Below are 101,250 nucleotides of genomic sequence, written 5' to 3'. Positions count from 1 at the left end.
GGTATTTGTATAGTATTCTACTAAAATTAATTATAAGATTATTGTCATTTCTTTTTTGTAAAGGTGTGTCTGTACTGTATGGAAACTGTATGGATACTGTAAGGGAGCCCCAGGAACCCCTAAATCATCTAAGACATGCTCCCAAATAGTTTGATTGCTGTATGTCTATTGGCCACAACAAATCTATGCTTTCATGCAAGCGCCACGTCACTGTGAATGTGTTAAGGTCATTAGCAGGTTCTACACAGCCAGGTCGAGGTGTTATTGCTAAGTAAATTAAATTAAACTAACTGGTTAAGCATAGCCTATATAATTGTCATTGTATTTAAGAGATAGTATAGAGAAGCACAGAGTAAAGTGATTGTTAAACTAAACTTAAATTAATGAACTTGACATGTCCACCCGTCACTCTCATAACACACAGGCAAAATCCTGGAATAGATGGATATTGTTGGCACAAGCTGCCTTGAGAGAGAGAGCATGAAATCAATGCTGATCCTCATTCTTCATATTGTACCATGAACAAGGCAATTCATGCCACCCAATATTTTCTGCCTAAATTTCCATTCCCTTGCTGCCAGGGTGGGGAAGTTTACTTTCACAATGTACTATAATCTATTACTTGAGTTCAGTGCCAAAACATGAAGAGTTTCATTTGCTTTTAGGTTACATTTTAGGAAGGACAAGTGCTTAACAGTGCCAAATAGTGGTCATTTGGCCCATGGTCATAGTGGAATTTCCCTTGGTGCTACACATAACTTATTGTCTAGCTGCTGTTTAGACAGAAGCAATCAACAATGTGACTTAAATTAAAGCTTCATCTAAATTCTTAAAGTTCCCTTATAGTCATCTACAGCAAAGTTTGAACCAAGGTTACCAACAGCCAACTAGCTTCCTAATGGAGAGGCTATAAGACCTTGCCACCACCACTCCACACAGTGTATTTGAGTCTGAAGACAACAGATAGAACCAAAAAGGTCTATGCAGAACCATTTACAACACCACAAGGAATCAGTTTGGGGTTTTATGGAGCACAACCCGTCATGAACCATTGCATCACTGAGTGTTCCACATGGGATCATTAAGTTACATCTAACCACTAGTGATTCATTAAATGTTGGCAAATAATCATTTATAAGTTCATATGGTTCTTGAAATATAGATTCTAGCTCAGAATGAAGCCCCATAAAACCCCTGAAGAGCTTTATTTTTTTCAGAGTATAGACCTACAGTACATTTGCCTCCAAAATCCAATATGAAGTTAAATGGATGTGTTGTTTCGATTTTCAGACTGTAATTTAAATAGCACTATAATAATCATTCCCAAACAGTTTTTTAGACTATGAAAAGTTACTATAATCTCACAATCATAATCATTATTTTTTCCTTCAAACAAGTTTCTCAGGGCATAATAATTTTTTTCCCCCTTTGTTCTTAAAGATCTGTAAACCGATTAGGCTACTGGGATTGTTATGGATTAAAGTTAAGTTTTTAGCTACATATAATCTGTAGCTCAGAACTCTGCTTGCTATTGGACACCAAAGTTCACCAAAGGGTCACCCCTGCCAGACCAATTAACTCAACAAACACTTGAGGATGTTGGGTCAAAAGGTGAGAGTTAGCATTAATGTGAGAAGAAACCAATCCGTTTTGAAATGGAGTACATCAACTCAGAGAGTAAATGACCTCATTACAGTGGAAACCTGGGAGTTTGCAGGATAATGAGACTTCTTGTTATCATCGTTATCAGCTGTGGATCATATTCAAGTGACTTGGGGAATGGTATGGTAGCTGATGTCAATTTATGTTGTAACCTTGGCTGGAGTATTCAGATGGTACAACAGCCTTTATTTTGGTATCTATAAAAATATTTATTTCTTGACACTTGTCATCTGCTGTTTCTTTATGACTGGAAAATAACACAGGACTTTGTTTCAGAGCGCTCTTCCTTTTATTTGTTTTTGTTCACGGTTGTTTTTTTGTTCTCATGTAGCTTTCTCTACCCCAAAAACAATTTTCTTTGCCTCTTAATCTTTGGTTACTGTACAGTATGTGTTCTCAAAATTGCTCTATGTCTGCACTTTAAACTTCAAGGATGATGGATGATTGCTGGTGCAAATCTATTTCAGTATCACTCTGTCATACCATCTATGTTTCGTTGCTTCTGATAATCAACAGCGTGACTCTCCTGCATGGACTGAGTTTCTATCTGTGTGTATCTTTTTTTGAAATATCTGTGCAGCTGAACTGACAGCAGTTTTCACAGAGATGTGGGCTGGTCATCAATGCATCTAAAAGACATTCACATTTGCCCACAGTACAATCTCTGTGTTCATATTTTTCATCATTTTTGTTGCTGTGCTCTTCACATAACAACCCTCCCCTCCCCCCTGCACCTTCTCTGTTGGCTGTTTGAGTTCTGTTAGCTGTCAGTAAAACCCAGCATGTTACGCACTCCTAGAGAGTATTGGATTTTAATTGCACTGTGCCCAGGGAGACACAAGTATTAAAAGTTTGACTTTTGTGGCAAACACGAGCGCACACGAGCGCACACATGCACACACACACACACACACACACACACACACACACACACACACAGTTGGTGGTCTGTTTGGTATTAGTGTCTTGGCATCAAATTCTCACTCCTTCAGGCTTCACAGTATTTCTCAATGTAACCAGCCAACCACACACACACACACACGCACACACGTATCAAGTAGCAACATGTGCACTGAATTTAAATCCAAGTAATCACAAACATTTAGACCATGAATGGAGACATGATTCATAGTCAGATCTAACAACGTTGTGGTTTTGATGACACTCTGACATTATTATTATTTTTTTTTTGTATATGTATTTGTATACTTTATTATCCCCGTGGGGAAATTTGTTGTCTGCATTTGACCCATCCTATACACACACTAGGAGCAGTGGGCAGCCGCAGTACAGCACCCGGGGACCAACTCCAGTTCTTTTGCCAGTGCCTTGGTCAGGGGCACTGACAGGAGTATTAACCCTAACATACATGTCTTTGATTAATGGCTCACCACCAACTTCCAATATGTGAACAATGTATTCTAGTGAATTTGATGTCACAAGCAACCACAAACTATGAGCAATAATACAGTTCTGCATTCGATCTATGAATGCTTGTGAATCACATAGAGTAAATGCAAAACTGCAAGTACGTCACAATCTCAAGAAGACAGCTGACACGCTCAACCGACACGCCAGTCGTTAGCAGCGTTTCTTCAGAGGAGGCGAGATGAAGGTTTTGTGGTTTGGATCAAGGTCACTCAGATGGCTTGTTCTATCACTACCTCCCCTCTGGAACTGTCAAGGGAGTAGCACTCCTATCAGCAACAGACGGGCTGTCCGGTTCTGCTCAAAGTCTGTTCTCATTGCACATAAACAAGTGTGCATGCGCGCGGGCACACACACACACACACACAAAGACACACAGACAAGGACAAACACATACACGGCATACACACATTAATAACCTCCACAGCTGTCACTCAGACAGAGGGGCTTTCAGACTAAGCTTTACGCCTGTCATGAGGCAGAGAGTAGAGGAAGAGGGAAGATGGGAAGAGTGAGATGAAGAGGAAGATGGCTAAAGTTGTCAACTTACCCCATATTTCCAGACTTGACACAGACAGTCCAGACAGGGTTTTTTTTTAATTCCCTTATGTTATTTATATGGAATTGGAGGAAGGGAAAAAATGTATTTTGTGTCTGTCTGAGAGTATGACAGGTCCAGCAATAGGAATGCACTGTAATAACCTAGGTCATTTATATGTCATGTTTTGTTGTTATTTACAACACCATGAGACTGGTGATACTGCAGTTTGTTGTCACCTCGATGATTTAGGTGACACAGTGTGAAATAATGTGTGATAAAACATTAGCTAAGTGCACACATGGGTATTGGTCACAATATTGAAGGAATGCTGGACGAGCAAATGTTATGGACACACACGCATGCTTGCACATACGCACGCGCGTGCACGCGCACACACACTCACACACACACACAGTATTCTTTATGATATTCATCAGTTGTGCTGAGATTGTGTTTGTGATGAGGTTCTCAAGGTTCCACCAGTTCATTGGAAGAATGCATTTCTCCGGCATTTTTGTATTACAAATTATTACAAATAAGATGTGTATATATGTATATGTACATTATGTCTCTCTGCATCCTGTGAGTGTTCACCAGCATCATTGTTTTTATTAGTATTTTCTTTTATGATTACTATTTTTTCTGTTTTCACGATTATTATACAAGCTACATTTTCCTTTATCAAATAACAACTCATCACTTGCCCACACTTGCTTTTCTGTCTGATTCCATATCTGTAGGAATCTGCTGAAGTGGAAAGGAATGACAGGTGACTTATTTACCTTTTTTCAAGGACCTCCCATGTGGATCAGATAAACCCATATACTATAAATCATCTTTCTGATTCTCCTGTGAGATTCACTCTGATGGAGATTTTCAGACGCACTTAGACACACTCATGGCTGGCAGTGTCACCTCGGTGCCCTCATTGTACCCTCTCAAACTGGAAAAGCTCTCTCTCTCTCTCTCTCTCTCTCTCTCTCTCTCTCTCTCTCTCTCTCTCACTCTCTCTCACTCTCCAGTTTTCTATGAATTAATCTCTTCTATGAATTAATCTCTCAAAATAAACTTTTCATTTTCTGTGTACTTCTCTCTCTCTCTCTCTCTCTCTCTCTCTCTCTCTTTCTCTCTCTTTCTCTCTCTCTCATGCACACACACACACACACACACACACACACACACACCGATCCCTCTGAAACCTCTCACATGCTGACAGCTGGAGGTCAAGCGGGTCAATTTGATTTCAGCTAGAATACCTTTGATCTCAGACTCACTGTGATAATTTGTCCTGGACTGAGTTTGTACGGTACAGAATGTATTGTGCTGTGTCCTGTACCATTGGCGCCACACTGTACCAGGGAATAATAACTTTATTTGGATTTGATTTTATTTTATTTGGAATGGACCGCTCTGCTGTGGAGAAAATGCCAGTCTCAGTTGCAGTTATGTGTAATTGCTTCCAATTCTAGTTCCGCCATACTTGTGGTGAAACATGAAACTTTCTGAATATATTTCATGTTGGTAATTGTTTCCCATGGGGCCGCTTAAGCATTTACCTCTGGCGGTAATAATGTTATAAGAGTGAATGCTAATGCTAAATCACAAATCAATGTTACAACTTATTTGCATCATACATAGAAGTCCAAAAGAGATTAAACCAGGCTGGTGTCAGTGTGTGTGTGTGTGTGCGTTTGTGGCTATGTGTGGTTGCTGTGTGTGTGTTTTTTCTGTGTATTTGAGTGTTTATGTATGCATGCATGTGTTAGCAGTTCTGAATTGGTCTGGACTAGGCCCAGAAGAATGCTCTCTGATAGCTCTCATCTGTCATGACCACTTAGCATGCCTTTTGCTGAGTGTGTTTTTACCCACTGGCACCTACTACCAGACTCTCAAACACTGATAAAACGCCATAGCCTCTGTCCCAATACTGTGCCCTCTGTCTGGGTAGACAAATGACCTGACAGAGGTTGGTGTATGAGTATGTGTGTGTGTGTGTGTGTGTGTGTGAGTGTGTGTGTGTCTGTCTCTCTGTCTTTGCCTGTGCATCGGTGTCTCTGGGTTTCTTCTACATCTGCAGGAACTTCTGTTTATGGTAGCAATGAATTGATTACAACACAGTTTGTATTTTTCCGTAAATTTCCCTCCATATCTGTTCTGTCATCACTCCGCGTGTTTCAGCAAGTATCTGGGCATGGCACAGTGTGGGTGTTTTTTTTGCTTAATATGCAGACATTTCTTTTTTTTTATATAGTCAGTGGGATTCATGATAATCCTAATACTAATGATGGGATGACGACTTTGACAACAGTCATTGAGTGGAAGGCGTGTCTAGGCCGATTCCCATGACAGTATCGTCATCCACAGAGAATTACAGGAACTGCTTGTGTTAATGCTGTGGTATTTGGGTTTTGGTTGTGTGACTAATTACTTTGTGACAAATGTTTTTGAGCAACAATGTCAAAGGCTGAAGTGGCTGCTTTTGTGTGGTTTCCTGTTCTGCATCTCCTAGTGAGGCAACATCTTACTGTTTGAAACAATATTTGTCTCCCGCTGACACTAACTGTAGACCACCACTGACATTTCTACACTTCTCTTTGAGTTTACACCCTCTCTTTCCTCCCCCTCTCCTGTCTCCCCTGTCGCAAATTCTCTGTCAACCAAAGTTTTACTCTAATTGTCTCAGAACGCATCACTCTGAACAACTATCTCTGATTGACAAGCCGGCCATTTTCCTCCTTCTCTCCTTTTCCTCCTTCTCTCCTCTCTCCTCAGTACAATGCAAGGCGATGACTGCCTTGTTTGTCTTTTCTCTTGCTCAAAATTTTAGTGGTGAGTGAGCATGTGGTAAGCATTGATGACTGCGCAGCAAATAGAGTGAAGGAGTGTTTATTTGGCCCCATAGAGGTGAAAATCACAGCAGGCTTCGCAGGGAGTCCAGTAAACACTAACTACTGACCGCTGTCTACCTGTCCAATCTGTTTCATAGGGTTCTGGTTGGTATGGCAGCCACTTTGGTTCTTGATGTGGAGCCACTGCCCCCTAATGTTTGGTAATGAAAATACAGCCACATCTCATCCACTCTTACTTGCACCCCCTGTGGGGAAACACACTTGTCTTTTTTTAGTGATGTTCAAAACAAAGATTTTCTATCCGAGCCAAATATTCCAAACCACTCATCTCTGTCTGAGATGCCCACTGGATTGGAAATTTAAAAGATACTTCCCCATGATAAATTCTGCTGCCAAATAACTTCTTTGAGGAGCAAGTTGCCACTTCCACAGCTGTGAGTGTTTTGAAGAGAGCTCCAGTTCGTGATAGTGTGCCTGCTTGAAAGGTTTTTAAAAAGCTTGCTCAGCCAGGCTTGTCGGCAGTATATGGACGACAGCCAAGCTCCAGCTAAGATGTCAGTCAAACAAACCTTTTGGCCAGGGCTCAAACCCAAGGGGTCAGTTCATTCCCTAGTTATTTTGCTTAATTCAGACATTCAGCTCTTAAGTTAAAACTCTTAATGCACTGATGTTTATTTAATGAACAATCATATTTCATAATTTACTCCTCACCATTTTGCTGCTCCAATCCCAACTGTGATGTCTTTTTTCCCAAAATCCCATTTGATTGCAGAGTCAAACAAAGCAATTTATCCAAAAAACACTGCAAAATAGATTGCAGTATATTGAATTCCTGGGACAGAGAGACACCACTCTTACCACTCTTTATAGGTCTCTCTTTGGTAATTGCATCAGAGGAATGAATGAGAAAGGAGTAGTGAGATGGGGCCCAGAGGGAGAAGGTGGTGCTAATAGAGCCTAATGAATATCTCCAGTCTGCTCATTAAGGAGAAAATATACACACACCACCCACATGGGCATGCAAGGGAAGGCTGAACACTTGCGCGCACACATGCAGACACACCCACACACGCACAGAAAAACAGATGGGTTTGTCACATCACCTCCTTATTATGCTCTCCATCCTCCTTTCATCTCCTGTCTCTTCCTTCACCTCCGGCTCTCTTTCACTCTAATAAGACACACAACAAATGCCGGTTTATCATCATCTATTTCTCGGGATACATACTTAGACAACTCACCTTTACCTCAATGCTCTCTCTCTCTCTCTTTCTCTCTCTCTCTCTCTCTCTCTCTCTCTCTCTCTCTCTCTCTCTCTCTCTCTCTCTCTCTCTCTCTCTATCTATCCAGTTCAATTTCTGGGCTATGCTGGCTGTTTCTTTCTTGCCACTGTGTTTTTTTTGACAAGTAATGGATTCCATTAAGCCAGGCATGCTGGAGGAATTCATTATGCTGATCAATGTGGAGCAGGTTGTTGGTATGGGGGTGTGAGATCACCTCTGGAGAGAGATGGATAAGAAGATACCAATAAGAAAGTAGCTTGCCACATCTCATCTCAATCAGATGCCTTGTCTGTTCCTCTCCCAGTGGGACCACAGCTCAGCGGCTCGGTGGCCCACCTGAACCTGCACTGGACTCTATAATTAAGTCTTGCAGAGCAGCACCATGTGTCCTTACGTAAATATGGTGACAAACCGCACAAAAATAGATATGAGCCGTTTTTCAGACAAATATATCCTTGTTCTAGTTCAGGCTGTATTTGTGGCTAAAGCGGCTCTAGGCCACACCTGCTGCACCTGCTTCCTCCTGAGTGATCCATTATCCGGGGCTACGTTTGACTCCGGCCCCTGGGGCCCCAGCTGCTCGCTCACACAGGCACAGCAGGCCAGTGGGAGCATTTCCACAGTGCAATGGGTCCCTCTGGTGGACTTTTCTGAATCAGCTCTCAGTGAAGTTATGCCTAGAATACATTTTTACTTATTACTGCATATTCACTGAATGTATTTGTGGTAAGTAGGTGATGAATGACTTGCTCAAACTTCCCATGGTAGCTGCTGAGGATATTTCCCCTCTCCTTCCACCTAAAAGGTACGGCTACCAAGAGGCATGTCTGATATAGTTTGGGTTACTGAGGGGGATGCCACCTTCTCTCATCCCCTTCGAATTACCCCATTAGGAACACAACACTTTTAAAGGAAATGTATTCAGTAAATATTCAGGCAGAGTATTAGTTTCCTGTGCCATACTGGAAATGCAAATTTATAAAAAAAAATATGCAGATTTACTTATATGTGTGTGCATGAGGCCCGACGGCCCTCTTGTCTGTGATCATGAACTCAAATCAGTGTTTCCGTGGAAACAGGTGCTTTTGTTAACTATGAATAAAATGTGGTCTGACATGACATTCTGACCGTCACCTTGGCTTGGCTTGGAATGGCACACACACACGCATGCACACGCACACACACACACACACACACACACACACACACACACACACACAATAAATGCCTGGCAATCTAGATTATTTTCGGAACTTTTTTTGCTCCCTTTGTTTTTTAATATAAACATATCAATAAGTAATGGAAATATGGTATCTTTCTATGTAATATGGCCTTCAAACACACCGCCTCATGTATTATGTATGATGTGCACACAGATGTGTGCTCACTCAAACACACACACACGCACACACATGCACGCACACACACGCATATTCACAGACACACACAGGCATATTCACACACTCACACACACACACATGCACACACACACACCTACACACACATAGACGCACACGCATATTCACAAACACATACACACACACAGGCATATTCACACACTCACACACACACACACACACACGCATATTCACACACTCACACACACACACACACACATGCATATTCACAGACACACACAGGCATATTCACACACTCACACACACACATGCACACACTCACATAAGCTGTCAGGTTCAAACACACACAAGCAAATGCACACACAGCAACACATTCAGCCTGAGTTGTAAAGTACATGTCATATTGACATTGGTACAACAGTCTTGAACTACAGCTGCAGGATTTTTGATGTAGTTTCAAATTGAGTGACTTCCTGTGTTTAGTGGAAGGTAATTGTATTCCATCTGATGTATTGTTGCCGAGTCTGATGGTTCACAAAATAGTCTTGCACGTACAGTAACATGAATACAGTACCTTTGTTAGCAATCTCATGACAGTATAAAGGCACAGACCCATGTGTAATACTGTAATAAAGTGCCATTATCCAAGTCGCAACACTTGATAGTGATGTGTCTTTGAGCAATGAACCTATTTGGACTCTTCAAAAATGTGTTTTACAGTAAAAAGAAAATGTAGTGTCATCTACCCAACAATATAGCCTTTTTCCATGAATGTTGAAATAAAATTGTAATGTTTCCTTTCTTGTTCCCAGAGTCTGAATAATAGATGGACACAATACACAATGTCCCTGATGGCAGAACACAATGTAAAGCACCATAGAGTAGCGTGACAGCATATTACAACACAACCTCTTTACAGTAAACATGCCACTTCACCCAGTGTTTCTGTCATTTTGTTAGAGAATATGGTAATTTCATATATCTACTTGTTATGCCTCACACTCTCCCATTGCAGTGTATGCGAGGTCCTGTTGTCCATGTAAATGTGTGTTCACTTGTACTGGGAAACTTTAATTTGTCAAAACTGTGCTGCATGTCTCTGCATCAATGTCACCAAGAAAAAAAATCATATTTGGTGCTTAAAGTGAATCTGATTCTGAAAAGAGCACTTAGTGTAAACACGGCCTCACGCTGCGCCCCCATGCTCGTCTCAGCAGAATGTAGACGTTGAGTCATTATGATCTCATGGCATTGGCAACCTTCACACTCTGTTTATCTTGTTTCATCCTCCTCTCCTCATTCACTTTTTTCTTTACCCGTCTATGCAAATATAATCTTTTATTCTCTTTCTGTCTCCGTCTCTCTGTGTCAAGTGCTGCTTCATTAATATTTTATGTCACTTATGGTAATGATGCCGTTAGACTGTGCGTGTGTGTGTGTGTGTGTGTGTGTGTGTGTGTGTGTGTGTGTCTGTGTCTGTATGTCTGTGTAAAAGGTGTGCATGCATACTTTTGTGTGTGTGTACTCATGTTTGTCTCTGTCTCTAGGCGCTATTACAAGTGAAGGTGACAGTCAAAATGCTAGAGTGGGTGGATAGACATAGACAATGAGAGAGAGAGAGAGAGAGAGAGAGAGAGAAAGAGAGAGAGAGCGCTCTCCATTCTGCCATTTAGAATTACAAATTGAGTGGATTCAGGATGCACAGGCCAGGAGGCAAAACAGAGGCATGGCAGTGTGTGGTGTGTTAGGTGTAAACAACAATGCTGTAGTTGTCATAGTAAGAGCACAAGCATGTGTTTGCACATATGCGAGCCTGTGCACTAGCATGCATACAGTACACACATACAATGTACTACAGTCATCTATCATTGATTAGCTGCTTCTTTCATTTCATGGTCCAGATGAAGTGTGATAGGGACACAATGAGGTTTTACCTCACAGCATTCCCATTACTTCATTTTCATTTCCAGGCCAATATTATGGATGAATGATTTATTAGATGTTGTAAGATGGCTGTAATTCCCACATCAAACTCTCACTTCATTAGCTTTAATGTAACCTCTTTTGACTTAATGAGACTTCATCAAATGTTTATTGAACTAGTCACTGTAATCAAGATATCCAGTTTTAGCAAACACCTTTTCTCTGTCGCTGTAACACAAGAACAATATCATTCATAATAGGCCTCATTTCCCAGACTCAGTGTACCACGGCAATTTATAAACCCTAACCCTGAGGCTCCGCCATCTACTCCACAAAAGTATTTCAGAATTCCATTAGTGTTTACCAAAGAAGTAAGCAGACGGTAAGCTCTGTGTATGATGAGAGCATCGCAGCAGCAGGCAGGAGCATGTGGATGGAGAAATGTAGATAATTTCTTTGATCTAATTTTATTTAGCAGAATGTGGACATTACAGTCAAAACACGTCACACTTGGCACTTGATTGTGATTCTATAATTGACATATGTGACCAAAATAGTTTATGCTAATGTCTGGCATTTTATCATTTGAAGTGGACAGGGACACTGACTGTCCAGCACTGGCAGGTTAGACCTCAGGTTGCGTTACAGTCATAGAGATGTGGCAGCTTCTTAAACTAACAAAGGGAAATGCATGTACTGTAGTACAAGTACTATCACCATAGCATCATTGTTTATAGCACGCAAGTGAACCATTTTCTACAAATCATGTCTATTCTTTATTGGGCAGTGTTTAATCAATAGTATTATTGCAAAAATGTAACTTTAACTACATCTTAGCTGCAAATTTTCACCAAAATCAATAACAATCTTCTCACATTCAAATGAAATCACATGATTTCATTTGAATGTGAATATATGAATCCACCTCCGTTCCTCCAAACTTCAGAATCACGAGGAAATCTAAAAGAAATATCTTGTGGTTATCTTGCAGTTAAGATTAACAGCACTATAAATCAAAATTATTTTATTTGATGTTTTAAAAGTTTAGATTAGAAGTTTTGAGTGGAATGCCACTGACTATTGACCTAGGCCACAGAATCGGCAATGCCAACTTTTCTGTACAAAATTATAATATTACACAATGGCTTCTCAGTCTGACATACTTTTGTGAATCGTCATACTGCTGTGCGTCGTCAATATAATTATTGATCTTATGCTTGGGAGTGTCCTTATGTGATGATGACAAAAGGAAAAAAAGCCTTTACCATCTTCTTATCTGGAATGTGGCTCTGCCTGACCCCTCACAAATCTGAAAATGATTTCTTTATGACGAGTGTATCTTTAATAATCTTTATGTTACACAAAGCACGATGAAGACTTTTTCAAATGGAGTCTTGGTATATTTATTATGATTTACTGTGGTCTTTGTTTCCTGTGCCATACTGGAAATGCAAATTTCAAACACTTGAAAGAAATCACTAGGAATCTGAGAAGCTTTGAAAGGTAATTTGGCTGCAAGAAGCGTGTGTGTGTGTGTGTGTGTGTGTGTGTGTGTGTGTGTGTGTGTGTGTGTGTGTGTGTGTGCGTGTGTGTGTGTGTGTGTGATCAAAATTACCTCTTTGAACTCTGAGCTCAAACCAACACTTCATGTTAGAGTGCTTCAATTTCATAGTAGCAATATAATATAAATGATGACAGACTGAGTGCCACCGATTTAAACAGACAAATGAATGTTATCAAATGTCCACATTTCTCTTGTCCATTTTTTTCTCAATAACTTTCACTTTTAACTTTTTCTTTTTTTCCTTTCCTTTCTCCTTCCTCCCAATCTCCTCTCTCTCTCTCTCTCTCTCTCTCTCTCTCTCTCTCTCTCTCTCTCTTCTCTCTCTCTCACACTTTTTTCTCTCCCCTATTAGGCATTCAGTAGCAGTCCTCAGCTATCACCACAGAGCTGGATGTAAAAGGTTGTCTGAGGCATTTAAAGGGAAACGACTGGCAATTTGACAATTTTTCATATCAATATTTTATCCAAGAAATATTTGGAATTAGGAACAACTCCCTACAAATGCCATAGCTGGAGGACCAAGACTCTAGTCCTCGTTCTACCATTATCTATCTATCTATCTATCTATCTATCTATCTATCTATCTATCTATCTATCTATCTGTCTGTCTGTCTGTCTGTCTGTCTGTCTGTCTGTCTCTATCTATCTATCTATCTATCTATCTATCTATCTGTCTGTCTGTCTGTCTGTCTGTCTGTCTGAATATAAAGTATGAATATAAATGTGTGAATATAAGATTTGTCTGAATCTACAAGTTACCTTCAGTCTTTCCTCCATGAACAGATGATGTGACGTGTTCTGACATTACAATGCCTCCTTTATATCTTTTTTAGATCCTGTTTGGACACACTAACTCACTTTCTCACCCATGCACACGTCTGTGAAAATACATACTGAGCTGCACTCTCACATTGTGCTTTTTCGCATGCACACATGAACAAACAAATGCATGCAATGTGCACAAACACACGTTTACACACAAAGTGGGTCACCTTGGTGTGTGACGCTGAGCTCAGCCGGTGTGTCTGTGTGTGTGTGTGTGTGTGTGTGTGTGTGTGTGTGTGTGTGTGTATGTGTATGCCTGTGGCAGAGACTCCAGTCATTAGACTGGCTGTAAGTCACTTAGCCCCAAACTCTAATTCAATCACTACAGCTGAAGTCCAATGCACTTAAAGTCACATTTGCATTCACATCAATATATGTTGCACAAGGTTGAAAGAGCTGTGCATCCACAGCCATGACATATTGATATCACACAATGAGAAAGAATGTAATGGAGGAAATGTGTAAATAAATAAGCATGAACTGTTGTTGTGTTACAGTAATCATGTGTGAAGGTGCGTATACTAGGGCATCATTCCAAAATGCTGTAGGATATCCATTTGGGGAAAAAAAGGTTGTTAGCTGACGTTCATTGCTTATTATTTTACAGTAAAAAGCAGAGATGATTACATTTTCTATAAGGTTATTGTTTTTTAGGTGAAGGGTGGAAGAAAGCTAATAATGTCAAAAATGATCAACAGTGAGTTTTACTTTCATGCCACCAATCATTTTGTCAGGATAGGTGCCTGTGGAGATCTATCTATCTATCTATCTATCTATCTATCTATCTATCTATCTATCTATCTATCTATCTATCTATCTATAATCATCAGGGATAAACAGCATAATGTAGACATGTAAAGTGTCCATGACCATGAGGATACACAAACTGAGGAGTCCTTCAGACTGATAATCCTTGAACACCACAGGGAATGACAAGACAAGGCCACTTTCACACTACGCTATATCAGGACACACACACACACACACACACACACACACATACACACATACACACCTACACACACACACACAAACACAACTAATCGGAATACGCCCAGCTGCAGGGTCATGTATAATCAGGGTTCTTTCAACTCTGGTTGGTTACATCTCACAATGTTGTCCTTCTGAACCTACGGCCTTCTCTAATAAACCCACTAAATTAATTGAATTATAATTTAATTATTCATGTAATTACCATGTGAAACACTTGCTTGGCTTTGGTGGCAAACAATAAATGTGTCCTTAGGGATGGGTCAAGCAAGGAGAGTTTTTAAAATGCCATGATTACAGTTCCTTGAATCTGTCCTTTGCCCTATTTCCTTATGAGGGCCGCTCCACTCTGACAGTGGAATGAAACATTTGCAAGACACACAAAAACAAACACACACACACACACACACACACACACACACAAACTGACCTTACTCTGAAGTTACTGTGTTCAGTCTGACTCAGAGAGCATCCAGCCAACATGGCCATAAGATACCCTCTCAAGTGTTATCTAATTTCTGTTTCCATGTTCATTCTTGCCTTGACATTTACTTTCTGTACTGCATTAGCCTTAACAGTTCTGGGAATGGAAATGAGAAATGAAAGCCAATACTCTGAAATTGGCTAAAAGCCTGCCTGTGTATATGTTCATTTTGGTTTCCAGATCAAATTAACCTCAAACTGAAGGGCCCCTTACACACACATTAGCGCACATGCGCACTCACTCAACACACACACACACACACACACACACACACACACACACACACACACACACACACACAAATTCAGCATTGGTAGGAAAAATTCCATAATAGCATTGGTCTTTTACTTGTCTCATTTGTATTCAGCTGTGGTAAAATGCCCCTCACTCAGGAGAGAGGGAGGGAGGGGGGGGGGGGGGGGGGGGGGGCGTTAGGATTTGGCTTGACCTGAGGAAAGCGCAGCACAAAAAACGAACCAAGCCACAAAGGGAAGTGCAGCCTGATGCAACGGACCGATTCTACAATGGCACACGAGTAGTAGGCTGCATTTGGCCCAACCCCAATGACTGCCGTTGAGAGAAAACGGTGGTGACGACAGCGCGTAAATCGGCAGCTGGAAACAAGAGGTGCCCTGGTTGCGCGGTTTGAACATTGGGCAGAAGTGCCTGTGAGCACGGCATCCCGAGGCTCCACGTCCCAGGCGCTGGAAAGCTTTTCTTTTTTGGATCGGATGAAGATGTTCAGCTATATATGCCTTTCTCATCATTTCTACTGTCTGATTTAGAGATGCAGCGCATTTTGTGCCATCGCAACATCTTTGCAGCGCAGTAAACTTTACAGGCTAATATGAGTCATATTTGACTAGCGTGTTCCTTTAAAAGTGACAAAAGAGACCGAGGAGACAAAGTTACTTCAATGAAAATGTCCTCGACGCACCTTAGCTCCCCGGCGCCCAATCAGAGCTACCTTTCCACGGCCACCTATGAGAAGACGGACCCCTTGGAGGTGGAGAGGCAAATTCGCCTGGTGCTTTTCGGCTTGTGCGTAACCATCGCCGCTGCTACCTTTGTCGGAGGTGTGTATTCCCTCCTCTCCCTCCTCCGGATGAGGAGAAAAACCTCGCTGTGTCTCATCGTGGCTTCCATGTCGGTGGACGACCTGCTCAGCGTGGTCCCTCTCTCCCTTTTCATGCTCCTCCAGTGGGAGAGAGACGGAGGTGGAGAGTCGGGGAGCCTGTGCACTTTATCGGGACTTCTCTATGTGTTCCAGGGTGTTTCTAGCAATATGAAGGCTTGCCTTATAGCAGCCTACACTTTTTATGTTACAAAGAGATTTGGAGTGCTTCAGTCTGTCCGCCGGCCCTTGAGAGTGATGTGGGCCATCGCCGCTGTGTGGGCGGTCAGCCTGGCCGTCAGTGTGTTACCTTTGTGCGGATGGGGCAGCTTTACACCGGCCTCTCTCGGCTGTTTCCCTGAGAGCGACAGTTTTTACATTCTGCTGCTTTTCTCGTTATATTCCCTGTGTTTCTGCGGCTTGTTGTTTTTCTTTATCCCCCTCACCTACCAGCTGCTGTGCTCCAGGGAGCCTCAGAGGACACTGCTCTACCCGAGCTATTTGGAGATGGCGAGAGGACTGAGTGGCTCCGCTCCCCTCTGCGATCTCCCGTCCTTCTCCCCGGACAGCCTGAACAAAAGTTTCGGTGCCTATAACGAGCTGAGCCCAGGCTCGTTTGGCACAGGGCTGGAGCTCAGGGAGAAGGTGGAGACCAGTCTGTCCCCGGCCTCTGACACCGGGCAGATGGATGCTGCTGTCGGGGACACACCGGTCGTGTTTGCACAAAAGCGCTTCTCCATGATCCTGGCGGTTGTTCGAGTTATTTTATGGATGCCAATGATGGTAAGCATGCAGCGTAACAAAAGCATAATGATACAGTAAATTAAACCAAAAGTAACAGCCCCATAACATTTAGAACTAGGCATATACTCTACCATGCAAAATGCCCATCTTACAAAGTCATTCAATACAGTATTTATCTTAAAATGACATGTTTTTTTTTAAAACAATTGAGAACATCTGCCAACTGAGTGAGATATTTTGTACCTGTTTCCAATGCAAATTAACTCATTTCAAGTTGATTCAAGTGTTATTTTCTTGATACTGGACGCATCTGTCCCATTTTGCTTTGTTCCAAGATACTGACACAATCTGGCACAGTTGCCTATTTCACTTGTTTTAAGAAAAATAAGATTCCAAGACTGAATCTGAGACTAAATGCCTTGGTAAGAGAGACATGTTTTGTTGAGTTTCCCAAATATTTTCATGTCAAAGCTCCACCAATAGATACACACATTAGGCCACAGACCCCCATTTGATAACATTTTGTCTGAGGGATCCCCATCTGAGAAGACTTCTGTTGTTCCATATGATTTGGTACAGGACTGGACAACTACTGTGGGTGGGGAGATAATGGTGACAGTGTGGAATCTATGGATGAATCAGAATAGAGATTCCTATTTCATTCTCTCAGCGCCCTTTCTTGAAATGAAAAGAAAAAAAAAAAAAAACATTCCTCATTTTGCTGAGAGGCCCTGGAACCCTCTCAAGGACCGTTGGGCGTCCCTGGACCCCACTTTGGGAATCACTGCCCTACTGTACAGGCCTAAAGGACTGACATTCTTTCATTTCTGAGCATATTATTATTAATTAATCATGTGACACCTCTAAAATTTTACAGTAATACCATTTAGAGATCTCACCATGGTTAGCTGTCTCATTAAATGTGTGTTAAACACTGATGTTTTAAAAAATGAACATAAGGATTATGTAGTTACATGATGACATTGAATGGTGACATTGAGTTGTGCTATTACACCTTTTTTTATGTGCTCAAATCAAAAAATGATTTTGAGTGAGAAATACTATAGACAGCAGGCCATGATGGACAAACAAAATGAGCTTTCAACATTGGCAACATTAAAAATCAGCAGAACCATATGAGATGGATAATACAGATAATGTTGAAATATCACAGTAGCTCAGAAATAACTAAATTAGACAAGCAGGGTTTCTTTCTCTTGTGGATAGTTTTGATTTTTTTTTTTTTTTTTGATACACATATGTCTTGTCCTGCCTTTGGAGGTTTCCATTTTATTCCTCATGTCTGTGTTTGTTTCCATTGCCAATATCTATTTTTACATGTTCCACAATGTGGTTATTCTATGGAAGGGTTGAAGGACAATTTTAGTAGAATGTAGCACCCATTGTATATCCTGGGCCACAATGGTTGAGTCATACAAACATCCTTAATAAAGGGTGATTTTCTAGTAGGATTAGTCATTTAAAAAACAGTAATTACGTTATTGCTATTTAATTTAATAGGGCCACCATGTTACTCTTTGGCTCAGCATTGAAGAAAAAAATGCCCAGTATGGGTTTGGATCTGCGTTTCTTTCTTTTCATTTATTTGTCTCTCTACTCCCCACATCCTAATGCATATTGAATAGCTGACCCATGAATGAATCAATTTTCCCTGTCTTTCATTCACAGACTTTGGTGCTGGTGCGTCACACAGTGAATGCACGCAGCTCCTCCCTGGAGACGCTCAGCTTCTTTCTCACCTTGCTTGCCCCTGCGGTCACTCCACTGTTTGTGCTGTCCGAGCGCTGGATCCACATGCCCTGCGGCTGCTTCATTAACTGCAAACGGGATCGGACGCAGGAACCCTCAGGTAGACCGTGGCCTAACACAAATCTACTCACAGTGTAACTTCAAGGGTAATGAGCTCCAGAGCCAACTGCACAATGTGAAATATAGCCTACTTGAATTTTTTAGCTTGAGTGTGCAATGAAGTTATTCTCAATTACTTTTTCTCCACAGTGGTGAAAAGAAGATTGGAGTTCAACCTCTCATTCCAGCAAGGCTATGGAGTGTACAAGTTATCCCACGCCACCAAGTCTCATCACAGCCCGTCCATCGAGAAGCCGGCCTACCACAGCCTCTTTAACTGTGACTTCCCTAATACCCGCCTCCATGCGCTGGAAAGCGGCGGGCTCTCCAGCTTGGAGGCCGATTTTGATTTCAGCACCACGTGCCCGGTGGACAGCTCCTCTCACGCAGACCTGTTACTAGCGACAGTGGCCGGTGGAGGAGAGGCCCTTGCAGATTGCGCTCCGCTTCCCCACGAGAACCACGGAGACGATGATGACTTCCGCTACGTCCCTTCCCTCTCTGGCCACCACCGGGAGCAGGACCACAATCTGACCGACACGTCGTCGGTGTTCGAGGGGCCGGAGAGGAGGCTGTCGCACGAGGAGTGTCGGAAAATCGAGCTGACGGACTGGGAGTGGTGCAGGAGCAAATCAGAGAGAACACCCAGACAGGTAGACCACCGCCCAGACATTGACCTATCACTCATGACAGTAGTCAGTGTATTAGGCTGATGTTGAACCATTAAATCACGTAATTTGTATCATTCTGCAGTTCATGATTGGCATTAATTGAATTTTCCTCAGTCACCACTCACCAGATACTCAAGAGATCGGCCTATTGGCTATTCTGTACTAGTCAAACAACTGTTACAATATCGCATGCAGCATCTGGTAATATAACTGAAGAGGCGATTTACTTATATCATTCTGGAGTGATTAAAGTGCCTCAGGACCATAAAAGGGATGGATTTTCCATCTCCCTATAGTACCTGTGTGTTTACATTCTGTACAAAAGGAAATTAAATGCAGCCTTTCTCCAGCCATTGCACCTGTCTGGCCTGGTTAGGCAGAAGTACAGAGATACAGACAGACACACAGCTGGTGGGCTAGGATACAGTCTTTACATAGCCAGCAAGTGCGTGTGTGTGTGTGTGTGTGTGTGTGCGTGTGTGTGTGTGTGTGTGTGTGTGTGTGTGTGTGTGTGTGTGTGTGTGTGTGTGCGCGTGTTGTGTCTGAATGCCTGTCTGAGTTTCTGTGTGTTGGTCTGGTGTCTTGTTTTTCTCTGCGTCTGTGAATATGCCTCAGTATAATCAAGCTGACACACTGGCAGTTGCGCATGTGATTTAAATAAAATGGTTAAAATCCCTTCTTCCTTAGCCTTTTTTTTACTCCTCTCCTCTCCTCTCCTCTCCTCTCCTCTCCTCTCCTCTCCTCTCCATACAACAACATTATCTGTATGTCTGCTAAGCTTCAGTGGGTTCTGACTAATAGAGCAATTGATCAAGATACTATCATCAACATCCCATTTGAGTAACTAATGTCAGCCTGTCTTTCAAAACCAAAGAATCAGTCAGTGTTACTCCACAAGCACTCTCACTGACAGGTCTCTCTGTTCATTTGATTCAGTGTTGTGATTTTTGGTTTCGAAGATTGTCTGTTTACGGTTTCAGGGCCCGTCTTATGTAGATGTGATTGGCGAATGGAAAGTTAGCTCTCTTTATACATATTTATATGTGTGTGTGTGTGTGTGTGTGTGTGTGTGTGTGTGTGTGTGTGTGTGTGTGTTTGTCAGTGTGTGTCCATGTGCTTTTGAAAAGATGGAATGAAAATGGAATGAAAAATGAAACAGAATGCACTTTTGATACATGTTTCAGACCACCCACTCACTTTCCTGAACACACACACCCAAACACAAATGTACACCCGTACACAGGATGCAAGCAGATGCAAATGAGTGTGTGTATTTGTAGGGTTGCTATGTCTGTGTGCCTTTCATGTATGGATCCTTCTTCACCCAGTGTTTTGCTCATAAATTGATATGCACAATAATTAAGACCACTGCAGCTCAGCAATGGAGTTCAAGCCAGTTTGCTGAGGTCACATCAGTGCTGTGCAGCTGCTCTCCACTGATCCATTTCTATATTTCTGTCCTCTGCACTTTCTAAACATGTATCCGAATGCCAGAACTTTCTCTGTGTTTTTTTGTTGGGCACCGGGTCCCAAATGAATTGTCTAAAAAGGACAAAATAGTAAATGCTTAATGCTTAATGTTTAATGTATTCTGGCAGTGGAGATAATTGACACAGAGGAAGGAACAGCCTCACTCTGTTCCAGAGAAACAGCAGTCCAGCCACAGGCATTACCTTTGAAAGTGACAGTAATTGCGAGTTTCTGAACAATAACACAATGAGCTTGTAGTGAACTTGCAAAACAAACTGGGACATGAACACAGAGGCTGAAAACATGCATACATGTGCTCTCTCTCTCTCTCTCTCTCTCTCTCTCTCTCTCATTCTCTCTCTCTCTTTCTCTTTCTTTCTCCCTCTCTCTTTCTCTGTCTGTGCTCTACTTAAAAGTCTGAAATGTTTCGTTTTGAAAATTGCCAGAGGGTGGAAAATCCATGGAGCATGCATCTACAGCTAGGCTTTGGCACTCACTTTGCATCATGTATAAGTTTGAGATGCTGACTGCTGGCTTGTTTGTGTGCATATGTGTGTGTGTGTGTGTGTGTGTCCTACTTCTTCTCAGTTTCTTATTTGGCAAACTCTGTATATTATGTTCTTTTGTGAGTTGGAGGCTTATTCATTGATTGGGATTAGTAGAATACAAACACAATTATATGTACAGTCACGCACTGCATGCGCGCACACACACACACACACACACGTACACACACAAACCAAACAGCAGATGAAAGACAAAAAAATAACTAAATAAAGTCACACAGACCCACCCACCCACACATACACACACACAAACAACAGATGAAAGTCAAGCCTAGATGGTATGATATGTGATTTATAGTGTTTCCTGGCAATGTTTTGTTCCTCGTTAGCAGGCTAGATGTCATTACCCAGCATCTGTCCTCCTTACTGTCAGCCCCTCTGGCCTTCAGCGTCCACAGGGAGAGGTGGAATTAAAGCTTAAAGACATCTTTACCCTCTCTGTGACTTTATACACTCTGTTAGCAAGCACAGACCTGGGGGTGCGTTCACAAGCCCTCGCTTTCTCTGAGGGCAGATGGAGATCCAGTGGAGACTCAGACATAGGAAAAAGATCGGTAGAGAAGGTTGAAACCGTACACAAGTAATATACTGTATAAATACAAGTCATATGCACGTTTTACTATAGCAAGAAATAATTGCGAGAATTGCTAAAAAGCTGCACCATTCCTAATGATTACAAATGGAACCATCTAAAAACACCCAACTGTCTACATTTACACTGTCGGCAATTTCTGTCTCTGCCTCTCTAAGTCTAAGTCTCTAAATCACTGATAATTTGCTTCTCGGTTCATCTCTCACATTTTTTTTTTCTCACTTTTCACTTTCATCTCTGTTCAACTGCGTGCCTCCTGTTTTTGCTTCTTTCCTTATTTTTCTATTTTTGTACCCCCTTCCACCCCCCACTGTCTGTGCTTCCCGCGTTGATGGGATCTGGCCATTATCTGATTTTATTGACAATGTGTTTTCAGCTCAACACGGCAGGCTCTTCCTCTCTCTCTCTCTCTCTCTCTCCATTCACAATGTGGCAGAAGGAATGAAGTTGTTAATGCGAGTGTCAGGGAGAGACGGAAGATTGACATCCTCTTCATTTCTATTGTATGTTGCAGTCACAACCAATCAGATCATTAGATTGAAATAATCTAAATAATTTGGATGGCTTAGTGAGATCTGCCAGAGTCTCCCTACTGTCACAACATATGATGCTTCTCTTCTCCCCTGCTAGCAATATGCTCACACACATCAAGATGACAGACTCACTTTGATGCATGGTGAATTAAAACCCATGAAATCAATAGAATATTAAAATGGGAGTGCTAGAAATGGACCCTCTAATTGAAAAGATGGCTTATAGAAGAAGCAATTTATTCAGAATAGTGAAAACCTTTCAAAATGTGATTATTTGTTTTTGATTTGATTGATGCTATGCACATTGAAAATGAATTAGTCACTGCTGTTAGCACTTACTATGATAACACCTACTCAACATCGTTTAGACCCAGTGCCAGCCACCATCTTTTTACTATGAACCTGAAAGGTTTCTAGAAGCTTCTAAATGCACTGAGCCCTACCATGTAATTTTACCAGCAAAGTGCTCTTCACAAGGGCTCTCACATGTAAGCTTCATTAACTCTTGGGATGTAAATGTTCGGTCAACACATTCATCTCCCTGCCATGGACACAATCTAAGCTCAATTAGTTTGAACAGAGGGAACAAGAGGCAGAAAAATACTTGTAGGTGATGTAAAGTATGGCGCACTGTCTACTTCCAGTCAATAACACAACGATGAACAGCCAGGAGGGAACAAGATGTTAAAAATAATCAGATTCTCACAGGGAATCACAGCTGTCAACTTCATAAATCAAGATGTGGTGCTAGATGTAGACTTGAAAGCATGTTCTTCACAGTGGCTGTGGTGTGTTTTTGTCATGCAGCGGTCGACGGGTGGTCTGTCGATCCCCCTGTGTGCCTTCCAGGGCACCGTATCTCTGCAGGCGCCCACAGGGAAGACCCTCTCTCTCTCCACCTATGAGGTCAGCAGTGACGGACTCAAAATCTCCCCCAACAATGCCAGGAAGGTAACAGCACTCAATTCAGTCTCTTCTGCTAAATGGCATATCATTTTTGAGCAGGGCTGGGTTCAGTTATATAGGTATGAACATGAGTGTGTGATTATCTGTCTATTCGTATTAGCCCTGGACTAGTGACGGGTACACTGTGTTTCTCTGCTCTTCTGCCCAATGCATGCTGGGATAGGCTCTAGCAGGAATAAGTGGGGAAATAAAATGAATGAATGAGAAGGTTGGCATACCCAAACTACAAAGAAATAATTGAGAATGAATGCGTCATTTAGTCTTTGAGATTCAATGAATTGAAAGTAAGTTGACCTCTAGTATAGTGGCCAGAGATAGGCAATTTCCTCTCAGGAACGCCTTGAGGGAATTTCTTCAAATATGGCACAAACATCCACTTGGACTCAAGGATGAACTGATTAGATTTTGGTGGTCAAAGGTCAAGGTCACTGTGACCTCACGTCCGTCCCATTCTCATGAACGCGATATCTCAGGAACACCTGGAGGGAATTTCATTACATCTGGCACAAACGTCCACTTGGACTCAAGGATGAACCGATTAGAATTTGGTGGTCAAAGGTCAAGGTCGCTGTGACCTCACAAAAGACATTTTTGGCCATAACTCAAGAATTCATACGCTAATTATGACAATTTCACACAAATGTCTAATAGGATAAAATGATGAAGTGATGACATTTTATATCCAAAAGTTCAACTTCACTGTAACATCATGTTTTGCTTACCACTGTAGCTGAGAAAACGATCTTGGGTCATTCTACAAAAACGGTGGAAGTGCTGTCACTTACTTTTGCAGACACCAAAATCCTTTAAGTTGACCTAATAATCACATTAATTATATACAGTATGTTCAATAAATAAAGACTATCCTTGCAATGATAAAACAAAGTTTATTGGTGGAGGCATACAAACAAACAAACAAATCATTTCCATCAGAGCAGTCCTGACAACATCAAACATTTGGAGTAACCTATGCTAGCTAGGTTTTAGACAAATTGTTTGTCACCAATTTCACCACCTTGGTACTGCACCATTGAATTAACCACTTTAATGTCACAAACAACACAGACACATGGAATACTGGTCCAGTACTAAACATTTATTAAATACACCACAGAATAATTACACAGACCATAAATACCTCCTCTTGGTTTTCCCACACCTCAAAGAGTGCTGCCGGGCGTCGGCACAGTATTTATGGGTGACTGATGTCATTAGGCGCTACCATTATGTGGGAAAGTTTCTGTTTTTGAGAGTATACTTATCCTTTGTTATTATTGTTAATGGAGTATAATGATGATTAGAAACCTACATATAGTAGTGTATATTGTATGGGTAACGTGATATTTTGATTTCTGTCTAAAAGTTCACCTGTGTTTTAGGTGAAACTTCATACCACCCTGGACTAGTAAAGTGGTATGGTCCTGGGAGTGGAGGCTTGATTGAGGCCTGTATTTAAGCAGTCTGTGCTCAGACATGCCAGAGAGAGGTTGTGGGCACAATGCTTAATGCTCTGTCCCAACTACCAGTTTGCTGTTTTGAGCACACGTAACGCTGTCTGATTGATATATCGAGCTTGACTTGACAAAGTCTGATTAGATGTTGTTCTTTTAATTTTTGTATTGAACTATTCATTTTTGTACGCCATCTTGGCATTTTCCATTTTTTGGTTTTCATCCTAAATAAACCGGTAAAGACTGATCGTTCTGGTTTGTCATTGTTCCTGTTGCCTAGGCCCTCATCAAAGCCACCCATTTACACCCACATACACCTGCATATACATGGCTGCCAAGTTTAATCTGGATTCACAAACTGCTCTGACCTATATTACTGTAATGAAGCTACAGCACGATAAGACCCAAGTAAGTTAATACTGGAGTCCACTGTTCAATGAATTCTTGGAGTGAATTACCAAGAAAGTAAGATAATCTTTCCATGGGAAGAATGTTCAGTTTTTTAGCTTATCACTAGAGCTGCATGATCTTTGCAGTGATTTGAAACATTGATTAATCATGCCCATCCCCAGTGTAGTACAAGATAAGATGAAACTTTAATCTGTAGCATAAAACTCTCTGCCTCTCTCTCCAGGTGGAAGTGTACCGCTCCAAATCGGTTGGTCACGAGCCGAGTGCAGACGACCCCGCATCAGGAGGCCAGGCCGGGGATGTGAATGTTGGCGGGGTGGGGATGGGGATGGGGATGGGGATGGAAATGGAGATAGGGATGGGAATAGGAGCCGGGGTGGGGGACACCAATGTCAAGATCCACCTGGAAGTTCTGGAGATCTGCGACAATGAGGAGGCCATGGACAGTGTCTCCATCATCTCCAACATCAGTCAGTCCTCCACCCACGCCCGCTCCCCGTCGCTGCGCTACTCCCGGAGGGAGAACCGCTTCGTCTCCTGCGACCTGGGCGAGACGGCCTCCTACTCGCTGCTCATCCCCAGCAGCGGCAACCCGGAGGCAGACAGCATCAACATCAGTATTCCTGACACAGTGGAGGCCCACCGGCAGAACAGCCGACGACAGACCCAGGAGAGCTGCGGGTATCGGGAGGAGATACAGCTGCTCAACGAGGCCTACAGGAAGCAAGCTGGGGACAGGGAGGAATGACATACAGGACGGCAGGAGGCGGATCTCAAAAGGCAAGGAGGAGGTCAAAATGCACCACTGACTGAAAAGGCTAACAGACAAGTAGACTACTAACGGTTACACATTCGCTTCTTTCTGATCGCTATTGTAATAAGACTGACAGGTGTAAGAAATGGAGACTGCGCTTAAGACTGTTATCATAACCTGTCTGCATCCTCTCGTACTTCCTCCGCAGATAGCATTAAGACAGCATATACATCTTCTGTCCGTAGAGTACATGAAGATAGATTAGACAGTAAAAGAGATAGTGACAGAGATAGTAGTAAATTGTAGTGAGAGAGCGAGAGAGAGAGGAAGGCAGAGGAGTAGGAGGGAGAGAGTATTCCAGCTGCGACTCAGTATTCCTGCCAAGACTTTTACCATATGGCTCATCATCATAAAGGCGAGGGACAGAGAGGGAGAGAGAGAGAGAAATTCACTCAGACATCGAAGGGAGGAGCGAAGGGTTCGTTCGTCACACGTCTGACATGGAGCTGCTCCTCCAGACTACGTCACCAGTGACTCAATAGGGGGGGGTCACCTGACCCATGTGTCTGAGTCATCCTCGTGTGTGTTTGTGTGTGAGTTTTTATGTGTGTGTCTTTGTGTTTAGCTCGCAAAAGCAGCCTTGCCCATAAGGATGAGGGTGCCAGCTATATGAGAATAACGCACAAATTTGTATGTTTGCGATAATCTGCTGCCAAATGTGTTCATATATTTCCCTGATAAGAATGTGTGTCGGTTACGCTGCGTATGTGTGTTCATCTGTTATTATGGAAATGTGTGTTTACCATTGCACCTAGCTTTGTTGAGTGTTTAACATACATTGTAGTATTCATGTTGCTATTGTCATATGAGAGAGACCACTATCCATGCCAAGCCCCAGAAAGCAAAAGGAAAGGAGAAAGAAAAGAGAGGGAAAGAAAGGAAAGGCAGGCATTTGAGAGAGACGGAGAGAGAGCGAGTGATTTTTTGCAAAAGAGGTCGAGGGGATACTTATGCAGAGCTGTTTTCTGCTTCACGTACATTCAGTGCAATTTAAATGAGTGACAGTGTGCATATTTTACCACGGTAGGCAGCATATGAATGTGCATTCCTGAACCACTTTAGGGATCATCTTCTCTGCCCTCTCAGTTCACTGCCTATCTAATCAGTGAGTTACCTGGGCCGCTCTTTTCCATCTAATACATGCATAAATCCAGGACTGGAATAAAATATTCATAGACATATTGTGTATTTCAGTACCGCTTTGAATGGTGATATGGACTGTGGACACCTTTAAGAAGAGCATTAATCTATATTCTCTTTTGCAGATAATATCAATATATCCGCATATCCACACACATGCACATAATTACACATGTGCGTGCGCATACAAAAAACAGCAACATAGTAAAATAGGTGTTTCACACTAATTCTCTTGACTATATATTTATTTGAGTTTGTATTATGATTGTGTCTTTTATATACAGTATGCTGGTTATTTGGGTGCTCGCTCTTCAACACATGATCAGCACTTTGTCGACTTCTTTCGCAGGCTTTTGAATTGTCTCTTAGCAAAGGCCCACTTCATCAGTTGCGACATGTTTTATCCTCCATAAGAATGTGCTCATTAAAGATTTATACCAGAAAATTGCCTCCAACAAGACTGCGTTCATTTCTATTTAGAGTGCTCCTGGGCAAAATGTATATTAGGAAAATAATCATGTACAGTCGTATGAATCATAATGAATGTAAACTTGTATTAAGCCAACATCATGCTTTTATAATGAACAGAGACCATTTCAGACGTTAACGGTGCCAAAGGTTTCAGCTGCACACAGCTTTATCTCTTCAGCCTAACAGAGTGGAAGCAATTAGATAATTTGCTCACTCCCATTTCCAAACGGTACCAAAGTTCGACTCCTGGTCAAGAGACTGCATTCTGATAAACCAGTTTGATCAATAAACAGTTTTCCCTGTTTGGGAGAATTAAGAATTGCACATCAGTTATAATGTGTTGCATGTATAATCATTCCCGTCAACCATCTGGACTGATTTATTGACACACAACTACACAAATAGAATTCTATAACATGCTTAATAGAAGCAAATAAACAGCAATAATTAACTAGTTAAGAGACTGACCTAGATAGATATTGTGTACAACAATCCTTTTTGTTGTGTCTCGAGGATGAGTGATGTGACTAATCCACAACAACTGTAAGATATTTTTACTGTCCTCTTATTAGTGCAGATTCAGATGACATAATATCAACAGTAGAGACACATTTTACTTGTGTTTTAGGGAGCTTTCACTACCTCACAATATTAACAATATTTTCTACATGTGTGTATGTGCAGAGATTTGGAGGTATAGTCTTTGTGGAAGGAATGTAGAGGAGAGGAGGAAGGAGAGAGGGGTGGAAAAGCAAACAGTGGGAGAGCGGGAGAGAGAAAGAAAAAGGGAGAGAAGTGAAATACAGGAGCAGTGAATAAAAAAAAAAAAGATTTTTTAATCATAAAAGCCTCTGGCCAGCAGCTATTTCTGATGTTTTATCAGTTCTGTGTGATCCAAGGACTTTCACCTCCCACTCACAACCTCACATTATGCTGAAGCAATAGCAGGTAAGCCTGCATCAAAATGGCAGCGTTTGAGATCTTTAGATTGGCACTGTGTCTGCATGCACCTTCAATGAGTACAGTGTGCATTATTGAATATGTAAGAAAAAATAAATCAGAAACAACCCATGTTAAAGCATGATGTTGCTTTTCATCTCAGTTAAATAATTCATCAGGGTCAGAGATCGTTTGCATGCATCACAGAAAACAAGGTGTGCAGAAACAGAAGAGTACACATGGAGATGAGTGGGAGGAGGGGGCTCAAAGCATATTAAACAGTCCTTTCTACCTTTTATCTCCTTTTGTTTCCACAACCCCTCCACTATTCTATACGCTCCCTCCCTCTTCTATAAGATTTCTCCCCCACCGACCTCACACATCTCACCTTCAATCTCTGCGCTTGTTATACCCCCCTCCTCCCTCTCGTTCTCCATTATTTTTCTGTTCTTCTCCTCCACCTTCTCTCTTCTTTCTCCAACTCATTTTCAGTCGCACTCCATTTCCCCCTCGGAGCTGCGAGCCAGAAGCTGGGATATTGATACGGCTCACATGCTGCAAATAATGACAAACCGGAGATAAAGGTATTGGCAGCACAAGAGAAACGCGGCGAGTGACTTCTGATTCAAACATATAGTATTCAACATATAGCAGATGAAGGCATTTTTTTTTGTTTTTTTTTTTGACATTGAGCCTTGAATAATTCTGATGTGACTGGATACAGCAGAGCCAGATAGACTGATATGACGCATGGGGAATGTGAGAGAATCGATGAAAGCAAACTCTTCAACAGATATAATAAAGCGAAACAAAATATCACACAATTTAGACTTATCTTTCACACAAACTGCCAATAATTAATTTCATCCAGATGAATGAGTTTTCTAGGCCTGGGGAATGTTGTCGTCCATGTGGATGGTCGACTGTGTGTGTGGGCCGTTATGGATTCCCTTAATTACCAAGATGCTGATGACACCATGAAAGTGGCCAAGCTGCACACAAAAAAACATCATCTGACAGATTGTTAAAAGGAAACATATCATAACCTCATTTGTATCATTGCTGTGATGAGGACAGAGCAGGAGAGTGTGTGAAGAGTGGAAGCTAATTTAAAAGTGGTGAAACACTGATGCATATTTCATGACAGGGACACAGAGCACAGAGAGGGTGGGATCTACTCTGCAACCTCTCATGAGCATCATGCACAAATCCCATGCATGACTCCCCTCACACACACCACATACCACACACACACACACACACACACACACACACGTACCCTCCACCCGCCATTCCTCTTTCTATCCTCATGTCTCTGCCATACGCTTCATAGCACTAATTATATTGCTTTTTACTCTGTAAGACAAAGCGAGAGGGAGGGAGGAACAGGCAGACAGAGAGAGAAAAAGGAAGAAACACACATTTCACTCCTTTAATATTCCAACTAATTTAAAACAAGAGACTGTTGAGTGCAATCCAATTAGAAACTTGCTGGTGTGAATGCCCAAAAACAAACACAGAGGCGGTGAAGGGTGGAGAGAACAGAAATGAAAGACCGGCCTAATTGCCGAGCACCACAAAATTCTGAAAATAAGAAACAAACCAAAACTGATCATTAACTGGAAAGAGTAACATGCTAATTGCACCTCACTGTCTTCAGTATTACCTTGTTGTGGTGAGACTGAGACATGGCTTGTTTAAATTTCAGTCTCATGTGAAGTAAATTATGTGTAGTAACGTGGTTGGTTATAGATAATATGAGTCATGTGTTATTTATCTAGTGTACCTTGGGTATGTGCATTTTCATTTGGAACCTGGTATGTTGCTACTATGTTGCAACTTCTTTAGAATAGTTTAGATTGTCATAGAATAGAATAGAATAGAATAGAATAGCTGCAGAGGCCTATTCCCATCTGAATGTATTTTAAATGTGAGAGTAAGGCAAAAGCTTTGGGATTGTTGTTAGACTAGATATAGAATAGGATTTATTCACAACATTATCACAATATCAGACACAATGAAGCCAAGAACGCTCGCAGGCAGAGTGATGCAGCGTTTCCATGTTTCGTAGCAGCGGGTTTAATGTGGAGCTTGAGGAGTCTAAAGCAGTCAGGCTGGATCTTTTTCATTTGGCTCTAACCTTTAAGGCTCAGACAACAGGTCATGTCCCAGTGCCCTATTGCGCTGGGAGCAGATGAGCCAGCTGTTACAGTAGTTTTATGTAGAGACTATCTTGTGGCTCATTGCACGCTTCTCTTGTATGTAGTTCACATTAGCTCATTGACTCTCTCTCTCTCTCTCTCTCTCTCTCTCTCTCTCTCTCTCTCTCAGATACAAGATTCAGAGAAAGCTTTAAATAGTACTGAGTGTTGCCAAAGCATATTACAGTAGCACAGCAAACTATAAGCTACAATATAGATGAATATGGTACAATAAACAATAGGCAAATTCAGTAATTCAATAAGTTTTGTTCCATATGATACATATGATTCCATAGATCATATGCAATGTGGACAATACTCATATGTAATGCATCATAGACAATTTTGTAACTAATTATCATCCCTGAGATTATAACACAGTGAATCATCTGGCAGCAAGTCACATTGTTTTCTCCAATGAATTTGGGAGGGAATACTAATTAGGAATTGCACTTTCAAATTTTGGGAAGTATATTTTTCTTATTCTTTAATATTTTGGACATTCTAATAGAATTTCCTCTCTCTCTCTCTCTCTCTCTCTCTGTCTCTCAAGGGTTAAGATTAGGCGTGTAGTGGTGAGAGGTAAAGTTAGGAGTTAGGGGTTAGGGGTTAGGGAATGAATGTACTCATTGGGAGGTCCTTACAAGTAGAGTGCAGGCTACACGTTTACAAATAAACATGTAGGCTATGTGTGTGTGTGTGTGTGTGTGTGTGTGTGTGCCCATCAGACACTGAGCAAGGTACATATGGTAAGCCGTTGTAACATTTATTAGCCTGACCGGATTCTCATTACAGATATCTGTAATTCATTAACGACTAGTTAAAATGATAATTTAAGATATCTGTAATTAGCCTACATTTTGACTAGTAAGATTGAAGTTATTTTTGCCATTAAGTTGTATGGAATCTCCATCACTAATTAGAGTGAGTGAGATTATCAATCATGTCTAATTTTCTGTAATAATGTCATTAGCCTATCAGATCTATCTATGGCCCATATCCAACAAACCTGCAGCAGACAGTTTGGGGGCCGTCTCGTGGAAGGGCCGTCTCCACTTGAGAGCGAGGAGCCAACCTCCTTCGGAGCCAATCACGGGTCGTTGTGTTTCATTGCGTCAATTTACGTCGACTGATTGTTCTGACGTCGACAGTGTGCGACATGCCGGATGCAATGCGAGCAGTTAATTTGGGTGCATCTTTGACAGCAGCATCACAACGTTGCTGTTTATGGGTTTTATCTGTGAATTAGCGCTTTGGTTTGCATTAACTTATCGACCGTGTGTATGTGCTTTTGAGCAGCACACTTTCAGCTTCTGTGACTGTTACTCAAATCAATGCCAGACAGCTTGAAGCTAGCTGTAGCCAAATAGCCATAGGAGCATTTAAAGTATCTCTGCTTTAGCTAACGGTTGGCAGCGCTAGCCAACTGCCAAGCTATAGAATCAGGACGGGCTCAAGTCATCGTGATTTTATGCTGATTCATTGATACACAGTGACACCGGATTTCTGACAGCATTGTTTGCATTTCGTGCTAGCGCTGCTTGTCTGTGAAGGAGGTATGAGTTATGGATATGGTGGAGGTGGAGGTGGAGGTGGAGGTGGGAGAAGAGGCAGAAGAGGAGGTCGAGGTTTCGGAGATGGAAACAGAGAGAGATGGGACAGGGGAGGAGGAGGAGGAGGTGGAGGAGGAGGAAGGGGATATTCCAGAAATACCGACTTCGGTTCTCGTGATGACCAGGACCGGGGCGGTGGACAACGGGACCGTCCCCCGCCACATCTGAAGGGTCGGGAGATTGGGCTGTGGTACGCGAGATATGGAGCCGTGAGGAGGAAACAGGCTGATCGGAGATCGGTATGCACCGTGATTAGGATGCTCTCCCATCCCGTTTGTTTGCTTGCTTATTGAGAGAGAGAGAGAGAGACTGCAGTTTGTGCAGGGCCCAGTAGTGATGTCAGTTTTTCCCAGATCCCACAGACATCAGAGACACTCTTATAGTAGGATGACAGCTCTTCTTCTTGGTAGAAGATAGGTGTGCTTTGTGAAGTTCAACATCATCCAAACCAATCAAGGTTTTTCCATTGTAACCGTCCAGGGTGTAGGTCATAGGCATAATTCCTAGCATTTGGAAAATAGTTCAGAACACAAAGTCTAATGCATGTGCATGATTGTATTCACTGATTTGTTACATTACATTACATTATGTCATTTAGCAGACGCTTATGTCCAAAGTGACTTACAATAAGCACATTTTGTCAACAGTAGTCAAACTGACCGTATATCACAGTCTTCATCAGCTAAGCCTTCAGTTGTGTGTGCATCTTTATCCAATTCAGGCCTCATATAGTGAAACAAATGAACAAACCTCTGCTTATGTATTGCTGTTGGGTGAAAACCTTTTATCTCCAAAATGGCATCTTTTCAGGGACTAAGAAAATAGCCTTTATTTTAGCTTGACCATCATGCATTATTGAGTTTATTCACTAGGTTTTGAAAGGGTTTCCTAAGCAAAGGGGTAGTAGAGTTTGTCTCAACCCATAGAGAATTATGTAATACTTTATCTAACATTAAAATATGAAAATCACCATAGATGGAGTTACACGGTTGTCACATAACAGCGGCAGTATGCAAATTAACAGTTCCACCTGGATTTCGTAGTGTCAGTGGGATAATATGAGAGATAATATGAGATTTGTTGCAACAATGGGACACATTGCTTCAAACCAAGTCTTGGTGTCACGCTAGCTTAGTAACACTAACACTAACTTAGTAACAGTAAACTCCCCCCTTCCCATATGTGTGTGCAGCGGGCGGTGGTCCAGATGGATGAGGCCAGAGAGCAGCACATCACCAAGCTGCTCAACTCTGTCCAGAACGACCAGCCTGGTCCAGAGAGAGACGGCAGGGACGCCAGAGCCTCTACGTCTGGCAACTGGCGCACAACTGCCGATAGAACCGATAGAGACGATAGTCATTGGTGAGAACAGCTTGCGTCACTTTTCCTTTCTAGGCTTAGCAAACAACTTCAGCCAGCTGTGACTGCTGATACAAGTATGACACATTAACATGTCCATGGCCTATATATGCAGTTACTTTGATGGTGATGTGCCTGAAGAGGATAAACACAAGATTGAGATCAAATCCGAGGAGGAAGAGGAAGAAGTTAGTGCAGCACCGGAGAAAATACCTCACAAATCACAACGGTAACTTGGTCACCAAATCAGATGCATGTTAAAACAGACTAACTGGCTCTGAAAATAGTCTATCCTTTGATGTAGCTCCATGCCAACATCACAGGACAACCAATCATGTTGTGCCTATTGACACAGCTTACAGATCTTCCCCTTCATCCTTTTCTTTTAGTTACTTTTCTCGGGAAGTGGCTAAAGATGAAACCCCTGACACGTGGGATGAAGAAGAGCAGCAGGAGGAAGACGAGGAGGACAAAGTGAAAGTCAGAGGGAAAGAGAAGGATCTGGAGTACCTAGTTCACAAAGTAGTCAGAGACAAAACTCAGGACGACTTCTTGCAGAGAGATCTGCAGAGCAAGAAATCAAACCCCAAGTTCCAGGACATGCTGGTGAGAATAACGTGCAGCAGCCATTTTGATATTGACAGCCACGCTAAAATTTATTGAAAGATAGTCGCATCAACAAGGTTGTCAAATGAGCTACTGTAGTAGTGGCTTGGTGTCATGTTTTTGTCACAAGAGACTGTTTCTCTGACCATTAGTGATGCTGATTGAAATAAGTTTAACATGTGCCTGCTAATACCACGATATCCACTAGGCTAGACATTTATTATTGTTTTGATAACTCTCCAGATGAAGGCATCCATGCTGAAATGTTGGTCCTTATTTAAAAAAAAAAACACAGTAAGGAGGTAGAGTGTGCAACTTTCCTTCCTTTATTATTTGATAAATCTGCTAAAAGAATTGAGATAAAATAAGGTGATGAGATGAAAATTAAATGATCATTGTGGGGAAATCGGGTTATTGCAGCAGTAAAGAATTAGATATAAATAAGAATACAACAAATAGGATGTATTGAAGATAATGCAACAAAAAGAACATTGAAGATAAAGATACAGGGTGTTTGTCATGCTAATACAGGTCTCTTGTTGGTTTGCAAGAATTGCTGCTGTTTTGTTTATTGACATTTAAATGTTAACAGATGTTTGCAGTTTACACATCTACTAATTTACAGTTCAGTGCAAGACCATAATACACAATCTGTGATTATTAGATATACAGAAGAGGTGGTTGTTAGCTGTTGATCAGATTTACAGATAGAAGAACATCTGCTCTTGATGTTATTTTATTTATAGTGTAAACAGGCAAATGTTTGTTCTTTTTCGTCTGCAGAAATTCAGGGAAAAGCTGCCATCCTACAGCAAGAGAGAGGTAAGATTTTGAGTCTGATACTCCCTTTATGGAAATACTCTCCTTCTGATCATGAATCGGTCTGTTTCTGGTAAAACTGATACGTCCTTAATTAGGATTCCATGCGATGTCTTTGTTCTGACTTGTTCAGGCTTGAAGCCCCCTGCCTGACCTATGTTCTATTATTCTCCCTTTTCCCTCGCCATCGCCCTTTTCCTCCTTCTCATCTCTTAATCCCTTCACCGCTCCTCACATGCCCCCCCAACCCTGGGTAGGAGTTAGTGGAGCTGATCAACTCTAACCGGGTCCTGGTGGTGAGTGGGGAGACGGGGTGTGGAAAGACCACCCAGGTCACCCAGTTCATCCTAGACGACCACATCAACCGAGGTGTGGGCTCACTGTGCCGGGTGGTCTGCACCCAGCCCCGACGCATCAGCGCCATCTCTGTATGTACTCTGCCTATCATGGGGTCTGTGTGTGTGTGTGTGTGTGTGTGTGTGTGTGTGTGTGTGTGTGTGTGTGTGTGTGTCTGTATATTGAGTAAGGTGTCTAAAGGGTTTATGATGTGTGTGCACTAGGGATGGGACAATATGCTAATATCACGATATGATTCGATACACGATACATCGATACAACCACGATACGAATAGAAGTTCAATGACCACAAAGTGTGACTGTGCAGAATTATGTTTATTTCTGAGCAACAAATCATTCTAGCAATAGCACTGGCTTGCCAGAATGTAAACAACAATTTAAAAATGTCATTACAAAGTACGAATAATATAATTTTGATGGACAGCTTGTGAAACCGTGATGGGCAAGCCGTCTCATTTGTGATTACTACAGCAGAATAAAATGTAGCTAATATCACAATTCATTTTTCTGCCCCACGATACACATTGTCACATTTTTATATTGCGATATATTGAATTTTGATATATCTTCCCATCCCTAGAGTGTCCGCATATGTTATTGCCTGGCTCAGTTATGTAGACGTGACAGCTATTTTTCACAGTGCTGTGTGTGTGTGTGTGTGTGTGTGTGTGTGTGTTTTTCCTTCCAGGTAGCGGAGCGTGTAGCATCAGAGAGGGCAGAAACTGTAGGGGATGGGAATTCCTGTGGTTATCAGATCCGCCTGCAGTGGTAAGGGAAGCCGTGTCTCTCCAAACGTGTGTTGATGCATAAAATGGAAGTAACTGCATGTTCAATAAGCAATCACCAGTTGGGTCAGCGGTTACTCAACCAACTGAAATACCCACTGATTTTGAATGATAGGCAAGTGGTAAAAGGCAGATTTCAGGAACAAGTAACGTGATAGGCTCTGCTTCTTTTCTGTCCCTATTTCCTTTCTCTCTTCCTCCCTCCCTCTCTCCATTCAATTGCTTAAACTTACAGAAATAGTAAAATTATTGCCGATTTTGTGTACTAAAAGCTACAGAAATAGTAAAATTATTGCCGATTTTGTGTAATAAAATGTACTGTCATGGGTCACTGTCCACTCCTGTTTGGTAACCAGTTTGTATTATAGATCATTTTATGGGGATTCTTCTACTTTTGTTCATTATTTTGGATAAGGAACCAGAGAGCTGTTTTAGCTTAAATGACCCTGATGTTCCATTGCACCTGTGAGCTTTCATAGAAAATGAGTGAATGGTCTGTTTCATTCCCTCTAAGCCCTGCTCCTAACTTTGATTTGGTGGCCTATTGATTTTCTGAGCCGAGGGATCCCCACTGAGGATTATGTTTGATTCATGGTCTACAAGGCTGAAGAGTGAAAAAGACCTAGCCGCACACTTCTCTCCTCGCAAAAAGAAGATAAGGTTGGAGACAAGTGTGCGTCCATCTCTTTTTTACTGATTAGCCTTGTGACTTTTCCGATGGCCAGCACCTTGTTTGGGTGTGCGTTCTATTCTTCTCACTTTGTTGATTCATGGTCTACAGAAAGAGAGGATCTACCTGTAAATGTGTATTGTGTGTACATGTTCATATGCGTGAATTCACATTTGACATGGACTCTATAGGCCTTAGCCATATATAAACACTGTGTACAGGGGTTTGTGCTTGTTTTGTTTTCAGAGGGAGTTTTTTGATAGATTAGGAAGGCTTAAATCTAGACAGATAGATAGTGTTAGATGAATGAGGAAATTAGACATTATTTTTTTCAGGAGGAGGAGAGGGGATATGAGGATTAGTAGACCAATGTGATCATCTGAGATCAGTCACATGGACAGAGCAGGAGAGAAGGGCACCTGAGCGGGATGCAGACAGAGTGAGGGGAGAGTTATGAGAGACGAAGGAGATGCAGCAATCTGGAGTGAATTATGGAGTATGAGATGGATGCAGTAACGGGGGGGAAAGAAGCAATTCAGGCCTGATGTAAAGGGAAAAAGGGATGCAGGGAAAGAGAAGTTAAAAGATGGACAGAGAAAAGGATTAACTGCCAACGGGATAAGACAAATACAGGCCTCTAGATTGTGACCATTTGTTGCATTTTGTGAATATTTTCCAGCAGTATATAAGCAAAATAAGTATTAAAGCATTGTTTTGTGTTTTCTTAAACTATTAAAGAACATAGGCTATGATAAAAGCTACTCCATTTTAGACAGGCAGCAGTTAGAGCTCCATTCAGCTCTGCCCTTGATTGAAAACCATTGGCTTCTTTCGGTAGGTAATCAAGTTCTTTGAAAACCGTCTGATGAATACAATTTGGCGACACCGCACATTCAATCTGTCTTCGTTAACTAGAGTTAAATTTGCAGTAAACCAATGTATTAGCATTCACAACCCAAATGTGTTTCACTCTGACGCAGTTCGAATGCTGGCCGAATGTAATAAACACAAAGTAGGCAACTGGGGAAAATAAAAATCTATCTTGGGTTATGTTGGGTTAGAGGGTGAAACCCACTGCAGGTTAATAATAATCTTTCTTGGCCATGAGATTTCAAAAAAAAAAGTGTAATAAACAGCCAGAGGTGATGTGGAGAACATTCCCTGAAACTACTTCTGCATTCAGGTGCTGTTTGAAATATCAATATTGCATGAATGATTCAACAAAGTGGTAAATACAGCTGTCATTTGGTTTGGTTGTGTATGAAATGTTTTTCAGGTCTGTCATAAGGCATTTCATTTCATTTCTGCGTTGGTTGCCTGGGACAAAACGTGTGGTTAAAACAAATGAGAGTTCACTTCAGCACTGACTAATGGCAATCCAAAATCTGGTATAAAGTAGATGTGAACGAAAGTGCCTATTATAACCAACTTAATTACTTTATTGGAACACATTCTCGATGTTTATCCAATTCATACAGCCCAATGACACATTCTAGGCACAACAGCGCTGATTTCAGCTTATTACACTGTGCAGTCTCTGGACCAAAATGTTGGTGCCACCAAATTATCTGCTTGTGCCAACAATTAAAAAAAACGAACTGAAAATGTTTGTCTGGACTCGAGGACTGAAATAGAAAAGGGGGGTTGAAATATAGGACCGACACCAGAGTAGGTCTTCAATAATCAAGGAAAGTTAATGGAGAAAAAAAACAAAAAACATTTCATCCTGTTCCTTTTCTTTTGACCCTGTATTAGTCTTAATTTATGGCACCTGGCTAATGAAAAAATCTTTCTCTCTCACTCTCTCCCTATTTCTCAGCCGGTTACCACGGCGACAGGGTTCGGTGCTGTACTGTACAACAGGCATTATTCTTCAGTGGCTACGCTCAGATCCGTGAGTGCCCCCCCCCCCCCCCCCCCCCATCTTCATCATCATTGTGCCTCTTCTAGCTCTCCTCCCTAAGCATATCTACTTCTCTGATTTCCTTTCTCTCTTATCTCTCTATCTCTCTATCCAACTTTCCTTCTTCCACTCTCCTATTCTCTCTCTGTCTCTGTCTATCTTTTCCCATTGATTTGTGGCTGACTCTACTGTCTCTGGAAAACGCATTAGTATGGGTCCCCATCCCTCACAAGGAGAGAAATGAAGACTCAAACACGCACACACACACACGCACAGCTTCTGTTGACTCATCCCTGCATTCTCATCCTTGAATTCTCAGTGTCTACAGAAAAACCACAGAGACTGAGAGGTGCCAGCTTTTCTTGTTTCCTTGCTCTATGCTCTGCAAAAAATTTGCCTGACTGTAGTGAGTCATTTTAGGACTACAGTAGACTGACAAAATGCTTCGGAGGTGGTGACTAGGCCACTGCAGATCAACTTTTTGGCATTAACGCCTGTGTGCACAGCAGCTGGCTTACAGGTTCACGTTCTCTATTGACTGCAGCTATGGTTACACTTGTCAGTCTCAGTGCGACTTTTAGCGTCCGATCATCACAACAATCAGATTTTGCTCACATTGATATTGGATCTTCAAAACCAGATATGGAAGTAGTCAGGCTCACTTTGTGATGGGAAGCCCAGCCACAATGCACATACAACTAATGTAATGAGAAGGAGAGGAAGTGTGTGTGGAGCAGACATGGCAGCAGCTATTTCAAATTGCAAAGCGAAAAGTAGAAGGCTGTTTCTTTCGACGTGGAAGCAACAGTCTTCTCGGGGTGAAAATGCCAAATCAATCGCTTACGGTTTGTCATCACATTCTGAGTAAGGCGGATCAAGCTGGCTCATTTTTAAAGCCACCGACAATTACTGCAAATCCACCACTGATGCCCTTGACAACAATTCGTACAATCAATGCAAAGAGAAGGAGAGGGAGTGTGGGGAAAACAGTGATGAGACACAGATTAAAACAAATACAGCAACAGGAGGCACATTAACAGACACTCTCAGGCCAAGTGGGAATATACAGTCATGTGATGTCAAAATATACAATCTTTAGAATCAAATCTCAAAAATCACACTGAAATAAAAAGTGCAAAATTAGCCCACACACACACACACTTGCACTCTAACCCTGCTCTAACTCCGCCTCCCCTCCTGTGTCAGACTGTTGTCCAGCATCAGCCACCTGGTTCTGGATGAGATCCACGAGAGGAACCTGCAGTCTGACGTTCTCCTCGTCATCGTCAAGGACCTGCTCAAGCTCCGACATGACCTCAAGATCATCCTCATGAGTGCCACGCTCAACGCAGACAAGTTCTCCCAATACTTCGGTACACATCCCACCAAATGACCAGCTTATCCCTTATGTACTGTGAGGAAACTGAATGACTCATGTTTGTTTTAAGATAAGATAAGATTGGACTTTATTGACCCCCTAGGGGAAATTTGGGTGTCACAGCAGCAACTGGCAGAACAATGTACAGTACATTGACAGAACAAAGTCCAGAAAGGTAATAAAAATACAAAAAATAGTGCAGGAAAGATATAAGGCAATATAAATAAATATACGGAACAAAAATCTAGGAAAATAAACAATATAAAACTATTAAAACTGTCTAAAGTGGTGTTGAGCATTAAGTCCTGTGTAATAAAAACTAAGTCTGAGTTTGAGGACAAGACTATAAGACTATATATAAGACATAGCTGAGTTTTTGTTCCTTCTCATCTCCTGCCCCTTCCCCCTGTCAACCCCCCGCTCCCCCCTAGACAACTGTCCGATGATCCACATCCCCGGCTTGACGTTCCCAGTGGAGGAGTTCCTACTGGAGGATGTTGTGGAGATGACCAGGTACCGCAGACCCCCATCCCCTCATCCCTCCACTCCCTCCATCCCTCCTCCCCCACCCTCCACAAATAAAAATGGAACTGCTAAACCCTGTGCATTTCACAGGGTCTGGGTCTAAACCGGCTGGGGTCTGTTTGCTAGGTATCGCCCCCAGAAGCAGGACCGCCGCCCCTCCTGGAAGAGAGGCTTCATGCAGGGGCGCAACTCCAGACCTGAGAAGGAGGAGAAGGAGGCTGAATACAGAGAGAGCTGGCCTTGTTATGCACGCACACTACAGGGCAGGTGAGTGGGTGAGGACAGCGAAGTTGACAGATAAGCTGCCATGTTGACAGATGTGTTGTTTAGGTGGCAAATGGGAGGTTATGGCTTTGTGACACCCACATTTTGACAAAGTGACGGCTTTTTCCTGTGAGCATTTGAGCTTCAAGTTGAGACCTGAGAAGGGAGCACATAGAGGCTGAATGCAGGGAGAGCTGGCTCTTAACACTGAACCCTGATCCTGTGTTCCCATAGATTTTGAATATCAACAATTTGTCTTTATGTGCAAGAACGTATTTGCCACAGATGTTATTACACAACATCAGAATGTCTTTTAACATCTTCATTTTGTGTGGGGCTTTTCTGTTTCGGTATATGTATGTTTCAGTTCCTTCCTTTGATTACACTTGGTTGCTCTTACCTTTTGTTTTATTCCTTTATCTATTATCTGTATTCCGTGTTTTACTGTTTTTATTTCATTATTTTCTTCTCATTTTATTGTAAAGCACCTTGTAACCTTGTTAAGAAAGGTGCTATATAAATAAAGTTTATTATTATTTATTATTATCAGGAGAAAAACATCAATTTGGAAAACATTTGAATGGCTTGTTGTCATAACCCAGGTATGACAACCAAAAAGACAGGTGTGAGACCAGCTGGGAATTTGGGAACAGTTACCATGTTGTAGTGTGAAAGTGGGTGGACCAAAGTAAAAAGAGATAGTCTGGATTGATATATTTTTGTTTTGTCTGTGGCCTTCTGTGATTTGCAGGTACTCTGACGACACCATCGAGGTGCTGGAGATGTTGGACAATGATGAGAAGATTGACCTGGAGCTGATCATGGCGCTGATCCGCCATATTGTGCTCAAAGAGGAAGTGAGTTCCCTCCCACATCCATGCTTTACAGGGCAACTGACTGAAAGTGGCAGCATTTTGTTGCCTAAATTTGACTTTAATGAAGTAGCTGTTTGTCCTCAGGGATGGAATTGGACATCCAGGGAGCATATTATTTGTCTCAGCAGTCTGAAGCCAAAACCTGGGCTCTGAGTGTGTGTGAGTCACTGAAGCTTCTCTTGTATATTTTAAGATGCCTTGGTTAAAAAATCGCCAGCCATTTTGATAAGAGAGAGACAAACAGAGAGATGGGCCATGTGAAAGAGGGTTTCAGATCAAATAAATAGGAATAGACGCATAGACTGAAGAAGGAAGAGAGGTAGACTACATTCATAGGTAGAGCAGATGGAAGGAACAGGAGGGCTAGCTTCCAAACACAGAGTGACGTGAGATCAGAGGAAATGACACTGATAGTGGCAGTAGAACTGTGCTAATGAGTGGTGGAACAGATGCTCTCCCAACGCCCCTCTATCCCGTTTTCTCTCTTTCCAATTCTCGTTCAATTTTTCCATCAATGTCGTTTCAGTATTCAATTCAGTCCTCATTAATGTGGATTAAAATGCCAATTATGTCAAATGAGAACAGTCTGTTTTGTATCAAAGGCTTTAATTTTGTCAATAAAATAGAGAAAAAATGAAAGATGCTGGTTGCACTCAGATGAAGGTCATTTGTAACGCTGGTGCAAGAATCGAATTATTGTAAAATAGGAAAATACTTCTGCACACTGCAAATAAAAGGCTAGGACAAAAAACTAATTTATTGCACAAGTGCTTAAAGTGAAAAAATATATATATTTTATGTACTAAAGAACTTGGGAGCAAATGTTTCAGCTTCATGCTTTCATCAGTGCTCCTTTTTAATTATTTTCCTATTGTCAATAAAATACCAATAACACATAGTCAACCCAAATCATGCGTTGTGGTGCAGAAGAAATGAAGCCCAACAGCACAATTCATAGGGAAAAACTAGGGACAAAAAAATTCACTATTACAATTTCTATTAAGGTAAATTCAATGTTCACATTTCTTACTTGTGCTACATGTGCTAGAATTCATCAGAGCTGCACAATGGGGAAAGAAATACCATACAGGATACCCTACACTGCTGCCTTCGAATTCAATTCAATGTAGCTTGTTCCTATTGTGTCACTATTCAATACAGCATACTGTGTCTGTGTTAGTCCTGGGAGGAGGAGACAAATGAGGTGAAGAGAAATGAGACGGTGAAGTCCTGGAATGGAGGAAATGAAAAGTTTGAAAAATGAAAGCAAAGTGTGAAGACCTGGCGAAGAGCAGAGTAAATGTGAAGAGGAACTGATTTAGCCTATTCATGTTGGTTTGTGGGTGTGTTTGTGAAAGAGCGTGTGTGAGAGAGAGTAACGGAGAAAAAGAGAGAGAGAGGTCCAGAAGGAGGAGGAGTGACTAACACAGATAGACAGAATAATTATCCCTCCCCATATGGAGCCGTATCTCTATCAGTCACGGCAAGCCTGAGCCAGTCGGCTAGCTGATTCGCCGTGGCATTGTCAAACGGCCGAGAGGGAACCGGCTGATTGGCCGTGACGGCGTTCTGATCCAAGGCTATGGGCTGTCTGCCAGGGTTTCGACTGTGATGATTGGTTAATTATGAGGCTGGGGTCTGTGATTACACACCTAGGGAGATGACATGGCAGGCATTAATTAACGCCTGCTGGGCGCAACTCTGTGTTTGTGTGTGTGTGTGTGTGTGTGTGTGTGTGTGCGCCCACAAACTCTGTGTGGGTGTGCTAAGTAGTAAGACAACACCGCAGAGTTCGCTGTGCTTTCTATTACTTGGTTTTAAATTGGCATTAATCAGAGACGGTTTCTGTAATGTTTTGGTGTGTGGCCATGTGCTTCTTGTAGGTTGTAACTAGGCACAATGCCTGCTTATCTCTCTCTCGCTTTCACACACACGCAAACACACATAAACACGCATACAGTCCCATGTGGGTGCCAGTGGTTGAAGGCTGGTAATAATAATTAGCTTTAATTAAAAGGCAGGGGAGCACAGGGCCCAGGAGCTAGACTTTATCTCCGTTCTTCCTCTCCCCTCGTTCCTCTCAGGAAATGAAGGTGCATTCCTTTTTTTATCCAGTTGAAAGAGCGGGCTATTTTCAGCCTCTTTAATATCATCCTGAACATAATTTTTGTTTAAATTTAGTTCTTTGATTAAGTGAAATAGCATTGCCAGAAACTTTTCAACATACATGATAGATTAATTTGGGCCACGCCAAACATTATGGCTGTATTTTGCACAGCTTTTCAAAGTGTTCAGGCTGACAAGTCATCGTTCTTGTTTGGTATTTATGTCTATATTTCTATATTTCTATTATTGAGACAGATTGTTGAGACGGTGACAAATTAGGCCTATTATTGTGGACTCTGTGTTTTGGAAAATGGGGTGCTGAAGCCGTTGTGTACTGCAGCGTCTCAATGCACTGCTCCGGACTGCTCTCTACATCTGCCCTACATACGGTAATCTGATCTGAATGTATAACCATGAGCTGTTCTGTACATGAGCTGGTATACATTTCTGGACACATTTCTGTTTCTGTTTGATTTCTGCTAACGATACACATTTATGGGTATGCAGCAAGTCACTTCCATCTGTACATCTGATAATTTGCACACCAAACATATAGCCTATATACTGGCACTGGACTGTAAATGTGCAAATCTTCAAACTGCAAACATCTGTTAACCTGAAAATCTGTCAATAGTCAGTATAGCGCAAATTCTTTCAAGCCAAAAGGAGTTATGTGTTAGCATAATGAAGAAGCTGAATCTTTAATCTTCAATTTCTTCTATTTGTTGTATTTTTTTTTATCCTATTCTTTACCGCTGCAATGACCCAATTTCCCCATGGGGTTCATTAAAGTTTCCACTCATTTTCAAATTGTAGCATAATATGATGCTGTTCTTGTTGATGAGCGGCTGACACCCAGGTCTACATTAAGTGGTCACCCGTTCCCAGGCATTGTTGTTGGTGGGATGACTGACAGACAGCTGAATGTGCAGTAAATGGCTCATGGCGAATGGAATACCGCCAACCCTATTAGCCGGCATTATCTGTTATCCGCCTCGTGTTTTCGCAGCTTGCATTTGTGCATCTTTGTGTTTTCCAGGTGACTAATTGTTTTTTTTGTTCCCACTGAGAAAATAAGTCTGTCGCGGTGCTAATGACAGCCAGGGGCTCTCCTGTAGTGGGAAGATCTTAAGGCGATGCAGCTGTCACGGGGTGTCGGCACCTATTGTGTGGCTGACTGTAGAGGTGGGGAGCTCGGGGCAAGTCTTTATCTTCATCCTCATCCTCATCCTCCTCTGCCTTGGCTCAGGCACGGGCACCTTGCTCACTTGTCTGTTGTTTTTACTCCTCTGGCTAATGGCTGTTTGATGATCATTCCTGTAGGTGGTTTGTTTCTAGTTGTCGTTGCCGTTGTTGTTGTTGTTGTTTCTAGCTGCGCCCTGCTGGTTTGGTATGTCTGTCAACTGTTACTGTTGTTGTCATGTCTTTGTCTGACAGCAAGGAGCCATCTTGATCTTCCTGCCTGGCTGGGACAACATCAGCAGCCTCAATGACCTGCTCATGGCTCAGCAGATGTTCCGATCAGGTATACACACACACACACACACACACACACACACACACAATTACATGACAAGTACCGGCCAATAACTTCTGAGTTAATATAGTAGAGATAGCCTTAACACACACACGCACAAGCACACAGAGTAGCAATCACATCTTATATTGGCAATCTCAAAAAGTATTTTGTTGAGTTTTTTTCATGTTTCTCTTGTTGTGTCAGACCGGTTCGTCATCATCCCTCTGCACTCCCTGATGCCTACTGTTAACCAGACCCAGGTCAGCATTCTTCAGACTATCTTTCTCTCTTTCGTTTTCTTTCTGTCCGTCTATCTGTATCTGTTTATCTTTGTCTCTCTCTTTCTCTCTCTCCTGCTTCATTCCCTTCTCAACGCCGGCAAAGTCCAATCTCATCATCTTCTCTCCCCTCAGGTGTTCAAGAGGCCTCCTCCTGGAGTCAGGAAGATTGTGATTGCTACCAATATAGCTGAGACCAGGTATGTGTGTGTGTGTGTGTGTGTGTGTGTGTGTGTGATTGTGTTTGTCCAGCCTTTGTACTCACTCTGTTTGAAAAAGTATTTTGTCTGTTACTTTTTGTGCATCAACTCGCTGAAAGTGTAGAAAACAACCTGACGACGCTTAGTCACATTCAGTCGTGTGTGTGTGTGGATGTGCGTACGTGTGCATGCGCATTTATGTGTCAGACGGTTGGGCCCAGTCATTAATGGATACAACAGATTTGGGACTAATTAGCATACAATTCTGGGGTTGATAACGAATGCTGTCATTGGCTCAGGATGGAACACACCGACTCAGTGACAGGCCGTTTGTCAATGCATTCACAGAACCAAACACACACACACACACACACACACAAACTGAGCAAATCAAGAAGACTGCACAACTGACTGCACTCTCCTCCCATCACTTTGCTAAATATAGACACCAAACTTTCCAAAGGGCTATGTTTTATTTTTACCTCTGAATGGTTGTGTGTGCTTGCCTTAGCTCAGCATTCTTGACAGTCTGCTTTAAAGAGTCCACTTTTAACTGTTTTTCCTTCTATAACATCTCCTCCTTTTATGTCTCTCCCTGTATGTATCTCTCTCTCTCTCTCTCTCTCTCGCTTTCTCTTTCTGCCTCCTAGTATCACCATAGATGATGTAGTGTATGTGATAGATGGAGGGAAGATTAAGGAGACCCACTTTGACACCAACAACAACATCAGCACCATGGCAGCCGAGTGGGTTAGCCTGGCCAATGCCAAACAGAGGAAAGGACGTGCCGGCAGGTAGGCGTGTGTGTGTGTGTGTGTGTGTGTGTGTGTTTGTGAGCTCACATGGGTATTTGCGTGCTCTTGTGTTATGAAAGCACACTGTATATTAATGTCTTTGGATGTGTGACACTAATTCAGGAAGACCATCCCTTCCTTTGTCGTTTCATCTTGTCTCATCGCTCCCTCTTTTTCTTCCCCACCAACCCACTCCTTCCATCCCTCCCATCTGTAAGCATTGAGGAAGGCAAAGTGTAGTCTCTCCCTGGTTGTCTCCAGTCTGTGGCTCATTCAAAACGTCTCTGTTCTGTTAGCATTGGCAACAATATGGAGCAAAGCCCAATTAGCAGGAGCCCCTAACTGTGCGTGGTTTCATCCCATTGATTTTAAATTAACCCCCTTGCCACAGGGCTGACATAACCGTCACATAACACTTTTTGTCTTCTGTTCCTCACTCCCTCCTTCTCTGCATATGCACAGGGTGTGTCCAGGGAAATGCTATCATCTATACAACGGTCTCAGAGCCAGCCTGCTGGATGCCTATCAATTACCCGAGATCATGAGAACGCCACTGGAGGAGCTCTGCTTGCAGATCAAGGTTGTGTATGTGGAGAGAGACAGAAAGAGAGAGACAGGCACAGAGACAGAGAGACAGAGAGACAGAGAGGTGCAGGCCTGCGAGTTGAGATGAGGACAGGATTGCTGTGAATGGGTTTTGTGAGTGCAGGGGGAGAAACAAGGACAGTGCTGCTGTTTTTGGTCTTGTGTTGAATTACAGCCCCTCCTGTCTAATGAGGACTAGGGATGAACATCCTGGGCTGACTCATGCCCGTTGCTCCAGCTCTTTCTCATTTTGCCGGCAACATAATCACCCCTTTTCTGTCTTTCATTCTCTTACATGAACAGTCACTTTTCTTTCCTTGGTCGCTTACTTGTTAGGTTACTTATTTTTTCTCCTCTTTTTGCTTTTTCTTTTCTCCTTTTTTTTTTTTTTTTCCTAAATCCTCAAACTCCACTCAGACATATTTCAGCTCATGCTAATGGTACATTAAGCCAAAGTTCCCTCAGATCTAGCCACCAGTGTTTGCAATGATCGGTCTCACGGCTTTAATGGATGTGTGTTTGAGTGTGTGTCTTGCACTAGTTCATTTTTGTGTGAGTGAGAGAGAGCGTGTGGATCATGAAGCTAGTGGGTGAGAGGCGGACTAATGCACCAATCAGTCCTTTAAGTGCGAGAAACGCTGTCAACATGCTAACCCTGAGCAGACACTCTAATGCACCAACACTCCAACACCACCCTGTTAGTCAGACATAGTTATGCTTGTGGAAATGTAAGTTAAGTTTAGCTTCCTTCCTCTTTCAGTTTGCTGTGGGTAGCTGAATGGTGCGTTTAAAAATCCCTGTTAATGTGGTCTTTGACACATTGAAAATGCTTTCAGAGAATGTGGGTATTTTCCTAGTACAAGCTGCTATCATCTTCACATTGATTTTCTGCTCAGCTCGGCACCGAGAAAAGCGATGTGCATATGACTAACTCTCATATGTGGGTTGTTTGTCAAATACATCATGTCAGCAGCAATATGCATGATCAAACCATGACATACGCAGTATAGATGATTAGATTAGATGTAACTTAAATCAACCGTGTGGGAAAACTGGGTCATTGCAGTAGACACACATACTGTATACCTCGCCATCCTTGTGCTACATGCATTACCCACAGTTCCATGTAAGCAAGAAACGACAAGCACTTAGACAATGGGAAAGAGAATGTATTTAAACATGATTATATATTTTGGCTGATGACTGTCTAATGTATTGTGTTGTGTCCAGATATTGAAGCTGGGGGCTATAGCTGGATTCCTGAGGAAAGCCCTGGACCCTCCTACTGAAAAGGCTGTCAGTCTGGCCATCAAGCACCTCATAGACCTGGTAAGAGAGAGAGAGAGAGACTTTTGATGCTCTTTAATGAAACTCCTTGCAACTAAAGAGGGGAAAAGTGATTGAAAACATCTTAACTTCAACCTGAGGACCCAGGTTGCACCCAGGAATTTCTGCTTTGGGAACTCTGTACATAGTGCAAGGGATAAGAAGATAAAACATGAGAATTAGTTAATGATAACAACTAGCTACCAACACTTCCTAGTTGACTACTAATATGCGGATCTTGTATGGGTTTTGTGACGATTTTGAATGTGTTAGAACGCCCTGGACCATTCGGAGAATCTGACAGCGCTGGGCTTCCACCTGGCCCGTCTGCCTGTGGAGCCTCACATCGGCAAGCTGATCCTGTTTGGAGCTCTGCTGGGCTGCCTTGACCCCGTGCTCATCATCGCTGCTTCACTCAGCTTCAAAGACCCTTTCTTCATACCTCTGGTAGGGCACAGAGATCACACACACATGAAAGCTTACTTAGACAAAGACATATACGCACACTTCATCATATTGTTGCACACAATCATCTGACTTTTTGATTTTTTGCTATTTTCCTAATTATGTACAAAAAAAAAGTTCTATACTTTGTCATCGGCTCTGAGCAATACATTTAGGTATTTGAATATTCCTTGCAAAGTAGGCTATCAACAAATTGACTTTAATATATCTGTTCTCCTCTCAGGGCAAAGAGAAGATGGCGGACATGAGGAGAAAGACTCTGTCCAGAAACTCCAAGAGTGACCACCTCACTATTGTCAATGCCTTCCAGGTAAAAACAACCCGCTCTTTTCTCGGATTTTCACTCATCTCTGATAGTCTGCCATATGAATTGACCCCGTCTGAATTGATCGTGCACTGATTGGTCAGGGCTGGGAGGACGCAAAACGCCGTGGCGCCAGGTATGAGAGGGAGTTCTGCTGGGACAACTTCCTATCTGCCAATACACTCCAGGTGAGTCTGGGAGACCAAATTTATAAAGCTTCCCTGCTTGCAAGTGCCGATCGAGGGTGACCATGAGTCCTGCACTGAAAGGCTTCAAAAGTAAAACCCATGGTGGTGTATGATTAAATTGTGAGGCGCTGTCTCCCATCTAGACTGTTGATTACATGCAGCCTTTTGAGTAGTCATTTGTCCTTGCTTGTTTTGCAGATGCTGCACAATATGAAGGGTCAGTTTACTGAGCACCTGATGCGGACGGGTTTTGTCAGCAGCAGGGACCCCAAAGACCCCAAGTCCAACATCAACTCAGGTAGATAAGACAAGCTGTCTGGGTGGGATCCAGTTGTCTGACAATGGTTTGGATGAACTGTCACGACGCCATTCATTCTTAAACACCTTAAAACCGGGCCATGTCTCAGTCAAACAGTTGATCGATGAATCAGTCACTGAATCAGTCAAACTTTATATGTGGTACAAGGGAGGATGTGTGACTGTATGTAACAATCCTTTATTTCCCCCCCCCAACTGTCTCTTCATTTTTCAGAAAATGAGAAGTTGATCAAGGCAGTGATTGTAGCTGGTCTGTACCCTAAGGTGGCCATGATCAGACCGTCTCACAGCAAGAAGAGGCCCGGGTGAGTTTGCCAGCCGAAAGAGGGAGAGATGGAAAGACAGACAGACAAAGAGGAAGGGGCCGCACAGCACTAGATGGAGAAGTGCAGAATCATTCTTATTGATCTCTAGACAGAAAAACACCTTCCACAGAGCAATAACTCATCAGACTTCTCAGGCAAGAGGTTCAGTAACAGTCCTGCGACAATTACCTCAGGCTGTGCAGAGACCATGTTAGGAAAATTGTCAAAAACAGAAAGGCTTTTGTAGCTGAAGATCAATGCAGTCATCATAGAACTGCCCTTAGGCAGCTGTCATAGGCAGCGGCTGTGACCTGTCTGCAAAAGATAGACACACACACACACACTAGGGCTGTCACTTTTTTATTTCCTCTGTCCTCAATGAGACAGCCTTGGACCCAGTTGCACAGTGAGATTCCCAGTGTGATTTTCTCTGCATGATGAGTCATTTTCAACAGTTACGACGCTAAGCCAGTAAGTTTTATGTTTTCACCCGTGCGCACCACAGCCCGGCTGTATTTAATGAATTCATTGCTCGATGAAGCACTTTTGTTTGTTTTGCTGCTAAATCAGACCACTGTCTGGTGCAAGCAGCTTGTTCCCTGCAGTCAGCCAGCCGGTTTTGTAAGCGTGACTCGCAGGAGTTTGGAACGCAGTCATACTTTCATGAAAGTGATGATTTGCAGGCTGCATCACAATTTGTTGTGATGGGACCTGCCTTGCAGCAATGGCAGGAGGTGCTCTGTGCATCTTATCAACAGTGGTGAATGAAACCAACGGCACCTGAGTTGATAGGCTATTTCTGGAACTGCAGAATACATTTTAACAAATTTATTATGGTGATGATTTCTCACTCAAATTCTCACTCAATTTTGGGTGAAAGTGACAACACACGTGTACACAAACGCGAACACACACACTGACACCTTTTCTTTTGCAGCGTTAAGGTATACACCCAGGCCGATGGGAAGGTGTGTATCCACCCCAAATCTGTCAACGCCGAGGAGACCGAGTTCAACTACACCTGGCTCATCTACCACCTCAAGATGAGAACTAGCAGTGTAAGTGGTAGAGGCGAAATGGGAACACACACACACACACACACACACACACGATAGCGGCTAAAAAAGGTTTCATGCTGTTATTCAACACTGTTGCATAAATGTTATGCATTTCCATACTCGTGTGTGTGCTACAGTACATGCTTGAGAGTGTTAGTCTATCTGCTTGATTTAGTGTATCTCTCTCTGAAGGTGTGTGTGAGTGGAAAGGACCAGTGGGTAAAGGTTGGCGGTGGTGCCATGCCAGCTTTAGACTGAATGAATATTTGATTAAAACGCTGCCTTTCAACTCCCTCTCAAAGGCTCTTGTGCTTCAAAGCTCCCAGACACAATATGAGGAGGGGGGGGGCAAAACAGTCAATGCATCTCCCTGACTGTCGCCCTCTCTCCTCTCCCCATTCCCCCTTCTTTTTCTCTTTTTTCTTTTTTTGTCTGTCCCCCTTCTCACTCCCGATTTCCCTTCCCTTCCATCTATCTGTCTTTGTTCTTTCTGCGCTGTCTGTCTTCGCGAATGTTACCATTCTGCAGAAAAACACCTTTCAAGTCTTCCCAGTGATTGCCGCCCGTGTCTTTGTCTCTCACTTTGCCGCCTTTGTCTTTATGAAGAAAGGCCTTCTGCTGTATCTCAGCTTCATTATTGCCACCATTAAATATGTTTTGTCTTGCAGGGCTTATGCGATTGTGTGCGCTTGCCATGTATTTAAGGGCTTCTGAGAGGCAGTGGGATTGTGAAGGCCATTGATTTACTGACAGGGAAGCGGGAGACCAGGGCCGTGAAAAAAGTGAGGGATGACGTTAAACTTCATCTCCTCTGACGCACTTGCCCCTGGTCCGTTACATTACACATTCATGGAGCAGATGCAGCTGTCCCTGCTCTCTCCTTGCTTCTTTGTTTCTCTTGTCTCTTGCCCACGCCTTCTACCTCTCTCTCTCCTATCTCTCCCTCTCTCTCCGTTCTCTCTCTCTAGCTAGTTTCCATCACTCCTTCCTTGTCTCATTAGCTTTATCCCTCTCTTGTCTGTTCCCAACAAATCTGAAATGGGGTTTGTTTGACCTCACAACCCGCTGCTAAAGTAGGCTCTGTGGCTTCTGCCCTAAGTGCTAAGCGGATCCGTGTATCACATAGTATCATTCCTATTTTGTATTTCTACAATATTCCAAATTTTCAATTATTTGTGAAAAAATGTCTTTTCTTTCTTTAATTTTTCACATTTATTGTTCAGAAAAATGTGCTATTTGTTTGTGAAGGGAAAAATTTGCTATTTTCTAATTTCAAGTATCAAACCGTTGTACATGTGCTGCCGTCAGTTTAGCATAGGGAGGAAGATGGGTGGAAAAGAAAAATAGAAACCCATCGTCAAAAAGAGAGTGTAAAACGAAAGTGAGATTCACAGACGGGGCAAGATGACATTTCTCCTGACACTGGCGGCACTGAAACACATTTTCAAACTCACACAGCCTCTCTGCTCTAATGGGACACTTTCAACCCACACTACAGAGTAGCTGTCGGGCATGGAGTGTCATAATGATGCTGCTCCCTGTCGTGAGTGTGTGCGCACGCGTGTCTGTTTGTGTTAATACTGCGTTGTCAGATCTTCCTGTCGTCGCGTGTTAGCAGCATCTTTCTGCGTGTCCTCAGATCTTCCTGTATGATTGTACCGAGGTGTCCCCGTTCTCGCTGCTGTTCTTTGGAGGAGACATCACCATCCAGAAAGACGAGGACCAGGAGACCATCGCGGTCGACCAGTGGATCGTCTTCAGATCCCCGGCGCGCATCGCTCACCTCGTCAAGGTAGGCGAGGATGCACACACATGCTGGAACAGTGTTCATTCGAGATGAACACAACAAAAATTTGTCATTTTTGTTGGTATGGCTGGGCGATAATTCAATGTTGCTGCTGTCCAAATTGATGATAATAAGCTAATTTTTGACAATAACACCCAACATTACCATTCGGTTCAATGGAATGAACATTAATTTGATTATTTAACATGGGATTTTGCATACATGAGCCATATCGTGATATATATCGATATCGAAAAAAATCCTTATAATTATCGTGCTATTGATTTCAACCATATCGCCCAGCCCTAATTTTTTAGGGCTTTTGCTTTACAAAAAGTCCTAATTTCCCTCTCCTGCCCTCTCCACAGAGTCTGAAAAGAGAGCTGGATTCCCTGCTGGAGGAGAAGATCCGTCACCCTGCTCCTGTGGACTGGCACAACCGTCAGTCCAAAGACTGTGCTGTCATCACAGCCATCATAGACCTCATCACCACCCAGGAGAAGCCCACAGGCAGTGCCAACCCTGCGAGCTATGGCAGAACATGGGCCCCAGCCCCTAGAGGACAACGCATCTACTTCAATGACGATGATGATGATGACGACGATGATTAGAAGTGGCTCTGAGACTTGAAGAAAGTGTATTTTTTCAAAGCAGCGGGTGTTGGCCAGCTGCCAGTTTCCTTCTGATGAATAGCTCTATTTTGTTGGCTATAAAGAGAGGAGAATGTGAGATGTTTAAGGTCAAATGACTGCATCCATAGATAAGAAAGACACAGAAGTCAGTTGGGATATTTATCATGGCCGGTTGGCTTTCTTATGGTGCTGCTTTGTTGAAATATAAGTGGCCATAGGGTGCTCCTGAAGGCCAAGCACAGGACGCAAGAGGAGTGGAAAATATTGTGCACTTGAATGCAAGACTTCCCTTATTCATTTTTTTTGCCTATTTGGTTTTTTTGCAAGGACCAATCCATGTTATAATAAACTCAGTAGCTGTTTTGTTGATGTTAGTTTCTACATTTTCTTGTTTTGCATAAATCTCTGCTTTTGTTTCTTAGCAATGTCTAGATAATGGGCTGCGCAATAAAGAACAGCCGTACCACAAAATGTCTCGCTTTCATCTGCCTTACTAGGTTGAAAACCAGGACATCAAAAACAGGCACTGAAGATAACAGTTACCCTGAAAGATTGATGGCTGTGTTATGGGAGATTACCATCTGCTCTGTGTGCAGTGGAGGACTAATCAGTGAAATCACCTGGTCTAGTCTTTGGTTGGAATGAAAACCTGCATACTCTTGGCACTCCAATGGCACATGGTTGCCCATTCCTGCTTTAGTTGCAGATATTTCAAGCTGATTCATATTTCTGAAGAAATTGCTGCTGGCTAAAGCATTTTATGCATAGCGTATATTTGATTAAAACCTACTGGATGTCCAGAGAGCAGGTGGCTAATTTCACGTTCCAAATTTTATTGGAGGAATAAAAGTAGAGTAATTATTCTGGCAGTGGTCCTCAGAGAGAGGAAATGTCAAATTAATCAGCCAGAATACACGACAGCCCACAAGTAATTACGATTTTATTAAAGAGCATAATGGCTGATGAAAATATCTAAGGTCGAATAAACATTTTCATATCAACAATTTCTGCAATATAAATCTGTATTTAGGATAACATACAAGTTACAGTTCAGGCTGTTTGTGTTTGGTACATATTTACATGGGTGATTTACAATGGTTACAAGCAGAGGACATGGTAGAAATAGAAAGATCAATAACTGTGGTTAAATGTGTGGTATCACAGATATTTTTTCCCTGAGTGCAAATGCAAAGCTTTGTCTGGTCTTGTTATGCGAGAGTCTGAATTGACATGTCCTTCCTGCGGGGCGCTCTGCTCTCTACTGTACATCATGTCTAGCTCCCTGTAGCTGAGCAGTTGTGCTTGTCATTTGGGCCGGGGCCAGAGCCGTGGGTTTGATAGATGGTGTTATCACCACACTCTGACCGGGCCATTCATTTCCTTTAGCTGGGTATGGCAACACTAAAAAGATGACTCATACGGGACAATCACGTTAAAACCAGGGCTGGGCAGGGCTGCTCATCTCTTCCAGTTTCGCCATCAACACACACAAACACATTAATTTCTGCTCATCTCTGTAACATCACAGGTATAAATCTTAAGGGGGATATTTATCTGGCTGGCATCAAGGGTGCATACTGTTATCCCAGGCAATCCTAATCATTGAGCGAGTGGATGGAGAAGATAATGATCTATGTGACACAAATGCAAAGTCTGATTCATGAAGGTGACATTAAATTATGACAGACAAACAGCAGGGTACAAAAAAGATCACAAATGGCATGAATTTCTTTTCATTTGTAGTTCAGCATACATCACATTCAATTCTGTTGTCAATATCATCCTAATGGTAGCTTTACAAGTTCCAGGTGTGCCACGTCAGTTCCTCAGATGTTACAGAAACCTTTTCAAGAGCTTCTGCACTAGCCAACATTCAGAATCAGCATCTTCATAGTTACACTGTTACTGGCACACATCCTAATCACATGGCTTAAGCCTCAAACAGAGCGGAAACCGGGCTGCTGTCATTTTCACACTCTTCTATTTGGTCTGATTATCTCCTCTCGCGGCACTGTAGTTTCATGATTACATTGCACATCACTTCAACCCGAAAACATGTTTGAGAAACATGACAAAATATACAAATTTCACACTAATAGCTGTTATGTAGCGGAGGGCGGAAAGCAGTCACTTTGGCAGTGGATGACCAAAGAGTGAATGATTTTGATAGATCCCACTGTCAAGCCGTCCCTCCCACACAGGGACTGGTCTCTTGTTCATCCCCTGCTTTTCTTCTGAATACAGCCTTCGCTTGGAAGCAGAGGCTGAAGAGGATGATAGACAACCGATGCCTGATATTTAGTGGACAGAAAGCAGCAGGCCAAATCACGGCTTGCTCTACAGTTCCACCTGAGTAATATCCCACCGAAAAGAATGAGTCCAGCCAGCACACGCCCAGTCCCAACTCACTGCTGGACAACTCCTTCATTCATTCTGCATTGGTCCCTGAAGGCAGGTCACTGATGTTATTAAAAGGGTGTCAAGGGTGAAAGGGAGCTCATTAGTTGGGGTTCATCGCTCAAAACGCGGGCCACTGGTGGGTCTCGGGGTCACCAGCAGCTGAGGAGGCTCTTCGTGGTTTAACTTAACAAAGTCCGCTGGGGTATTTTCTGGGTTGTCGGGCTCACACGTTGGTCTCTACCCCCTGCAGGCGGTCCATCCTCTGCATGTTGCGCTCGATGGTGGCCTGGCACGTGATTGGTTCGGCGCACTCGGCGAGGAACCATCCTCTCTCGCCGTCGCGCAGTCGCTCGCCCTCGTACCAGCCTGAGAGAGGAGAGATTATATTGACACAGTGTTGAAAGATGGAATTATGTGTTGTGTTCCCTGGTGCTATTACGGTCTCTCTGCTTTTGATGCTCAATGCCGTCTGTTCTTCTCATCCCCCTAACACATGAAAGTCGGTTGCCATGGACACCGAAAGAGAAATGACCTTTGGCCTCTGTGTGCTTGCGTGTGTGTGTGTGTCTGTGTAAAACCGCATCTTCAAACGTTTACGTCTACAGAAGTTTAGGTAGACGGCCTTGAAAAGGATGAGTAGTGTATATAAATGTGAAAGAGCATGTCAACATGATGAAAGGATATGTATAAGGAGGCATAGAATAAGAGGTGCACAATTATAGGAATACAAAGGGTGTGGAAAATGTAGAAGGAGCTATAGAACAAGAGGGAGCGATACAGGCAGAGAGAGCTAACAACATACCATCTTCTACAGTCTGTGAGACCAGCACCACATCCGCCACCTGCAAGGACAGCTCATCTGGCTGCTTGGCTGTGTAAGTCCTGGTCACCTCCACCTGCATGGCATCTAGAACAACACACACACAAGTTCAAAAATCACTTCAAATTATTTTTGCATTGGCCTTATTTGAATATGTTGAATTAACGTGTGACTTTTTGTTCAGTAAAACAGATCTTGAGAGCAAACAGTTGGATCAAACCACCACAAGGTGGTGCAATAGGCTCAAATGAGAGGAGGTCAGGGAGCCTAGCAAGGGGAAGCGTGTGTGTGTGTGTGTGACTCACTGGTTCTGTCCTGGTTCTTCTTATCTTTGATGTTCTGGCCCAAGGCACTGATCCACCGAGCACGCTCATTCCTACAATAAACACACAACACATCAACATTTTCTATAATTTTCTAGCACTTAAACAGTTCTGAGCAGCTGAGAGTCTTCATTGACGTGACAGCTCCCACCCCATGTGTCCTCATTGGTCACTTCTTAATTTATTCACCTGCCTTTTTTCCTCTTCTGTTTGAAGGAGTCTAATTCTATTGATTTTGTTTAACAGCCATGGCAAATGCGAAGTCACGGCTGCTTTCGTGAACACACAAAAACACAAAGGACATTCACAATCGAAGAGGACCAAGCAACAACAAATAAAACACAGGATCGCATGCACACTAGGGGCAACAGTTGATCATCTACTGAGACGACTGGGTAGTTTTGTGGCCTTGCAAGTTTTCACTTCCCTCCCTCCTGCCTGTCCCGTCCGTGAGAGAACAGAGGTGTGTTTTCAGTCGGAGAGAACTGAGCAGAACAGGGACAAAGGCTGATTCTCAGGAGGGGACAGACCTGCTTTTGCTTTCTCTCTCTCTCTCTTGTTTGTGTGTGTGTGTGTGTGTGTGTGTGTGTGTGTGCATGCATGGCAGACAGAAAGAAAGAGTGGGTGGAGACGCGGGTCAGATTCCACGAAACTCTACCTCTCATTTCACCTGTTCACAGCTCACAGAGAGACTAGAAAGAACAAGAGAGGGAGAGAGAAAAGCGGGGTGGGAAAAGAAAGCTAAGGGAGAGAGGGGGTTACCATCTCAGTCTAATGCCCTCGGTGACTCAGCACCATTGGCCCGCGCCATGCAGATAGATAGGACATGCACCGAGGGGAAACTTCTCAACAAGGCCTAAATGGGACCTCAAAGAGACATGTTCCATGAGTCAGACCTCAATCACTGTGTTCCCATTGTACACATTCTCTTCTGGCCTGAATTGGGGCATATGAACCGTAAATGCTAGCTCACGTCATCCCTCAGCAACTAATTGGTTACAATATCACTATAAAATGATATAACCATCGGTGTGTTCCCGCAATGCAACACTAAGACTATATATAGCGTGACTTTTGGAATTGGATGATAAAAGTTTATAGTCTTGATTGACATTACAAAGGTCACCTGCCAAAGTAACGTGGGCCAGGTGCTTTGACTCCAGCACATCTTATAGTACATTTAGTAATGCTACTGCTATTTAGAATATATATTTTTTTTATGTTTATTTTTTTATGTTTATGTTATGTTTATGTTATTTTTTATATAATATTTTATGTTTCTGTCCACTCTACCACCGACTTTGGAAGGCAACCAACCATCATTTGGAGGTCCTATTCTATGCTAAACATTTGGCTGGGTAAAATAGTGAAGGTTACTGGTGAGTTTTGGGATACAACCACCACTGCGGTCGATAATATATCTCATTTCCTGTTCTTCCCCGCCCTTTTTACAGGCCCTAAACACAGTGTGGTAGCTGATAACACTGAAAAATCATGTGATCAATATGACTGCACACAAACTTACATAAAGGGAATGAGATTGAGGTGAACACATACATAAGTGTGAGAAATGATTTGCTTCGATGAACCTCATAAAGGCAATCATCATGTTAAACTAGGCCTGGCTACTTCTCTATATGGAATGTGCAAGTCCTACATCCGAGCTACTCTCATGTGGGAAAGGCAGCTGTTAGTCATTGCTCTTGACAGCTGGACACACATGCCGACAGATACATGTGCACGTTCAATACACACATACACACCATCATGACAGGTTGCATTCTCACGCTGAAACAGCTGAGATACTGTATGTATAAAACTGTGCACTAAATGTACACTCTTCCAATTCATTGAGTACACCACTGCTGGAACACACACAGCCACAAACAGGCACACACATGTGTGTGAGAGACACTTAATGGTTATCTGTGGAATGTGAGGCACATACCAAAAGGGGCTCAGGTAAAAAACAGCTCTCAAACAGTTTGTGTGTGTGTGTGTGTGTGTGTGTGTGTGTGTGTGTGTGTGTGTGTGTGTGTGTACATGCAGGCATGTGAATAGTGCATGTGCGCAAACAGCAGGTGTTTGCCCCCTTCCCCTCTAGATGAAAATGGGTCTGTGCAGGATCAGTCTATTCATGGTAGTGAACCTTTCTACCTTTAACCATTCATCCCTGAGAACAGGAAAAAGCCAAACATCATAACTCCATTGTCAAAGGTTCCCATTTCACCTCTGAAAAGAGGAGGCTTGGCCGCACTGTAAAACCTCTTTCACACAGCCAGCGAAAGAGTGATGACAGCCACTTTCTATCTCTCCCTCCTCTGCCAACTTAAAATCACTACCAGACCACTGTTATTCATCTCGTTTCAGTGTTATCTCTCCCCCTGCTGACCTTTTCTGTTCTCTCCTGTCTATTTGTTTGCCCTCAACCAAGTTCCCTTCTTTCCACTTAACCGCAGGTCAGAACGGTATTCCGGTACAATTCCCACTACAGGGACAAAAACACTACATCTCTCTGCCCTAAGCAGACTAGCCAGGGAAACTCCCAGACAGAGGGAACGATTCCCATCAGCCAGTTTCTCCATCACATAAACGAAAGCAGACACAGTATGAAACTCCACAACAATGCCAAAGTGTGCAATAGAAGTACACACTCCCTCCTCCGGTTATGTAACCAGTGCTGCTTTGTATTATGGCCGTGTATCTGACTAAGAGTTGTTTTGCTGCAGACCTCTGTGGCTGCTCTGTTCCCCTAATAGAGAAGCGCTATTCACTGACTCACTGGACAGGACACAACATCAGGGTCACGAAGAAGGCACACTCACACTCACACCAAACAGAGGATGCACAGAACTGGAAGAGGACACAGACATATACACAGAAAGAGGAAAATCAAAAACAATGCCAGAGAGACTGTCTGAGACCGAGCACACAGGCCTCCTTGTGCCATCTCCAATCCAGCTGTCCGTCTGAATTCCTCACTTATTATGTCACTGCTGTGGTCAATGCCAAACGAGCGGCCTGGGGTAGTTCTACATCCAAGACCACACACACTCCTCTGCGATCCTGCCACTACCCTCACTGACACACAGACACAGGTAGGCCGTCAGCTCAAGTCGGCAGGTAGAGGAACGACAGGAGCTGAAGGCACAACCATAAACAGAGACTAACAAACAGAAGTCAATCTCTAAAATTTCACATCTGAACCCCAAATGCTGCCACTTCAGCAGCACTTCATTTCTCCACCTGTATGGCAACTTCTGATTGAGCCTCAATACCCTTGAACCATGCTTTACTCCTCCGCTCTACTTCATTACCTCTGATAGATGACCGGACCGGGCTGGCTAATGCAATGCCACTTCCACGTGTCATGTTAGGTTAGATCACTAATTTGGGATGAATGGATGGAGGAAGTGGAAGTTATTCTGTAGTCATCAAAAAGAAAGACCGTACATTGGCTACTGTCTTAGCAGATGAGACACGGGACTGTGATGAAGGGCCGGGGAGGGGGGGGAATGGGGCGGGGGTGGGGGGCGGGGCGAGTCATGGGAACTAGACCGTTCAACAATGGGCCGCTGCTAGGCAACCACTGTAACAATGCCTAGCAACCACTGTAACAATGGACGGTCGCCAGGGGCTCCTCTCCCCAGCCCATTCAGTACTACAGTGAGTGGAGTACTGCACCCGCACACACACACACACACACACACACAAATCATCTCAGCCGGGGGCCCCAAACCCAAGCTTTCAAAGGAGTCTAGGGGCTTTCCAGAGCAACACACACACACTAGACAGCGGGGGCAGTTAGAGGAGACCCCCGCATGTGTACGAGGGCAGAATCTAAGGCTCAGCGGGGAGCGCATTTGAGTCAGGTCAATCAGGCTGGCTCCTACATGCTGCAGGCCCAGGACAGTCACACTTAACACTATTACCTCTCTCTCTTTGTCAAGCATTCCACTCAGCAACAACCTGGCCGGCTAATATCAGTGGTGCGGATTGCTGTTCAATAAGAAGACTAGTTCTAATTTTCAATAGTGTTCTACAGGACACGGACACAGAATTGTTCCTTCCAAAGTTGAGTGTCTCTTGGCTATTTCAAACTAGAAAAAAGATGAGAAACATTCAAAGGCAGAGTTTTGCACAGGGCAGCTCCTGTAAAGAGAATAGTGAGGGAGGTTCGCAGACTGCAGAGGAATGAGGAGGAACAGGCCCTGTGCGTATGAAAACACTCCTTAACAAACCCTTGAACCACAGCAAATAATTACAGTGAAAGCTGAGTGTGTGTGTGTGCGCGCGCATTCGTGGAAGTGCGTGCACATGACCGAGAGGGTTACAATCCCGGTTCATTTACAAACGCTAAATAGAACAAACACACCCCGTATGAAGCCCAATATATGACAGATCCCTTTGTTTATGTGGGTTATATAATCTATCTAAACAGCCTTGTTTCTCAGTCCATTTGCTGTACAAAGAGAGATGGAATGGATGGCTACCAACGCAGCCAAAGGCCTGAATTTCAAGGAAGTTAAAAACAAGCTGATTATACAGTATTTCTAGGTCAGATGTGTGAGTAATCATTTACGCTGCACACCCACTACAAAAGTTTCGGCACAAACCGAGATTTTAAACAGAGAGAGTTGTTTTCCCTGGGGAGATCATTGTGTTTGAAGATGCCGACTCAACAATAAGCAATTATCTGGTCAAAAAAACAATTATCTGGTGCAACAGTGCAATGGTAGAATAAGCTTCAGTTCCAAGATCACCTACAAAACAACCAATAGTAAAGGTCAGAGCCATAATACCTTAAGAACAGATGTAACAAAATATTCCTGTGACCTATAATGGTCAAGAAAGAGAATTGCTACTAAGATGCCTAAGAGAAAAAGATAAAGAGATTAAAGAGATTTTTCTTTACTTCAAGTTAAAAGCATATTAGAGCGAATAGAGGAGAAAGATAAGGGAGTGGGGATCTGATTCAGGGGGAAGAGGAGGACATGAACTGTTTTCTGAAGAGATGAGTTTTCAGCCTTTGACAAAAGATGTGGAGTGACTCTACTGTCCTGATGGGACTGGGAAGGACAGCAGTGACAGACACACACACACACACACACACACACACACACACACACACACACACAGATGCACTTGACTGGCAGCCAACACACTAAACCTACAATCTCCCATACCTCACTATATGGGCATAAAGCCATGTGGATTTCCATATTGTTGTCAGGACAAAAAGAGGTTGAAAAGAATGTAGAGACAGACATGCAGTGGTAACAATGTGTTATGAAGATAAAGAGAGAAGACAGACTGAGAGGTAGAAAGCAATACAGCAGAAGATAAAGAGAGTGTTCACCCTTCAACTATCAGTGGATCTGATTTTAAATCTGTACATGAACTTATGTGAAACAACAAAAAAAAAAGGCGCAGTTAAGAGGATCAAAGGTCGCAGAATGAAGCACTCACATCAACTCCGCCCCCAGGATCATGGGCACCTTTTCACCGGAGTGGTTGCTACGGAAACGCAGTCGGAAGAGATGGTTGGCGCCGGCCTGCCGTGAGCTCAGCATGCTGGCGGTGGTTCTGACTGGAGACAGGTTGAGATCCTCGGGCTGGCAAGGCCCCACCCAGATCTGGTCCCGCAGGGCATAGTCTATTACTGTATAGCTGTCCTCACTGAGGGAGGGAGGGAGGGAGGGAGGGAGGGAGGGAGAGAGAGAGAGAGAGAGAGAGAGAGACAGAGAGAGGGAGGGAAAGAAAAATAAGATTTAATTTCATGTATTCAAGCTAAAATCATGGCATAAAACATTAAAACTGCTTCTGCTTCTAATTTACTGGCACTCACCCAAGTCAAATCAAGACAGATTTATATGTAAATGAGCGACAGTGCTGGAGCAGCAAGTAGGCTTGTGGCTGGAAGGTTGGGATAGTGAATGAGAAACACTCTCCCCTCCTTAAACAACTATCATCGAGGTGCCCTTGAACAAGCTACTTAACCCCCAACTGCTCTAGTGGAGCTACTTAATAGTCAACAGTAGTCGACAGCAGTGTGGTTGTACTGAACAGCTCCCAGGGGCAAATGTGTGGAACTATATGAAGGAGAAGCAGCAGGGTTCGAGGTCTCTAAAGGGAGGGGAGGGCGGTGCATCAGCAGTTGATGCACGCATCACAACACCATTCAGACACATACTAAGAAAAATATTTCTCCTACATGGCAATGCAATACACATACTGTATATACACACACACACACACGTAAAACACATGAATATTGCTGCACATCTGCATCAATTAGGTAAAGATACAGACTGAATATCACCTCGACTACATGGCAACGGTACAAACTCACATCCGATGTCTGACAGTCAAATGGACTCGCTATAAAAATTTGCTCAAAACACTGTATGCCCCCGCCAGTCAAGGCAGTTAGTCACAGACGAACACACACAAATCAGTCCAGCACATCTAATTCCAAAACAAAACTGAGACTGGATTTACCTTCTAGGAGGAGAGAGATTGGACCGCTGTGTTCCTTTTGGAGTTAGATTTTATCTTGCTGTAAAATTAATCACTGAGTACAAGTTGCATTTGAAATCAATAACAGAATGGTTACTGCTTATTATTTTTATGAACCTCCCCCTCTCCCACATCCACCAAATTTAAACTTTTATTGCTTTCAGGGGAGCTGCGGTCTCTTTTCCCCCTGGCACTTCTGCAATTCAAACCCTGAGAAGCAGAGCGAAGCTGAAAAAGACCATGTGCTTAATCAAGTTTCCCTGGATTAATAAAGGTTAAGAACAAAAAAAAAAGAATTGAGGCTAAATTCAGTAGAGAGGACCGTAGAAAGAATAGGAAAATGGGTCCTCCTAATGACGTTTTGTCTCAGCTTCTATGGCAGCCAAGAGTCCAAACACTGAACTGTCTACAGATCACATGCTGCCCTCTGGACTCTTAACACATGCCTACATTTCCCATGAAGCACCTGGACCTAATCATGACCCTGTGTCCAACAGTACTCGCTGTTAGTTGGAGACATCTGGAACTCATTGTGAAGCATGGGACCTCTCTCCCACGGGACCTCTAATGCCACACTGTACCAGGAGGGAGTGTATATGTTTTCATAGTGGTTCACATCACAGGAGCTGAACTCCAGCTCACCTGTGTTTCATCATCCAGGAGTCTGGATCAGCAGCCAGGCCACGAGGCTATTGGACAGGGAACTAGCTTCTTATAAGCCAGCATGTGGACATCACACATGCATGCTACACACACACACACATATGAGCAGGACGAAAGGTAGCAGAAACAAGTAGGCTAGTAGTGAACTCTCTCTCTCTCTCTCTCTCTCCCTCTCTCTCACACACACACACACTTTGGACTCTGGGGTCTCTTGTCATGACTGGTTAGAGAATCTGGTCACGGTTGGGAGGTTCTCAACAGGGCTCGACTGTTACCCATCAGCCCCCACTGTCCACCAATCAATCAAGTCAAAGCCCGCTGCCCGCAACCAATCAGACTTCTTGGAGGAGTAGGAAGAAAGTACAGGGAGAGATAAATCAGATAAAAGTAGAGGGAGTGGAAAGGAAAAGGAGAGTGGCCTGGAAGAGATATAGACAGGAGAGCAAAGCAAGAATAAATTGGAAGAACAAGATCGAAGACAGACTCTTTACACTGAAGCTGCATCTCAACTGTAACCACATGCTGCTCTCTGCAGCAGACTAAGCAGGCTGTCTGACCTGATGCTAAACCTCTGCTACATCACAGCCCTACTTTCTCAGCTTATTTTCAATCAGCTCTACTGTTATAAAATACTCCTACTGTCTCTTCTGATTTTAAGTCAGAAGCTTACATGGGACACGAGAGCTGTGGGAAGAGTCATCAAGTTTAGACCGTTTCTGCACTGGAGTCCTTGACATAAACTTGAAGTTCATGTGTTCTTACCACAAACGTGTCTGGGCCTGTGTTTCAACGACAGAGTGTCGGATGAGTTTTGGGGTACTCAGCGTTTTGGTCTAAAACAGCCCTAACGCACAGCTCCTGACAGCCCTGTGGGCTAAAACGTCTGGAATGCCATTTACACTACACTGTGGAATGGGATGGGTGGGGATTCTACATGTTTGTGGGGTTTGCTTGTGTGTGGGAGGTGGGTAGTTGGGTGTCTGCATTATCACTAAATAGAGGAATGAAGGTAGGAAAACGTTTGGGTGGTAACAGAGGAGAAACGTGCAAGAGAGGCATGAAAAATAGCAAGAATAGGGCAAAGGCCTTCTCACCAGCTACTTCCACAGAAAACACACACAAACCTTGCTGGAGTGAGAACTACGCAGCTGTCAGAGATAGCGCAGGCATCCAGCACACATCATCACAACTGTACCAGCTTCCAGCTACTGTACAACCAGTTATACAACACACAAGCGCACACAAATATTCAGATACTGTCCACAGAGAGAGGATATTGAGATAGAAGTCCAGTCAAGCATGCAGACAGGCATGCACAGTTGCGAGCACGCCCACACACACATACGCGCACAAACACACACACCATTAGAGCACAATGTCCTGGTGCAAAGTGGGAGTGTTGAGACTGTGGCCTAGTCAAACAAACAGAAAGAGAAAAAAAAACACAACCTAGAACAGAGCGTGTTGGGATGACACACACTCACATAATTGAGAAGCACACACACAAAAGAGGATAGACAAAAACCAATGGAGTTACAAATGCCAAAAAAAGATGGCAGAGGATAGAAAGAGAAAAACACAGAGAGTGAGAGAGATGGAAAGCTCAACCTCAACAATAACACTGGTTAGATGATGCCCAGCATCACAGAGGAAAAAGGGTGGAAGTAAAGATGGGAGGGAAGCCAGCTGGTGTGGACTCAGTGTTATGTAAGTGTTCCTCTGAGCCAACGCTAACTGAGCGTAGCCTGGTTTGACAGGACACTAACCTAGCAGGACCTAGTCTAGAGGAACACAGCATAACACTAGTGCTGAGACGATTAGTTGATTAATCGATGAGTCGATCGACGGAAAATCAAGATCGACAGAAAATCAATTGATTATAATTACGGTAATCGATTCATCATTTTAGTCATTTATCAAGTAAAAGTGCCAAACATTTACTGATTTCAGCTTCACAAATTTTAAGACATCACTTTGGGCTCTGGTAACTTGTGATGGGCATTTGTTGTTATTTTTGACATGTTATAGACTAAATAATCTAAATGATAGATTAATGAATAATGAAAATAGTCATTAGTTGCAGCCCTAGATAACACAAATGTTGTGGTTTCTTTCTCCTGGATATATGGCCAAATATACATAAATATTCTAGGGACACAGGAATATCAGTTCCCTCTACTGTGTGGGCACTGTGCCTTTGACCTTTGCTCTCCTCACTACTGGCTGATTGTAATTCTAGAAATTTAAGCTTATGAAAAATGAGACAAGAAGTATCTGAAAGGATTCAAGCACACAACTTGCTTTTGATAGCAAGGTGCGTCTCCCCCAAGTTATAATGGGAAAGAGCGATTATGCCATTATGTCTAGTTCTGTGACCTGGCCTTGCCTGGCCAGCCTCCTGTGTTTTTGTTTTGGTTCCTGCAGATGGAGTGCAGTAGAGTAGCGTGCCACAGCAGGGCTCCCGTGCCTCCGCAGAACAAACCAATATTATAACAGCTTCTCTCACTCATAGTCACACACACATACACACACATATACACACACACACATATACACACACTCTGATTCCGGAGCACTCCCTTTCCCAAATCCCTCTTCCAAACACAGGCCTGACACCACACACTGCTGGAGTCTGCCGTCCCAGATCGGATTCCCAGAAAAATATCTTATGGAATGTTTTTATGATTCTTTGGAATTCTGAGTAGCGAGTGGCGGGACAATCAGTTCCAGACACAGAGGGAAATGGAGGGGAAAGGATTTTTTCTAGCAAAAATAGACACACTTGTGCGCGCACACACCCACACAAACACACACGCAAATGAAAACCACATCATTTCAAGGAAGTCCTCTTTATGGCTTGCTTCTCCATGTTGCCCGAAACTAGAGGAAACAGGGGGGGAAACAAACTTTCTGACAGGTTGACAATGAGCAGCTCCACTAGCCCCAAAAGAGTCACGGCACACGCACATGTTCCAATCTCTACTACATACAGAAAAACGGTACAGACTGATGAGGCTAAGCTACAGCAGGTTCAGGTAGTATAATTATTAGGTAACCTGCACCTGTTCAGCATAATATACACCTGTGAAGGAGGGTACAGTGTTGAAGATTAGTCCGATAGCACAATGCATCTGCTCTATTCCCTCTCATTTTTCAAAAATCTTTCTCTCCTCTTTACCCTGTTGATAATGACTTCAATGCCATAATAGTCATGTGCTTTGTGTTAGTCTTGTCATTTCACATTTCAGTTGTTTTGCTTTCCTTTCAGCATGGATACCCTAGAATAGCCTTTTTAACCACTCTAAACAAACAACCAAACAGGCTCATGTCCCAGGACAAGTCAAAACATGAGGATAAAGGAGATAATGTCACACACCCTGTGCTTAGGGTCTTGGCCATATGCGGTTCACACGCTTGCACACAATAGAAACCAAGGGCTTACGGTTACACTTTCACCTTCAACATGTCGGAACAGGTGAGTTATGAGCAAAGCCTGCATGTCAAGGCCACACTCAAACCAGCTAAATCAAACACACACAGAGACACAGAAGAACGCCACACAGGCGTTCACACACACACACACATACACATGCCGGAGTCGACAGAGTCGACCCTGTCCGACAGTCTGCTGTGATGTCAGTTAGGCTAGCGGTGAATGTTGTGAGAGAGACCCACCTCTTCTTCCTGGTGACGATGAGGACGTCATTGAAGAGGAAGAAATAGACCTGTTGCCGTGACGTCCGCTTAAGGAAGATGCCATTTTCCTCCACGAAGGCCGTCAGTTCTCCTCTCTTCACCATCCACCGGGAAGACGAGACAAGGGGGAAAGGCTGGAGGGGTGGACAGAGGGAGAGGGAAAAAAGAGAGGGCAAAAGAGGATGAGATGAACAGGAAAAGAAAAAAAAATACTAACAAAATGATAACGTATTTAAAGAGAAAAAGCTGTGTTTCTGTCAGGAAACACTATAAATCACACTCTTTTGGTTCGGCTTTCATCTGCAGTTAAGCTGTGTGTGCGTGTGTGTCTGTGTGTGTGTGTCTGTGTGCATGCGTGTCAACAGCTGGTTATGCAGACTGAGAGTATGTTCACTAGACATCTGTGAATCCCAAATGTGCCAACAGTTATTTCCCACACTCCTTCCACACACACTTGGGCTTGCTAAGCTCTGTGTGCATGTGTGTGTAGGGACTCGCCAAGTGACTGACCGTGGCGTCTACGTCTTACTGCATGTGTGTGTGTGTGTGTGTGTGTGTCTGTGCATGGCTGCGGGAACAGACTCTTGAGCCCATGCTTCACATACTTGTCATACACACTTGTCAGCTTGTTCATGACAATTGTTAACAAGAATGAGTGTGTGTTCCAAAGAGAATCCATGGGAAAGATCTTGTGAATATCGCGGTGTATGTGCTAGCTAAATCTCCTTCGATGTGTGAGTGTAAGCACTTATTTAAAATTGAGAGAGTGAGAAAAAGAAAGAGAAACTTCAGAGGAGTATGTCACCAGCATTGTGTTGTATTGCGTTTATTGGCTGTGATGTATTTTACCCAGCATGCATACCTTGATCTTGAACTCCAGCTGAGAGTTGATGGTGTACATCATCTCTGTTCTCTCCATGGTGCGAGCTCCTTCATTACACTTCCTCACCACCTGGACACACACACACACACACACACAGATTGTTAAAGGCAACTTTCCTGACTCTGCTTTTTTCCTTATACATTTTCCGTGCATGTTTAACTTCTAATACACAGGGGAATTATACAAAAACAGACATAATACAAAAACATGTTACACTGATACATTGTGAAGGATAAAGTGAAGAAGGAGAATAAATCAATGTATAGTTTACTTTTCAAGAATATTAAACTACGTCTTGCTGTTAGGGGTCAATTTGCTCAAATCTATCAAGGGGATGAAGGGCAGGAAGATTTTACTTATTTCTACTACTAAAACGACTGCACCTTTAATATATAATATCAAATAGGACACAATTGCTTCACCCCCTTCAAATCACCCCTCGGTCATGTTTTGCTTAGTATTTCAGGCCTTGTCTTAGTCTCCTAAGGCTCTACAAGAACATGTAGAGCCATGATTTATGTAAAGATAGATATGAAAGTGATACCAAAATCTGAATATCTAAAAAAGATAAAAGCCAGAATGAGGGTGTGTGTGTGTAACAGGACATCCCTAGTTGACTCCTTGCACCCACTAACCTTGCTGACTGCTTGTAAAGCCCTCTTACACTCCTCGTATTGAGCGGAGTCTTTAGGGGTCTTCTGACAAATTGTCTGCAAGAGAGGGAAAGATGGCACGTGTGTCAGGTACACCGATTCTTTAACCTTTAACAGACAACCACTTACACACATTCATGCACCGACAAATTCAGCAATTCATTGAACCCATGCAGGCATCAACTCAAGGCACACTGAGCTCCGTCAAAAGCCTGATGAAATATTGAAGCCTGAGTAAAGCGATGGGAACCGGAGAATACAACCCAAACTTTCTCAGGATCCAAATGCCTCCGAGCGCACAAGCTTAAACCCCAGAGTCCCCGGGGAGACACTGACGGAGGATGGGAGCGAGGGGGATGAAAGCAGACAGAGAGGAAGAGAGGGAGGCACAGTAGGGATAGGAGGTTGCAGCGCCAAGGGGAGTGAAAAAAAAAAAAAAAAAAAGAGTGTTAAAAGGCGGAAGGAGGAACAGATCCAAGTTAAAGCAGTTTGGAAAATGGAGGAATGAAGGAAGGTCAACCAAAATTTTTTGAGGTCGGAGGAATTGAAAGAACACATGATATGTTGATGAGTTGCGTGTGTGTGCGTGTGTGGCCCGGTTATAGGAAAAGGAGAATGAAGGATTCAATGCAGAAAGAAAAAAACTGGTATCAGATATCGGATAGGGAGAATGAGGAGGAAAGAGAGGGGAAGTATGAGTAAACAAATCCAAATTATTACATAAGAGTCAAAGTCTACTCATTCTAAAGCTCAGGCCGTGTCATGACTGCACTCACGTCCATGAGCAGCGGCAGGCGGGTGATTCTCTGCATAGGCAGGATGAGGAAGGAGATCATGGGGAGGTTCCTGCAGTCTGGGTGGCCTTCTATCCTGGTCAGCACCTCCTTAAACACTGGACTCTTCGACCTGTGGGGGAGGAGGGGGGGAGATTCGGGAAAGAGGCGGGAAAGAGGAGAAATTGAAGATAGAGAGAAGGAAGAAGGAACGAGAGAGGGAGAGGGAGAGGGAGAGGGAGAGTGAGTTCCCTGGTTCAAAGTACCAGAACAGGCATGCTGGATCTGAGCCATCATGATACGATAAGGGTGTACGTGTGTGTGTGCGTGCGTGTGTGTGCGTGTGTGTGTGTTAAAGCTGAATTCATCTAAAAAAAAATTCAAATCGCAATAAGAACTTCTGCAATTTCCAAATCGCAGAGGCTGCAGTTAATTGCTTAAGAGAGAGGGGCGTTTTTTTTTTTAGAGCTCTGGGTAATCTTTGGTCCATGAATCAAGTACAATATTGGTAAACACCTTCCATCATACTCAAACATAAATCCTGCACACTGACATCTATTTATTTTTTTTATTTTTTTTACAAAATTTAGAAAAATATAGACTTGAGATAAGAAAAACTTGAGATGATATGAATCACAGTTTATACTGCAATTGCAATATTCTGTCAAATAATCGCAATTCGATTTTTCTGTCTTTCAGCCCTAGTGTGTGTGTGTGTGTGTGTGTGTGTGTGTGTGTGTGTGTGTGTGTGTGTGTGTGTGTGTGTGTACAATGCATGTGTGTTTTCTCACTCACACTAGCCTCTGCAGGGTTCTCTGCTGGTAGACCTCATTGGAGCAGTATGTGATATAGGGATCAAAGTTGGACTGGGCGTGCTTGTAGACAATGTCGCTGATGTCATCGATCACGATGTTCTGCTGGTGTCTGTCCTCCAGCTCCTTAAAGAACCTAGAGAGAGGCACAGGTGGTGAACGAATTAGGGTTAGTATGCCAGGGAATACATGGCAGAAGATTGAGTCAGAAACACCAAACTGTTGAAGTCATCCCACACTGGGGAAAATATAGGATACACTGACAAACACAAAGTCAGGAAGTGTCTCCAACACCTTTCTTCTAACCCCACTGTAAGATCACAAAAGAGGAACTCCTCCTCCGCCTCCTAAAATAGACAGCGCTCACCATTAACACATAACACAAAGGCTTTCCTCTTCCTGAGCATGGCCAGATGGCTGCTTTAACGGCACGCCATATGACCGACTTCAAGCGAGTTAGTGTGTGTGTGTGTGTGTGTGTGTGTGATCCAAGGTGACAAACAGGAAGTGGTCACACAGACACAGGAAGCTGACCTTGACCAGTTAGACCTAGTTTCAGCTCATCTGCCAAGCCACCTGTAGTGACCCAACACCCTTCCACACACACACTATCCCAACACCCTTCCACACACACACACAGCCTGTGTTTCTACTACAATGCTAAAATTATAACACACTTCTTGTGACCATGTAGCCTTGTGCGCATGCCTGACCCCATGCCCTTTGAACTGTGCCCTTACTAATGATGGCACACAGAAAACACACACACACACACACACACACACACACACAATGTCCTGCCCTCCAGCCCCTATCCTGAAGGTGCATGCAGACCTTTGACAGGTCAAGGGTGCTCAAGTTCAGGCCGCACTCCCTCCTGGGGAAACACTCACTGACCCCAATAACAGCATGCTGTCAAGAGGGATGAGGGTGGGGGTGTAAAACAGGGTGATGGGACAAAGCAGGGAGGAGAGGGAATGCCCAGATCGAGGCTGCTGAACAAAGAAATGTCATTGGGAGGCAAAGAATCATAAAGGAAAGGCACATAGTGAGGAAGACGAAGCACATCAGCCCTCAGGAAAGCCTCCTCTCCTCTCTCTGACTTTCTGTCTCGCAGTTCTAAAATGTGTTATGATAATAAATGAGGTATGTCAAACCCTGCGGCTGCTTGAGAAACACGATCAGAAAAACACCTGCGTATAAAATGTTTAACAGCCCTCCCACCCAACAAACACCCCCCCCCACCCCACCCCACCCCACCCCACCCCACCCCACCTCCCACACACACAGACTAGGCCACAGGAGCCTGCGGGCGGAGTGTTTGTTTCTGTCGTTTTGTTTGTCTGAGAGGCTAGATTCAAATCCTGACTATCTGATACAAGTAAAACATCTTGCAGAACCAGTGCTACAGGCTACTGTATATTCTCTTATTTGCAATTCTAGGTTTTTTAGGTGGGCAGGGTTCAGTATCACATAAACATGTGGCCAGCGACACAACACGGCTACAACACGCCTGAACATACAAGTTAAGCTAATAGGGTAGAAGAGTTCACACACAAACCCACATGCATGCAAATAGGGCATAAGTGGATATGCAAATACTGTCCATGTCAATCCACACCAGCCCAATGCACTTCAGAAGGAGTCATATTTGTAGAGGCTTTCTTGCCTCGGTGATGATGGCTAAGTCATATATACATAGATCCACATAAACAAGAGGAGAAGACAGGTATAGGCATTTCTCTCTCCCTCTCTCAAACACATGCACACCTTCATATAAGGGCCTTAACTCTTTGCCATTGTGAACAGTGACTTCATAGAAGGACCTAAGGCCGTTATCACAATGGACACTGACCTAATAGAAGTACCTTAACTCTTTGCCATAGTGAACAGTGACTTTATAGAAGAACCTGAGGCAGTTATCATAATGAATACTGACCTCATAGAAGGACCTGAGACTGTTGCCATAGTGAACAGTGACTTCATAGAGCGACATGAGGCCATTATCATAATGGATACTGACCTCATAGAAGTACCTGAAATCTTTGCCATAGCGAACAGTGACTTCATAGAAGGGCCTGAGGCAGTTATAATGAATACTGACCTCATAGAAGAAACTGAGACTGTTGCCATAGTGAACAGTGTCTTCATAGAGGGACATGAGGCCATTTTCATAATGGATACTGACCTCATAGAAGGACCTGAGACTGTTGCCCTAGTGAACAGTGACTTCATAGAAGGGCCTGAGACAGAACATATGGGGTCAGAACATTTCCTGTCAATCCCTATTCGTACAAAGGCAGCCCGTTCCAAGACATTAATCGCTGAGGCGGCTCTTCTCGATTTTCATGGCCTCTTATGCATGAGTGTTTCCATGAGTTTATAAGATCCTTGGAAGTTAATGGCTAACTGGTTAAACTAAATGAGCCAAAGTCAATAAACAGTCTGCAGACATACACTATAAATCATGATGGACAGATAAACACAGAGGGCTCATCCAGGCCAATTCTGACTCTTGCATTTACATACATCATACATGCACTCACCCATAAACACAGGCACAAAACAGACACATCCAACCTGCCTTTGAACTCTCTCATGCAGCAAGGAATGTTTGTGTTAATATTGCAACCATGAATAAGCTCAAATATGATGTATGTGTTCTTTTCTCCTTTGATGTTTCCCTCCATTTGCCCCTCGCTTCTTCTCTGGCCCTGCTTTGCGTCTATCAGCATGTGCAGTCTTCAAGACGAACCGTGGCTTCACATACAACCAGAAAATAGCACTGTACTGCCTACCCACAATCCCTCACACTGAAAACAACTCTGAGTGAAGGGAGAACGTCAGGCTTAAAGAATGGTATCACTATAAAGAGTGTTTACACACAAACCTCCCTTGGAATGCGTGAGGTCTACCAACTTTAAGTAGCCTACAGTTAAATCAGAAATTATCCAGCTCATTAGCACAAAACCATAAATCCCAAACACTGACATACAGATAGAGAACATGTAGGAACAGCCAAAAAAAACACAACACCACATTTTAGCAGTCATCACTGCAGCTAACATCAGCACAGCATGCCAAAATAAGACCCATAAACATATACACAGAGGGCGCCAGCCATGAAGATACATACTGTATATTCAAGTGTACACATCTCACAATAGTTCTGCCCAAGCAAATCTACAGGCATGTCAATGCACACACACACACACACACACACACATATACATACTTTTTGCTAGCCTCACAGACATCGGCGATGTTTGAGAAGAGGTGGTGGTGCTCAGTCTTGGTCATGGCCTCACTGAGCTCTGCAGAGTTCTTAAACATGCGGATCAGGATCTCCAGACTGTGGAGATAGGAGTGTTCTGAAGAGATCACCTCAAAGATGGCCTAGCGGAGGGAAGAGAGAGAAAGAAAGAGAGAGAGATGAAAAAGGGAAAGGAAACTCAAAAGGCTGGTCCATCCTGAACATGCTTGACATGCCTATATGCTACATTCATGTCTCTGGCATGCTGTTGAGCAATGGCATGCGCCTCTACGCATTTTTATCAATCTGTGGTTGCTTTTATTCATCAATTACGTCATTCTCCTTAATATGTTGAGGATCCAGATACTTATTTGTTATGTATAGAGCATCTGGCCTTCTCCTCCCTTTTAGATGCATTTGCTTTACAGATTTATTTGGCTACAGTGCATGTTTCCTGTTCTTCCACTTTAATGGTTTTGTTTATTGGTCTGGTGGAGTTTACAGCAACCAAATGGACAGCCATACTCCACTAATGCCTTGTAACTTTTCACTGTGTCTGTGTCTGTGTATGTGTGTGTGTCTGTAGCCCCAAATTAGATTATTCTCATAAATGCCAGAGCACTCTGGCCCAAATGAAAAGTAAAATATGATTCCTACCTCTTGCCTCTTGCGTTCCTCCTGACTCAGTTTGTCAGACAGGCCACTTTTCTTTACCTAAACAGAAAACACAGTTTGTAATGAAAGTTTCAGTAAAATGGTTAAAACAAAATATAGAAAGAAGAAACATTTCAAAAGGCATCTAAATACCAGGTCACAATTGTCTGATTACTCTTCAGTACATTGAGGTGAGAGCCCTAAGAGGTTTCCTAAGGCCAATGGCCCTTTGCATTTACAGACATGCTGGCTACTGTGTGTGTGTGTGTGTGTGTGTGTGTGTGTGTGTGTGTGTGTGTGTGTGTGTCTTTCTTGTCTCCCAACGCTAACAAAGGAGCACTTTGCATACCAAACTGAATAAAGCCCGAACGACGCTGCTTTAGAAATGGGGAGGGGAAAGATCTTCAAGAGAGATGGGATTTGAGTGTAGACATGAGAAATCCTATGGGGGATTTGTGGATAGAACATCTTTTATACACGATAATATATAATATATGTTAAATGGACAGCTCTTGTTTCTGTTTCGCGTGTCTAGTTTGGCCGAAAGCATATGGTTTACATGAGAGTGAATGTGCGTGTTGGTATGTGGCTGGTTTGATTTTGTCCAGAGAAATATTTGAATAAGGTTGAATAAAAGAGTGAAGGTAAGGTGGTGCATGGTTCCCTCTCTCTCTCCCTGGAATAAAACCACACGTCCATCTCATGTTTCACCCAATGCTTTACCAGGTCACACGCAATGCACTCACACACAAAAACACACACACTTTGGCCTCTTCTTTCATAGCCATTCTAGGACCATTCAGAGTTTTTAGCACCACAGTTCCAAACAAATCTATTATTATTAGCCCACATTTTTTCTTCTTTGCACCCTACCGCATACCTTGACAAAACCCCATCTGCCCCTTGACAAAACCACCCTTGCTCTATTCCCTCTAATCCTCCGTTCCTCTATGCAGGCAACATCCCGAGAGCCCGAGCCGTCTTTCCTCACTTCCACTTGCTGCTCATCCTGTCTTCTATGTTATTAAGGCACAAGGAAGTGATACCGCTCCTCTAGGATTCTCCCTGCTCTCTAGTTTCTGCCCTGCAGCCCTCGGCAAATACTGAGAACAAACAGACCTGCAGCAGACTAAACATCTCTTGTGGTTTCGTTCCATTGCTTTCACACATGCACCCTCTCTATTGTTTCTTGCTCACTTGCCCTTGTGCCAAACCTCTAATTTCCTATAAGCCTATAGCAAAGTAGGCTATCACTGTAAGGCTGTATAAGTTTTTAGTGTCCTAGCAACCATCTGCTGGGCTGCCCATTCCTGCCAACTGTACTTCAGCCTGCTTTGCAGTTTCACTGGGTGTAACTGAGACAGAATCAATGAGGTATCGTTATCATCAAATAGCAGATAAGGTCCCTTTGGCAAAAGCTTGAAGCCATGTGTCCTTGCAAATCACAGAACACAAAACTGACGCTAGTTTAACAGAATTTCAGGCAACTCTAGCATTCTGCCGCTCCAGGACAGCTACATCGCCTCCTGAACATACAGGTCAGCATTATTCCAATAACACATTTCTGGGACATGGCATGTCATCAAAACCTAGTCAACAAAAAGTGCCTCAGGGAAGGGACGGGAAGGGAGGGACTAGGTGTGAGGAGACTGGTTTGAAAGGCAGGAAAGAGATGATGACACCTTGTATATCTGGTTCTCCGCTTCACTTGAATTTCTATCTACTTTACTAGGAATAAGCTTATTTCCTGTCAGACCAGGAACATAAATCTTTCATGTGGGCAGTTCCTATGAAATCAGAAAGAGAGGAAGAATCTCAGTGTTACATCATGTACCGTCTGGCCAAGCACAGTCACACTAAAAGATCCACAGCTGTAGAGCAGCTGTAATGGACGAGAGAGCCGACTTTGCCCAGTGGTCACAACATCTGCTTCTGCCCAATCCTCCTCCTTCGCCTTTGTGTCTCGCTGACACACACAAACAGATACAGGGGAACAAAAAGGGACTGGAGCCATTTACTGAATGTTCTCCAGTTTCAATCCAATTTCCCTTCATTTATTACATTTATTTGAGCCTGTGTGCATATCATTCTCTATCTCTCTGCCCTGCAATTTTAGAATCAAACCTCATTGTCTCCGTCTCTCCCGTCTCTCCTCCCTCACTTTCCCTCCTCAACAGTTCCAGATAAGGGTGAACAAACAGAAGGGAATGCCTAAGTAGAAAACTAAATCAGCCCATTCTCTTCCTCTATATCCCTCTAACCCTTCATTCCAAGCCTAAACTATATTATGCAATGTAGAGCCACCAGTGTGCTCTCTAGAGGCAACATTTTACGCATATTTCCACTCTGACGAATCTCCAGAGTTTGCCAACACACTGGCATTGTGCCCAGCAGTGCAAGACTTCCTGTAGGTCTGGCTGACTGTCCTGTCCATCTTCCCACCCCAGTCCTGGATCAAATCCTCCTGTACTCCCAACGGGAAACATAGCGAGATGCAGAGAGAGACAGACAGAGAGGGAGGATGGGTATGGACTGTTGCCAAACCGGATAGGACAGCATTCTTTAGAGCACTGGCATTCCAACCCCCCACAACCACAGCACTATGTGTTTATGTTTGTCTGTGTACTGGATGTACAGAGAGAGAGAGATATAGGGAGAGGAGTGGAAGTTACCATCTGTATGAGTGTGTGTGTGTGTGTGTGTGTGTGTGTGTGTGTGTTATGTCTGACCACACTGAGCTGGCTCCAGGTGATGCGTATCGGCCTGTACTGCACCACGATACGGTTATCAGGTTTGGGCTCCCTGGACTCTGCATCCTCATCCGAGTCATTGTGTAAGGCTTTCTCCTGGTAATTCTGATACAGCTCTTCCTCTGAAAAAAACACACACACACACACACACACACACACACAGAGTCAGACACAGTTTTATGACAGAAAAAAACAGCACAACAGGAACATACAGTGTTTGAGAGTGAGAGATCACAATGGCCGTAAGGAATAACAGATAGGGACATATCTTCTCTGTCTGTTTATGTCAGGACAGGAAGTGTACAAAGAATGAGATGAAAGAAAAGTGTGGTAAAAACAAAACAGAAGGCTGTAAAGGTGTTTCTCACCTTCACTGTCAAACGTCTTCTGACTGGTCAGTCCTTTCTTCTTATCAGGACTCTGAAAGAGAAACAATGTAATCACTTGAACTACTTCCGAGGGACCACGCCATTCATAAGCACACACACGCGTGCACGTGCTTAAAATGACATGGGGCAGTGTACCTCTGTCACCTGCCCATGACCCTTGCCCATTCTAGTGACCTCTTCCAATGACCCCTGTCTAATTACAGAGCCATTGTGTATGTGTGTGTGTGTGCACGTGGTGTAGCATTACTTCATGTCTCCCAACAGCAGCATTCATTGTCTCCTTGTAAGGCCAAGTCTTAATGGCTGCTGCGGCTAAGTTTGTTCCACAGAACTCTCTGCCTGTGTTGTAAGTTTACATCATGGACTTTATCATGGACCCCCAAATAGTGAAAAGCAAGGCAAAGGAACCTCTGAAAAGCACAATCAAAACTAAATCTGATGCATTATTATTATTGAGTTGTGAAATTTGAATCTGGGTACAGCAACAATTCAAGATCCTGAGTTTACAAATATTTACATTGCTGATGCTTTCACATTGAATGTCGAGTTCAGCAACAGGCAGCCGTTAGGAAATTGCTTTTCAGATGAGAAATATGCTCTAATTGGTTTCATTTTTGACTTCACTTCTGTAAAGCACGTTGTGTAAAGCATGTATATTACTATATTATATTCTCTGTGTGACACGGCAAGTGTACCAACCTTGTTCTTCCCAGGCTTGGCTGTCCCAGTGCTGGTAGGCTTGGCTGTCCCAGGGCTGGCAGGCTTGGCTGTCCCAGAACTGGCAGGTTTGGCAGAGCCAGGACTGGTAGTCTTGGCTGTCCCAGGGCTGGTAGGGTTGACAGTCCCAGGACTGGCAGATTTGGCAGAGCCGGGGCTGGCTGGGCTGGCTGGGGGTGCTGGTTTATCCCCGTCTTCCTGTAGTCCTTTGAGGAAAGGCTGGGACAGCCGATGGGCCTTGGGGTCTAGAGATGGGACCTCTAGGTCTACCCCGCTCACCACCGCCCTCCTATAGGACGTACTCCTCAGGCCCCTTCGCAGAGTCCCTGGGCTCTCACTCTCCCCATCCGCCCCCTCACCGTGTCCCCCATAACCTCCTGTAGAAAAGAAGGCTCCTGTCTCCACCATGCTGAGGGCTTTCAAGGATCGCTTTGAGTTGTCCAACCCCAGCAGCCCTCCAAAACCTTGGCTTTGCGGCCCAGCGGGAGGTGCCTTGCTCTGCCGACTGTCGCACGCTAGGCCCTTGGGAATGAGTTGCTGGGTGCCCATCTTCAGGGCAGCCGGGCTGTGGGTGCTAAGGACGATGGAGGGAGAGATGGATGGGGAGAGAGAAGGAGAGGGTGAGGTGGAGGTGGAGGAGGAGGAGGAGGAAGAGGCATGCCTGGCTTCCTGGGTGGAGGCAGGCGAGGATGAGGACTGTCTTTGGACCGCCTGCCCTCTGTCTGCTGGGGACGAGGAGCGTGGGGTGGGGGGGTCCGAGGAGGTGAGGGAGGAGAGGGAGGGGATGCTCGAGGTGGAGCTGTGGGAGGGGGTAGGGGTACGCCGGGCAGGGGGAGAGGGGCTGGGGGCAGAGGGATGGAGTGAAGGAGGGGAGGGAGGGTGCTGGAGGGTGTGGTAATAGCTGTTGTTATTAGGGGTGTGGGGAGACGGGACAGGAGAGGAGTGTTCGGGGGGAACAGCGTCAGGCAGGGACGAGCTCGTTCCAAAAGCTATCTGGTCCCTCTGGGAGCTCAGAGTGAACGGACTGGACATGCGTTTCTGCGGGTCCCGGAGACGCTTATCGGGCCACATTGTGACTCCGTTAGCTTTCCCTCTCTCATAGCCTCCATTGCTCACCCTGTTGTCCAGTGAAGCCGATTTGCTATCGTCTGACTTGAACTTGGGCAATGAGAAGCGTCCGTTAGAGAGGTGTCCGATGCTGATGCTGCGAACCACCCGGGTCTTCCTGGTGGGTTTGTTTAAAATGTGTTTCAACACCACTGTGTTCCTGCCTGTGGGTGTGGCCACCAGTCTCTCAGCAGGCTGGCTCAAGGTAAAGGAACACTTGTCCTCCACAGGGAAGTCCGTCGTCGCGACCCCGTCTATTTGGTAACTGAGGGGTCGGGGTTTGGGCTTGCTGGCGTCCCGGGGGCCATTACAGTTGTCTGTGCGGCGTTTCCACAGCGGGTGGATGTTATTGTTGGATAGATCCACATCGTTACCGACGTCCATGGTCCTGATGTGTCTGCGTCCTATTTTCTGTATCTCAGTCTCACGGCACAGAAGAACCCTGTCCAAACCTACAGGTCACAGTGCAAACATTGCAGCCCTGTAGAGAACTGATCTGACCCCTGGAGGTAAACAAAGAGAGGAACATCAATCAGAATCAAAGCCAGAGGGAGCGCTTAGTGCAGTGTCCAAATTCCCAAAGTTTACTCATTAACAGAGATTTAGTATGAGGACAGACGCTCAGCAAGACAACTTAGGAAACACTTAAAATATTATAGAAAAAGTTGTTTAAAGGACTCCAAACAAAGGAAGCCAAGCCACTGAAGTGATAATCCTTTTGTATTTGTTCAGTGTGCTGCAATGCCCTATTTACAAGCACAAACTCAACATAACTGACAAAATATTATTTGTTAGGAAAAACCAACTTAATATTCCTAAAGGGAGTTAAAGTGTGTCTGTGATGATCATTAGTGAGTTTATTGTGACCTAGTATTATTTTAATCTCCTATAATATCACTATGATATTCCCATACGAGTTTATAATTTTGCTTAAAAAAATTATTGCTTTTTCTAAAGTGTATTATAGTATTGCAATAGTTATTTTCGATAGGGAAAACGCAGTAAATCGTTTCTGATACAACTGAAATCGTGGGAAATCGTTTCTTAAATAGGCTAATTGTCTCTGAAGTGGGTACAACTTACCTCTAATCAATCGATGCGTTGTTGCCCGCTGTAGTCATGATTGTACCTGTGCTGTGGGAAAACAATCTTCTTTTACCGAAAACAAAAGTTAGGTAGCCTAGTTTGAAATCCAGTATGGTAATAACACAAAAGAAAGTCGGAGAAAAACAAAGTTACAGCAACAGAACACGGCGTTCGACTACTGGAAATGCGTGTGTGTTGTTTGAGCGCTACTGAGCTGAGCTGCTGCTGTCTGTCTGTCTGTCTGCTGAGGAGTTATCTGTTGGGAAGGAGGTGGGAGGGGAGCGGGAATACCAAACCAGAGTGGGAAGCAACGCTCCCAAGTTCATGTTACTCCACTCACTTCAGTAGAATCTGAGGCAGTGTTTACGAAAGTGGGGTCCAGGGCCCGGGGGATCCCCACGAAAATGAAAGATAGTTCAGTTTCACTTTTACTGTCATTTCATTCACTAAAAGTTAGTGAAATGAGAGAATAGGCTACACAAGAATGACTATTGTAATCATAGTTTTCACTTTCCCCATCCACACAAACTTTAGCAATAAAAATCTCCCCAGATGGCTTTCCCAAGGACAAAATATTGTCAAATGGGAGTCCGTGTTGCACAATGTGGATCTGTTTGGGGTCAGTTGTCATGGAAAACATTGGGAACTCTTTTGTCTAAGGGTCCGGGCAGATAGAGAATGAGTCAAAGATTAAAATGTGTTTACAAGTGTTGACATACAATTGCACAAATGATTTGTAGGCTTGAAATGTTTGCTATGAAAGTGATTGAGCTATTGATGTTCCGCGCCACCGTGTGTTCTGTGGCGCAATTGCAATACACAACAATGATAAAAGGCAAATAGACCAAATAAACCAATAAAAGCGTACTGACCATTACACAATATTCCCATAGGATTTATAGTGTGTCTGTGGTACTCAATACTGACTTTATAATGACCTCATTGTACTATATATATATATATATATATATGGTATTATAATATTCCTATAATATCCCTATACTGAAATAGCTTTGCAGTGACATATAGTAGCCTATGCTTCTAAAATGTGTTATAGGATTACTATAGCCTTGTTATTTTTACATAAGGGGTGGATCTTGATTTTATAGATTTTAATTCCAATCTGTGTTGTGCAATTTTTGGCTGCAGATGAATTCATGGAATATCACTGCAGAAAAAACAAAACTATTTTCTAATTACATTCACATAAATAACAACCCTCCCTCCAGTTTCTAAAGACTCAGTTTAACCACCCACACGAATACTCCTGCGGTTTTGCCTACAATTGCCATGAGTTTCTTCAGTAACTGAGCGGTGTATAAACTGCGACCCATGCTGCATGGATAGTGCGCCACTGTGTGGCCCTGGTGCGCCAGTAGTTCACCTATTTGACCGCTAAGGGGCGCCATCGCCAAGTCTAACGCGTCACCCTAGACATGCCAATGATACCATTACTACCATGCAGGATAATACTCTTACTATACTTTTTCTGCTAAAATAGATAGAAAAACACATAAGAGACTGCATGAAGTAAACAATCATATTAGTACAAATTAGATATTTGGTATAAGTTAGGTATAAATTATTCTTGGTACACTGGTCACAACTGGTCAATCACTACACTTCCCTCTATGGCTGCAAACATACTGTTAACTATGCAGCTCAAAGACCGAAATGTAGCTTCTTAATTTCCATGCTCATCTCTACAGCATCTGGATTTTAGCAGAGTAATTGTAAGACCTGTAGTTGTTATAGAAACAGCTTCTGAAATGAAATAGTGTGCTCAATAGAAGGGAGCTTTTATTTTTAGGCACACAGCAACTCGCCTATCTGTGGGTGTTGGAGAGGAAGAAGGGGTTGTGTAAAGGCAGTGGGTGTTCGTAGGAGTGGACAAATGTCACACACACACACACACACACACACACACACATTCAATACAAACATACAGGCACAATTACAGAGCGATCCAGAGAGAAAGGGTTTTGAAGTCGCACTGATCTTTACACAACTTGATCTGGTATGGTCTGCTGACTGCATTTTGGAAATTAATTGGAGGTTTTGTCTTCTTTGTAAGACAGAGAGAAGAAAGAAACTTTATTTTGCAAGTGAAACTCAGGCCAGGGACAGACTCTTTGATGCTGAATTGGTGTTTCGTAATTGGTTTATTCTGTGTATTGTCAAACATTTTACATACATATGTATTACACATGCTCTCCCTCATTCTTTCATTCGTCACATTGTATCAGCAATATTGCCACCATATTGCTCCCACACAAATCAACAGCAATGTTAGCATCATTGCCAACAACAAAACCACCACTGTATTCATGTATTCACTGTATTCAACAAAATTAAAATGAACATTAATATCATGATCATCATCACCATCTAAAAACAACATTGTCATGCTACAGTTTTTCTTTGTACAGCTGACCCATATGACTCATCTGCTGTGACAAACATCATTATGTTCCATAGAGGAAGTACTGCAGTCTATCCTGTTATGTTGTATTGTTTAAAAAACTATATGCTTCCTCAGGTTCCCTGGTTCCTGGCAAAAGGTATAAAATGTTAGGAGCCACCCATGGCCAGACATGTAGGGATGCCCAGTGGGGTCGGTTGGGAGGAAGCAGAGGAGGCCTATTATGCTTCTTCATTGGAGAACTAGAACAGGAAATCCTAATATAAAGTTTAAATCCTAGCTACAGTGGAGGGATGCTAATCTCCAGCTTCTCCAGACATCCTCATCTGTCTTTATTCACATTAAAGACTAGTCTGACATGATCATGTGTGTTTGACTGTGACTGTTGCTTTGCTGGACAAAGTATGTCTCAAGTAAATGCGGAGAAGCTATGAGATTCAGTTGAATAACACAAGCAGAAAGCAGTGAATGTGATTAACAACCTGACATAGCACATCCCAGTCGCATCATGTCTGAGGAAAACAAAGCAGATGAGACTAATTTTAACAGAATAGAAACTCCCTTACAGTCATAAAAAATATATTTATTTGTTTATCACCCATATAGGGAAAAAAATATCTACTCTTTATGCAGGACACAGATATACTGGCATGGTTGTTTGAACACAAAACCTTTTTAATAAAAAGCGAGACGAGATGATGTACTTATGTTCTTTTCTTTTTTCTTTTCCATTGGTATTTGTTCTTGTCATATTAGGAGTATTATAGCACTGGAATGTACTTAATGTACTTCATGTGCTTACTGTAATGAATGAGTATTGCTTACAGCTATAATATAGCAAACTGAAATTTGGTTTATTTTATCGGTGTCTTGTAATCCCATGTGAGCCACCTAAATGGCACGACACGTAAATAAAAAAATTCATTCATTCAAAAAATTCATTCATACATTAGCAAGAACGCAAAAAGACAATCAATTGTTAAACTGAAGATCCAGATTCAATCAAGGCTGTCAGATGCGACAACCACAAGAGTGTGACGGACGTGGAAAAAGGAGACTACTTGGACAGCTTAACTCTATTCATATACATGTATTATTTTTTATTGATTTTCTGAACTCAGCCACACAATTTCTCTAATTTCTCTGAGTTGTTCGCCGCTTTCATCCTGGTATAGCTGGACCGGCTGGAGGCTTGGCTGCGTGTGTACGCCTCAAGGCTGTTAGACAACATTTAGGCCTATATCACACACACACACACACACACACACACACACACACACACACACCTACCTAAGAAGCATGTGACATCCAATTGCACATACATTTTGACTTATTTTACACCCATTTGTCTTAAAAGTTTGACTTGTAAATGCATGCATCTACAAGCCTACTCCTTTCCTCCTCCTTCCTACTTCTACTTCCCACTTTATAGAAATAAAGTTCTACATAATAGGCTAAATATCATTTCAAATAATCCAAACTCATTTTGGGCATTCAATCGGAACCAATCAGAACATGGCTTCGCTTCGCCATTCTAACCAATTATGACATCATTGGATGGAGCTGGACTCTGCTCTACCAATCAGAGCCTGTCTCAGCTGCACTGATGACATCACAATCAGAATTCTGACGTGTTTGGTCACAGCAGCTCAGGACATAAAAGGCCCCGCTGGAGGTCTTGAGATCATACCTTACCACACAGAGTGTGGTAAGGTATGAACTCCCCTGGGCGCTGGTAAAGCTGATGCTTGGAACACAGCGAGAGGCTCTTTTTGGGAACTTTTTTACAAGGTTCTCATTTCAGACCGGTAGCTATTGGACGCTTGATGGGCGTGATTGGAGACTTTCTCTTTATTTTATTTTTTCTGTTTTTTGATAGTTTGGACCAGGTGGCGTGGTGGCTAGCGAACGCGGTGCGTTGAAGAGTTGGTGGTTGGTACGAAGAGGTGCGGTTCGTGTCCCGCTGAAGCCAACCTGCCAGCCGCTCCAAAGGTGCGGTCTGGCGGTTAGCGATGGCGGTTCGTCGAAGAGCTGGTGGTCGGTGTGAACAGACACGGTTCACCTCCCGCTGAAGCTAGCCTGCCAGCCAGGAGCTTACAAAAGGTGGTCTGGCGGTCGCGATTGAGGTGTGGTTTGCATCCCGCTGAAGCCAACCTGCCAGACGCTCTAAAGGAGTGGTCTGGCGGTTCGTTGAAGAGCTGGTGGTTAGTACGAACAGATGCGGTTTGCCTCCCGCTGAAGCTAGCCTGCCAGCCAGTCCAAACGGTGGTCTGGCGGTTGCGGTTGAGGCGTGGTTCATGACTCATCAAAATGCTAGAGGTATCAAACACAAGGCAGAGTCCAGTTTAGGATATGATTGGCATGCTTGGTGATTGATGACATGATGTGGTTTCGATAGTGAATGTCCTGTATCACCAACAAACTGAATGAGATTGAAAATGAGATCCATTTTGCTTTGTATTGCCCACATTACCACGATTTAAGAATGAGACTGTTAAATAAAGTGGATATGTCTTAGGAAAGCACTGATTCTCTTCAGGGGCATGGGGGACTGGATTGGTCTTGAGTGTTGCTTGACAGCCCATCAACAGCAAGTGGAGAGTTGTTAGTTCTGAGAGAGAGTTTTGTACTGAAGGTCTGAAGTGTAGTTGAGCCCATGGAAGTGTTATCCCATTCTCTCCCTTCCTGAGACAGGTAACCACCGGGTGGGGCTGTTTGTTGACTGTGGTGAGGTGAGGAGTCTTTCCATTATACCATTTTCTACACTTTCACTGGTTGTTAGTGGAGAAGATTGGAGTTTTAGTAATACAAACAATTCTTGGAGGCAGAGCTGCTCTGGAGGCAGAAATAATCTCATTGAGTTAAAGCTCAATGGGCGGAGCCACAGAACCAGTTTTTCTGGTGAAGTGACGTTTCTGGTGAAAAGGGCAAGGGTTAAGAGAGGAAGCTAATGTTAGGAAGACAGGTGCTCTTTGTACTAACTGAAAAAAAAATGCAATATCATCATACTAAGTTATCTAGGTTACCTACTTAGTCTAGCTGACATTTCAAGTCCAAGCTAGCCATTAGCTATGTAGGTGAGCTAGCCAGCCTGCTTACCTTCCAAGATCTATCTATCTATCTATCTATCTATCTATCTATCTATCTGTCTGTCTGTCTGTCTGTCCTTCTGTCCATCTGTCAGTCTGTGTCTCTTTGTTGTTTATTTATTTACACTGAAAATTTCATTTGGTAAGTTCATCCATAGGTTAAGAGAATACTGAAAGAAGGTAGGAGTTGTTAGTAATGTGCAATGTCCTAAATTTTGCAAACATTATTCATACTCATAACACCTGGATTAGTCAAATAACAGTAGATCCTGGCCTTGTTGAAAAAAGAAACAAAATAAAATAAACAAATAAATAAACAAATAAATTCTCCATAGAAAAAAAACACACAAAATGTTGCAATGTGGCTTATGACCCAAATATAGCCCAGTATGTATTAGGCTACTGAAAGAAAGGAATATCTTATTATACGAAGTGTAAAGGATTACTGACTTAGCCCTCTTTCTTTTGTGTTTAGGCAGCCAAAGCTGCTTAACCTCCAAGGCTTAACCTGAAGCTTTTTTTTCCCACCATTGTTATGTGCAGCTTGCCATTTGTTTATCATATTTTACAATGTGTTAGACTCAATTCTGATACAAATAAGGGGATCTCTGTGGTGTTTCACTGCAAAAAAAAACAGGCATTTAACAATTCCTTTAGTGTGTCAAGTCTTGAAATCTTATTTTTATTAAAACAAGTGAGGAAAAAAATCTATGTATCTAAAATATCCTTTCACTTGTTTTGAATGCAAATCAAGTAGTTTACACAGTCTTGATACAAGTGGAGTGAACCACCTTCTTTCAGGATATTCTTGACACAAAATTCTTGAAACAGATGAAACCGCATCGTACACAAGTGTATTTGTCTTAAAACAAGACTCAATACTAGACTAAATGACTATTTTTTGTCTTTTTTCCAGTGTCCTCCTGTAATCCAATCCCCTAATCCTCCTGTTTCCTCCATAGATAGTGGGCTACTTGCAGTACCAAGGACCTTGAGTATTAACAGCAGTATAATACACCAGTAAAGCTCCTGGTACAGGTGGATGTATGAAGCTCATCAGGATGGTGTCTTACCAGGACAGCATTGTGTGAGACTGATAAAACTGGACTACTGTTCTGGTCCAGTGTTTGCTCAACTGGTAGTAGGAACTAAGTCTGTGCTTTATAGATGAAAGGTAAATGGTAGAGGTGAGCGAAGAACACATAAAGACACACCACAGAGGCAGGAGGAGAGGAAGGATGTAGAAACAGGAAGCGTATACAGAGCTGTTTCAGTGCTGTAGAGCTGCTTGGGTGACTGTGGTGTTTGTATGGGTGATGGGGGTGAGCAAAGAAGTGCAGCATATAATTCAGAGAATTCATTCACAGACAATGGGGATAACTGGTGTGTGTGTGCAGTCTCAACGGGCAGGGGTCAGGAATGCAGGGGTCAGGTGATTCCTCATCATGGTAATGGCAGGACAATAAAAATCAGTGAATGGAGAAGCAGGAGAAGACGGGAAGTCAAATAATTAAAACAAAAGCCTAGAGTTTTAGTCAAGAAAACAGTCATGAATAAAAAAGGGGTACCAAGCCTCTCAAGCAGAAGCTACGGTAACATGTGCTAGGAGTAGAGATGTACAGTTGTATGCTGGGTTGTTTTATTTGTTTTCTTTGTTATGTAGCACCCCCCACCCCATACCCCCCACCCCCACCCCATCACCCGCCCCCATACACTGTGACTCACCTGCCCGAGCCCCACCTGTCGCCCCGCAGTTATGAAAGCTAACAGCTGTAAAGCACAGAGGTGGCGTTGGCACACCGTTCCCGAGTTTTCCTCCGTCTTCTGGCATTTTAACAAAGCCCTCCACACGCTGACCTTTTCTCAGCGTACCTGTTTCTCGCTCCTCTCTCCTCATCATCCCTCTTCTCCTCTGACTCACAGCCCATTGTAATTCTCCTACTCAACGGTGCTGTTTGCTCCGTGTCCTTGTCTCCCCTCCGAACCCTTCACTGCCTCCCACACGTCTCCTCATCCATCCTCTCAGGGAACAATACAGAAGAGAGCCAACCACTGTAATTACCATAGCTATAACTGACAGGTAGAGAAATGCGTACCAAACATGAAAAAAAATTGAAACTGAAAAAAAACATCAACAAAGCATAACTCAAATCTAATGTCTAAATCAATGTACAGATGATACATGTATGCATCACATTAAATTAAGTATGCATAAGTCATAACTAGGACTACAGCTTACCACTACCTATATACCTGCATTACGGTCAAAAGTTTCTCTCTATTTTATTTACTATTTTTCACATTTTAGAATAATAGTAAAGACATCAAAACTATGAAATAACACAAATGGAATTATGCAGTGACCGAAAAAGTGTTAAACAAATCAAATCTTATCTTATATTTTAGATTCTTTAAAGTAGCCGCCCTTTGCCTTGATGGAAAGGCAAAGGCTTTGGAAAGAAATTCATACATAGGCATCAACTTCACTATTTATATTTGTCTAAAAAACAAATTTCAAGCATTTAAGCATAAGCCTTTAGATCAAAATGGCTTTAAGATAATGAAAAACATAGTACATTCAATCAGGTGTGTCCAAACTTTTGACTGTGTATACCTATACCTATATGTGAGTGGGTTCGCCTTCTCACTGTCCTATGTTGATGGAGCTTGGTGTTCTCTCCCAGACTCTCACCCACAGTATAGGATCCGTGCAGCAGGTCTATGTCTATGTAAGTGAGTGCATATGGAACCCACACAGGGGGCATCTGCCACATATACGCATATTTGAACCCAAGCTCATCACTATGGTTACAGGCCTTTTGCCTTCTTCTGATTGGCTGACGTTAGTGCGGTGACCTGTGATTGACTCTCCGCCCCCTGTGGTTTCTCATTGGCCGGATGCCCCCGTATGATGATGTCACCGTGTGTGCCACGCTGCAATAGATGTGGCATCAAGACATGCACTACTGGGGGCCGAGATGGAGCGAGAGAAGTAGAATTAGTAGAATTAGATCAAAGAAGGAGGTGATGGCTGAGGACATTAATGCTAGTGGCTGAGTTTGTTTACATATTTATCCCCACCACACAAAGCTAACCTTAATTCTCATATACCTGTTATGGCAACTATTTGTTTGGATCAGGTTCGGTGATAGTTGTGTAGCACATTGTGCTGGGTGAGTTTGAAACATTACCCAGCCAACTGGGATGCTTCTTTTAACCAGTAGAGGGCATATTGAGAGAGAGGGAAAGAGAGAGAGAGAGAGAGAGAGAGAGAGAGAGAGAGAGAGAGAGAGAGAAACACACACATATGCACACATTCACATGCTTGAATTCACACATACTGCTGTAACACAGATGTCATTTATGAAAAGAATGACATTCCAGAGTGTATTTAATGTCTATCTGCTGAGAGGAGCCATTTTCCTGAAACATATCAGAATATGTTTCTGTCTGAGTCTATTGTATGATAGAATAAGCTTAGAGACAAATTAATTTTCACCCATTATAAAAAAAAGTTTGCATTATTAAATCCATCTGATCCTAAGATTTATGAATATTCTTGCATAAAGCAACCCGTGAAGCATTTGCATGTGATTGTGTTTTGTGTATACTGTATGAGCATGACATATTTGTAGATTAGGCATAGACAACAATTCATTTTGGCGCTCCATTGATCACACAATGCATTTTACAGCTTCTAGAGTCAGTACACTCCACACACTGATTAGCTCTGAACCTATGATCAGCTAACTAAACCAAGCATTTCCAATTTATTGTAAAACTGAACAAGTCAGAAATACAAATTAAGTCAATATAGCCCGCTGAGTACAGTGTACTTTATAGATCATAAACTGAAAATGGAATTATTATGAGCCCCTGCGGAGCTAATTAGGTTGCCATGGAAAGGATTTTGTTATTTCAGGGAAGTTTCTAGAATAAAAAAATGACTGAGATATGAACACAGTGGGGCTCTATGGAATCTAAACGAAATAACTCAATAACTCAAGATGTAGCAATAAATAAGGACATATCGTCAGAAAGCTCATTATTCTGTACAATTTAATGTACAGAAATAACTTAGCTCTACCATGAAAGTTGAGGCAGTAGATAGGGGGTGACCAAGTTACTTAAGCAATCAAAAATATTATTTAATAAAAGAATGAATGTTCTTTTCTAAAAAGCGTATATTTTGTCATTACATTTGTTTAATTGATGGGATAAATGGCTTGTATTAAGATGGAGCAAGCTTGTGAGCTATAATTTGCATAGAATTATAAAAGAATAAAAATAGTGAGAATATCAATCATCAATCATCAATCATTACCTTCCTTTCAGCAAGCAGGGTAATGATTGAATCAATATAGACCTTTACGTCGCAAAAGAATTAACAATAATTGAGCCAAACATAAGCACACAAATGACCACACCTCGATCAATACACAGCGTTTCTCAAATGTACAAACAAAGTTAAAAGCGCTCGCATAATGTTTCTATGCAGAGCAGTCTGGCTTCTGCTCAGCCATCTTGCCCCAGCCTCTCCATTAGAGGGCCTGCTGTTGTCTTCTCACCAGGACACCCCCCCCCCCCTCGCTGCTGCCGAATCATCCTGAACCCCCAGTCCAGTCCTCATGACCCCCCTCCGCTCCACTGAACCCATCAAGTCAACTAATTACTCTTCTCAAAGCTGCTTAACGAACCCTTTAATTAAAAAAAACTGAAGTCTCCCGTCGCATGGCGCAGCGACCTCCCCACCCCACCCCCAAACCCCCACAAGCCCCCACTGGACAGAGACACACTGCCTGTAGATGCTGATGTGGGGCTACTTTGGTCAAAGTTAAAGTTTACGGACGGATAAGCTGATTTCAGAACTAAAGGTGAGAGAGTCTACCCAGTTACTGTTTCAACTAATCCTTGCCAACAGTCATGTCAGTATCACTGGTGAAAGCTGTGAGCTTCTGTCAATCCTGCCCTTGTTCTTCCTGGTTGTGTTACATAAAGTATTGTCTCGAAATAAAAATAAAAACATAAAAATGTATTGTTGTCAAATGAATCACCATCACACTTCTTACTGGCTGACTTCAACTCTCCTTACCTCTTAGGTTGAGGGTAGAAATAGAAAATGAAGAATAGGCATGTAATATATCGTGACAGAGAGAGGGGAAGTTACTGTGTAGCTAATACTTTCCCTAAATATCATCAATAAATCTTTTATCTTTGACAGCCGATCCATCCAAGGGCAAAACACTGAGGTTTTCTCCATATACCTTCACTCATATTTATTACTCTCTTTCTCACTCTGTATGTGTAGATGTTTTTAGATCTAGAAAAGGTGAATAGACAATAAAAAGAGCATCTCATTATCATCACACACACACACACACACACACACACACCAGGAGGACCAGCCAAACAAACATTTCAACAGGAAGCAGTGATAGCATCACTTCCTCTCTGATAGCTGTGGAGTGGAGCCTGCAGTAGAGTGTGACTGTGGGAATGAAGCTACAGCGTGTGTGTGTGTGTGTGTGTGTGTGTGCTTGTGCGCGTGCGTGTGTGTGTGCGTGTGTGCAATTCTATTCACTTTCCACTGATATATGAGCTGGCTTCCTCACAGTGATAGGGGGATGGAGGTGATACATCTTCACAAACAGCCCAGGGTGAAATATTAATATATTTAGTAAATATTCTAACTGATTAACTGATGAATCCTCATTTCTGCAATATTCCTTCAGTAGACTTTTCCCTGCAGCTACTTATTTATCACAGTATTTAAAGTAAATAGCTATATCAACCGAGACCCATTAGCAATATGTTAGCTGTAATTAGGAATAATTGGTGGCCTATGGGATTTGCTACAGCCAAGACACAAGTCCCAAGGCTCACACCTCTACACACACACACACACACACACACACACATCAGGAGAACTATGATGCTTAACATGAGTGGCATCACAGAAGATGAGACGTGCACACACACCACTTGTGCACAACCCTGTCACTGTGTGTGTGTGTGTGTGTGTGTGTGTGTTCGTGTGTGTGTGAGAGAGCTTTGGGTGATCAAAGAACCTGATGTCCTAAAGATGGGTTACACACACACACACACACACCCACACACACACACACACACACACACACACACACACACACACAGAAATAATGCAGTAACAGGCTGACCATTTACCCTGCAACTTCTTGAGTCACCCGATGGCAGCAACTCAGTACAGGAACAGAAGTGAAGAGGACAAACAGAGAGATGGAAGAAAGGAGATAAAGCGAATTATGCCCTCTGGGTGCAAATCACATCAGAAAATGTCATGGTTGGATGAGATAGGGTGAGAGACCGAGAGAGAGACGGAGAGGGAGAGAGAGAGAGAGAGGAGGAATGCAGGCAGTAGTAAAGTGACCACAGCAGTAGAGGTGGGAGAGGGACCGGACTGATCAAACAACTACAGCAATTTACCCTCGGAGGATACGTACATGAAATTGTTTGGTTTTCTCACATAGTGCAAACACACACACACACACACACACACACACACACACACTTAAAAACAGCTGACAGGTAGATTAGCGAGGAAATAGTCATGAAGCTAATTTTCTCAGAACTGCGTGGTCAGCGATATCTTTGTATTGGAGATTTACACACACACACAAACCAAAAAAAAAACACAGCTACACATTGCACACAAGGAAAGACACACACACACACACACAATGGAGGGCCACATTTCTGTCCCTCTGCAATTAAAGTCTTAGTCATACTGCGCCAAGGGCTATTTCAGTCCTCAGCCCCTCTTCCATCCTAGTTTCCCCAGCAATCTTTGTAGCAGTTAGGCGTTTTTTTTCTACTCCATATTTCTTTCTTGACATTCTCTCCCTCTCTCTCTCTCTCTGTCTCTCTCTCTCTCTCTCTCTCTCTCTCTCTCTCTCTGCCATAAGGTTGTAGGTCAATGTCTGTTGATGCTGATTATTATTGACACACGCCACTAGGCCATTACAGACTCACACAACTGGCTGGCGTGATAATAGCTGTCTGTGTGCTTGAGTGGAGAGAGGAGAGGCGGGATTGCTGTATTCAAACGACGACAAGGCTGCCACACAGCACACTCTTCCTCACCGAGGAGAAGAAGAAAAAAATCCCGTTTGACACCTCTCGCCTGGACGACTTGACATGAGTACACAACACACTCAACACGACTTTCTCTCTGTCCGTCTTTGTCTCCCGAACACATCAATCTCACACACCTCCATGCCCTGCTACTGAATCATGACACGGATAACTTTCAGCCATCTCTCTCTCCTCTCTCTCTTTCTCTTTCTCTCTCTGTCAGTCTCTCCACCCACACCTCTCTCAGCTCTTGGTAGATCCACTGGTTACAGCCTTCCTGAGCGGCCCAGAATACTGCTGAATGACAGTTCTGCTCAACGTGCCACGTCTCTCCTCTGACAACTTTGGCAGCTTCCCTTTCTCTCCCTCTGTCTCCTCTCATCTGCGCCCATCTTCTCCCTCTCAGGCTAAACTCCTGTCCCTATGTTTCAGCTGCTTTCCATTCCTCAGACCTGTAACATCATTTTTTTCTTTCCCCCCTTACCGTACTCTGTCATTGCTGTCATTTTTCCCCTTGTGGGTTTACATTTCCCTTGGTCAGAGTTGTAAATGCTCACAGATGGTATAGTCACAAATATGCCCACAAACCCCATATACGCTCATAATAAAAAATAACTGGATAATAATGACAGCAGGAGGAGAGTTTTGAAATTCTGAGAGAGCAGACACTCTCACCATGTCACTGCTTCCCAGCACTCATGACACATTATGAAAGCAATGCAGAGGAAATTTTCTCTCGCTTTTCTACCAAATGTGATTTTCTGGAAATACCCTGCGGGAGATATTGACACAGTGCACATTCTGAGAGGCAGCAGTATGAAGTCACTGTCACATAATCAAAGTCTGCAGGGTGCTGCAGCTGTCTACAATAAATGATTTAAGATGGCTTTCCTCCGCAAAACAATGATATCATCAGGGCACGCCGGCCGACATCAGTGGCAAGTTTACGCCATCCGCTGTGGCGTGACTAACACGATAGATGGATATCTGCGGGGGCGAATGGTCCAAATTCTGTTTCAGTCAGCAGGGTAAGAAACAGGTAGATGAGGTTTTCAAGAGAAGCAGCCTTGACCATCGGTGAACAAAGACGCTGCAGCATGATCTCATCAGTGAAAAAGTGAGGTCATCTCTTCTGGTCATTAAAGCGGTAGTCTCGTTTATTTTGAAAATTTTAGCGACATCTTTGGTGGTAAGCGGCCATTGCTGTGGCGTTTCTGCACTGCACTTCCAAGAGATCACCTGTCAATCAAATAGTGTGTCCAGTACTGTGACGTCTTTTTCCTCCGTTGCAAAAAATCTCCATCTTAACGAGTCATTTAGTCCATTATTGAGTCCTAAAATCATATTTTTTTTTTAAAACAAGTGAAAAATCTGCCAGTGGGGTTGGATAATTTCACATGTTTCCAATGCAAATCCAACTTGTTTCAAGAATTTTGTAGAATCAAGTGTCATTTTTCTTGATAGTAGTGCAGTGGATCTGCGTTATTCCGACTTGTTTCAAGATATTAACATTCAAGAAAACTCCTGAAACAAGTGAAACTGTATTGGAAACAAGTGGAGTTCTCTCACCTCATTCACATAATTGTTCTCTTGTTTTAATTTAAATAAGATTTGAAGACTGAATATGAGACTAAATGACTTGTTAAGATGGACGTGTTGGATTTTCTGTTGATAGAGTTTGAGTTTCTGTCGGTGGTCACTCTTTTCGGTGTATTTGTCATGGTGGCTATCGCTGGTCATGCTAACTACTGAATTCTTCTTCTATTTATTCAGAACAAACTGCTGTTGCTGCTGCTGGAAATGTAAAACGCATCCCTCCCTGTGCACCAGAGGATTTTTCCTGGAAAATACTTACCTGACATTGTATGTTTAGAACAGCAAACGTAAAAACTTTCATGAACTGGGTCTAAATTAAATCACCATTTTGTTACATCAGAGAGTAGCAAAAGAGACATTTATTTACATGAAAACGTCACAAATTATCCACTTCCGTTATCATATTCGTCCCAGAATGTGTATGTGCCTCATCTTCTGTGATGTTCAGTCGTATTATGAGTCGTGACAGCGCCATAATGCAGATGCCTGCTCTACCTCTTGGGACAATGTACAAGCTCTGTTGACTGACACTTTACACGCCCACACACTACTAGAGAGACGGGAAGACAGAGAAACAGAGGCAGACAGATCGACTATAAAGACACAGCCAGAAGAAAGAAATATATAGTCAGATAGTCAGATGGATAGATAGATAGATAGATAGATAGACTTCACATTTTGAGATTTTCAAAAATTTGGCTCGTAGCTATTTCATTGTCTTTAGAGTCTTTATTTTCATGTTTGTATGTATTCTCTCTCTCTTTCGCTCTTTTGCCATATGAGATAAAATAAAAAAGCCTGAGGGTCCAGAGAACTCTAATCTATTTTTCCCTGCTCCTACACACTGTGAGTCATCTCTCCACACTCTGCTAACCCCTCCTTTATCTCTCTCTCTCTCTCTCTCTCTCTCTCTCTCTCTCTCTCTCCCGCTCTAAGGATGGCACATTGTGAGAGAGCCTCTTCTCCCAGTCTAGCTATTTGACTGTGACCTCACAGACTAATGGAATACTTAGTGATGACACCCTTTCACAGTCTCAAACCGAATTAGAAAGCTGTACGTACAAAATGCCACAGGGTTCATTGTTGCCTGCTGGTGCCTCTGGTATGCAGGTTGTGATGGATTCAATACACCCTGCCTGCAGTGAAAGGAATAACTCTCTGTATTACTGCTTGAAATACCATAGCACATTGGATTGAATAGGTAATAACTGCACATCATTCATCTTTTCCCTCTTGGTTTATCTGGATTTTGTGGCAGCACTTGAACCTCAGTGACTCTGACAGAAAACAGAGCTATATACATTAAGTCTATGTGTTTGTGTGCCTGTAACAGGGCCTTCATTCACCCAAATACAATGGTGCCAGGCAGTACAGTTACCCCACTGTCCCTTCTGGTGGCCAAATGGCAGAATGCAGACTGACCTACAGTATGGTCCCTCTCTCTTTGCTCTTCCTTTGGGCAGACACACTCATTCACACACAGCACAACAGCCCACTCAGTCCGTTGAGTGAGAAGAAGCATTCATCGAGGAAAACAGTGAATTTGGGAACCCGTTTGGCCAAAGTTTGAAAGGGGGGAGAGGGCAAACGTTCAAACAAGCAGCCACTCACTCTTGGACACAAACGGGCATGTACATTTCAGCTTCCTGTCAGCGGTTACAATAGTATCTGCCTGCAGCCATGCAACCCAACCCTATCTTATCAACTGCAGGCTCAGACACAGCCAGAAAACTCTGTGTGTGTGTGTGTGTGTGTGTGTGAGAGAGAGAGAGAGAGAGAGAGAGAGGGAGAGAGAGAGAGAGAGTTGGTGTGAGCCTCAGGAGGCATGGGGAGTGAATTCACTTCACAGGAATGCACAGCTGAGTCTGACTGTGTGTGTGTGTGTGTGTGTGTGTGTGTGTGTTAAAAAGGGTGTTTTCATATCAAGAACACCCACCTACTGTATGTTTTTGCTGGAAGATGTCACTTTCTCCTCCAATCCTATCAAATTGATTGCTAAACCTTATTGATCCCAGTCACTGTCAACTGAGGCAGTCACCCTGTGCATTATACATTAGTACATTATAAAGAACTGTATGTCTGTCAATGAGAGAGGATTTATTATTGACAATGGAAAAAAGTATGAAATGTTATGAATTATGATCCTCTGTAAAGATGGTGAATTGAAACAACCACATGAAGGTGTATCTATCTATCTATCTATCTATCTATCTATCTATCTATCTATCTATCTAAAACTCTGCATGTACCTTTCTCTGTCACTGCACTTGCTACTTTCTTGAAGACTACATCTCCATCTTGTCCTGGCTTGAGCACTTGCTCTTTACCGCCTACAGTTCTCTGAAAATAGACAAATAACCCGTGGGGAGAAAACACATTCCGAAGCTCTGCACCTTGAGATAAATTACCATTTGCCAACCTTGGTACCATTGCCACTTGCTTTAAATTCTCCGCCTCCATTTTGCCAAATGTTTCAGACTGCGCATACGGCTTTTCAGTGCAGCCCAAGCACAGTGACAACAAACATTGACACTGAAGCATGAAAAAAGAAATGATTAGACAAAGGCTGAAAACTAGACATGCTTGGAGCCAAATGAAATAAAAACAACCTCTTCTCTTACAAGCTTGACTGCCTTGGATTTTGTGCAGCAGCCTCGAGCCAGACCTGCATCACATCATCCACTCTAGAATCCACTCTTTTCTGATTGCTTGGATCTTAATTGCTCGTCACCCCCATATAAATTAACTTTATGTGTGTGACTGGAGGAGCCTGATGTTGTGCGGCAAAATGGGAAGAAACAACAAATTCTACACAAATGATGTCTATGGGACTACGTTATAATATAAAGACAAAAGAGACACACAGACTGAGACCAAACGAGTTCCCACTGGACCCAAATCTGCCACTAGCACCAACCTTTAAGGGTTAAAGGGGATGTGAGGTGAGTTATGGATAAGCAACATGAGATAGCGATACACTCATACACACAAGCCCATGCCAGTGCAAACATGTACCTTTCCCATCCTCGCACACACATGCATGCATATACACACGGCACACTCACGCTCACACATACAAAGAATCTGTCTTGTCTGACTTTTCAAGAAGCCTCTCTCCCGACTGAATCATATCACCTCTCTTCTGCTCACTCTAATTGCTTTCAAAAAATCTCTTCTATCGCTTTCCTTAGCTCTTATAACTCTCTATAGTCACAGTAATATGTAATGCAGTATGGCCCTGACCTTTGCACGTCTTACTATCGGTTGCTTGTAATTTTGGTAACCTAAGAATTTAAGCTTATTCTACGGTTGCACTCATAATAAGTCGTTCTGTATAACAGCATCAACCAAATCCCTGAAATGTGAAATGTAAAGACTCAACTTGGATGCCGAAAGACAATGAGAATATACCATATATTGTAGGCAGGTTTGTGCTGGTAAAACACATGATACCCGCAAATCACAGTGTAATTATATACTGTATACAGAGGGAGTGGATGGAGATAAAACAGACAAGTGCAGACAGCACCAATTAAATGCTGGTTTGAGTGTGTTGTTGTCATGGCGACTAAGCTAGTACCTCTGAAATTCTGTTTCATATTAAATGCCGTTGCTTTTGTTCCTGTGCCCATCTCTTTATCCTTAACCTCCCTCCCTCGCTGTCTCTCTCTCTCCATCCCTGTCTGTCTCGGCTCGACTGTCTAAAAACAGACGAAAAAAAACGCCAAGTCCCAGCTAACCATCTTCTGCTAGCCTTGTCTCTCTATGCCCCTCTCTTTCTCTGTCTCTCTCCATTCCTCTTCCAGCAATGCTACCATGTTAGACAGTTAACAGACATTATGGCACAAGATGCAATGGGGGTGGGAGGATTTATGCCACAGGGGTTTACAATCTGTCTCTACCCCACATTGCCAAAGAAAACACCATGTTCTATTGTTTACCGATGTTCAAAGACACTGAGGTAAATGGTTTTATGTGATCTGTCTAATCTGGGAGAGAGAGAGCGACTAGTTGGGAGGCGTGGGAGCTTGGGAGTGCTTTGATTTCGGTGACCTTCCCTTTTCTCTCCGTCTGGCTGCACTGCAAGTCTGCACAGATATGCACACACACACAGACAGCCACACACACACCTACACACCTACACACACACACACGCCTACACACACAGAACAGATACAAAAGTGAGTTTTATGTAAGAGGTGAAATTTCATAAATACATACATTAGTCAGAGAGATGGAGGGAGAGAAACAGAGGGGGAGGGGGGAGAGAGAAAGACAGAGATAGAGATAGATTGGAAGAGAGAGAGAGAGAGAGAGAGAGAGAGAGAGAGAGAGAGGGTGAGAGAGAGAGAGAGATGAAGAAGGTGGGTAGAGAGAATACATGCAGCCTTTTGAGAGAGAGAAAAGAGAGAGAGTAGATAGACAGACTCCCATATGGGTAGTTAGCTGTGTGGGATGAAGGTACGAGTTGAGTTTTGTGTTGTGTCTCGGAAAAGGCCTGATGACTCAGGTTGGCTGGGGGCAAGCTGTCTTGGAGGAAGACACGCAGAAAGTACAGGATTTAGACAAGTATAGGCAGGCAGGCAGAAAGAAAAACAACCACTGTAGGATGGAGGGAAGACAGGGAGGAAGGCAGGGAGACAGACAGGGAGGCAGGGAGACAGACAGGGAGGAAGGGAGACAGACAGGGAGGCAAGGAGGCAGGAAGACACACAGGGAGACTGGCAGGGAGGCAGGGAGACAGACAGGGAGGCAGGGAGACAGACAGGGAGGCAGGGAGACAGGCAGGGAGGCAGGGAGACAGACAGGGAGGAAGGGAGACAGACAGGGAGGCAGGGAGACAGACAGGGAGGCAGGGAGGAAGGGAGACAGACAGGGAGGCAGGGAGACAGGCAGGGAGGCAGGGAGACAGGCAGGGAGGCAGGGAGACAGGCAGGGAGGCAGGGAGACAGACAGGGAGGCAGGGAGACAGACAGGGAGGCAGGGAGACAGACAGGGAGGCAGGGAGGAAGGGAGACAGACAGGGAGGCAGGGAGGAAGGGAGACAGACAGGGAGGCAGGGAGACAGGCAGGGAGGCAGGGAGACAGACAGGGAGGCAGGGAGACAGACAGGGAGGCAGGGAGGAAGGGAGACAGACAGGGAGGCAGGGAGACAGGCAGGGAGGCAGGGAGACAGACAGGGAGGCAGGAAGACAGACAGGGAGGCAGGGAGACAGGCAGGGAGGCAGGGAGACAGACAGGGAGGCAGGGAGACAGACAGGGAGGCAGGGAGGAAGGGAGACAGACAGGGAGGCAGGGAGGAAGGGAGACAGACAGGGAGGCAGGGAGACAGACAGGGAGGCAGGGAGGAAGGGAGACAGACAGGGAGGCAGGGAGACAGGCAGGGAGGCAGGGAGACAGACAGGGAGGCAGGAAGACAGACAGGGAGGCAGGGAGACAGGCAGGAAGGCAGGGAGACAGACAGGGAGGCAGGGAGACAGACAGGGAGGCAGGGAGGAAGGGAGACAGACAGGGAGGCAGGGAGACAGACAGGGAGGCAGGGAGACAGACAGGGAGGCAGGGAGACAGACAGGGAGGCAGAGAGACAGGCAGGGAGGCAGAGAGACAGGCAGGGAGGCAGAGAGACAGGCAGAGAGGCAGGGAGACAGACAGGGAGGC

General features: G+C 43.3%; 3 protein-coding genes across 3 annotated transcripts; 2 read left to right on the top strand and 1 right to left on the bottom strand.

The window, feature by feature from the left end:
* Window positions 1–15,829: 15,829 nt before the first annotated feature.
* On the top strand, window positions 15,830–26,042 carry LOC139907729 (putative G-protein coupled receptor 149). The gene is made up of 5 exons (XM_071894225.2): window positions 15,830–16,804; window positions 18,455–18,635; window positions 18,785–19,287; window positions 23,274–23,417; window positions 25,518–26,042. Exons 1-5 carry the CDS (start codon window positions 15,830–15,832, stop codon window positions 26,040–26,042), a joined length of 2,328 nt encoding a protein of 775 aa, XP_071750326.2.
* Window positions 26,043–32,078: 6,036 nt separating this feature from the next.
* Window positions 32,079–54,339, top strand: dhx36 (DEAH (Asp-Glu-Ala-His) box polypeptide 36). Its single transcript, XM_071927830.2, has 26 exons — window positions 32,079–32,711; window positions 33,665–33,834; window positions 33,947–34,060; window positions 34,221–34,437; window positions 35,221–35,259; window positions 35,514–35,684; window positions 36,302–36,381; window positions 38,888–38,962; window positions 40,178–40,344; window positions 40,781–40,862; window positions 41,001–41,141; window positions 41,890–41,995; window positions 45,557–45,644; window positions 45,843–45,898; window positions 46,052–46,116; window positions 46,767–46,910; window positions 47,373–47,490; window positions 48,726–48,824; window positions 49,095–49,268; window positions 49,510–49,596; window positions 49,695–49,778; window positions 49,977–50,076; window positions 50,311–50,401; window positions 51,339–51,459; window positions 53,099–53,251; window positions 53,614–54,339. Exons 1-26 carry the CDS (start codon window positions 32,418–32,420, stop codon window positions 53,854–53,856), a joined length of 3,279 nt encoding a protein of 1,092 aa, XP_071783931.2. The 5' UTR covers window positions 32,079–32,417; the 3' UTR covers window positions 53,857–54,339.
* Window positions 54,340–55,599: 1,260 nt separating this feature from the next.
* LOC139933731 (rho guanine nucleotide exchange factor 26-like) lies at window positions 55,600–81,574 on the bottom strand. The gene is made up of 15 exons (XM_071927921.2): window positions 81,373–81,574; window positions 79,165–80,792; window positions 78,445–78,496; window positions 78,056–78,198; window positions 75,330–75,386; window positions 74,655–74,815; window positions 71,403–71,555; window positions 70,611–70,740; window positions 69,817–69,891; window positions 69,161–69,250; window positions 68,278–68,432; window positions 62,890–63,099; window positions 57,403–57,473; window positions 57,080–57,184; window positions 55,600–56,643 (listed from the first exon to the last, which is right to left on the bottom strand). The coding sequence occupies exons 2-15, from the start codon at window positions 80,671–80,673 to the stop codon at window positions 56,501–56,503; spliced, it is 3,054 nt and encodes a 1,017-aa protein (XP_071784022.1). The 5' UTR covers window positions 80,674–80,792; window positions 81,373–81,574; the 3' UTR covers window positions 55,600–56,500.
* Between the last annotated feature and the right edge of the window lie 19,676 nt (window positions 81,575–101,250).

Source organism: Centroberyx gerrardi, chromosome 6 (genome assembly GCF_048128805.1).
Source record: "Centroberyx gerrardi isolate f3 chromosome 6, fCenGer3.hap1.cur.20231027, whole genome shotgun sequence".
NCBI classification, from domain to species: domain Eukaryota; kingdom Metazoa; phylum Chordata; class Actinopteri; order Beryciformes; family Berycidae; genus Centroberyx; species Centroberyx gerrardi.
This window is presented reverse-complemented; position numbering and strand designations above follow the sequence as displayed.

What these genes read in the sequence shown, in the direction of transcription:
- LOC139933731 (XM_071927921.2), bottom strand. Translation starts at nt 80,673, where the DNA reads ATGGACGTCGGTAACGATGTGGATCTATCCAACAATAACATCCACCCG. An exon ending in CCAAGCCTGGGAAGAACAAG is followed by an intron (nt 78,497 to 79,164) that starts GTTGGTACACTT and finishes TTTCTCTTTCAG; the next exon opens with AGTCCTGATAAGAAGAAAGG. An exon ending in ATCGTCACCAGGAAGAAGAG is followed by an intron (nt 63,100 to 68,277) that starts GTGGGTCTCTCT and finishes TCCCTCCCTCAG; the next exon opens with TGAGGACAGCTATACAGTAA.
- LOC139907729 (XM_071894225.2), top strand. Translation starts at nt 15,830, where the DNA reads ATGTCCTCGACGCACCTTAGCTCCCCGGCGCCCAATCAGAGCTACCTT. An exon ending in TTTTATGGATGCCAATGATG is followed by an intron (nt 16,805 to 18,454) that starts GTAAGCATGCAG and finishes TTTCATTCACAG; the next exon opens with ACTTTGGTGCTGGTGCGTCA. An exon ending in TCGGACGCAGGAACCCTCAG is followed by an intron (nt 18,636 to 18,784) that starts GTAGACCGTGGC and finishes TTTTCTCCACAG; the next exon opens with TGGTGAAAAGAAGATTGGAG.
- dhx36 (XM_071927830.2), top strand. Translation starts at nt 32,418, where the DNA reads ATGAGTTATGGATATGGTGGAGGTGGAGGTGGAGGTGGAGGTGGGAGA. An exon ending in ACCAATATAGCTGAGACCAG is followed by an intron (nt 46,117 to 46,766) that starts GTATGTGTGTGT and finishes TCTGCCTCCTAG; the next exon opens with TATCACCATAGATGATGTAG. An exon ending in TATCTGCCAATACACTCCAG is followed by an intron (nt 49,779 to 49,976) that starts GTGAGTCTGGGA and finishes CTTGTTTTGCAG; the next exon opens with ATGCTGCACAATATGAAGGG.